The sequence below is a fragment of the Cervus canadensis genome, chromosome 28 (genome assembly GCF_019320065.1).
Source record: "Cervus canadensis isolate Bull #8, Minnesota chromosome 28, ASM1932006v1, whole genome shotgun sequence".
NCBI lineage: Eukaryota > Metazoa > Chordata > Mammalia > Artiodactyla > Cervidae > Cervus > Cervus canadensis.
This window is the reverse complement of record NC_057413.1, coordinates 2,552,245-2,696,423: the sequence shown is the minus strand read 5'-3', so window position 1 is coordinate 2,696,423 and position 144,179 is coordinate 2,552,245. Positions and strand designations below refer to the sequence as shown.

Genomic DNA, 144,179 nt, shown 5'->3' with positions numbered 1-144,179 from the left:
CAGGGAGGCGTTATGTAAACACGCGTCAGGCCACCCCGGTCCCATACTGAGAAGACCCTAGAGTGAGCCTGGCACCTTCGAAGTCGTCACTTGGAAAATGTCAAAGCTGTAACTGTTGAGGTTTTTCCTTTTTAAATCCAGCATCCCTTTTTCACATTTATTGCTTTGTGCTTTGATTTTCCTCAGTAAGAAGGTTGAAGTTTCAAAATTTTGATGAATTTTAAAAGAGAAACCCGATACTCTGCAGTGTTTCAGTTCACAGAACCCCTGAAAGCAGGACTCTTAAAGGGGGGAAAGTGCTCTTAACACAGTTTGTGGAGGTTTCTTTTATTCTTTGAATCATATGTGCTTCCACAGTAAGGTAGGAACCAGTGAGGTTTGTCCTGTGTGTTGCATAGTGATGAGCTTTTACTGAACTCACAGCATAGCACCGGGAGTTGAATTTGTCTTCTAATTTTTATGAATAAAAGCTTAGGTGGAAGCTTCATAGGAGCATCAGAAATACCACTTATCCTGAATAGCAAACAAGAAGATAAATGTGACCATCCCTGAGTCTCCCTGTTTGTTAAGAAGTGTCTGTCTTTTTCAGTCGCTACTTTGACGAACCAAAGTTGGCCCCGTGGGTGACGCTGTCCGTTCAAGGCTTTGCAGACAGCCCTGTTTCCTGGAGAGAAAATGAACACGGTTTTCAGAAAGGAGGAGAACATTTATACAACTTTGTGATCTTTAACAATCGGGACTACTGGCTTCAGATGGCTGTGGGGGCAAACGACGACTGTCCACCGTGATAAGCACAGAATTTAAAATCACGTTCATTGATGTTTGTCTGTCATCTTTCGTGGCGGCGTGAGGACTGTGTTCACTCAGACTTGGATGACGTTGCTCAGATCAGCGCCCCCAGCATCTGCTCTGGACTCGGGCCCTCCTCTGCCCGCAGCCGGGCTTGCTGTCCGGCAGAGGCGCGTAGCTGGTGTCTCCTTGTCCGCGTGAGCCTGTGGGGTGGGCGACTCCTGGGGACTCGGGCCAGGATGGCCAGGGACCCGGGTTTGGGGCCGTTGGGTAAGATGCGCGCTGTGACTGTCCCTTTTTCACATCATGATAAGAGACAACCCTTACATCACACTTCGCAGAGCCAGTTCCTGCCTTAAGGGCTGTTCATGTGTTACCTCGCCTGGGTCCCTCATCAGTCCTCTGAGGGAGCATAAGCCGCTGAAGTCAGCCTGCTTGTGGGTTCAGGAGTGGGCCTCAGGCCAGCTGGTTCCTGCTTCTGGGTCAGGAGGGAAGTTGAGATACTGTACATTGTTAAAGAACAAGCTGGGGTAACTTATAAGGGAAGAGAATCTGGAAAAGAGCATATATATAATATGTATGTGAAGAAAGTGAAAGTGTTAGTCACTCAGTCGTGTCCAACTCTTTGCGACCCCATGGACTATAGCCCACCAGGCTCCTCTGTCCATGGAATTCTCCAGGCCCGAATACTGGAGTGGGTAGCTGGTCCCTTCTCCAGGGGATCTTCCCAACCCAGGGATCAAACCCAGGTCTCCCTTATTGCAGGCAGATTCTTTACCATCTGAGACACACACACACACACGTAAAACTGAATCTCTGTGCAGATTCTTTACCATCTGAGCCACACACACACGTAAAACTGAATCTCTGTGCTTTATACCTGAAATAAACATGACATCATAACTCAACTTCAGGTGTTGTTTAAAAATGGGATTTCTCTGGCAGTCCAATGACTAGGACGGCGCGATTCCAATGCAGGTCCTGCAGGTTTGATCCCTGATCTGGGAACTCGGGTCCCACGTGCACACAGAGTGGCCAAAATATTTAAAAAAAGAAAGAAGTTGAAAGAACTTTTTCCCCCAGCAATATGACTGATAAGGACCCATTGAAAACTACTTAAATTTCCAAAATACCTATCAAGAACCATTTTTTAAAAATATTGGTTAGCTGCAAAATAATTAAGAATTTTCAAAAGCTAAATAATTTGGCCACATAAAATTAAGTTAGAAATCAATAAAGAAAGATCCTTCAATATCCCAAATATCTGGCAGTGAAATAACTCACAAGGGAAAGAACAAATCTAAAGAGAAGTTAGAATGTAATTTGAAATGAATTTTTAAAAAACTAGAATTTGTGGGTTCTTGCTAAAGCAGTAGTTAGAGGGTAACTTGTAGCTTTAAATGTCTGTATTAGAAAGGAAAGGAGGTTTCAGATCAGTGACCTCAGTTCCCACTTTAAGAAGCATTGAAACAAGAGTAAAGTAAGTCCAAAGTAAGCAGAAGAAAAGGAATAATAAAGGTCAAACTGGCAACCAGTGAAATGAAAGAGAAAGATTAATGCAGAAGCTTGTTCTCTGGGAAAATCAGTAAAATTGATAAATCTCCAGCCAGATTAGTGAGGAGAAAAAACCAGGTACCTATATAAGGAGTGAGCGAGGCAACATCACTGAAGATTCTGTAGATAGTAAATTAATAGGGAGTATTAGGAACACCTTTGAACTAATTTAAGAACATAGGTGAAACTGATCAATTTCTTGAAAGACACAAATTACCACAGCTCACCCAAGAAGAAATAGGCAAAGCCTTTCTATAACCCCTGTGACTTCAGTGGTGAGTTTCAGCAAACATTTGAAGAAATAATACCAGTTCTACACAAATTCCACCACGCATTCTATGGGGTCAGCATTACCCTGGTTTCAAACTTAGCTACGTATCCTGGCCAGGCAAAAAGCTGCAAAACAAATATTCTTTATGAACATAGGTGCAAAAACTTGGAGCAAAAGTTTAGTGAATTAAAACCTGTGATATGATAAAAAAAAATGTAATATGTCATGGTCATGGGGTTTATACCAGGAATGCAGGGTTCATTAAACATTCACATAATCGTTGGAATCAGTACTAGAAAGGTATTTGATAAAATCCGCTGTCGCAGAGTTGGACATGACTAAGCGACTAACACTTTTCACTTTCACACAATCTACTTCTGGTAAAAAAAAAAAAATCTGGCAAACTAGAAATAAAAGGACTTTCCCCAATATCAGGGAGAAATCGGGGATGTCTTTTAATCATTGTATTGGAGATTCTAGACTGCAGCCAGACAAGAAACAGAATTAAGAACATGCAAATTGGAAAAAAAAATTGTTTTCTTTTTCACAGATGACATTATCATTTATGTAGAAAATTCAATGAAATTTATAAAAAGGTATTAGAACTAATAAGTGAGTGTATCGAGGCTGCAGGATGTAAAGTAATGAGCAAAGATCAATTATATTTCTATATGTTAGCAATGAACAGTTGGAAAGGGAAATGAAAAACATTTACAAATAGCATAAAAAAATAAGGTAGTTTGGAATAAAAAATGTGAAAGACCAGTTGTTGCAACCCCATGGACTGACTGTAAGCCCACCAGGCTCCTCCGTCCATGGGATTCCTCAGACGAGAATGCTGGAGGGGGTAGCCTTTTCCTTTTCAGGGGATCTTCCCGACCCAGGGACTGAACACACGTCTCCTTCGCTAGCAGGCAGATTCTTCACCTCTGAGTCACCAGGGAAGCCCTAGACGTAGAACTATCAAAGACCTAAGGGAACAGGGCTATGTTATACCTTGTTCATGGTCAGAAGACTCAATATTGTTCAGCTGTCATTCCAAAATACAGATTCACCGTAGATTCAGTACAACCCCAGCAGGCTACTCCGTGTCTGTGTGTAAACTGACAAGCTGATTTTAAAATTTTTGCAGAATTGCAGAGGACCTAGAATAGCCTCCAGGGCTGGTTTAGAACTTGACAGTACAACACCCCAATCTTTCTCCCTCAACGTGGTCTTCACCACCAGTCCAAGCAGGAAGTCAGGAGGTGGTGGTCTTCAGTGAGTCCCATTGTGATCTATAGGGAAGCCTGCTGTCAGAAAGGAAGTCTTGTAATAAGGAACTTAGTTTAAGAGGTGCCAGTTACTGGTGGGGGCTTCCCAGATGGTGCAGTGGTAAAGAATCTGCCTGCCAACATGGGAGACTCCGGAGATCCCCTGGAGCTGGAAATGGCAACCCACTCCAATTTCTTGCCTGGGAAATCCTATGGACAGAGGAGCCAGGTGGACTATGGTCCATGGGGTCACAGTCAGACACGACTGAGCACACACGCATGTAGTTAACACTGGAAATAAGATTTATTGCTGTTAATTCGTTGGAATAATCTGTGATTGACTAGTTTTTCCAAACTGTATCTGCTGGTTAATACCATTTTCAACTGTTTTCCATGTAAAGTTAAATATTTGGTATAAAAGGGATTTTAAAAGGCTGAGTGGAGGAATTTATGTCAATCGGAAAACAGACTTATAGATCTTTAAGAAACTAGTGTCAGGAGGTTTCTGGAAAGAAAGAGATTACCAAGCCAGTCTACTTAAGTTTGAAGCATGGGCATCAGTGACATGGCAACCAACCAGAAAAGCCAAGCTATACACGTCCCTATTTGAGCTAAGATTGTGCTCAAATTCTTTCAGTGTAATTTACCAGGACTTGGGGATCAGAAAGACCACTGCAAGCGTATTCTTGAGAATCCAGATGAGAGGGAAAAGTCTTATTCTTTGGGTGCTAAGTTACTGCTATCTGGATCTTCATAAATCAAACTGAATTATTTAGCAGGAAGCCGAGAGTGACCCACCCATTTCTGAAGAAGTGACCAGAAATCAGAGATGTTTATTTTCAGCTCTTATAATTGAAGAAATGTTTATCTTTTTTGGTTGCCCGAGGTTGAAGTTTTTTTCCCTCCTGTTGTGTTCCCTATGAACCCATGAGTCATTTTTACCACCAAACTCCTGGATTCTCCAGAGACAGTCAAAAGGATATCAAAGTAAAATATGTGAATACATAGTCATGTATGTTTATTACATAATACAAATATTTGTCTATTATACATCATGAATATAATACATAATATATAATTATAATAGTATACAATATTTATATAATAGGGGTCACAAAGAGTCAGACATCAGTTCAGTCCAGTCGTTCAGTTGTGTCTGACTCTTTGTGACCCCATGGACTGCAGCACACCAGGCCTCTCTGGCCATCACCAACTCCCAGAGTCTACTCAAACTCCTATCCGTTGAGTCGTTGATGCCATCCAGCCATCTCGTCCTCTGTCAACCCCTTCTCCCACCTTCAATCTTTCCCAGCATCAGGGTCTTTTCAAATGAGTTAGTTTTTCTCATCAGGTGGCCAAAGTATTGGCGTTTGAGCTTCAGCATCAGTTCTTCCAGTCAATGTTCAGGACTGATTTACTTTAGGATGGACTGGCTGGGTCTCCTTAGGAACTAAATAAAAACAATACCATAAGTGTGTGTGTGTGTGTGTGTGTGTGTGTGTGTGTGTGTGTGTGTGTGTGTGTGTGTGTGTGTGTGTGTGTGTGTGTGTGTGTGTGTGTGTGTGTGTGTGTGTGTGTGTGTGTGTGTGTGTGTGTGTCTCTGGAGAATCCAGGAAGCTTGGTGGTGAAAATGACTTTTGGGTTTAGAGACAACATACCAGGAGAAAAAAACTCCAACCTCGGGCAACAGAAAAACAAGACAGACATTTCTTCAGTTAGACGAAAATAAACATCTCTGATCCCTGGTTGTTTCTTCAGAAATGGGTGGGTCTCTCTTGGCTTCCTGCTAAATAATTTAGTTTGATCTATGAAGAGTATTTTGAATTGTGGTGCTGGAGAAGACTCTTGAGAGTCCCTGGGGCTGCAAGGAGATCAAACCAGTCAATCCTAAAGGGAATCAGTCCTGAGTGTTCATTGGAAGGACTGGCGCTAAAGCCAAAACTTCAGTACTTTGGCCACTTGATGTGAAAAGCCAATTCATTGTAAAAGACCCTGATGCTGGGAAAGATTGCAGGCAGGAGGAGAAGGGGACAACAGAGGATGAGACGTTTGGATGGCATCGTCGACTCAGTGGGCATGAGTTTGAGCAAATTCCGGGAGATAGTGAAGGACACGGAAGCCTGGTGTGTTGCAGTCCATGGGGTCTCAAAGGGTTGGACACGACTTAGACTGAACAGCTACATGAAGAATATTATTAATACAGATCTTCTTTGACTTATGATGGAGTTACATCCTGATAAGCCCATTATAATGTGAAATTATTTTAAGTTGAAGATGTATTTAATACACCTCACCCACCAAACACACATCACAGCTCACCCTAGCCTACCTTAAACATGCTCAGGACACAAATTAGCCCACGGTCAGGCAGAATTACCTAACACAAAGCCTGTTACATAATGGTGCTGGCAGCCTCGTAAAATCCGTTACAGACTGTACTGAAAGTGGAGAGCACAGGGGCTGGGTAGAGCGCCGTTGTCTCTTTAACGGCGGCTCACCCTCGCGGCGGCGGGGCTGGCCAGGAACTGCCCTGTGTCACGAGAGACAGCCTTGCTTCATGCACACCGCTAGCCCGGGAAAAGATGAAAACTCAAAGTGTGGTTTCTACTGAGCGTGTTTCACCTTCACACCATCGGACAGTTGGAGAATCCTAAGTCGAGACATCGGAGGGACCATCTGCTTTCTCGTGATGAACTGGCTCCTGCAGTTAGGAGTCTAAGTCCTGCAACTTCTGCATCCGCAGGCTGTAGACCCGGGAGAACGGGTGCAGTCCTTCCACGTCTGAAGACCCGGGGACCAGGGGAGGGCAGAGACTGTGCCCCGACTCAGCAGTCGGCGTGCCAGCCACTCCTTCCTTGGCTTTTCTGTGCTATTCAGGCCCTCAGGGGCGGGACGAGGCCCACGCACCCTCCAGTCTCCCTGGCGGCTCAGTGGTAAAGAATCTGCCTGCCAATCAATGCAGGAGATGCAGGTTTGATCCCTGGGTTGGGAAGATCCCCTGGGGGTGGAAATGGCAACCCATTCCTGTATTCTTGCCTGGGAAATCCCATGGACACAGGAGCCTGGCAGTCTGTGAAATCACCAAAGGGTTGGACACAGCTTAGCAACTCAAGAGCACCCGCACTGAGAAGGTTAATCTGCTTTACTGAGTCTGCTGATTCAAATGCTAAGCTCACCTAGGAAGCCCTTCCCAGACAGCCCTAGAGACAACATTGAGCCAAGTATCCGGATACCCCGTGATCCAGCCTGGTTGGCACATGAAGTTGGCCCTCACACCCATGGTTGCTGTGGTCTGCTGGAACACTTGTGGAGGCCTGGTTTGCGCTCTGGCTCCTGGTGCTGCAGGAGGAAGAACGGATCTGACTGTGTTGGCTGTTTCTTTCGCCCTTGTGTTTTGTTTTTGCTACAAGTTAATCACCAAAGGGATGATGCCTATAAGCTTAAATTATACATAACGGCCCATCTCTGGGAACGCTGCCTCCCAGGTCGTGAGTATTCAGTTAAGTAACTTTGTTTAGCTCCCAGGAAACATCCTAACCAGGCCCACCTGTGGCTGGGAGGAGGGGCTTAACCATCCCTTCCAGGGGCCAGGAAGTGGGACCCAGGGAAAACAGGACTGCTCGACTTTGCTCCCACCCACTTAGTAAGAAGCCCGAATCTAACAGGCAAGATGGTTCTGTGGGGCGTGAACCCCCCACCCTGTCGGCCTGCTGGCGTTCCAGGCAGACTCGTCCTTCCCGGCCCCGCCAGCTGCCCTCCTGCCTGACCAGCCTGTGGTGCGGCGGGCGGTAGGAGCTTGGACTCGGCAACCCTGGGGGCTGTCAGAACAGAAGAAGTCGGTGACTTGGCTCCTTTTGAGGAAAAGACGCTTCAGGAAGACGGTTGTCCCTGCCTCGACCCGCTCTCGGCTCAAGCTGAGCCGGTAAGTAAGTGCTGCGGCCTGACGGGAGGGCGTCTCTGGTCAGCCCGCGCCTTCCCCGGGACAGAAGGCCTGCAGACCCCTTCCCGGGCCTGCCCTCCTGCCCCCCACCCACGGGGCCCCCCGACCAGCATATGAAGCCACTGCCCGGCAGGACAGCAGCTCTCTTTGGAAAGAGCTTGATAGGAGCGGGTTTCCTCCAGGGGTGAACACTTTTCTCCGGAGAAGGCACTGCTTTATAGAAACAACCGTTGCCTTAAACAGGCCCGGGCCCCGTTTGCAGAGCAGCGGCTTCTGCGTTAGTTACTGCAGTGGAGGGACTCGGTTTAGGACGGGAGGACTCATGGGGAGAGGGGGCTGGGCGTGGGGTCGGACTGAATTCTTTCTCTTTTTATCCCCCTTAGGGCTGTGAGCTGGAGGAGCTGCTGAAGTCCGTGCCCAGCACCTGAGCACTGTCAGCAGGAAGGCCTCGGCGAGCAGCTAAGATGGAGAGAAATCTGGGCTCTGGGAATCGCGGTTATCGCTCCGGGAGCTCCTTCCAAGGAGCAAACAGGCAGAAAAAGGCATGTTCTGGAGACTTCTTCATTTCTTTCAACTAATGATGTTAAGTGGAACCCTTTCCTTTTACTGGTGAAGCGCTCACAGCTGGGTCTCGTTTCAGATAACGATTGGCAGCCTTCAGGCCCCCGGTCCTGTAAATCTTACTGAGTCTCTCGGTTTTTAGGCCAAACGGCCTGACAGTCTTCAGGCAAGGGACCCAGATAAAGTTGGGAGGCTTGAGAATGTAGGGCAGGCTCTTAGTTCTCAAGCAGCCAGAGTTCATCATGTTTTGCTTTTTGGTGTTTTTTAGCCTCTGACAAGGTTCGGTCTTCGCTCCTGAGGGTCAGCTGTGGGCAGGGGATAGGCTCCGAGCTTCCCAGACTTGTCTCTGTGTCTCAGTTGGTCAGCTCTGCCCCTGTTTCACTTCGAATCCATTCCGAAGTTCTCAGAGTTAAAGTACCAGCCAGTATACTTGATTTCATAGTAAGAGCTGACATTCACCGCGCACTGTGTTCGGGCAGGCTGAGCATTCTGTGTAGGTTCCGTCCCCAAGTGCTCGCTAAGGGCTTCTTTTACATTGAGGTCTAGTTGATTTTCAATGTTAGTTTCAGGCGTACAGAAAAGTGAGTCTGTTATTTATGTGTGTATATATATACACATATACACACATACTTTTTTTCCAGATTCTTTTCCCTTGTAGGTTATTATGAATTGAGTATAGTTCCCTGTGCTATGCAGTCGATCTTCGTTAGTTATTTTATATATAACAGTGTGTGTCTGTTAATCCCAAACTCCTAATTTCTTCCTCCCTCCCAACCTTTACCCTTTGGGAACCATGAGTTTGTTTTCTATGTCTGGCCCACTAAAGACTCTTAAAGCAAGTGTTACTCACATTTTGCATGGAAGGCTAGAGAAATTAAGTCATCTTCCTGAGGCCAGTAGCTAAGCAAGCAGTGAAATCAAAACTGCAAGTGACGTTTGATTGTGTAGCTGGAGGTTTTAAACAAATTCCCTTATTCACATTTGAGACTGGGAGAACAAAAAGGAACAATCTCAGTTATCCATTGCAAGGTCGCAAATCACCCCCAAAACCTGCCGGAGGTCTTCGTTCCCCTGAGGGTGAGATGGGTGGACGCCACAGTAGGGTCACCCCACGGCTGGCCGTCAGTTCAGGTCACTGGCTTGGGGGTCCGCTAGAGGGTCCGCTGGGGTCAGCCGGACGCCTCAGTCCTCTCCCACACGGACCTCTTGTGTGTCTGCTTGGCTTCCTCAGAGCATGGCGGCTGGCCTTTAAGAAGGAACATTCCAAGAAGACAACTGCTTCTTGGTCTTTTGGCTAAGGTCAAGTGTAATGTGGGGCTTCCCTGCTGGCTCGGTGGTGAGGAGTCTGCCTGGCACCGCACAAGAGGGTTCAATCTTTGGTTCGAGAAGATTCCCCTGGGGTAGGAAATGGCAAGCTGCTCCGGTATTCTCGCCTGGAAACTTCCACGGCCAGACGATGCTGGTGGGCTACAGTCCAGGGGGTTGCAAAGAATCGGACACGACTGAGTGAAAACACCCACACACAGTCTCTCTCCCCCCAGGACGACAAGCCCCACTGTGACAGCCTTGTGAAACCTGCACTTCTCACATCCTTGCTAACGGCCCGACGGCCAAGGCTGGTCTCATGGCCAAGCCCTGTGTCAGTGCGGGACCCTTGACCAGGGCATGGATCTTGGGAGCTGGGGTTCACTGGGGTCGGGATGGGGGTCACCAGTAACAGAGGGACTGTAGGCATGGTGGGATACTATTTTTCTCTCTTTTTTTTCTCTTTTGCCTGAAAAGCATCTTTCTTTTCCTTCCAGGCTAATAGCAAAGGTCACCAATTAGCATGTCATGTTGTGTTTACAGCCCTTTGCATGTAAGTGTTGAAATTTTGAGCAATGATGTTCAGGCTCTCAAAATGATGGGTGACTGGTCTCTTCATTTATTAGTTTAACGTTTCCTGCTTCCAAGGTGCTGTCGTCTGGGGAGAGCTTACTAACACACTTAAAACCTTGGTGATAGGTGGTGTTATCTCTACAGGTGAGGTGGTGCCGTCACCTGGCTGAGCTCGCACACCTGCAGATCAGTCTTTGAGCCTCTGCTGGGCTCCAAAGCCACGTTCCTTTCCCCCCCTCGAACCGCCCCCTCCTCGGGTGCCAAACACACACGGGGGGCTGAGGAAGCAACAGCACAGAACACGGGGCGTGAAGATCTTTTAAAAGTGACTTGCAGTTACGTTGAGGAGGGAGCCCCTGGCAGCAAACTCCTGTGGGCTTTGGCGGATTTTCTGCTGATGTGTTTTGCTAGTGGGTCTGGTCTTACCCGTCTGCATTTCTAATAGTGTTTTTAGAAACCACCTGTAAAAGTAGTCAAGGTCGATGGTAAGGAAGTCAGTGTTGGGGCAGAGGTCACTGGAAGGAGTTGGTTATTAAGGGCTGAGTGACGTCTCCCCAAGTTCACAAGCTGAAGTCCTAACACATCACCTCCACCACCACCGCCACCCCACCGCTCAGGAGGTGAATGTATTTGGGGATCAGGCCTTTAAAGAGGTGATTAAAATCAAAGGACATCATATGGGTAAGCCTTAAACTAACGCGGTTCTTGTTAGGGCTGAGGACACAGGCGGAGGCATGTCCGCAAGGCCAGGCCAGAGGCCTCTGGAGGAACCGGCCGGGCCAGCTTGACCGTGGCCTTCCTGCCCCAGCGTGGGCCTGAGTGGAGCTGCCCCTCACAAGGCGCTTTCAACTTGAGTGGGGGACGGGGACTGGAGGGGAACTGCCCCCCTGCTTCCCTAAGGCCTTTCAAGCAGCTCCCCCTCTGCCTCCAGCACTCTGGGGAGGGAAAAAAAAATACATATTTAAAGGAGTCTGAATTTAAAAAAGGAAAAAAAAAAAAAAGAAGCAACAATGCATGGGACTCGCCAAAGAGGGAAAACATCTATTTAAATACTTGATTTGCATCTGCAGTCTGCTCCATCTCAGACCTGGCGCTCACAGCAGTCTGCTGGCCCATCTGAGACACTCCGAGGGAGAGGAAGCCTGGCTCCCTGGAGCCAAGAGCAGCCGGCCTCCCAGGATGACACCGGCAGAGTTCGGCTGAAAGCAGACCTGCTCAGCCCTGCCGGAACTGTTTGGGGCCAGCCGAAGGGGCTGGTGGGGGGCGCCAGGAGAGCTGGGGTCCCGCTCGGGCTTCCCCGTTGCCTTCTAAGGCTCCCTTTGGATCCTTGAGCTGCAGATTTTCGACTTTTCCTGCCCAAACCCAAGACCACCAGCAAAGAACCTGCAGTTTGCAAGCCACTCCATTTTGCAAGTGCTATTTTCGTTCATAGTTTCCTGGAATTCCAGTGACATCAGCAGTAGGTTGGTGCCTTTCAGCTTCAGCCCCGAAGGGCTCTCAGACCTCTGAGGTGAGGATGTGGGGGAGCCAGGCAGCGCCTCAGAGTGGGGCCTCCCTGACGCTCAGCTGCCCTCCAGGGACCAAGATACCATCTGAGAAAAAGCAAAGAGGAGACATGCAAATGATGGCACCAACCTCCTCCCCGCTTCCAGCCCTGGCACACCACAGGTGCCCAGGAGATGGCAACTGAACTGAGTTTCACCAACTGCAAGCTCCTCAGCCCTCCCGAGCACTTCGGGAAAGCCAGGTTATCTCACTGCCTAGATGCAGCTCCCCGAGTCCCTGCCATGCTCATCTTAAAACACATTTTGCTAATCCAGAGTGCTAGAGATATTTTGTCTCCAGTATTCAAATATGCATGTCAAGGAGGAAAACAAACTCTATAAAAGTCTTTTTAAAATATTTGTCTGCATCATAAAATACACAGGGCTTCCCTGGGGGCTCAGACAGTAAAGAATCTGCCTGCAATGAGGGAGACCCAGATTCGATCCCCGGGTTGGGAAGATCCCCTGGAGAAGGGAAAGGCTACCCACTCCAGTATCCTTGCCTGGAGAATTCCATGGACAGAGGAGCCTGGCGGGCTGCAGTCCACGGGGTCACAGAGTCAGACATGACTGAGGGACTAACACTTTTACTTTCACTTTTCAAAATAGAACTTAAAACTTTGCATCTTAGCCATTCCCACCTGCACAGGCCAGTGGCCCGAGGCACATTCACACCGCTGTGCGCGTCACCACCACCCGCCTCCAGGTACTGTCTGCTCTCCCCTGACCTGTGCTCCCCAAGAGCTGTGTCACCGCCCTAGCTGCACCCACAAGCTCGCAGCTCTGCAGTCTCCCTGAGTCTTAGATGGTGCGTCTAGCTGCTGAGTGGACATCTGCTGGGTTGTTCCAAGGCATCTCAGACTCCTCCTGTCCCCAGCTGTGCTCTCCCACCACCCCTGGGTCCTCCCCAGCCCGCTGCTCTCTTCTGCAAACCAGAAGCCTGGCAGCCGTCAGCCTCGTCTCTCCTTCAACCCCAGCCAGACACCGAGTCCTGTTGACTTCACTTCAAAGGTATTTTGAAAAAATTCCATCAGTGTTTCCCTGCCCAGGGTGACTCGCCAGCTCCTTGGTTTGGTACCAAAGCCCTCCAGGACCCCTCCCAGGTCTCTTCTCTGCTCCACGCTCCTCCTGGGCCCCTGGGGGCTGCCTGATCTCACCCGCTGTCTCATTGTCTAGGACTGTCTTGGCTGTCTTGACTGCTCTTCGCTTTTCTGTTGTACCCTCTCAAGCCCTTCCTCCTCTAAGATGTCCTGCAGAAAGGGGTCCTTGAAGTCCCATGCTGGGTCTGGGCACCTCCATCACATTCTAGGCGCTCTGGTCCCGATGAGAACCACGGTCTAGTCGTCATGGTTACAGTGATGCTGCGAAGTCCTGTGCTGAGCGGCTCCTGGGTGCCGGGCACCTGGCTGGCTGGTGGGTCTCCCTTCATCCTTGAGTCCTGTGAGGGGCGTCTACTCTTCCCCCTCCAGGTTCACAGATGAGGACACGGAGGCTGTTTATTTTTATCACCACCTTGTCATCTGGTGCTGTATTGGAAAGTTGCTCAGAGAGGAGATTTTTTAAACTATTATTATTTTTCATGTTTGTTTATTTAGTTGGCTGCCCCAGGTCTTAGTTGCTGCAGGCTGGATCTTCATCGCATCAGGCGGGATCTTTAGTCGCAGCGTTTGAACTCTGGTTCCAGCACACAGGCCTAGCTGCTGCAAGGCATGTGGAATCTTAGTTCCCTGACCAGGGATCGAACCCCCTTCCCTGCATCCACTGGATCACCAGGGAAGTCCCAAGAGAGATTTTTCTAAATTCTCATCACAAGAGAAAAAAAAAAAAAGTGTAACTGTGGTGATGGATGTTAACTTAATGTGATCATTCACTATGTCAAATTATTGCATTGTGTACCTTAAGGTTATATAATGTTATATCTCAGTCATATCTCAACAAAACTGGGGGAAGAAAGAAATTTGTATTGGTCTTTTCCTTCTGGATTATTCTTTTTTGTGTTCTGCTGAAGAAATCCTTACCTGTCTGTCCTGATAAGTTTTAAAAATTTGTATGTGCCCAGATGACACCACCCTCATGGCAGAAAGTGAAGAAGAGGAGCCTCTTGATGAAAGTGAAAGAAGACAGTGAAAAAGCTGGCTTAAAACTCAACATTCAGAAAACTTAAGATCATGGCATCTGGTCCTATCACTTCATGACAAATAGATGGGAAAACAGTGGAAACAGTGAGAGGCTTTATTTTCTTAGGCTCCAAAATCACTGCATTTGGTGACTGCAGCCATGAAATTAAAAGACGCTTACTCCTTGGAAGGAAAGTTATGACCAACCTAGATAGCATATTAAAAAGCAGAGACGTTACTTTGCCAACAAAGGTCCGTCTAGTCAAGGCTGTGGTTTTTCCAATAGTCATGTATGGATGTGAGAGTTGGACTGTGAAGAAAGCAGAGCGCCGAAGAATTGATGCTTTTGAACTGTGGTGTTGGAGAAGACTCTTGAGAGTCCCTTGGACTGCAAGGAGATCCAACCATTCAATCGCAAAAGAAATCAGTCCTGAATATTCATTGGAAGGACTGATGCTGAAGCTGAAACTCCAATACTTTGGCCACCTGATGTGAAGAGTTGACTCATTTGAAAAGACCCTGATGCTGGGAAAGATTGAAGTCAGGAGGAGAAGGGGACGACAGAGGATGAGATGGTTGGATGGCATCGCTGACTCAATGGACATGAGTTTGAGTAAAGTCTGAGCGTTGGTGATGGACAGGGAGGCCTGGCGTGCTGCAGTCCATGGGGTTGAAAGTATTGGATATGACTGAGTGACTGAACTAAGCCCCACTTTTTCGATGCTTTTTTTGTCAGAAATGAACTAGGTCATTCACAGGTGTTATTGTCTATTTTGTGGGCAAACATTATCTTTATCATCATTTGCCCAAAGCAGGACATGGAGCAAATGCTGGACATTTTCTGTGGCTTCACGACGTCCAGACACCTTCCTGCACTGGAGAGGGCGGGCCTGGATACAGCCGTGGGGGCCAGGAGGGCATGCATGCTAGCCCTGTCTGTATCCCACAGGTGGGGGTCTCCCGTGGGAGAAGGGGTGATGTCCTGGGGGCAGAGCCACATCAAACATGCTGTTGTGTAAGCAGATGAGGATCCAGAGGAGTCTGTTTACATAGACCAGGGGCTCCAGGGCTGCGTGGATAGGAAAGGAGGGAAACCCCGGGTGATGAGTCAAATTCACGCCACCTGCCGGCGCTAATCAAGGTCATTGCGAGGCTTTCACACCTCCACGTGGCACGTAGCCTCAACAAGATGTTGCCCTGAGGTGTTTTCCAGGGTCTTGGAGTCACCTGTGTATAGTTGGAGCTGAGCTGCTTGAGACTGGACCGGCCCACCAGGCCTCACCTGGGCCTGCGGGAGCGCCCGCTCCCCGCCCTTCTGAGCGGCCTGGAGCTTAGCTGCGCCCGTGCAGAGAGATGGGTTTGCACCTTGTCCAACCTTTCCCTTCACCCCACGAGCCTTGACCAACCCTCTTCTTGATTCTTCATCCCAGGAACACTCCAGCCCCTCGCCTCCTGGGAGGCAGGCTTGAGGTGGGTTTTGCCTCTGTGCTCGGCTGCTTCCTGAATAAACCCTCTCTCCGCTGCAGACCTCGACGTGTCAGGTTGCCAGGCGGTGGGCAAAACCGAACCTGGCGGGAGGAGGAAACACCCAGCGGGTGCAGCAGAGAGCCCGAGGAGGGGGGTTCCCGGAGACGAGGGGGATCAGTTCCCTGAGACTCACGTCTCAGAGGTCGTCGGCTTCTAACTTTATTTATTTGCCTGAGCCGGGTCCTCGTTGTGGCAGGCAGGATCGTCTGCCTTCGCTGTGACGTGTAGGATCTAGTTCTCTGACCGGGGATCAAACCCGGGCCCCCTGCATTGGGAACGTGGATCTTAGCCACTGGAGCACCAGGAAAATCCCAGGGCGTCAGTCTCTGAATATTCAGGCTGGGCCCCTTTGGGGACTTGGCTGATGGTTCCTGACATGGGAACAAAAGGCGCATTCTATCAACAGGTGTGTTTTATAAAAAGTTATGTTAACATTCTCATAAAGTTAAAACCACTAATGCCAGTGTTGAGGAGTTCCTCATACCTACTGGAAATAGTGTCAGCCAAACCGAAAGTCTGTATTTTGTGTGCGTCTGTAACTCTCCCTCACCACCCACCTCTCTCTGGTTCCTGATTTAGATAATGGGAGTCAGGTGCCAAACCTGAGTCAGGAGGAACAGTACGTATTCCAGATGCGTTTGACTCCTAAGTTTAAGGTCATGAGTAGCAAGAGCTTATATAACAAAAGATCTAAAAACTGACTTCATTGACTCAAGTGCTACTGCGGAAGTGTGGAGAGCAAGGGTACACGTGTTGGTACACATATCACAAGTCCACGAACGCTTCTAAAAGTCACGAGGCGGTCAGTGTCGCATTCACATCTGTTTCCAGATAAAATCAAGTTAGTTCTCAGCTGCTCGTTAGCGGAGGATGTGAAAGTCCAGGTGGTCCTGGCTCCTCCCCTGCCTGGTTACGTGCGCCTGGACCCTGGGGTCCGCAGGGCCCTGGGGACGATGAGGGGCAGGTCCCTGATCCTGGGTGTGACTTGTTGTTCAGTCACTAAGTGGTGTCTGACTCTTTGCGACCTCGTGGACTGCAGCACGCCAGGCTTCCCTCTCTTGCAGTATCTCCCAGAGTTTGCTCAGATTCATGTCCATTGAGTTGGTGATGCCATCTCCTCCTCTGTCGTCCCCTTCTCCTCCTGCCCTCAATCTTCCCCAGCATCAGGGTCTTTTCCAATGAGTTGGCTCTTTGCATCAGGTATTGGAGCTTCAAAGATTGGAAATCAGTCCTTCCAATTCAGGGTCCAGGGGTTCAGGGTTGATTTCCTTTAGGATTGACAGGTTTGATCTTCTTGCAGTCCAAGGGACTCTCAAGAGTCTTCTCCAGCACCACAGTTCAAAAGCATCAATTCTTCAGCATTCAGCCTTGTTAATGGTCCAACTCTCACATCTGCATGTGACTACTGGAAAAACTGTAGCTTTGACTATACGGACAAAGTGATGTCTCTGTGTTTTAATACACTGTCTAGGTTTGTCATAACTTTTCTTCCAAGAAGCAAACATCTTTTAATTTCATGGTGGACAGATGAGAAGTTGAGAAGCAGCCTTTCTGTGGAGAGTAAGAACAATTGTGTACAGAGTAGAGAAAAATCCAATTATGTGACAACCTTTGTGTAATAAAAATTGTTTAAAGTTAAAATAATTTCATGGTAGCAGTCACTATCTGCAGTGATTCTGGAGCCCAAGAAAGTAAAATCTGTCAGTTTCCACTTTTTCCCCATCTGTTTACCATGAAGTAATGGGACTGGATGCCCTGATCTTAGTTTTTTGAATGTTGAGTTTTAAGCCAGCCTTTTCACGCTCCTCTTTCGCCCTCATCGAGAGGCTCTTAGTTCCTCTTCACTTTCTGCCATCATGGTGTGGTTTGGTTGCTGTCAAACACCTGTTCCAAAACTTACAAGGAGGTGACCTTGGAGAAAACGTGTAACCTTTCTAAGTCTGTTTTCTTACCTGAAAAATCGAGTTTTCCCAACATTATGACTTGCCCTGCAGCCCATTGTTTACGCATAAAACCATCTATGTACCAGTCCCTTTATAAGGTGATGCTTAAGTGCAGAGAATAAAGAGAACGTTAAATGAAAGCTTCAGCTGAGAGCCCACGTCACTGTCTGTCTGTCGTCTGTATGTGCAGGGGTGGATCTGTCAAGGGCCAGAGTGAGCTGTGAGGCTGATCTTCTGGGGGGATTTATCAACCACCAGATTGTGTGATCTCTTAGTTCCCAGGACACACAGCAGGCCTGCTGATTTGGGTCCTCTGGCCGGGGTCTCTCACCAGCGTGGTCTCCTCACCGCTCAGCTGGGGAGGGAGGCCGTCCAAGCTGGCTCCTGGGGGCTCTGCTCACCTGACGGCCTCGGGTCCTCGCTGACTGTGGTGGAAACGACCCTCCGTTCCTCGGCTGGTGGGTGGGCCTCAGGGCCCCAGAGCTTCAGCTGGCCTCCCCAGAGTGAGTAGGAAGAGGCAGGAAGAACAGGTGTCTCGAGGTAGAAGTCTCATTATTTCAGTCTGATCTCAGAAATGACAATCTGTCACTTCTGTCATTTTCCGTTTGTTTAAAAAGTTGCCGGTCAGGTCCCCATGAAAGGGGAGGGGATTACTGGAGAGTGCGAGGTGGGGTCCTTGGGAGGAAATTTAGGAGTCTCTATACTCACTTGGAAACTTGCAAAAATAAAACCAGTTAACGTCATTAATATCCCATTTCCACTGATGACCCGAGAAGGTCAGAATCTATCAGCTGCAAGCAAGCTTGGGCCAAAGTCTCCCTTACTGGTTTTGCACTTGTCTGTTTTCTGTAGTGGTGACATCCATTTTTCCTTTATTTACTGAGGATAGGTGAGGCGGTGCACACATTTGTAACTTTCATCTTTTAGTAAAACTCTGAAGTCTACTGAGTCTAGAAGTCACTAGACTTCATTATGAAGAAACACTTTCTAACATGCTTTTTATTTTAACACATGTTTTGATGTTAATTCAGCTACCAGTTTTGCTTTTTGGTTTGTTTTTTTTGGGGGGGTGCAGTTAGTATTTACAAAGTACACATTTTCTACCTTTCTAACTGTCAGCTTTTCAGTTTTAGACCTTATTTGTAAAGAGCAAGTACATACATCTAGACTTCTTCACACAAGCCTTTAGTCTGCCTTCACATAATATATTTATTAATACTTTGAAATAAAAGTCACATCAAGTATGTTTATTATTTGGCCATTTTCATTCCTTTGGATCAATTAAGCATGTTACCACTTTTCCCTATTTTGAAGATATGTTCCTTTTTAAAAATGGGGAAATAATCCAAAGACCATGAAATTCACCATTTTAAAGCATAATATTCAATGGTTTTTAGTATATTCAACAAGGTTGTGCAAAAGTCACTAGTTTTGGAACATTTTCATTTCCCCCGAATAAAACCGTATGCTTGCTAGCATTTCTCCTCTCTCCCCACCGCCCACCCACCCCAGTCCCTGGCAACTGCTCGTCTCCTTTATGTTTCCGTGGGCTTGTCTACCCCGGCCTCTCGTCTGAGTGGAATCATACTAACACGTGGCCTTTTGAGTCTGCTGCTTCCACTTAGCGTAATGCTTTGGCGGCGGCTGATGTATCAGTCCTTCATTCCTTTTTATTGCCAAATAACATTCCATTACTTGGATACACCGTATTTTGTTTATCCATTCATCCGCTGATGGACATATGGGTTGTTTCCACAATTTTTGAGCACCACGAATAATGATGTGATGAGTGTTTGTGTACGAACACCTGAGTACTAGCCTCCCGTTCTCTCGGGCATATAATCAGGGGTGGAATTGCAGAATCATATAGTAACTCTGTGTTTAACATTTTGTGAAACTGTTAAGCTGTTTTCCACAGTGGTTGCACCAGTTTATATCCCTACTAGCAATATAGGTTTCCAGTTTTTCTACATTTTCATCAACATTTGTTATTTTCCACTTTTTCCCATTATAGCCACTCTTGTGTTGTGAAGTGGCGTCTTTGTGGATTTGATTGTACTTCCCTAACGATTAAGGGGGCCTTCCCTGGTGGCTCGGTGGTAAAGGATCCGCCTAATGCAGGAGATACAGGTTCAGTTTCTGGGTTGGGAAGATCCCCTGGGGGAGGAAACAGCAACCCACTCCAGTGTTCTTGACTGGGAAATCCCGCAGACAGAGGAGCCTGCAGGGCTACAGTCCATGGAGTCACAAAAGAGACACAGCTTAGCGACCAGACAACAATGATTAATGATATATTGAATATCTTTTCATGTACTTACTGACCATTTGTATATTGTTGGAGAATGCCTGTTCAGAGCCTTTGCCTATTTTTAAATGATGATGTCTCTTTACATCAAATGATGTTGAATTGTAAGAGTCTGACCCTCATCACATATATAAATTGCGAATACTTTCTCCTTTCTGTGAGTTGACTTTTCCACTTTCTTGGTAGTGTTCTTTGAAGTACAGAGTTTAACGTTTTTTATGAAGTCCAATTTGTTTTTTTCTTTGGTTGTGCTTTTAGTGTCATATCTTAAAAAATCACTGCCTCATTTAGGATCATGAGTCATGTCTCCTCTGAAAGTTTGATATCTGCGGGACTTCAATCTAGTTCTGTTCTTTTAATTCATTTTGAGTTTTGTTTATGGTGAGTTCAACTTGCTGCCTTTGCGTGAAATATCCAGTTGTCCCAGAATCATTTGTTAAAAAGACTATTCTTTCCCCATTGAATGGCCTTGGCATCGTTGTTGAAAATCAATGGATTGTAGATGTAAGGGTCTGTTTCTGTACTCTTGGTTTTGTTCCATTGATCCATATGTCTTTCTTTATGCCAGTATGACACTATCTTTTTTTTTTTTACACTTGGAAAATGGTTCAATGATATTTACAACAGGAATGAGCTGTACACTTGCAGTAAGTTTAATATATATATAAAAATTACAGCAGACAAATGCACATCCACAAAATCTACCTCCGACTCACTATGACTTGCACAGCCTCTCCCAAGCAGGCAGCCCCCGGAGGGGGATCGGAGCCTCCGTCCTGATGTCTGTAGCCCTGCAGTAAGTTTTGAAACTGGAAAGTGTGAGCCTCCCAACTTTGTCTTCACTTTCAAGATTGAATTGTCTAACTTGGATCCTTTGCATTTTCATATCAATTTTAGGACTGGCTTATCTATTTCTGCAAAAAAAAAAAAAAGCAGTTGGAATTTTGATAGGGATTTCATTGAGTTTGTAGACGAATTTAGTTTTGCCAGTTTAACAATATTAAGTCTTCCAATCCATATGAATGTCTTTTAATTTACTTAGGTGCCTTTAATTTCTTACAGTAGTCTTCTGTTTCTAGCGCACAAGTCTTGCAGTTCTTTGGCTACTTTATTCCTAGTAATTTTATTCTTTTTGATTCTATTATAAATGGAATTGCTTTCTAATCTCATCTCCAGACTGTTTATTGCTAATGTACTGAAATGCAATTGATTTTTGTGTCTTGATTTTGTATCTTGCAACCTTCTCTACTCTCTTGGCAACTTTCAAACACACAATAAATACAGTGTTAACTACATTTGCTGTACATCACATTCCCATGACCTACTCATTTTGTAACTGGAAGTTAATACTTCTCAACCCCCTTTCATCCATTTCAACCACCCCTCCCAACCCCCTACCTTCTCGAGATCACCAATCTGTTTTCTGTATCTGTGAGCTTCATGGTTTTTATTTTGAATTTCACTTATTAGGGAGACCATATGGTATTTTTCTCTGACATAGCACAATGCCCTTGAGGTTTATCCATATTGTCACAAATGGCAAGATTTCATTATTTTTTTCTAGCTGAGTAATACTATTTTTCTTATGTAATTGTCCTGGTTAGAACTTTTAATACAATGTTGAATGGATGTGGCAAGAACAAGCATCTTGCTCTTGTTCCTGATTTTAGGGTGAAAGCTTTCACACTGTTCAGTCTGATGGTAGCTGTGGGGTTTTCAGAGATGACCTTTATCAAGTTGAAGAAACCCCTTCTATCCCATGTTTGTTGGGTGTTTTCATTACAATGGCTGTTAGGTTTTTCAATTGCATTTCCTACATTTGAGATGCTCATGTGGTTCTATCCTTATTTTACCAATATTGTGTATTATATTGTATTATACACAGTGTAATGTTGCATATTACATTGATTGTTTTGGTTAGCAAAGCCATCTCTGAACTAACTCTGAACTAACCTTGCATTCATAGCATAAACCCCACTTGGTCATGGTATATTTTTATATGGTACCAGATTATTTTGTAGAGAATTTTTATGCTTATATTAATAAGGAATATTGATCTATAGTTTCCTTTTTGCTGTGATATCTGTGTTTTTGGTATTAAGGGAATACAGACCACAAAGAATGTTAGAAAGTGTTCCATCCATTTCTCGGAAGTATCTATGAAGGTACTGATTTGATAGAATTTCATGAGTGAAGCCAGTGGTCCTAGACTTTTCTTTGTGAGATTTTTCATTACTGACTCGTTCTCCCTTCATAGATGCGTTCAGCTTGGCTGTTTCCTGAGTCAGTTTCAGGAGTTTCTTTCCTGGAATTAGCTCACCTCATGTTTCTTATCTAATCTGTTGATATAGAGTTACTCATAGAATCCCCTTACGGTTCTTTTTATTCCTGTAAGTCTGGTCCTGCTGTCTCCTGTCTCACTCCTAACATTAGTAACTGAGTATTCTTTTTCTTTAATCAGTCTAATTTTTTCAAAGAACATTTGGTTTCCTTCATTTTTCTCTGAAGTTTTAATATCCTCCATTTGACTTATTTTTGCTCTAATCTCTATTTCCTTCCTTCTGCTTGCTTTGGGCTGTTTGTTTTTCTTTTTGCCAATTTCTTAAGGTGGAATGTTTTGACTTGTCTATTTACTTTTCTACTTTTAAACAGAGGTGTTTAGTTATTATATAACTATAGTTTTCATTTTTATTTATCTCCAAATATTTTCTACTTTCTCTTGTAAAAGTTTATTCTTTGTGTAGGAATGTGATCTTTAGTGTCCATGTATTTAATTTTCTATATTTGTTATTGATATCTAATTTCATTCCATTGTGGTTGAAAAATACAGTTTGTATGACTTCAATTCTTTTAAGTTCAGTTTTAGAACACAACATAAAATTTAGGAAAATAGGAATTAATGTTAAAACTCATTAACCTTTGTTAACCTTTGTTTAGTAGAGGCGCTTATTTAAAAAAAAAAAAAATCTGTCACCCAAGGACACAACATGGCTCTAAGATCATAAAGTCAACTTTTTTTTTTAAGATTTATTTTTATTCCACTTTTTGGCTGTGGTAGATCTTTGCCTGTGGGCTTTCTCCAGCTATTGGCGAGTGAGGGCTGTTCTTCACTGTGGTCCGATGGCCTCTCATTGCAGGGGCTTCTCTCGTGAAGCACAGGCCCGAGGCACCCGGCTTCCGCGGCCGCAGCTCCCGGGCTCAGAGCGCCGGCTCAGTAGTGGGGGTGCACGGGCTGTTGCCCCAGGGCCTGTGGGAACTCCTGGACCAGGGGTTGCACGGTATCCCTTGTCTTGCAAGGTGGATTCTGAACCGCTGGACCAGCAGGGAAGGCCTCATAAAGACTACTTTTAACTCAGAAAACTTCAGGATTTCATTCCCACCAAAAAGTACCTTTTAAACCAGTGTTCACATCATCCAGTATCATTTTCACCAAGCAGATGTTTATCGTTTCTCTGCATCTTCAGAGATGCTGTCATAATGTTCCCTGGAGGACAGAGAGGAAGTCCTTGAAATGTTGTCAGTCCTTCCCCTGTTGCTAAGCAGTGAAGCTGTTTTTATTTCTTTAATTCAGTTCAGTTCACTTCACTCAGTCCGGTCCAACTCTGCGACCCCCTGGACTGCAGCACACCAGGCCTCCCTGTCCATCACCAACTCCCAGAGTTTACTCAAACTCATGTCTATCGCATCAGTGATGCCATCCAACCATCTCATCCTCTGTCGTCCCCTTCTCTTCCTGCCTTCAATCTTTCCCAGCATCAGGTCTTTTCCAATGAGTCAGTTCTTCACATCTGGTGGCCAAAGTATTGGAGTTTCAGCTTCAGCATCAGTCCTTCCAATGAACACTCAGGACTGATCTCCTTTAGGATGGACTGGTTGGATCTCCTTGCAGTCCAAGGGACTCTCAAGAGTCTTCTCCAACACCACAGTTCAAAAGCATCAATTCTTCAGCACTCAGCTTGGTTTATAGTCCAACTCTCACATCCATACATGGCCACTGGAAAAACCATAGCCTTGACTAGACAGACCTTTGTTGGCAAAGTAATGTTTCTGCTTTTTAACATGCTGTCTAGGTTGGTCGTAACTTTTCTTCCAAGGAGTAAGCGTCTTTTAATTTCATGGCTGCAGTCACCATCTGCAGTGATTTTGGAGCCCAGAAAAATAAAGGCATCCACTGTTTCCCCATCTATTTGCCATGAAGTGATGGGACCAGATGGCATGATCTTAGCTTTCTGAATGTTGAGATTTAAGCCAACTTTTTCACTGTCTTCTTTCATCAAGAGGTTCTTTAGTTCCTCTTTACTTTCTGCCATAAGGGTGGTGAACTTAGTTAGTTATGGCCTGTGAACTCTTAGCTGTCGCATGTGGGATCTAGATCCCCGACCAGGGATCGAACCCACGCCCCCTGCATTGGGAGCACAGAGTCTCAGCCACTGGACCACTAGGAAGTCCCAAGGAGGCATATTCTGACGGGTGTGAACTGATCCCGCATTGTGGTTTTGATTTGCATTTTCTGATTAACAGTGTTGAACATCTATGTGCCGGTGTATCTTCTTTGGCAAAGGGTCTATTCAGCTCTTCTGCACACATTTTTAAAAAAACCTGGTTGGTTGTATTTTTGATATTGAGTTGTATGAACTTTCTATATAGCTTAGATATTAACCCCTTATTGATCATATCGTTTGCAAATAGTTTCTCCCACTCCTTTGGGTTGTCTTTTTGGCAGTGGTTTTCTTTGCTGTGCGGAAGCTTTTAAGTTTAATTAGGTCCCCATAAAACTCCTATTTCTAAGTCTGTCAAGGACTTCCAATGTTGTGTTGAATAATAATATCTTCCTGATGTTAGAGGAAAGCTTACAGCTGTTTAACCTTGAGTGTGATGTTAGCTCTGGGCTTGTCACCTTTGGCCTTTTTTATGCTGAGGGATGTTCCCTCTATAACTGCTTTCTGGAGTTTTTATCAAGGAGTGGATGTTGAGTTTTGTCAGCTGCTTTCTCTACACCTCTTGAGATGATCATAGTTTTTATTCTTCAGTTTGTTAATGTGCTGCTTAATACTGATCTTGAAAATGCAGATATTGAAAATGCAATATCAATGCAGATATTGAAAAATGCTTGCATCCTTGAGATAAATCCCATTTGATCACGCACGGTGTATTATTCTTTTAGTTTACTACTGGACTTGGTTTGGTAGTAGTATTTTATTTAGGATTTTTGCATCTATGGTTTTTTTTTTTTTCATCTATGTTAATCAGTGATACTGGCCAATAATTTTCTTTTCTGTGCTATCTTTGGTTTTGGTATCAGGGTGATATTGGACTCATAAGTTCGAAAGTGTTCCTTCTGCAATTTTTTGGGAAAAGTTTGGCGAAGGACAGATATTAACTGTTCTTTAAATGTTTGGGCAAATTGACCTGTGAACCCATTTAGACCTGGACTTTGTTAATTGGTCTCCTCACATTTTTTCTTTTTTTCCTGGTTCAGTCTTGGAAGTTTACACATTGGAAGTTATCAATTTCTTCTAGGTTGTCCATTTTATTGGTCTATAGCTATATGGTATAGGATATGGTTATAAAGTTTGTAGTACTCTTTTATCTCTTGTTTATCTACAGCGTCAGTTAACTTGCTCTGTTTCATTTGTGGTTTTATTGATTTGGGCTTTTTTTCCCTTAATGAGTCTAGTTAAAGGTTTATGAACCTTGTGTGTCTTTTCAAAGAACTAGTTTAGTTTCATTAGTCTTTTCTGCTTTTTTGTTTTGCTCTGATCTTTCTGTTAAGGTTTTGTTGTTTTTCTAGTTCTTGTAGGTGTAAGGTTAGGTTGGGATTTTTTTGTTCCTGAAGCTTGTATTGCTATAAACTTCCCCCAGCTGTTCCTGCTGTGTCCTATAGGTTTTCAGATAGTTGTGTTTGTTGTTTTCATTTGTGAGCGGGCAGAACTCGGGGCCCAGATGGTCCCAGGACAGCTGTCGGCCTGCTGGCCAGTCTGCAGGGCTATGGGTACCCAGGGCTGGCGTCTGCCTGCTGCTGGGTGAGGCTGGTCCTGAGGCTGAAGCAGGCTTGCTGTGCCCGGGGGCTGGGCCTCTGGTGGGTGGGGACGGGTCTTGGGCCCTCTGGCTGCAGGGCCCCGGGGGTCCCGGGTGAACGCCTGTGCACTGGTGTACGCGGCCCGGTGCTGGGCCCTCGGGTGGGCAGGGCGCTGTCCAGGGGCGGCTGTGGGTTCCGTGTGTGTGCTGGCTTGGGGGGTGGGGCGTGTGGCCAGTGGCATCTCAGTCCTGGTGCCCACAGGCTGGTGGGGGAGGGGCTGGGTCCTGAGGCCGGTGAGCTGGAGGGGGACCCGAACCGCACTGCCGGCACCAGGGTCCAAACCACCGCCACGGTGCTCTGCCCAGGGTGAGCGCTGGCTGCCCCCCGCCCGCCCTGCAGGATCAGCGGGTAGGCCTGAGCCCGGCGCCTGGCCGGTGACTGCTGCACGGACACCCGGCCTGCGGGGCCGCCCGTTCCTGCAGGCGGACCTGACGGCCCTGCGGTGTGCGGGCTGCCCACCGGGGCGCGGGGACCTGGCGACGCTGCGACTGTGCCTCCTACACACGCAGACCGTTCTTTTTACCTGTAGTTGTAGATGTTTTCTGGAAGGTTCTGGGCTTTTTCACGGATGGTAGTGGTGCAGTTTTCGTTTCTGGCATGCACGTGACGGCTGATCTCCCTGAGGATGTTCATTATTACTATACGTGTCGGTACCGAGGTCGCTTGGTGGGTGGGTCCACCTTTCAACTGTACGAATGTGATGTGCCTGTCCGTGCCTGTCATCTCACACAAAAAGTAAACAGGAGAAACTTCAGAAGTGAAGAAAGAATTAAGAGAAACATTTTAAATGTGTTAAGAAATATTAGTTTTATTTAACCAGTTTTCACAGCTGAATATTTATTCTATAAAAACTTTACAGATTGTACAGTTTATGTATAGTTCAAACTACAGAACGAAAAAAGTAGGTCCCACAGATGCAAAAATACTGCACCAACCAATCCAAGTAAAGGCAGATTTACACTCTGTAAGTTCTCCGCGAGGCCGGGAGGTGGTCGGTTCTAAGTAGAAACTTCAAAACTGTACAAAAATAAGGTTTTGATTTTATTTCACTCTTCATACATTCAATATGATTGCAAGCTCAGAAGCCTGCCGGGGGACAGGCTTCTGGAATCGTCCCCACCCCTGGCAGGAATGCGGACGTCTATTTACACAGGGCACTCTCGGACAGCATCCTGTACTTGGTATATTGTGTGGACGTGAAAGCAGAGACCAAGAACATGAAACATCGATATAATAAGGTAGTTCTCTTAAAAAGGAGTTTCTGCATTTAATAGTGTGCCAAAAGAATTTTAACTTATTAAATAAAATATATTCTAAGTGAACCTAAAAATTACACTTTATAAACATAAAAATACTTTTTATTTTTGGTGTAATACATCGATCATATCTGCAAATAGAAAACCAAAACTGTATATAAAGTAGTAGTTCTCACCCAGCAACAAGAAGCACTTATGTAGTTATTTTTCAAAAGGGTCAGAAAAACTAATTATAAACCTGCTAAGATTAACTTATAACTTAAGATAGCGTACTGAAGCTAGTCAGTGATTCACTAATACTGCAAAACAAGCTTTCCCCTAGAGAGAGTGGTTTCTTCCTGTTAACTGGGTAAGAATCAGACATTTAAAAAAGCGGGAACAATCAACTGATAGCATGAATCCTAGGCGTATTTTACTTTGGGGGTATTTCCATCAGTGGGTGTTTAACCAGAAATACTTATCCTAAAAGATAAGTCTTTCATTTGATTTAGAATTTTCTATCTCTGAGGCTTTGGACCTCTTAGAGATAAGGGCACATCTCAGATCTTTCCATATTTCTATTTGGGGCTGGGATGGCGAGGCTGGCTAACACCTCTTTCTTTTCTTCTAGAAGGAAAAAACAAGGAAAAACAAACATTATTTCAGACTTTTCTGACACCCAAACCAAGAAAACACATTTTTATACAGTACTAGCCGAAGATAACAAAAATTAGAGCCTCAAAGAGCAGCCCAGAGCTCACCTTTATACTTTTACACTCGTGTGTGTACTAAGTATAAAATAATGACGTTTGGACAAAGGAGTTTTGTAGTTATTTATTTTAAAGTTACAGTACTTAAAAACTCCTTGGCAATAAATAGCTTGGCTGTCTCAAGTCCTGCTTCCCAGCGGGAGCTCCGGGAGAGCCTGGCCTGGGCTGTGAGGTCCGGCGCGGCGTGGCCCCGGTGAGGTCGGGCGGCCCGGCCGTCAGAACTCGTCGATCTTCCTCTGCAGGTACTTGAGCATGGAGTCCATGCCCTGCGCCGAGCCCCAGATCTTCTTCAGCACCTCGCACTCCCGCTCGTTGGCCTGCTCCAGCTCCAGCCTCATGTTGCAGCGCACAAGGGCCTTGGATTCCTCGAGCACCTGCGCCAGACGACAAGCAGGGAGTGAGCGGGGACTGTGGCCGCAAGCGCTGGTGCCTCACGGCCCCTACGCTTCTGGACGCAGATACCAGACCCTAGGAGCCACCTGGCAAGAGGACCAAACGCCTTCTCCTATACGTGCCAGGCCTGACGAGCGTGTACCACGCACTTCACTCGCTGTGGACGTGGGGCAAACTCCTGACTTCAAAGGGCTGTTAAGCTATTTCTTGACAGCCATGCTCTCCCCAGCCTCGGGCCTGCGCTGGCTCTGCAGGAACCCCACCGGTGACGCCCACTCCTGGGAGGCTCGCTGAGAAAGCCTTCCGAGGGGACCTCAAACCACAACTTACTCCCTGTAATGAGTTGTTAACATGTCTGGGACAGCTTATATGGAGCTGAGTGAGTCGATAGGAAATAACGTTTCACCCTGTCATTTGCTGGATGTACTTTTTTGTCAGCACATATCCAGCACTTACTAAATGCAAACCTACATTCACTGTGGGGATAAAACGCGTGGAGAGATGCAAGGCTTTGGAAACGGTGAAGAATTTAAAAACAATGCTTTTTGTACACCTCCACAGGACGTTTTTCAGTGACTAGTCTGTCTAACTGCGCTCCCTTGGCTCCCACTGGGTGCGGAGGCCCAGCCTCGGCCTGGCTCCGAGTGACCCTGCAGAGAAAGGGCGGAAGAGGAGCTGGACATACGACGGGGTTGCAGGAGGCGAGCTCCTTGATGCGGACCATGACTTCCTGGGTGAAGGTCCCAGGCCAGAACACCTGGGACACCAGCCCTTTGCCGCACGCCTCCTGCGCCGTTAGCTTCCGTCCGCTGAGCAGCATCTCATTCGCCTGGAAGGAAGAAGAGCGGAGGCCATGTGAGCTGCGGGGAGACCCAGCCCGGAAACTCTCCGCTCCGAGGTCAGACGGTGCCCGAGGGTGAAGCAAGCACCGTGGGGAGTGGCCCACCTGCCGGGGAGTCTTACAGAATCTGAGAGGCTCATGTAGAGCAGAATCACACGGATGAACCAAGAAATCTAAGGTCCATCTGCTCTAGATCAAGCTGCAGCGACATACAGCTCCACGGGCAGGGAGCTGGGTCGCGTCGGCAGGGGGCGCCCACCACGCAAGCGAGCGGCGGACGCAGGGGGGCCGCCAGCTGGACGCCTGGGCGGGGCCTCGGGTGGCACCGGGCAGAGAAGCCCTCTGGGGTTGTGGGCGCTGGCCTACCTGTAGCCCTGAGAGGGTGATGGGGGCAGGTGTGACCGCCCCTCCCAAGGACATGTCTCTCCTCGCAGCTCTGGGCGTGGCGGGTCCCACGGGCCTCAGAAACACACCCACTGCTTGGGAAGCCCGGGACCCTGCAGTCCTCCCTGCCCAACCAAGCTGCCCCCGGCCAAGGGCAGCAACCAGTGTCCCCAGGACAGGCCCTGAGGCCCGCAGGGGGGCAGCCAGGTGGGGGGAAGATGGATCGTCCTTTTTCTGCCACTTTTATCACCTAATTTTAACGTCTGGCGGTGCTTCCTGCCTGAGGCAGGCATCCTGTGGAGTCCTCCTTGGTGTCTCTCCCAGGCGAGGGGAGGCGAGTTCTGCACCCAGAGGGGCTGCCCCGTACCTGGCTGCCCAGCTGCTGGAGGCCGTCAGGACAGACGCCCGGACCCCCAGGGACTGTCGAAGGGCAACCCCAGAGGCCGCGCTCAGCAGTGAGACACAAAGCTGCCAGCCACTCCGGTCCACGGCGGGCGCGGGTGCCCTGGAGCTCCCTGGGGGTGTGCGGGCCGGTTTGTGGGGCTGCCTCCCAGCTCAGCTTCTCCCCGCCCCGCCCCCGCCGACCTCTGCCCCAGTGTCTGCTTCTGTAGGCCCCCGCCCCTGACTCCACCTCCTGCCCTGGTTCCAGGAGGGAGGACCACCAGATGTCATCTTGGGATACATCCCCAACTCCTGGTGCGGGCGGATCACGCAGCAGAACAACCCTGCTCCGTCAGGCGTTCCCTCAGAAGTGCAGCTACTAGCTCAAGACCCTTTCCACTGTGAACTCTGGTTGGTTTGGGTTACAGACAGGTATTCACTCCTGGGGGGGATCCGCATTAATTATGCAGACATGGAGGCGCCTCGTGGAAGGAGGGCCTCTGGGGAATGATGCCAAAACATGACAACTTCCCATGGGTTCATGAATGAGGAATACAACTTCACGACGTAAGGACAAGAGCTGAATGACGCATGCATTTGATGGGAACTGCCCACAGAGCGACGCCTTGTACACAGCCGAGGACGGTTCCCAGGACATGTTGAGAAGAGGTACTCACAGATGCTCCTCCCATAATCTTGGGGAACATGACGGTGGAACAGCCATCTGGACTCTGCCCGAAGGTGGTATAGGGCGTCTGGAACCACGCCTTTTCGTTGGCCCAGACCACATCACATAAAGGCAGGATGGATGCTCCTAGCCCGATGGCCGGGCCATTCACGGCCACGATAATGGGCTTCTTGAACTGGATGAAGGTGTTCACGAAGTTTCTAAAACAGAAAACAAATGGGCGATTACTCAAAACACTGCACATTTGAGCAACAGAAAGAAATCCACTTCGATGGAATTCAGTACATCAAGATGTGAAGGTCGTGCGCCTGACTGTAACTGGCTGTTCTGATGGCCTCCTGGCTGCAAAGGGCCCTGGCGTGTACCCCTGTGCCCCGGGGCGGGGGAGGCGGCTCTCCCTACAGACCCCGGTGAATTCCCTCCCTTGGCCTCCAGACGACCAGTCCAGCAGCTCTCTCGGATGAAACTGGACCCGGGGCCACAGTGACGGCCTGGGGTGGGGCAGGAGCCTCAGCGCCTGGGTCTGGACGTGGTCTGTGCCTTCAGACATCTCGCTGATAAACTGGAAACACGAGTATCCCTGAGTTTACATGGAACTGGACGGAGTGACTCAGACGCAGAGACGAGACGCTCAGAGGCTGGTGTAAGACCCAAGATCCAACAGAGCAACCCCAAGCCCGCCACTCACGACAACCGTCACGCAGGCCTCCCAGGGGGCCTGGGTTCCCCCACACAGGGGGCAAGGGGTCTCACAGCCCAGACAACGCCGCTGGGGTCTGTTTTAGGATCAGGCTGGAAAGCTGGGCTGCTCTTCAGTTTAGGGCCGGCTGGTGCAGCCTCCTCCCCACACTGGAATCTAACTACGTTCAGAGGCTGTGTCTTGTCAAGACTGAACACAGTGAAGAGAAGGACATACACACCCAAAATGAATACAAGATAATCCCTCCAAGGCCGTCTGAGCTTGAGATCAGAAGGACAGAATTCCAGATTCTAAACCCGACAGCCCCCAGCTGCAGCACCAAAGGCTAATAGTCGGGTGCTGCTCCCTGCGATCCAGCGATTTAATCTGTTCAGACGGGCTCCGAAAGGCACGACTTGGCACGCAGTCTCCCCTCTTCCACAGACACAGACACGAGGGGCCACAGATTTCTGGGAGGGCAGGATGAGACGGCTGTGTGTGTATATACAGTGGGGAGAGGGGGCCTCAGAGTCCAGCAGCGACACGCCTCACTCGGGGGACTGTTCTCCAAGGCCTCTGCAGTCAGTCCTCAGCCTGGGTTTCAAGGACACAAAGAGAGCCAGATAACCTCTAAAATAGGTCCTTGAAATAATCCCAGACCATCTCCATGAAGCTATTCAGTTCTGCCACCTTCTGAGGATTTCAGATCAACGACCCACGACAGAAACGCATCATCTATGCTCAGTTACAGACGACTGTCGACAAAGTAACTGCCAAACTGTCTCCCTGACTTAAAGCAGATGTTTTCCCCGAGTGGCCCCGAATTCAGCTGCCCCTGTGAACGGGGGCAAAGTGGAGACGGTTCCAATACTGACAGCTGGAAACCAGACAGGGATGGGAGCTTCACAAGAAAGAGGGGATCAAACCAGTGTAACCATAAAGAGATTCTACAGAGCAACGGTAGAGTCTTGGACTGCAAGGAGATCCAACCAGTCCATCCTAAAGGAAATCAGTCCTGAATATTCATTGGAAGGACTGATGCTGAAGCTAAAGCTCCAATGCTTTGGCCACCTGATGCGAAGAACTGACTCATCTGAAAAGACCCTGATGCTGGGAAAGATTGAAGGCAGGAGGAGAAGGGGCCGAGAGAGGATGAGATCGTTGGATGGCATCACCAACTTGATGGACATGAGTTTGAGCAAGCTCTGGGAGCTGGTGGTGGACAGAGGAGCCTAGCATGCTCCAGTCCATGGGGTCACAAAGAGTCGGACACGACTGAGCGACTGAAGTGACTGACAGAGAAATGGTAAAGGGAATGGATTACTCCATGTAGCACTAATCCTTCTCATGTTGTATGTTTAGAGAAATGTCTGGAGCTGAATTTCTCCCCCTAAGATGACTTTTATTTTTATGTTTGCTTGGAATGATGACCTGCTCTAAACCTGGGGCTCCTCCTGGGAGCAGCAGGAATCAGCCAGCTCGCTCTGGAGCGGACACCATCGTCCCGTCTCAGAGGACTCGACCAAGACATGGGGAGGACTCTGTGATGCCAGAGCGAGCACGGTCCACAGAGAAATCCCTTTCATGTGAGAAACAAAACCTGCCAGACAGAAGTTCACACAACGGCTTTTCTGTTTAGTAGAAACACGAAGGCTCAGCCCCACGGCTGCTGGAGGTGGGAGGCGGGAGGCACCTCTGGGCCCTGGACGCTCGGGTCTGCTGCTGGGGGGGGGGCGAAAAGCAAGTGTATTTTAAACCTTAAAATCAAAATGCATGAGCATTCAGATGTGCCCCATACAACACACTGAATTTAAACTTCAGTTTCCTCTGAATTGAGTGAGAGGCTATGCTGGGAACAGTGGGAAGGAAAGAGATTATATTTGCCACAAAGTTAGCTTAAAAAGTCAAAGTGAAGTCGCTCAGTCGTGTCCAACTCTTTGCGTCCCCATGGACTGTAGCCTACACCAGGCTCCTCAGTCCATGGGATATTCCAGGCATGAATACTGTGTGGATTGCCATTCCCTTCTCCAGAGAATCTTCCCGACCCAGAGACTGAGCCTGGGTCTCCTGCACTGCAGCTACAGGGAAGACCCTTAAAGCTTAAAAAGACCATTCAACAAAGTCAAGATTCTATCCATTCTTTTGGAGAATATTTACCACCCCACAGACCTCACCAAAAAGGTGGAAGACCACCTACGAACGGTCAGTCTCAGAAACGCTTTGGGGAAACAGGAGCTGAGCTGTCGACGGCCGGTTTGCCGAGCTCCCCTGCACCAGCGGGTCTGGGCCGGGCCGGAACGTGGCAAGGTCAGCGTGCAGGGCGCGCGCGTTTCCTCACGGGCTCTGCTCCTTCCTCAAGCCTCGGCTCCTCCTGGTCCCGTGGACTCCAAGAGCCTAATGCTATAAACCGATCCCTAATAACTTTATCACTCATGTGCTGAGTATTTTTATCACAGTTCATCTGCAAACTGGTTACCGCCAACAATCCCAGCCAGAGTTAGCCCCACAGACACGTGAGAAGCTCACAGTCTATGCCTGACCTTCCTATTTCCTACCTTCCTTTTGGAAACTCATGGCGGTGATGTTCTCTGCCCAAAGATTTAAGGAATTTGAGACAGGACACCACAGAAACAAAAAATATACACAGTAATAGCTTTGCATGAATAAGCCAACTTTACACACAAAACATGAATTTCAGTGCAAATGAGCCAAGGTAAAGGTTAAGTAGATCTGGTGTGACTGTTTTTTGGATCCTGCATTAACAGAACTTCACACTGACAAAACACATCATTTAGGGAAGAACTGAGTGGGTTTTCCTAAAGCAGGATTTGGCATTTCTCTAGAAGACCAACCCAGCTTTTGTGGGGCGTGCTGGGGTCTAAGAAAGGAGTGGGCTGCCGAAGAAAACAAGCATTTAAAGCACCTGGAGTTCAGCACGAGAGACGGCTGCTGCTGCTTCTTCCGCAGATCTGTCTGATCCCAACAATACAAGCCTATGCCCCAGTCAAGGGCAACCCCGCCTGGGGTGGGGTGGGGGGCCGGAACTGAGGTGGACAAACCAGCTCCCAAATCAAACCATCAGGTGGAAATTCAGTGTGATCTTACGGAAAACATGCAAAGTCACCACCTGAGGCATAAGTGTTTGTATTTTAAAAAGAACATTCAGTTCAGTTGCTCCGTCGTGTCTGACTCTTTGTGACCCCATGGACTGCAGCACACCTGGCCTTCCTGTCCATCACCAACTCCTGGAGTTTACTCAAACTCATGTCCATTGAGTTGGACCCTTCTTGCGTGATGTTATAGAACTAGCGTGTCATAAAGCTTAGTTGATTTATTCTGGAGTTGACCAAATGGTAAGTTATCACATGAAGGAGAGGGCATACGTATTCCAGGGCTGCAGGCCGTGAACACACAGGGTGGCGAGTCCAGCCATGTGGTACCCTGGGCTCTCACCCTGGACCCCACCCCCTCCAACACGCGCTGGGCTCGAGCCAGCATTGACATCGGTTACCTGCTTGAGGCAAATGGCCCACAGAATAGAAGATGTATTAACTCTTGCTAGCAGTGGGTTTCAGGGGAGGAGACCCATCATGGGGTCCGGCTCACGCCAGTGATCTCGGCGGACTGGGGTGCATACCTGATTGCCTCTGCCATCTTCTGGGGAGGAGACCCCTCACTTGTCTCATCACTCATCTCGGGGCAGGAGACCCTCCCATGGACCGTGGTGCGTACCTGATGGCCTCGGCCATCCTGGCGCTCTCCCTCTTGCGGTCGTCCGTCAGGCGCCGGATGAAGTAGATGAAGTCCAGGCCGCAGCAGAAGACGCTGCCCACGGCGCTGAGCAGCACCAGCTTGCTGTCGTCGGCCGCGGCCGTGCTCAGCGCACTCTGCAGCTCCTTCATCACCTGAAAGGCACCCAAGAGCGTCTCCTCACTGCGCCAACCCGCTCGACTCACCGGAAGCGGGTTCTCGGCCTGACCCTGCGGCCCACGTCTGCCGAGTGACTCGCAGTTTCCTTCTTTTCTGAAGCCAGGGGTGGGGTACGGTGGGGACAGAGTGTCATCACAGAGCCCGTGAGGAATGGAGTGTAACTAGGGAGACGTGTGGCTCTGAGCCGCTAAGCACTACTGTCCTCGTGGCTCCTGGTGGGCGAGTTCTGTTCTAGCCTCTTGGCATTTCTAGAGTTTGGACAGCAGGTGGCACATGCAACCAGCTCAGAGAAGCTGCTGGTTTGGTGCTGCTTTGTTTTTGACGTCGGGCTCCCATTCTTGGGACAGAAACCTCAAGTTTGGTGCACAAGGGTAGTAAGAGCAAGCACAGCACGGAGGCGTTTTCAGTGGGTACAAACCATTTAAAAAGGTTTAATACCAACGCTCTAACGAGGTGCTGGGGGCCAGCCCGGGCCTGGTGCCCCGACCACTGGGCAGACACTCTCGCTTTCTGTGGTTCAGTTTTCTCACCTGGAAAAAGCCTGACCTGCCACCCACAAGTGGGAGACGAGCAACTGCTGCAGCTTACGTTGTTAAGCATGAAATAGCTCAGGTGCCCCGATGTGAGATACATCACAGAACTACGCTTCTCAGCCTCTGGGAGCACCCGTTTCCCTCACCCCGTGGAAGCTCCTCAATGACCAGCAATAACCGTGTAGGAATCACTGCCGCTGAAGCTCCGCTCCACGTGGAGCTGGAGGCTGATGGGAAGGAAGGTGGGGTGAGCTTTTGGAGGGCTGGACCCCGGGGGGCCTTAACCTCACCTGAACCGAGAGCCTGAGGGGAAGGCATGAGGACACACCTCACACGTGATTTCAGGGAGGCCCATCTCCCCCACCTGGGCGGACGACGGGCTCTTGACCAGGAGGTGGGGGCTCAGGGCACCCTGCAGCTCCCTGCTCACAGCCGGACCTGGCCCGGGGCGGGCAGGTGAGAAGGGCCCAGGGGAGCAGGGGCTCAGCTGTGGGCCCGGAGACGGCACTCACCTCCGGGTTCAGCGAGTTGTTCTCGGACGACTTGGTGGACAGCAGGATGTGGGTGAAGCCGTCCTGCTTCCGGACCACGATGTCCCGGTACCTGTAGGCACTCTCCGTCTGCCGCACGCTGAAGCGCAGCCGCTTGTCAAAGGGCTGGTCTCGCCTGTCGTCAATGAACTTCCTCTTCCCGGCCGTCACGCCCGTGACTGACGTCTGCAGGGTGGTCGTCCCGTTGGCCGTCAGCGCATCCATGAACGGGGAGGTGCCTGCGGGGGCCCAGGAGCACAGTGGTGAGCACCCACCACCAGCCTGCCCTGGACTGGCGAGAAACGCCCATGACAGACCCAGGGCTGATAATCCAAGAAGGTGGGAGAGGAGAGCCTCTGCAGAGTCCGCTTTCAAAGGCATCTGCGGTCCTCACCTGTCTGCCAAGGAGTTTGCCCTCACCATCCCCTCCTAACAAAGAAAGATGGGAAGGAAAAAGCTGGAGAGAAGCTGCAGGACTTGAGACTTTCGAAGAACGGAACTCAACGAGAACAGCTCTTGTGAAGAGGACACATCCTGGGCACGAGAAGTTGAAAGAAAAAAGGAAACGGACTCAGAGCATTACTAGAGCCACGGCTGCCTGGCACTGAGCCGAGACTGCTTCCGGGTGAGGGTCCCCTCAGACAGACGCATGAAGCAGCCCCCAGGGCTCCTCCACGGGGGGTCTGGGCCTCGGTCCACAGTCCCGACTCGGCCATGTTTTCAAAGAGCCTCCTAGACGGCTGGAGACGGCGCCCCCTCCCGCCACCCAGAAGGTCCGTCCCGCTGAGACTCCTCGCTCCCAATGCAAGGGGCCCGGGTTCGATCCCTGGTCAGGGAACAAGATCCCACCCACTGCAACCAAGACCCGGCGCAGCCAAAGGAGTAATTTTTGAAAAAAGAGTTCAAATGTTAAGGCAAATAGTTATCCTCCTATTGGTGTGACTTGTCTAAATATCATCTAACCTGGTAATAAATGTTCAGGGCCTTTGGGTGGAGGAGGGAAGGGAAAGAAACCTAAGAAAACTGGATGAGGCTTTACTAACTCAATGAGTGAGAAGTCCTCTGAGAAGAACATGATGAATTACGAATCAGATATTTCCTGTAACGTGAAAGAGGACAAGCTGGAGCCTCTGGAGGATTGGTGGACGTTTAGAAGTCAGATCATCTCCCTGCTGAAACAGCCGCCCTTTCATTCAGTCGGTGGAACTGGAGATTTCTGAAGTTAACAACAGATTCACTCTGGGGACAGTCTGGGAGCGGTAACACACGGACGGTATGAGAATAAAAAAGCGCATGGCAGAAGGCCTCCCCCGTCAGCCCGGGTCCCACCACCACCCCAGTCGCCGGGTCTGGATTCTCCTCAGAGACAGGCTCCACACAGCAGCAAACACTACACAAACGCCACCCTCCCTCCGCCGTTAACAGACGTGCACAGTGACGGAGGAGACCCGGCGTCCTGCCGCGCTCGCCTTCAGCAGAGGGGACCTCAGGCGCTGTCGCCCATCAGCTCGGTCTCCCTGCGCTTTTCGCAGGCTGCTCAGCGGTGCCCTGACCGGACGGTCTGTTATGCTTTTCACCAGCGACCCTTTGATGCTACCGCGGGAGCCGCAGCGCATACCCCGGGCCTGCTGTTCCTTCCAACGTGCCGGCGAACCTGCAGGGTCAGCGGCTGACGGACTCGGAACCCGAGTCTTTCTAACGGGAGAGCGTTCGAGCAGCGGTCCCCAGTGAGGGGGCACGGCTGGGTCTTCCTGAGGCAGCCCTCAGGCGCCCTTCTTGTCTCTGAACCTCCAGCCTATCCTGCGCGCGCCACAATGAGTGCTGGGGGCAAGGTGACGGAAGGGAGGTGAGTGGACGGCGGGGCCGGCGCCCGTAGCTCACCCGGGCAGGGGTGCGGGCAGCAGCAGGCCATCAGGGCCTGAGTGGTTAACTGGCACGGGGCCGGCCCTCCCGCCCCTGCCCTGCTCCTCACGTCTCCAAGTGTCCCCCAGAGACCCCTGTCCACAGAGGCGGGGTTTCCAGGCTACAGGTCCACCAGCCTGGACAGCTGGTGTCCCGTAGCTTGGCGGCAAGCTCTGCACCTCTGAGGCAGCAGGTCCCGCGGAGCTCTCCGTGGTTCTGCACGTTCAGTCATGGACTGCTGGCTCGTGTGACCAGCCCTGCTCAACTGGCCTTCATCTCCCTGTTGACACTCTGCTGGCTCTCTGGGGACATCACGGGCCCTGCGATCTCACCAGGGGCTCGAGCCCCACCCCCAGCCCAGGGACCCTCTGCTGCCCGCCCCTGGGGCCTCCTGACTGTGCCCTGTTTGTGCGGAGAAGTGCTCACGGCCGGACTGACCTTGGGCGCACAGGCCACCTCCCTCCTGACGTCTGTGCCCGGCCCGCGCTCCCCTGAGGCCTCTGGACTCGCTCTTTCCTCTGCCTGGAATGTTCCGGGCCTGGAGCTCTGAACAGCTGCTTTCTTCTGCTCATCTCAACGGAACTGCAACGCCACCTCTTCTTGGACCCACGTCCATGGCCCCTCCTGGCACCACCCACGTGCCGGCCCATTCTGGTTTTCTGTCCTCACCCCAGCCCTGTCTGTCTCATCTGACTTTTACTGACAGATCGTGGCTAGACGCTGCCAAGCTCCTGAGGGCAGGGTCCCCTCTATCGAGCTCAGAACACGTGGTCACTGCTGACCGAACAAATGAGGGGAGGGAACCTGACACCCCTCAGCCCAGCCCCTTCTGCTCCGAGGAGAAGGCCGGAGGGCCACCCAACCTCAGACAAGCGGGGACCGGGAAGCCACACTGCAGAGCAGAAGCCACGGCTCAGGACTCAGCGAAGAGGCAAACGCCGAGATCCAGGGCAAAGCTGCTTCCACCGCAGAAGCCATGGGACACGTGGTCCGACTCAGACCCGAGCTCTGACTGATGGAAACACGGGAGCAAAGCTGTCTGTGAGCCGAGAGCTCCTGAAGGGGCGGGTCTGAGACCACCAGCTGCTCTCCTAGGGGGCACTGGCCTGAAATCCAGCCAGGAAAACCCACGTTTCAGTGTCGCCCTGAAAAAAGTTTTATTTTAAAACATCCTAAGAGCAAAAGAGATACCCTCAAACAAGTACTGCTGACCTGTTAAAATTCACTGCTTCAAAAAGCATATTTCTAAAATGAAATGTGCTTCCAACCATGAGAGAGTCAGTCTGGATTTCCTCACTGGCCCACGAGACCCAGAAAACAGAAGAAAACCCACCACACAACCGGTTCAGACAGTGGACAGTGGGCAGCGAGGACCGTGTTTGCCAGAGCAAAGGAGGCGGACACAGCGAGCCCGCCGACTCACCAGCCATTGGCCTGGAGGCTGCGTCCACGCTACAGGCAAAGGCTGACCCGGGCACGCAGACTGGAGGCGAGGCGGCCTGGGAGGCTGGAAGAGGAGGAGGACCCGGGCATCTCGGACAGCCGTGGCCAACCCCCTCTGCAGTCTAAAGCCAGAGAGCCAGCAACAGAGCCGACAGAATCCTCAGCCCTCCTTTACGGAGTCTGACATTTCAAAATACCGTTATCCACACTCACCAAACCTAGTCCTATTTAATGATATAAAAGCCTATCATTTTATTCAGATTATATAATCTACAAGCTGAATTCATTGAGAGAAAGCTGTTCAAGTAACATGGAACGAAAGGTAGACAGGCTTTAAACCTTCTCACCCCTTGCTTCCACAACACGTGCAAGGAGCTCTTTATATATAAATACATCAATCAGTGAGCCCTTTATTAATCAGCCACTGTACACGGCTCTCCTCCAGCTCCTTCCGTCACGTCCCGGCCCACGGGGGCCTCCGGGTTTAAGGTTTGTAGGCTGCCCTGGGCTCTCTTCACGGGACACTGACGTGCAGCAGGCGTTGCTCTAAGGTCCGCTGCAGCGTGGCTGGTACATCAGGGGCAGTCTGAGCGCCTGTGTACCCAACGCCCGTCGAGAGGAAGCTTGGGCTGCACTGGCTGGTCCCGGCTCAGTGTGACCCCCCGGTCCCCCCAGGCCCTCACCAGCTCTGGGCCCTAAGAGCTGCCTCCTCGGAGCAGGAGGGCCCCCAGCGCACTGGGGACACACGTCACAGGTGAATGCGCTGAGCGCCCAGCACCGCGGCCTCCCGCCTCAACAGCATCCCCAGGCTCTCCCTCCCCCTGTCTGGTACCACCCTGGGAGGCGGGCGGCTGGAGGGCAGGGAAGGACGCCTGTCCCGAGTCTCGGCTGGTGACCCGTGGGGTCTCGGCTTCCCCGCACGTTCACACCAGGTCCGGTGCCCACCCCCCCATCTGCCCCGCTCCCAGTCTTTCTCCTCTTGCTTTGCCTCCGTCTGCCTCACTGCTTCTCTGCCTTCTAGTTTGGATAACTAGCTGCGTTAGCTCTACTGCAGTCAACTCACACACTCACTGCCTGCGTCCAGCCCCAAGGCCACAACAGTGCGCCTCCAACCTTTTATCAAAGCGCTTCTCCTGCAAGACAAGAAACTTTAAAACTTCAACTTAAATAAAAATGCCTCCGGTGAATAATCCAGTTTTTCTGTAAGCTGGGTCTCTCTCGGGAATCAATCAGAAACCACCACATGCTCCAGGATCCAGGCAGGACCACCTGCATCCCAGCTTCCTGAGATGTGCTGCAGCCATACTGAGCCCGAGCCAGGGGGCTCCGAAACTTCGTACTGGGGAGCCACGTGCATAGCATCTGTACGCAATTAACTCGTTATCTTTAAAGAGTAAAATAATGCCAAAGGATGGAGGGTGCAAAAAAGCGGCTCTAGTGCATGAAGCACACACAGAATTCCTTGAAATGACTAAATAGCTCATGAATGCCAGAGATATGAAGGCAGGTAAATGGAAAACAGTGAAGTGAATTAGTTAAAAATCTACAAGTACCAAAATTAAGAAATCTGAAAACCGAGAGCAAAAACAACACGAGCTATGATTTCTTCAGTTGATATTGTTTTGTTTCTGGAGGGAATCAATCTAGGAATGTTAAGTATGAAAAAGCAATGAGGAGGCTTAAAAAAATAAATATACTGTTTTGCGACAAAAAGCTGCAATTAATGAAGACTATGCAATTTTAAATACATGTTAGCTAATTAAATTTCCTAAAACCTACATAGGATCAGCCTGATTAAACCAAAGATTTTGAACTGCGAGGTTCACGGTTGTGTGACACTTGATGTGAGAAGTGCAACATCCCTCGGTCCACAGATTCTCAAACTGATTCACAGCAGCATCAGGGTGCAGCTTGAAAAACCATGCTCCTGGGGCCATTCCCCACCACCCGGGGTTTCTGGGGTCCCTGGCGGGGAAGTAACCCCCGTGCATGGCTCTGACGCCCACTGCCTGACCAGCACAAGTTCCGTCCTAACAGGACTCTCAGGGTCCTCAGAGGGAACAGCCTCAGTCAGAGGACGGAGACCAGTCAGCAGGAATGTTTCCCCCCCATCAGAGGAGGGTCATTAATGCCCAGGTGGTGGAACAGGGAAACAGGGGGATCAAAAGAAGGGAGAGACCAGGTGACACAGACCGAGCAGTGAAGGACGGGGACCGAAGACCGCAGGGAGACGGGAAATGCTGAAGCGTCAGTCGGGGCGTCAGGGATGCAGAGAACAGTCCACACGAGCGCGCGTGCTGCTCTCCATCAGCCAAGGCAACGAGGGAATCACAGGCGACAGCCACGTCTCGGGGTTGGGGAACCAGTGGGGAGTCTGGTGTCGAAAGAAACAACGACTTCACCGCTCTGGATCAGAGCTGCATCTGCACGAACGGTTATAATTCTGAGACTGTTCGCAGCTGATGTCACAGAGGAGCGCAAACACCTCCACGTCTGGAAGACATCCACACCTCCCGTCAGATAGCCTCCCGATCAGTGACGACTCCTCCTCACTTTCCCCCATTCTTCCCAGAAAGCAAGAGGGGAAACACCAGTAATCAATGGAGCTTCTCAGGAAGTCACGATGGGGAGGCGGAGGGCGATGACACACAACACGGCCCGTCAGCACTCGGGGTCCCGGGTGTCTCACTGAATCGGTTTCACAAGATGAAAACCGAGGTCCAGCGTTCATCCACCCTTCTGAGGTCACGGAGTCCCCATCCAGAAGGGCAGAGGGTGCCTGCAAGCCCCCCACCCCGGATCTGCCTGTCCTGTGGGAAACCTCGGGGCTGTCTGTCACCGGGAGCTCCTGCTGCCAGGCGAGGCATGGGGAAGGGGCTATCTACGCCCTCAGAGAAACAGCTTCAGCTTAGCTTTCATACATACACAGTTATGTTTTTTTGTTCCTAAATAAAATATTAACAAACATAATTTGGAACATAATTTATTATTATGGCAAAACCACCCGGCATTTACCATTTTAATCACTTTTGAGTGTACAGTTCGGTGGCATTAAGTACGCCCAGACTGATGGACCACCACCACCGTCCACCTCGGAACCCTCCACTCCCCACGGCAAGCCTGTGGACCACTCAACGCTCACCCCTCCTTCTCCAGGCAACCATCCTCCTACTTCCTGCGTCCACGAACATGACGACTCTAGACACCTCACGTAAGCGCAATCGTTTGGTATTTGTTCTGTGTCTGACCTATTTCACTTAGCATAATATCTTTGAGGTGCATCCATGCTGGAGCTTGTGTAAGAACATCATTCTTTCCTAAGGATGCAGAATACTCCATTCCAATATTAAAAAAAAAAAAAAAACAAAAACCCAGCACATTTTATTTGTTCAAGGATTCCCTGGTGGCTCAGAGGAGAGTCTGCCTGCAATGCGGGAGTCTGATTCCTGGGTTGGGAAAATCCCCTGGAGAAGAAAATGGCAACCCACTCCAGTATTCTTGCCTGGAAAATCCCATGGACGGAGGAGCCTGCCAGGCCACAGTATTCTTTCTTGCCTGGAAAACCCCATGGACAGAGGGGAAGTCTGGCGGACTATAGTCCAGAGGGTCACAAAGAGTGGGACACGACTGAGCGACTTCACGTTCATTTCCCAGTGGCGATCTGGGTTGCTTCCACTTTCTGGCTGTTGTGAATAATGCCGTACGGACATTCGTATTCACGAGTGGATAAATACCTGACCCTCCTTCCAATTCTTTGGATACTAACCTAGAAGTAGAACTGGTAATTCCATGGATTATATACAAATCTGTATCTGCGGACAGAAAAATAGACCATACAGTAATTCCATGTTTAATCTTACTAAGTTATATTTAGCCTTTTCCTAAATTAGCTACTACGTTTAATTAGCAATTATAACCAGACCTTGGAGAAGATCCGAGTCATGGACTGGACTGTGACGACCTCCACTTTCTCTGGTTTTCCTGGGATAGGGAAGCGAGGAGACTAACGCTGGAAGGGTTAGTACAATCAAACACAGACTGTACCGGCATCTGTCGCCGGTTCTGAGCTCTTGATCTAGAGGCAAAATCCTCATAAAACACGTTATTTGTTTCTCTACGGCCAGGACTCACTTTCTCCCAGCCAGCCTTGCAGTTTGCAGGTTCACGTGAGGCCGCCTGCCTCCCTGAGGGTGGGATCTGGGCCTCACCAGCCTGCGCCTGAGCACTAGCCTTGCCGTCAGAGACTGACTCTGCTGACGACACTCGGACAGAAGGAGAGTAAAAGGAACCTGAAGACTTTTGTTCTCTGGAATAAAACACTCTGGTCAGCAGTGTCACCATAAACTCTGCAGACGTCTCTGACCAGTTCCGGTCACAACCGGGGACACGGAGAGTCCGTGCTGTGTTCGGAGGTTTCCTGGCACAAAGGTCAGTCCTCTGCAGCCTGTCTTGTGCAGAAGAGCCTGCTGCCGGCTCCGATCCTCCCCAGCGGTTCAGCTGAGTTCCCCGGAGGGCACTCATCCCGCAGGGGACTTGGGTTCCTGGATCCAGAGAAGCAGGGAGCCCTCAGTGATCAGAGGAAACCTGAGCATCGTTTCTCCTCAGTTCAGCAGAAATGGCAGTAACACACCCCACGGCTGGCAGCAGCAGCAGCTCAGCCTGAGGAGCTGGGAACCCTCACAAGTGAAGTGTGCTCTCTGAAGAGGCTGATGGAAAACTTTCAAGCAGGGAGTCAATTTTAATTACAGATGCAAACTCAAGCTATTTAGTTTAGTTTTACTTATGAAAAAGTAAAATAAAAAGGAAAAACTACTACCAATATAAATTCTATCATTCTAAATACACATATCAGGATAAGTTCCTAAGGTGAATCCAGTAAGACTGGTGATGCTTTAAATGCAATGCACTCTAGTTTCTCATTAACAGCTTCCAGTGTAAATCATATGCTGGAGAGAAAAAAACCGAGCAAAAATCTTTATGCTGTGTCACTTTAAAGTTTCAAAAATGGAACAGAAAATGATCAGACCCACATTCTTCTTTAGTCCTGAAATAAAGGAGTCACCAGAAAAACAAAACCATGAGAAGGATAACAACTACCTACATGGCATGAATCTTCAGCAGAGGAATCTTACTATTCATCTTACCTACAAAAATTTTATTTCTTGCAGAAATGATTCTACCTTATTTGATACAGAACTGAATTCACTCAACACTCCTTTACAAAATTTGCCTTGACTTTTAGAACCAGCTTTTGCAACTGCTGTTTCAGTAAGAGAAGTAAGTAATCGATTATAATCTGATTTCCCTGTTTAATTTTAAGAGTGTCTACCCAGTGATTTTAAATTCTACATATTAAAGGAAGACACACTCATGGTCAGACACATGTAGACTACAAGCAAGTCCTACTCCAGATAAAACCAGTTCAGTCCGCATGGACTCTGCACCCAGTGCTTCCGGCTGAAATGCTCAACTGCGATTTCCTAGTGCTGGTGCAGGCGCCTCACCGAGGCCACGGCTCCGAAAACCCCTTCTTGGGTCAAGCAGTATCACCCGTAGTAATGCTAAGGTCAAGGTGTTTGCCGATACTCACAGCGAGGCCTACTTCAGCCTTCCATCTGCAAAGTCAACAGCAAGGGACCAGAGATGACCACCTGTCATCTGGCCTTTCCGTCTTTTCCACGTGCTCCCATCGCACTCTGGGTCTTGCGTATTCACACGTCAGAGGACAGCAGAGGACAGCACAACTTCTTCATGTAAAGTGAAGTGGCTCAGTCGTGTCCAACTCTCTGTGACCCCATGGACTGTACAGTTCATGGAATTCTCCAGGCCAGAATACTGCAGTGGGTAGACTTTCCCTTCTCCAGGGTATCTTCCTGACCCAGGGATCGAACCCAGGTCTTCCGCATTGCAGGCCGATTCCTGGGTTCTTTGTGTGAACTGACTTCCTAAAGCAGCCTCCCTCCCTAACCCTCATTTCATCTCTAAATGAGCAACAGCTTAAATCAGAAAAGCACCTGCGTTAACTTCAACTGTGTTCTCAAACGCTCCCACGACTCGAGGGTCGCAGCTCAGGCAGTGTTCTAGACCTCGATGGGCAGGAGATCAGGAAAGCCACAAAGGCAAAGCTGCTGACCACACAACTCGCCCTCAACAAGATGAAGCCGGGGAGACAGGGCCGCGGGGAGCTGAGGTGCTGTACCTGGCCCCAAGAGCAGAACACAGATCGCTCTGGGCTTCCTGGAGGCCGGGGCAAGGCTGTAAACCCCACTGAAGGACAATCCTAAATGAGAAACGTACTGCGTAAGACGACGACCTGGTACTTCTAAGACCCAAGAGAAGTCACTCCTGAGGGCCTTTGAAAGATCGAGAGACAACACACACACACACACACACACACACACACACACACACACGCTCAGCCTCCCAAACGAGAAGAACAAGATGCGCAGCACACAGCGAAAGTGAGTGAGAGCCGCTCAGCCGAGCCCGACTCTGAGACCCCACGGTCTGTGCAGTCCACGGATTCTCCAGGCCGGGAGGCTGGGGTGGGTCGCCTTTCCCTTCTCCAGGGGCTCTTCCCAACCCAGGTCTCCTGCATTGCAGGCGGATTCTTTACCAGCTGAGCCACAAGGGAAGCCCAAGAATACTGGAGTGGGTAGCCTAGCCCTTCTCCAGGGGATCTTCCCTACCCAGGAGTCGAACCGGGTCTCTTGCATTGCAGGCAGATTCTTTACCAGCTGAGCCATGAGGGAAGCCAAGTCCACGGGGTCACAGGGAGTCGGACATGACTGAGCACCAACAGAGCAGACCGCACGCTCAGTGGGTCCCCGGAGTGCACCAAGGCGGCGGCTTTCCCAGCGTTCCCACACACGGGGTTTTCCTCCTTAAACAGACTAACACAGTCTCAGACACAGAGCTGATCCAAGCGGAGGGGAGGGGAGGTGGATGTGCGAGCTCCCCGTCGGCCCCCAGACCCGCCCGGCATGGATGTGGGGCTGGGCCTCCCCGGAGAAACACCGAGCATCCCTGGACTTAGGAGGTCCTGTGAGAAAATGAGAAGGTGTGGTTTTACTTTAAAAGGAAACGGGTGATGCGGACTTGCTGCCTGTCCTCAGAGCTTCGCTGCTGGGCTGGAGCGACCGCTCCCCTCCTTCCCTTCGGGCGAAGGGGAGGGTCAGACGGGCCACAGGGCAGGCCCGGGGCCAGAGACGGCCACCTCGGGCTCCTCACCCGCCCTTCCGGACAAGCTCTAATTGCACGTTCAGGGAGCCTTCAGACCATGAGAACAAGGTCAAAGCTCAACCCACAGGGGACTTTGAGAAGCCGTTCTAAGTACCTGGGACGCTCACTGAGCATTCAGCTTCTTTTTAGTCAAGATTTATCTCATGATGACCAAGAGGAAATTTACTCACAGGAACACAGAAAAAAGTTCAAAACATCTGGTGTGAAGAATCACCTCCTGGGAGAAGGGTGAAGTATGTTGTCTGTATTAAAAATACAGTAACCAACCCAGCGACCCCACTCCAGGGATTTAACCAAAAACACTGGAAACATGTCCACGCAAGGGCACGGACACACGTGTTCACGGCAGCGTTAAGCACAGGAGCGAAACGTGGGATGACCCAGACGCCATCAGCAATGTGGAATATTCACACTACGGAGTATGATCCAGCCATAAAAGGGATGAAGCATCCACTTATCACTGTGACACGCGTGAACTCTGGAAACACGCCAAGTCAAAGAATACAGGCAGAAAACCCACACGTTTGATTTCATTTACAGGAGCTGTCTAGAACAGGCAAACCCACAGAGGCAGAGAGGAAGTTATTAGTTCCCAGGAGCTGGGAGGAAGGTGGAAAAGGGAGTGATTCCAACAGGTACAAAGTTTCCTTCTGAAGTGAAGACAATGTTGAGGAACTAAACGGTGGCTGTGGTTGCACAACCATGAGAATGTACTTAATAAAATCTGAATTGTACAACACTTTCAAAGCATGCATTTTATGGTATGTGATATCTGTCTCATTTTTCTAAATGCAAAACAAGTACCTACTCAAATAACAGAAGCTCAGTAAGGTAGTTGTTGATGTAATACATATGTTTACATTCAAATTATATAAGGTACTGTAAGATTAAAAACAGTGAAATTTGCAGTCAGATTATTATTCCAAGAGGGGAACATCACAGGTCAATGTCAGTAGTAAGTTAGGATCTTACATGTATAATACTATGTAGTAAAGCAAACGCAACCATGTATAAACAGCATAAAATATCATAGCTAAGCTGAGTCAATTCTAGGAACTCAAGGCTGACTTGGTGTTCAGGGGGAGGGGATGAGGACAGAGCAGAACCCAGAGTAACTGACCCATTTAAAGGAACAAATGGGAAAGAAAAATCTCAACAGATGTAGGCAGTGCAATGTTAACTCGTGATAAAACACTCTGCTGGAAATAGAGCGAAACTCTTAACTAACTTCAGCCCCAGTTCTGAACTCCTCTATGCCCACACCCTCTGCCGTCTCTGGGCGTCCTGCTGTGGACTGGCGGACTCTCGCAGCCCTGAAGCTGGAACAGAGGCAGGAGGGGTCTCTCTGTGGAGGATGAGACCAGATCAGCCGGAGAAAGAGAGGCCAAGCTGCTGCCCGCGGGCGGTTCCGGCTGAGGCTGGGCTCCCAAGTCAGAGCCTTGGGTCCTCCCTGGCCGCCCCGCTCACCGGCAGCCACCCCACGTGGCTGCCCTGGGGTCCGGTGACTGACAGGCCTAAAGCACCTGCCCAGGCCCTGACGAGCGTCCCACACACGCGGGGAACACGCGACGCTTACCGCACACACGGCAGTGCAGTTTGCCCCTTGCAAACCGCCTTCGGACCTAACTGTGCTGTCTCTCATCACCTCAAGTGTGTTTCAGTAGCAAACATGTCCATCTTGTATAAGCCGAGAATGAGAGAAGAGAGTGTTTTTAAAGACTGTGACTATAGCTTTTAAATTGAGGCAACACTGGTTTATAACATGGTGTAAGTTTCACGTGCAGAGTATTGTCACTCGACTCTGTGCACACTGCAGCGTGCTCACCAGCGGAGTCCACAGCGTCCGTCTGTCGTCCGTCTGCCCCACACCGCTGACCCGTCTGCCCATCGTGCCCTCCTCACCTCCCTTCCTCTCTGGGAACCACCACTCTGTTCTCTGTTCATTTGTACACACGCACAGAAATATCACATGTGAGTGACATACAGTATTTGTCTCTCTTCATCTACTTCATGATACCTTCTAAGTTCATGCTGTCTCAAACGGCAAGATCAGATTTTTAATGGCTTAGTATTGCTTTGTGAGTGTGTGAGTGAGTGTGTGAGTGTGTGTGAGTGTGTGTTTATGCCTCACATCTCCTTCGTCCATTCATCTGCTGATGGGCACTTAGGCTGCTTCCACACCTTGCCTATTGTAAACGCCGCGGTGAACACAGCAGTGCATGTCTCTGAATGAGTGCCTTCACATTCTTTGGGTAAATACCCAGAAGTGGAACAGACAGATCGTAGCTCTGTTTTTGGTTTTCTGAGCAACCCGCACACTGTCCTCTGTAGCGGCTGCACCGATTTACATTCCCACCAGAAGTGCAGAAGGGTTCCCTTTTCTCCCCCCTCCCCAACACTCGCTACTTCTCACCTTTCTGGTAACAGCCTTTCTAATGGGCATGAGGTACTCTCTCTGTGGTTCTGATCTGCATTTCCCTAGTAATTAGTGATGTTAGAACATCGCATCATGTATCACTATTTTTATCCTTGGTCTACACCTTTAAAAATAAGGGTCAAATTCAACACTGATACGTTCCTGTATAAAAATAAGTTGGGTCTAAGAGAAGAGGTCCCGTGGAAATGTTCAGCACGTCCCTGTCTTGTGGCTCTTAGACAGGCAGCTGAACACAGACCTGGAGGCAGCCCCGTCAAGATCAGAGATGCCCACCCCCCCGACGTGTAAATAATAAATGCTGTGCGCACAGAGGTCCTCAGATCGCACGTAACGGCCTTATGATGACGACGGCTAAGTGACATGCCCGACCTAACTCTACGGCAAACAACCTTAATGAGGAAACCTTGAATCAGAACAAAGAACAAACAGAACATGAAAACAAAACCTTAAATGATGCCATTTATAACAACATCCAATAGTATTAGAAAAGAATCCAACGGAATCAGCTAATGAAAGACAGGTAAGGTCTCTACTCACAAGACTAAAAAACACAAGTGCTAACTGTAAATGTGCCAATCTCCCTAAATGACCCGAGTGACCATAACCTCGTTCAGACCCCAGGAGGGCTCTGTTCTCCTGGCGAGTGGAAACTTAAAAGCTGACCCTACCCTGGACGTGGACAGGGCCAAGAGCGACGGGGCACTCCTCAACAAGCACATGCGGGAGGACTTCCTCTACCAGACGCCAAGGCTTCAAGACACTGCAGTCAAGACAACGTGGGACCGGCTGCAGGACGAGAGGACAGACTGCAGCCTGAGACGGACCTGCAGAGGCAGTCCCTGGGTGTAGGCCAGAGGCAGCTATGCAGCAGGGATGACGGTGTACGGAACCTGGCAGCTACACGTCCTCCAAGGCACAGAGACCTAAACACGAAAGCTTCTAGAAGGCAACGGAAGGGAACGGGTCTGGAGATGAGGAACAGATTTAACAGCACAGAAAGCAACAGAAAAAATGGATAAGCTGGAGTACATGACATAAAGAACTCTTGTTCATCAAAACACCATCAGAAAAAAAAACAACAAAAAAACACCATCAGAAAACTGAAGAACTCAGCGGCAGGTTGGGAAAGGCCCGCATCACAGCTCCCAGAGGCCTGTCTCAGGCGCTGTGTACAGAGCACACACAGGGCTTCTCAAATCACTATAAGCCACTGGAATGCCACGCCACGCCCTGTTCACGCGGAGAAGTGAGGCAGGTCGAGGTACTTTCAGGATCCTCAGAGGTGAGGGCCCTGGTTCCACGATAGCAGACTGTGCTCCCCGAGGGGAAGGGGCTGGGGAAGGCGAGGAGGGAAGAACCTGGTGTGACCCCAGCTACCTGTCTGATCTCCGCTGCCGGTGGCCACCTTCACACTCAACAGCAGAGCTGAGTGTTGTATCGGAGCCCGTCTGGCCCCAAAGCCCACAACACCTCCCATCTGGCTCTTTACAGCAAGCGTGCGGACCCCTAGGCTAGACTGCCCTCTTTGGCCCAAAGTATTCACTGCGCGAGGCCCTGGAGAGAGGGAATCCCCCGCAAGGCCTGAAGGGGATCACCATTCAGCACCAGGACTATTTCTGAGCCGAGAATTATTTTTTTAAAGTCTAAATCTGCTTTGTACAACCGGGCTTTGTGTCCTCGGAGAAAAGCACGAAGTATGGCAAAGTCACAGAATCACCAAAGTGAACTGCTTAAGACGAGAATCATGGCCTGTGCCTAGAAACTCTTCACTTAAAAAAAGTGATTCTGGGCTGCCTGAAAGAAACCACGTTTGCTCCAAAGCAGATGCCTGTAAGTGGTCTCTCTCTCTGATCGGGGCAGAGCAGACACAGTCAGGTGTCTGTAATGCCGAGGGGTGAAGCACCGCAGCTGGGCAGGCAACCGCGTGTGCATCCTGACACCACGCTGCCCGCCCTCCACGCACACCCGTCTGAGGGCAGGTGTAACACTCCTGTGAAAAGCGAGACCCAGCCCCCTCCACAGCCCCTCACCGGGGAAGTCATTCCTTCTGACCGACTCCACCGCTACTTCTCCTGCTCTGAAAACAAACGAACAAACAATAACCCAGGCTCCCCTCTGAGCTGTCTTCTCCTTAATTGTATTTGAAACTTCAAAATGAGTATTATGATTAAAAACAAATGAAAGAAATGGTAGATTCAGGAGAAAAAAATTTCATCTTGAAACCATATAAAATTTTGACCTTGATCATATGATATCAGTGTCAATACTGGGTCTGCTTATTTTCCACAAACTCAGAGAGAGCAAAAATAAAACAAGCACCCCTGGCTCACAGGACAGCCTTAGGGAGGACATCCCCAGAATCACACATGGTTTTGCTGCTCCCTCAACCACCCCCAGCAAGAGTCTGATGTTTCCAGGGAAGAGAGTAACTTCTATGCTCTCAAATGATGAGAACTAACTCATACTCCTTGATATGCCTACACATCTCAAAAGCTTCTTCTTGTATCTCAACTTTTTACTCATAACTTCAGAGTCCTCGCCTCCTGGCTGTCCCCTCCAACAATCTTGTGATCCGCTGTACCTTTCCAAAACACGCCCGCAACAGGCAGGCTTCCTCTGTGCACACGGGGAAGCAACGCAAATCAAGTCAGTTAGCTGCTGCCTTCTTGACATTAACAGCCGTGTCATCTTTCAAGACACAAAACCACCATCTCAGAATTGAAACCGAGAGTCTATTCAACGCTTAGAAGAGGCACTCTCACACTGATTATTAATGAGGGCTTTAAAGCCCACTATAACTGGATCCTTCGATCAAAGTTCTAAAATCAACAACTTTGATAAGTAGGTGCAGCTGCTATGGAAATACATTTCGGAGGCTCTTCAAAAATTTAAAACATACAGTTACCATACGATCCAGCAATTCCCATTTCTAGGTATTTATCTAAAGAGAATAAAAACACTAATTCAAAAAGATACACACACTCTTTTGCTTACAGCAGCATTACTTACAATAGCCAAGACAGGGAAACCATCTAAGTGTCCGTGGGTGAACGGCTAGAGATGTAGGGTTTACACACACACACCCCACCGCAGAATTTACCACAGACACGGAAGCGTTGTGCATGAGGAGCTGTGGACACAGAGGCCGCCGTGAGTTCCCCAGGGGCGTTCACCTGCGTGCAGGGCTGGCACCCCCAACACCCCCACGGTGTTCCTCAAGGGTCAAACCGTAAACAGGTATCAACCACCTTGAGATACAGATGTGTCCATGTCATTACTTGACTTGAAAAGCAGGCTTCAATTTTCATGTGAGCTAACAATATTTTAAAAACCAGATACCTTCAGGCTGAGAAACAGCCACCCAGCATTGGTTTCTTGATTTCAAACCCCAACCACCATGTTGATTCTCCCCTGGGGTGTATGCCAAGCCACGTTATATATCCATGTTATATACAGAAAGCGTTATATACCGTTTCTATCTCATGGTTTCGAAAACTCCAAGTCCTGTACTAAAAGGGAATACTTGGCAGTTAAAGCAACTTCTCATTCATAAAACAGAGCAGCAGAGCAGTTAACCTGTCATTCTCCGCAGTGACAGCGATTAGGCTCAATGCCAAAGCCTGGAAACAGGGAGCAAGAGGAGCCTCGCTCCCGCCGCACCTCCCCTCTCACAACCCCGCAGGCTCCCGCGGAGGCCGAGGTCAGGGGGCGTCCGGCCATCCTGCGCTCTCCCACCTCTCGTGGTACCTCCGTCTGTGCAAACACCGCGCTGGTGTCTCAGTCCTGCCGCCCCCGTCTGACATGTGACAGGTGGACTCACTCATGGGATGAGATACAAAACCCTTACCCTGTTACCAACATGAAACAATCAAAATCGTGGGCATGCCTCCTAACACACCATGTCTTGTGAACTACTTGACTTGAGGGTTTAATTACAACCAGAGATTGTCCCTGTTAAGGCTCTGATCCCTGTAGACTCCCAGAAATTGCCACGATGACAGCTATCAGCAGAATCAGTCCTGCAGGCTGGAGAGAGAAGGTTGCTGCTGAAAGCGGACCCCCACTCAAGCTGCCAGCCCCGGGGAAGAGAGGGGCTTCCAGACACAGGATGCGTTTCAGGCTCCACGGCCTTCACCCCCGACCCAGACGGAGCCAAATGTTTAATTTCAAAAGCAGACTTTAGGGCTCCTGATCACCCCCACCCCAGGATGAAGCCTGTCCCGGGAGAAAAGGCGCTGAGACTCTCCTCAGGCTGCCGTAAACCCCTTAAGGCAGACACCAGACAGGCCGGTCCATGCTACCCCCTGGTGTGGGAGCCCCGTCCTGCATGGGGCCAGGAGGGCGCGCACACACGGGCTCAGACACAAGATGAGTGTGGCCCCCGGTAAGGCTGACATGGACGCGAAGACTTCACATTTTGAGAAAGTTAAACTACCCACCCCTCTGCCCCCACCCCCTCCCAACAAGTAAGGGATACATTAAGAAAATCAACAGAAAAATGAATGCAAACAGGCAAATGTAGCTTGTGAAACAGTTTTCATGTTTTAAAATTAAAACAATGATTTCATTTTCTACCTTCTCATCAGGCAGATTTATTAAGGGTTGATTAAAGAACAGGTGAATGGGCACCTGGTCTTCAAGTTTGTTTAGAGATGAATTTGCTCCCATCTATCAAAACCTTAGGTCTGCTGTAGCCCTTGCATTCACCCTTGTTCTCAACAGCAAGCGCATAGCCTCAAATGACTCGAGAGGACAGCACCTCTACATGTACATCCATGTGGGTATGAACACACACATGTGGGGCAGGGGGCGGGGAGGGAGTAAATGAGGCGAAACATGGAAAATGGTGAACATACGGACAAAGGGTAGATGTGCCTCCCTTCCGCTGTCTCCCAACATCCCCGTAAGTCTGAAATCATATTTTAAAAAAATAATCAAGTTTACAACTTAAAAAGAAGAGAGGCAGAGATATGAGTCTTAACACAGAAAGTTCTCCAAGACGTGACGTCAAGTGAGAAAGACAAACCCAGGAACACTGACGGAGGACGACTCCACGCTGAGAAGTCCAAGCAGACAGAAAAACATCTGGAACGACACACGGCAAATAGTGAGCGTTCCCTCTGGGGGAGGACGCGGGATTCTGAGGGAGCGGGTGACGGCACACTCTCCTGTTTTGCTCAGCGTACTTGTCAAATTCACAGCATTTGTGTTTAAGACAGGGCGGGGGTTACACTACCTTTTCTGCAGTGGTAGCGTCAATAAAATACATTCATTTAGAAAAAATATAATGCGGTTCTCCCCTAGAGGACGCACCCAGACACAGGCCCCTGGGAAGGCGGGTGTGCAGGCAGACGGGAGCAGAACACACTGCCACATGTCCCAGTGCCCGAGGCCACGGAGCATCTACAGGCAGAGCCGGACGCTGAGCGGGGAGCGCCCGGGCCCAAGGCCACAGCGCCCCCTGCTGAGAAGCTCGACACTGCAGCTCCGACCGCAGGCGTTACAGAAGACGTTCACGCCATAAAATAACCACAAGACCTTTAAAGATCGAAGGGCTGGTCACGTGAGTGTGAAAACACATCCAAGACGGATCATAAAAATAAAAACGGAACCTCAGCGGCAGAACCATAAGACAAGCAGGAGCCCACTGACGTCTTTAAAAGACACGCATGTCTGTGCCGTTTCTGGAAGGAGAGAACGGTTAGGAGCAGTTCTCACAGGAGGAGGTGGTGGTGGGATGGGGGAGGCGGGACTTTTACCTTTTTCTTCCCCTTTGGGATGTTTTAATATGTTACAGAAAAACCAGACAGAACTTTTTTGACAACCCAATATTTTATGTCTTCCTGTTACTTAAAAATTTACTGTTAAAATACTTACTAAAAAGCAATTACGAACACCTGAAGACAATTTTAAATCAAGACCGAATAGGAACTAAATCTAACTATAAGAACCTAAAATAAAGTAGCAGACAGTTAGATGAACTGTGTTAGCGGACAGTCACTTCCCATCCTGCTCCACAAAACCACCAAGTCACAGAAAACAGCATGGGACGGCACCGGTACCCCCTGGCGGGCGCCCTGGCCCCCAGGAGTCCAGCTCGGGAGGCGGGACAGGGCCTGGGCAGGTGCCTGGGTGCTGCCGCTGCTCTGGGGACCACGACCCTGAGAACCATGGGCACAGGAGAAGACACCACAGAGTGTGGGAAGAAGAGAGAAACCACACCGTCACTGGGACCCCAAAGTGGGCTCGCTGGGTCAACGCTGCCCGGAGTGCCAGGTATCCCTGAGTGTCCCTAAAAACCCTCGAGGGGCAGCGAGGAGGGGCGTCCCCCAGGAGCAGAGGACAGAGCGCGGAGGTTGGTGGGGGCGGGGCTCCTCCCGAGGGGACCCAGGCTCGTCCAGGACGCCGGGGCCTGTCAGACAGGAGATGCCAACCGACATCTGCTGGTTTCAAAGGGAAACCCTTCGTGTCTCGCCCTCGGGCGCACGTTTAATTGTCTGCTACCGTGTGGCTTCAAACGTCCCCTGTCCTGCAGGCACTTCCTGCAGCAGCCCTGCCAGGACTCTCTGCGCCCCAGTCTCCTGGTTTCTTAACCTCCCTGGGGTTAGGCTCCACTTTCGGCACTTTCGGCACTTATGCAGTAAGCGGCCCCAGGCCGCCTCTGACAAAGCAGCTCTGGGCTTCCCTGACACGCACAGGGGCGAGGACCCACCACCTGTCTCACTTTCTTATCGGAGGACTTTACATGCACCTCTTTGGAAAAAGCACGCTTCCTCCCAGGTCCTTGCTTCGACTGAAAATGCTCATGAGATGGAAAACATGTGGTCTGTTGTGTTTCCTCAGTCATTCTCCTCCTGAATCTGTTGTTAGTAGCTGACTCTGCAACCCCATGGACTGTAGCCCGCCAGGCTCCTCTGTCCGTGGGATTCTCCAGGCAAGAATACTGGAGTGGGTTGCCATGCCTTCCTTTAGGGGATAGTCCTGACCCAGGGACTGAACTCTTCATCTCCTGCACCGGCAGGCGGGTTCTTTAATGATGAGCCACTGTTAGTTTGGACTTAAAATCCAGCTGCCAACCCTACACTGTAACACTGATAAGGTTTAGACGTCATTAGGAAAAAAAGTTTGCTAATAACCTTTTCTCAAATGTCATACTTGTGGAATGGTGATCAACAACATATTTGAATTCACAAAAGAACAAAGTAATGATAATACAGTTTTTAAAAGCAATTGCTTTTGTAGGATTAATTCACCAGGCAATTAAAAGAGCATAAAAACAGAATCATTAACTTATTAATAAAATAGACTGGAAAGACAGCTGCACTGCCTAAATTTAAAACTTTTTCTATTTCTGAGTAAAGCAACATATTCATCTTTTAAACCTCTGTTTCATACTTAAAATCATCAAAAACTAAACACACATACGGTTAGTCTGTAAGAGTCACTGTGTGTATGTTAAAATTCTCCAGAAACATTTACTCTTTTGGGTAACAGACATTTAAATATCTGTTGTGCTTGGTAGCAAAAATATCCCCCCACACGATTAATGTTTTGAATAGGAGATGGTTCGTTTCCCAATGACTCCACAAGCAGTGCTTCAATTAGTTTCAGAAAAACAAATCAGGGTTCTGATGCAGCTCTAAAATTAACTCTGTGTTAACGAAGTGCAAACGTGGACTAACTCCTCAGAAGGGCCTCAGCCCAGCTTGCTGTGAAAAAGACACACCATGGGCGAGGACAGGCTTTTCTGGAAGGTTCCATGCTCCGGCCCATGCGCCCGCTCCTGCTGAGCACAACCCAGGGACGGGGCCACAGCTCTTCTGCAGCGAGCGCTGGCCCGCCCGACTCACGCCCGCCACACGCAGGCCCAGCTCTGGCTAAGGGGCGTGGGGCGCTCAGCCCCGCGGGGGAAGAGGCGCCCCGACCCTGACGCCCCTGCAAGACGGGCCCGCCGCAGCCCTGCAGACACTCCCGGGGGGCTGCCGGCCTTCCCACCATCTGCGTGGGGGGAGGTTCTCAACCTGTGGCCACTCAGGGGAGCAGGAGCGAAGGGCGCTCCCGGGGGCCCTGGGGAGTACGTCACTCTCACCCCAATCCACCCACCCCCACAGAACAAGATGAAAGGCGTGTGAGATTTTATGCTCCCATGCCCCTTGTGGTTTTAACCACAGTCACCCTTACAGATACTGAAGAAATTTTTGAAATGGTCAGGATTCTGAAAAAAGAAGTTACCAACTTTAACTTCAAACAGAAGCCACGGCACACCTCATGCACAGAATTGAAGGCTTCTGCTGAGGGCAGCCAGCCCTGCAGAGCTGCGCCAAGGGCGGCATGTGCAGACAGAGGGGTCCCTGCCCCGGGGAGGTCTGTGAGGATCAACCACAGAGTCCGAGTCTGCCCGCCGGGACCGTGGCTTCCTAGACCAGTAGAGTGACTGAGTGTGAGTGTGTGTGTACACACCTTCTTCAGTTCAAAGGCTATGCAGTCTCTGTCACAAGGATTCTGTGTGTGCGTGTGTATAATCCAGAGCGAGTGCGTGTGTGCGTACCTCTAGCCCGCAGGCTACACGGGCTCTGTCACGATGACTCAAGTTCTTAGAGCGTGTGTGCTGTGTGTGTGTAACCCAGAGCGGGGTGTGTGTGAGTGTGTACCTCCTTCACCCCGCGGGCTACGTGGGCTCTGTCACAGTGACTCAAGTCTGTCCCCACAGCTGGAAAGCAGACACAGGCCATCAGCGTGAACAAACATGGCCACGTTCCAATAAAACTTTATGAAACAGAAATCAGAGTTTCTTATATTTTCATGGCTCATGAAGTATTATTCCTCTTGATTTTCTCAACATCGGAAGATGTGAAAACCACTCTCAGCTGACAGGCCACGTCGCATAGGCCACACAGGGTCTGGCCCGCAGGCCCCGGCCCCCGTCTGCAGCAGCAGAGACGGGCGCAGAGCAGGACCCAGCGTCTGCCACGCAGGAGGACGGGTCTGTCTGCCTGCCTGGCAGAGGCAACCAGCAATGGGGAGGAGAACAAACTGGGAGGAACTGAGAAACGGCACTGACTCCCGCTCTGCCTGAACCCCACAAGCTCTCCGGACTCGACTTCCCTGTGAAGTGGAGCCTTCTATCGGCCACCACCAGGTCTCGTCTACCCCGAACCTCTACAGTCCTTCCTGACACCGAGCTCAAGGCCCGTGTCTGAGGGGTCAGCTCTGTAAACGCGCTCACAGGAGCTCCAGGGGAGGCGGAGGGCAGGGAGGGGTAGAGCACCCAGGCGAAGTACGTGTCGGACAAATACCGGCAAGGGACCGCTACTGTGCAAAGGGGACCCCGACTTCAGCCTGTCCTCCTCCCTGGGATCCAGGGCCCGAGACCTAGCCGGCGGGACCCACCACAGCGAGCGGGCCGAGCGGTGTCTCAGGGGAACAGAGCTCCCCACACCACCCCTGCGTCTTGTTCCGCACAAGTCCACTGAGCGTGGGCTGAGAACACGCACAGGACAGAGGCGGCCCCCGTCCTGCCCACGGACGGGGTGGGGGAGCAGTGGGTCCCGGACCAGAGGGGACCAGAGTCCACGAGGCGCGGGAGGGCCGGGCAGCTCCCAGCAGAGAAGAGCGGGTGCCCCGGAAGCAGCGGACGCCCAGCCAGACTCACAGGCACCAGCTGACTGAGGCGACGGTGGAGCAACCGGCCTGGCGACTGGGGATGCCTGTCCTGTTCAAGAACAGACGGGAAGTGGATGGGAGCTGTCGGAGGGCAGGAAGCAAGGGGGCCAGTAAGACAGCCGGGGCAGGGGGGAAGGCACCAGGACCCATGGAGAGGCAAGGCTTACACCAGAGAAGACGCAGTAAAATCTCAGAAGTGGCGGCTCACCAGGCCTGGGGAAGCACTGGGAAGGAAGCCGTCTGCTGACATCCAGGTGTGCGACCCAGGGGTCGGGCAGGCCACAGGGTGACCACCTGAGCTGCACGGTCCAGGGGCAAGAACGACGTAAAAACGCAACAGAGAGCAGCACCCACGCTGAACGGACCCCTACTTTGAAATAAAGATCCCAAAGCTGACTGCTTCAGAGAGACCCCTAAAGTCTCTTATTTATTAGTCGTTGATACCCTCACTGAAAACCGTTTCTGGTTATCTAGATGGCTGAGGACAGTAAGAACCGTGACTTCTAATCAATACTGCTCACACTCTGAAATTTCAGATGGATTCCTAGCATGAGACCCAGTGTGTTAAGATGCATAAAAGTAGAAAGGAAAGAAATGCCAGCCACGACCTACCTAGAGGGGCGCTGTTTAAACGCAGTCAACGCAGTGGGCCAGCCCGTGGGCAGCTGACTTCAGAGGCCGACGCTCCAGCCTTCCAGTAAACAGATGAGGGGCTGGTGAGCTCTCTCCAGGGCTCCCAGACTCACACCTGCTCTGCTGGGAGCAGGGCCCGCGGAAGCCCCTGCGCTCAGGCCGGCCAGGCCGCCTTCCGGGGCAGAACCGTGGTGGTGAGGGGGCGCCCCCTTCCGCTCTGCCCCTCCTCCCCCGCCCCAGCGCATCACTCACCTTTCCCATTCACGGCCAGCCCCGTGGCCATGGCTGCCGTCACGGGGCCCGAGGCCTGCGGCACCAGCGGGTGTATCCGGGGCCGGCTCCCCATCCGCGCCCGCTCCGCCCCCGGGCCCAGCAGGGCCCCGACCGGCTTCTCAGCTGCCGCCTCTGGGGCCGCTGTGTCCTCCGGCCCCTGCTCCACGGGGTCCGGCTTCTCGGGGCTCTCGTCCTGAAAGCCGTCCACCGCGGTCCTGCTCTTGATGGGGCTCTTGGGCACAAGGATCTTGATGCCCGACCGGGCCAGGTCCATGTTCTTGCGGGTGGCCAGGCCCGGCGCGGGGCTCTTCCGGAACTTCTGGCTGGAGGCAAACAGCGGGCTGCTCTTGGCCTCGTGCTCCTTGCCCACCACTAGGGCCTTGGGGGCGGCCTTGGAGAAGCTGCTGTTGGTGGACCTGGAGATCTGCTTCCGGGCATTGTTCGGGGAGGTCCGGCTGGCTCTGGAGAAGGTGCCCTCCTTCTGCTTCTCGCTGTGGCGCCGGTTGAAGTCATGGATGTACTCCTCGCAGTTCACCAGGTGCTGCTCGGGCTCCCAGGTGTCGTCCTCACTGTCGTAGCCTTTCCACCGAACCAAATACTCTGTCTTCCCTTTCTTGTTTTTCCTCTTGTCAACGATCCTTTCAACCTGTTTAGAGAGGAAAACAGAAAATTATGAACGCATCATCTGAAAAATAAACTGTGAGGGTAACTCATAATAATGAAACATCAGTTCAGTCCAGTCGCTCAGTCCTGTCCGACTCTTAGCAACCCCACGGACTGCAGCACGCCAGGCCTCCCTGTCCATCCCCAACTCCCGGAGCTTACTCAAACTCATGTCCATTGGGTCAGTGATGCCACCCAACCATCTCATCTTCTGTCGTCCCCTTCTCCTCCCACCTTCAATCTTTCCCAGCATCAGGGTCTTTCCAAATGAGTCAGTTCTTCCCATCAAGTGGCCAAAGTATTTGAGTTTCAACTTCAACATCAGTCCTTCCAATGAACACCCAGGACTGATCTCCTTTAGGATGGACTGGTTGGATCTCCTTGCAGTCCAAAGGACTGTCAAGAGTCTTCTCCAACACCACAGTTCAAAAGCATCAATTCTTCAGCGCTCAGCTTTCTTTATAGTCCAACTCTCACATCCATACATGACTACTGGAAAAACCACAGACCATTGTTAACAAAGTAATGTCTCTGCTTTTTAAATAAGCTGTCTAGGTTGGTCATAACTTTTCTTCCAAGGAGAAATGGAACATCAAAAACGATAAAAATTGTTAACAGGTGATGTAAATGGCTGACCCCTCTGGAGCCAACCTGCCTAGAAACAGAACAGTAACACAACACTCAAGGTTTTAATGGTTTTCCTAAGATGAAGTCAAAGTACTAAAATCTTAGGCTCAGGATGTATGAACGTGCATTACGTCGGTCATTTTTTTGGTGTGATTCAAAGGGGGCTCTCTCTTCACTTTTTACAATGAACCCTGACCAGCTGAGCCAGTTTTCACAGTCACAACTGGCCAGGGCCGGGCATCACCAGCCCTCTGCCTGGTCATCGTGGTGCCAGCAGCAGGTGCTCCAGACGCAGCACAGCTGTGGTCTATGCCAGGTGGTCTGCACCAGCCCGCTGAGGAAACAGGGTCTGCACTGCAAGTATCGCTCAGAAACACTCGGTTAAAACCAAAACGGTCAACAGAGGACCTAATGCTTTCTTGGTAATCGGGTTATTTACCTTTCAAACTGGGTTTTAACTAGTTTTAACGCCAACATCTTTAAAGGAAGATGCTGTTAATCTTTGAATTTCACAATCAACACATCCCACAACAATTCATGCACCCTTGCCATGAAACATATTGCTATTACCATTACTGTGACAAATTCCACCACCTTAATTAATGCCCTACATGTTAGTAGGGGACTGCCTATGACTCATGTGAACAAAATATATTTAACATAAATGTCTCCCAAGTTTTGCGGAAATACTTAGAATCTGCTGTTATCTCTCTGGTCAATACAGAAACCACCAGCCCACTTCCCCAGTGGCAGCAGGCACTTCATCCCTTGTAGGAAGAGGCCTCAGCCACACAGTCGGCCAACTCTTTAATTAAGGACATAGGTCTGAGCCACCATCAAGGTCTTCAGCAAAGACACAGGTTAGGACAAATGACAACGGTGTACCTGGTTCTCCAGCATTCCCAAACAGCAAAAGCTGAGTGCAGCCGGGGACACCTCCCCCAGCATCTCCCCTATTGTCAAGATGCCCCCCAAACCCTCCAGTGTATCTACCTGGGGCACAGAGAATCAAAGCCCAAAAACTACAGAAACTTTAGCCACCTGACACAAAAAGCTGACTCCCTGCAAGAGACACTGATGCTGGGAAAGACTGAGGGCAGGAGGAGAAGGGGACGACAGAGGATGAGATGGTTGGATGGCTTCACTGACTCGATGAGCATGAGTTTGAGTAAACTCTGGGAGTTGGCGGTGGACAGGGGAGCCTGGTGTGCTCCACTCTAGGGGGTCGCAAAGACTCAGACACGACAGAGCAGCTGAATAACTACAGAAAAGCCTGAAGCTAAATACACGTTACTGCTTCTGTGCGACAAGGATGAAGGGTGAAGAAAGGCCCTGTTTCAGGCCCAGCAGAGGACCCCCCATCACACCAGCCTCATGCCCGCTTGGTGGGCCCACAGAGTATGCACGGCAGGGCATGGAGCTTTCAAAGTGGCTTTTCTCTCACTCCTTTGCTTGTGAAGAGTTGTGTTTAAAGGCGTAAATATTTCCATTTGAAACATGTATTTCTGGAAAATTCCACGCAAATCAATTTCATGGCAGAAATAACTTAAAAAAGTTTTAAATACAAGGGACTAAAGAGATTATCTTGTAAAAGCGAACTATGTTTAATATTTCCTTTCTGTGTCAATTTCTACCCCAGAAGCATGAGGGAGGCTGACCCAGCGGAGCCCGTTCCCCTCAAGCTGCCGCAGGGTCTCGTCAGGAAGGGCGGGCCCTCCCTCCGGGACCATCAAGGTCTACCGGATCCCCACAGCTGGTCCCCCAGGACCTGGGCAGCGCTGTGTGTGAGCGCGGCGGTCAGGCGCTGCTCGGACACCGACAGAGGCGGCGGCAAAAGGCGCAGCCAGGAGACCAGAGCTTGTGAGAGGCCATGCGGGCCTCCAACCACGGCGCTCCGAACACGACTCCACTCATAGACACTAAAGCTGGGATTTATCATTTCACGCGTTCTCTAAAAGATGACGCATTGGGTTTCCTTCAACTATTTAAAACCCGGAAGGGCCCCGGCACGCGACCCAGCAGCAAAAGGAAGGCGCGAGGGCCCCGAGTGCGCATGTGCAGCTCTAACTCTCGCAGGGACGCGGCGCTCAGGGCGCAATCTCGCGCGACTCCACCAACTCTCGCGTGGGCGTGGCGCGTGCAGACGACGCGTGCAGCTGAGGCGGGTACAGGGACGGGCCGCGCTGGGTGAGACACAGGGTGGGCCAGTCAGGCCACCGCCGCCTCGGGCCCCTCACACCAACTTCACACCAACCCGGACATGTCCCCCTCTTCAAGGACAAACGTCCTCCCCCCTCATGAAAGCTTGAAGGCAAAGCGTTTTCATTCCTTCTCTGGCCGAAATCATCTCCAAGAAGGCACATCACCTGGATTCAACAATATTTTACTAGAAGCCCGAAGCTATTTCAGAGCACTTCTGTGGTGAGGAATATCTGATCACAAGACAACGCATGAAGAAATCTTTCTTTGGGTTTTCAGTCCCTTCCTCTTGAAATCCACCTCATAACTGGTTCTGACAGCTAGTATCGACGCACTGTCTTTCCTAAAGCGTTAATATATACCAAGTATCCACTTCTAGTTACAGAATTTCAACGCAAAAAAATTTTATAAGACAAATTCTTCATAAAAGTACAGAACTGCAGACAAAGGTTCTTGTTGTTAGGATTTCCTTCTAAAACTCAATCTGCAAAATCAAAATGTGAAAGAAGTAAAGCCAAACCTTCCTTAACACAGCAAAGTCCTCTGACAGTTTACAGAGCAGTAGAATTAATCAAAAACGGTCATTCCAAAACCCAGCCCACTTTCACGGACCTCAGAGCACACAGTAATCAGGGCCCAGGAATGAGCTGGGATGGGCTGAGGGTTGCACAGGACAGAAAGAAAACAAAGGTTCTCCGACGGCATGTGGAATCTTACTTCCCAGACCAGGGATGGAACCTACACCCCCTGCACTGGAAGTACAGAAGTCTTAACCACTGGTCCACCAGGGAAATCTATATATGAAGCTTTCATAGCAAAAGTAAGACATCATCTTTGTGCCTAGAGGTAGGCAAAGGTGTTTTAAGTCATAAAAAGCAATAACCATGTTAGAAAATCGGTAAGCCAGACTTCATCAGAAAATAATGTTGAGAAAATGTATAAACAAGCCACAGGTTGGAAGATAGTATCCAGAAAAAGTATCTCCAAAGACTGGTCCCTAAGACTACTAAAGAATCCCTTGAGTTCAATAATGAAAAGACCAAAATGTAATTTAAAAGTGGGCAAAAGATTTAAGCATACATTCCCAAAAGAAGATACCTGAATGCCTAGTAAAACACATTAAGAAGGGATGAACCCTCATGGTTCATGAGGAAATGCAAATAGACAATGCCATACCACTACATACCCATTAAAATGGCTAAAAAGAAAAAAACACCAAGAAGGTACAACTGGAAGATTCATACACACACTGTCAGCAGGATTTTAAAATGGCACACCCATTTTGGTAAAAGGTCTGTCAGCATTTTATAAAACTAAACAAATACCCACCCTATGACGCAGCAATTTCAATCATTACTTAGCCAAAAGGAATGAAAACATACATCTACAAAAAGACTTGTACAAAACTATTTATAGAAACTGTGTTCATAATGGACCCAAACTAGAAATAGTCCATGTTTGCAAGTCACTGGACAAATGAGTATGTACAATAAGCTCAGCAAAAAGAAATCAAGTAGTGATACACACATATGGGTGAGTCTCAAAACCTTACACTGAATGAAAAAACCTTCCTTAAAAGACTGCTCATTGTATGATTCTATTTAAATGAAAATTCTTGAACAAGCCATTCCCCTCCCCCCCAATCCCACCGCCACTCCCCGCCCCTATTACTGAAAAAAAAAAAAATGTTCTTAGGGAACTGACTGGGAAGGGGCATCAGCCAGCCTCCTGCCTGGGGTGATACTTTCTAGCTCAGTGAGACTTTGGGCTGCACTTTGTTGAGGTATATGCCTTTGTTGAGGTCAGCTGTATAGTATTTAGGACAATAATATACTCTGACTATAGTTTACTATACTAGACTATGACTGTCACTCTAATGGCAGAAAGTGAAAAGGAACTAAAGAGCCTCTTGATGAGGGTGAAGGACGACAGTGAAAGAGCCAGCTTAAACTAAATATTAAAAAAACTAAGATCATGGCATCCAGCCCCATTACTTCATGCAAATGGAGGGGGAAAAGGTGGAAGTAGTGATATATTTCCTCTTCTTGGGCTTTAAAATCACTAAGGATAGTGACTGCAGCCATGAGATCAGAAGACGTTTGCTTCTTGGCAGGAAAGCTATGACAAACCTAGATAGTGTGTTGAAAAGCAGAGACATTGCCGACAAAGGTCCGTATAGTGAAGGCTATGGTACAGATGGTGAAAGCTGGACCATAAAGAAGGCAGAGCGCCAAAGAATTGATGCCTTTGAACTATGGTGCTGAAGAAGACTCCTGAGAGTCCCTTGGACAGAAAAGAGATCAAACCAGTCAATCTTAAGGGAAATCAACCCTGACTACTCATTGGAAGGACTGATGCTGAAGTTCAAATTCCAGTGTTTTCATCATCTGATGTGAATAGCTGACTCACTGGAAAAGTCCCTAATGCTGGGAAAAGTTTGAGGGCAGATGGAGAAAAGGGAGTCAGAGGATGAGATGGGTGGATGGTATCACTGATGCACTGAACATGAACTTGGGCAAACTTCGGAAGATGGTGAGGGACAGAGAGGCCTGGCATGCTGTAGTCCATGGGATCGCAGAGTCAGACACGGCTGGGCAACCGAACAACAACAGTACTATTTAAGTGTTTATAGTATTTAAGACTGTCAGAAAAATTTACATCAATAGAAAAAAGCCATAAACAAATACGGAATTCAAGTTAATCAACTGCGTGCTAAATGAAGTCTGTTAGTGTGGAGTGTCCTGATGTGGGCACTTACAATGTGCCGATGGACAGATGGCAGGATGACAAGTAGATGCTCAGGGAACAGGCTGCAGTGGGCCTATGAATGCTCACTATAAAATCTTTTCAACTCACATGTTTAAAATTTCTGTCATTAAAACATGTTGAGTAAAAAAAAGTCAATATTCATTCTTGATTTTAAAAATGCAAAAATAAAGGAAACTACAATAACTGTTAGGAAAAAGCAAGGAAGTTCAGTAGCCACAGAATTAAAATCAATGAAGGTCAACAAATGTTTTTAAATTAGGTATTTTTATGTAGTGGTATTAAATAAAACTGATAATTTTAAATCTCCATTTACAATATAACCAGAAAGCAAAATATCAGAAATACATTTAATAAAACATCTAAAATATCTATGCTGAAAATGACAAAACATGACTGAGAGAAATCAAATACCTATAAATGGAAAGATACACCATGTTTATAAATCAGCACTCAGCATTTGTCAATTTCTCCTAAATTGAAACACAGATACAACAGAATCCCAATCAAAAATCCCAAAGCTCTTTTATATAAATTGACAAATTAAAATTTTGTATGTCAAACTTAAAAATCTAGAATAGCCAAAACATCCTTGAAACAGAAGCACAAAGTTGGAGGGCTTATATTAGCTAAACTTAAGAGTTAACATAGGGGCTAAAATTAAGACAACAAGAGTAAATGCCAATGAGGATCAAGACAACTGGAACTTTCACACATGCTGGTGTTTAATGCTAATGCACAGAAAATCCACTTAAACAGAGCTGACCGATCAGCAGGGGGAGCTCTCACCCCTGCATCCATAGCAGAGCAGGGGAGGAGAAGACTCCCCTTCTTCCTGCCAGGAATCGGCCAATGAGAAGCCAAGGCTCTGTTTACCAGGCCCGCCCCCTCACTTGTTCCCTCTATAAAAGCTGCTCCTTCCTTTGAGGGCCAGACTTTCAAGTGGGTGCCACAGATGGGACCCTGAATTGTAATTCTCTGCTGATCCTGGATAAATCCATCTTTGCTAGAGAAATACCTGGCTATTTGCTTCAGGTCAACATCAGCAAGTGTGGAAAATTGTGCAACGGCCTTAAACACATACCTACCTCAGCAATTCTGCTCCTACATATCTACCCAAGAGAAAAGGGAACATATGTCCATGGACAGACCTGTAGGAGAAAGGGCACAGCAGCTTCATCCTAACAGAAACAGCTGATGCAAGTGTCCATCCACAGGAAAGCGTTTGAACGAAACAAGGTATGTCCACGCTTGAACTGCTGCCCACAACAAAACGGCACAAGCACCAACTTGTGAGACACAAGTGAATCTAAACGTCATCATTTCCAGTGAAACGAGGCAGCACACCACGTGAGGCGAAAGCAACACGTGGTGAGAAATGAGCCCAGCGGTGTCAGCGGAGATGGACTCCAAGAAATAACGGAGTGGACGACCAAAGATGGTGGCGGGGGCAAAGAGAGAGCAGGCGGGGGGAGAGCCAGGCACCTGGAGAAGGCACATGCTCCACCCCTCAGAGCCAGGCCGGGAGCCCTTGTTTACACAACACACTGCCACTCACACTGCCAGCTCACTCTGCCACACGCTAACCACAGACACAGAGTCAGTCCTGATTCCTTCAGGAGTGACTGGCTGAATTCTGCTCTGCTACGTCTATCCATTAACTTATTCTTGAAGCAGGCTGGTAGAATGTAAGGATAAAAATTTTGATGGATAAAAATTTTTGATGGCCATGTTTTACAAAGTGCTAAATGCTAAGTTAACTTTCTAACAAAAACAAACATGTTATGATTTAGGCTATCAGCAAATGTGGATTTCCATCTACCCCATGAAAAATGCACAGAACGTCCCATCCTTACTCTCACCTTCCCTCCCAGCGAGAAGACCAGATACTGAAGGTGAAACTGTAGAAATTGTTACTGTCTCCCTTCTCAGCAAGCGATCAGGAACTCAATATGCACACACATTACATGGACCCTGTTTGCTAAAAGTCATAACACTCACCCCAGCCATCCACTTTTTCTTCAAGTGAAAACAGATTCAAAATTTTTAAAGAGTAAGCCCCTTAGAAATTTCACCAGTTAAGTCACATTTCTGGCCTTTTGTTCTGAATAAGAGTAGGATGGTATCTGGCACCAATGAAACCACTTGCTTCTTGCATCTTGACAAACAAACCACAACTTGAACCCAGTCTATATATGTGTGTTGTATAAACAAGAGTGAATCAGAACTATTCCCGCACAGCTGCTACAACTGAAAAACTATAAAAACATATTTCATAACATCTGTATTAGTCTTTGAGGTATTCAGATACCTCAAAATAGAAAAAAAGCATTTCTTATTTTTCATTGACAACACAGACCAAAGATGCAAAATAGAGAGCCTGAAGAAATAATAAAGAAATTCCTGTTCTGAATCAGAATGTTTTACTGTCTGGTTTTATTAAATGGATGGAGACAAAGATGAAATTGTTCAGGAAGTGAGAACAGATAAACTAGGATTTCTGACTTTGAGAATGTTCCTTTTCCTAACAAAATAGCAAAGTTAGAAACTACAGTCCTACAGGCAAGCCTCCATATATCCTCAATTTTAAGAACTCTCCCAAAGCATTCACTTCTAAACCAACATGTTCCACAAAGAAAGCCAAGCCTAAATGCCAAGACTTGCCAAAATTAAGTTAAATAAGAATATACCAGGTGCCCACGAAGCACTCAGTAAACGTAACATCTGTGACAGACTTCACTGATGCCCTCTGATGAAAATCTTTCTCATAAATGGTAAGCTGAGTCACGGAGAGGACACCTTTGTGTAGAAACCCGCCCCCCTCCCGAGTGTTCCGCTAACAGGAAGGAGTACACCCACCAGAGAAATACCACCACCCTCTCTGGAGGAAATGCAACTGCTCTACAGCCCACAAAAGACTGTGAAACTCTGCACCAACACACGTGCGCACACAGACCCGGACCAATGGCAGACAAACCGTTTAGGAGCCAGAATGTAACTGCTTTGGCCGGAAACCCAAACCTCAGCTCCTGCATGGAGATGCCATGGAAGCCAGGCTGCTCGGCCCCTGCGGTGCAGAAGCGGGACCCGTGCTCACCTCTCCCACCGTAACGTAAGCAAGAGACCATGCAAGCTGAACCGGGGTGCAGACGCGTGTTTGTAAGCACGTGCCCCTTTCGCAAATTTCTCTCTTTTCTGGCTGCACCAAAGGGCACGTCAGATCATAGTTCCCTGACCAGGAATTGAACCCATCTCCCTCGCACTGGAAGCATGGAATCTTAACCACTGGACCGCCAGGGACGTCCCACACCCGCTTCTGTTTCCTCCAAACCCCATCTAGGGGAGATTGTTTAGGGCAGAGGGGCACTAACAAATAGTATTTCTATGCAGAACCCCAACAGCCTTTGGATGATCATGGAAGGGGTAAGCGGAGTCAACGTTTGCAGACTCTGAGCCTGACAAACCAGTTCTGCAGTCTGCCAAGTAGAGGTTCTGATCGTGAAACCCTGACAGTCTGGCTGCAGGCCCTTGAAGTGGAAGGATTCTAAAATCCAGTCCTGCTAACCAGCGTCAACCCACCTGCCCATTCCACCAAGACGTATGAAGTCCCTGCAACCTGTTGGGTTTCTGCTTTTTCTGAGGGTACAGGAGGAAACAAAAACAGTATTTATTTCTATATCGGAAGTTAAAGTCAAGTGAATGGAGTCAGACTAATTAATAAATGTGAAATGTATTAAATACACATAATTGTGAAGAAGAGAAAAATCACAGAGGATGACAGGGTAACGGCAGAGAGGCTGATGAGGAGGAGGTGATCTGTGGACACCTAGAAGAACGGTCGGCCAGAGGGAACGGGGAACGGCTGACACAGACCCCGAGGGGCGGGCGAGAACCCGCAGCGTGAGGGCAGCAGGAGGAAGGTCGGGGGGACTTGAACGGAGGGAGAGGGGGAGGAGGGAAGGACCAGGTCAGGAAGGCTGGGGTGCGGACAGAGCTAAGTTTAGTGCCTTACAGCCAAGCTTTATTCAGGGTTCGCTATCAATACAACGGAAGCCATGGAAGGTTCCGGGCAGAAGAATGATGTCTGCTTGCACTTCAGAGCTACTCTGTGGAATTAAGAACGGCAAGGCAGCTGTGCTAATCCCAGCGCGAAGAGGTGTGACCTGGACTCAGCTGGTGATGTGGGAGAAATGGTGAGAAGTGGCTGGATTTGGGCTCTGTTTTAATGGAGCGCTGGTAAGATTTCCTAGTGGGCGAAACACAAGAGAAGGAGAGAAAAACGAAGAAAAAAGGCTAACCAGGATATCTGGCCTGAATAACTGGAAGATGAAGCTGACATTTACTGGGATGCGAGAAGATACAAGAATTCAGCTTTAAACACATTAAGAGGAAACGTGGAAGGTCATGAGACTCACACATCTGGAATGTGAGCTAAAGATAGAAATCTGGAATTTGTAGGAATTAAAAGTCATTAAATCCACGAGATCACGAAGGGAGTTAAGTATCAAGAGAGACGGGAAAAAAAAAAGTTTGAGGACTGGGCCCCGAGACATTCAAACATTTACAAAATGGAACAGGGGAGTCCAGCAGAGACTGCAAAAGAGCGGGAGGAAGGAGAGACGCTGGAGGGGAGCTAGGAAGTGGTGCCCCAGAACAGGTGTCTTAAAAGGTCAGCCCATCACGTCTCATGGTCTTAGCAGATCCAATCAGACCCAGAGAGAGCAAAGAAGAGGTTGACAAATCCTCTCCGTGGAAAAAACTACAAAACTTGGCAAAGTTGAAAAACAACTACTTCTGGGCCTAGAAATCCAACAAAGGCGACCAACAGATTGACGAGCATATACTCATGAAAATCGACTGAAGTCTGTGAGAAGAGTGGAGGGCGGGGACCTTGGTGCCAGCTCCGACACATCAGTGACTCCGCCGCTGCGGGGCTGGCCTGGAAAGTCTGCAGTTTAGCTGTCAAGGGCACTGACGGGACTGGGAGCAGAGGTTAGAAAACCCACGCCAGGAAAAGGCTGCAGGTCTCCTGGCCAAAGGCTGAGGTCCCAGAGGTGGTGGCTGACAGTGGAGGAACAGGCGGAAATTTAAAGGCAGGGCCTGGAAACGAGAGGGGCCCTGAGGGGTGTGATGAACAGACCACATGCTCTGCACACAGTGGACACTCCAGACGGCCAGCAGCCAGCGTAGAGCAAACCCAGGGCAGCCCTGCAAGTTGTCTGGATTTTGACTGCACTCCCGACCCAAACACAAACCCAACGCAGAGGTAAAGACTTCTGGGCTAAAGGGGTCTGACCACAGCCTCTGACCACAACTTGACCACAAACTACACAGACACAGGAGTGACCTCTGCAAAGTCAAGAGGAAAATCCAGGTAAGAGCTGGGTTGGAAGGAGCTGAGCAAAGAAATGCATGGCCACACAACACAAGGCTACAGGATTCCTCAGATTACATTCACAGTGGACTTAAAACACACACACACACACACACCCCTGCAAAATAAAAACAAGAAACTCAGAAAAAAAATTAAAATTCTGAAATACACATAAAACACCAGTAAAGTATGAGTCACACTCAGAAAATAAAACAATAAAAACCATCTCTCAGTTTAACCAAGATTTGGGTTTAGCAGAAAAAGACTTCAGATCAATTCTTTTATATATATATTTTAAAACCTGAAAACACACACACACACACCAACCACCTCCAAAAAGAACAATGTTTAAAGAACTCAAGGAAAACATGACAATGATTCGAATAGGAAGTAAAAAATAGACCCTACCAAAATAGAACAAAAATTCCAGAGTTGAAAAATACAGTAAGTGAAATAAAAAATTCTCTAGATGGACTAAACAGCAGATGAGAAGGGAGAAGAATCAGTGAACCTGAGAGACTGACAGACTTTACCCAAAGTGAAGAACAGAGAGGAAAAAAATATTAAAAGGACGTACATAATAAAGAGGACATAAAAAAAAAAGAGGAAAAACAGAAAAGATACTTTAAGAAATAATGGCTGAAAACGTTTCAAATATGAAAGTGATTATTTACAGATTCAAGAAGCTCAATGAAGCCCAACCAATATAAATAAAAGGAAATCTTTAAGTTAGAGGATCAGCTGTTAAAACTTTTGGAAGCTAAGTCCAGAGAAAATCTTGAAACCAGTAGGAAAATAAGAAGCTAACATGTTTAGGGAAACAACAATAGTTGGCTTTTCATCAGAAACCATGGAAAGTGGAAAGCAGAAGAAAGACATATTCAAAGCACCAGAAGAAAAGCAACAATTCTGTATCCAGCTAAACTATCCTTCAAAAATGAAGGCAAAATAAAAACATTCCAAATAACGATACTGAGAAAATACATTGCCAGCAGAGCTGCCTGACCAAAATCACCAGGGGAAGTTTTACAGGTTAAAAGAAAAAGATTCCAGACAGTGATGCAAAAGCAGCAGAAGAGAGGAGGAGCACTGGAAACAGTAAACAAAGGCTGGTTGGATATGGCTTCTTTTCCCTACTCAGCTTACCAAATGAAACAAGATTATATAAAGCCAATACTGCAACACTGTACACACCTAACATATTAGATATAATGGTGTGTAACTGAAATAGCACAAAGGAACGGGGAGACAAGGGGGCTTCCCTGGTGGCTCAGTTGGTGAGGAATCCACCTGCAAGGCAGGAGACCCTGGTTCGATTCTGGGTCAGGAAGATCCGCTGGAGAAGGGATAGGCTGCCCGCTGCAGGATTCTTGGGCTTCCCTGGTGGCTCAGCTGGTGAAGCGTCCACCCGCAATGCGGGAGACCTGGGTTTGATCGCTGGGTTGGGAAGACCCCCTGGGGGAGGGAACAACTATCCACTCCAGTAACCTGGCCAGGAGAATTCCAGGGGTTGCAGAGTCGGACATGACTGAGCAACTTTGACTTTCAAGGTAATATTAACCAGAAGTAGATTGTGGTAAGTGAAAATGTGTATTATAACCCTTTGAGCAATCACTAAGAAAATAAAGACATTTTAAAACTCACAGAAATTAATATGATAAAGGCAAAAAATGTTTAACGTAAAAGAAAACAGGGACCTTCCCTGGTGGCTCAGTGGTAAAGAGTCTGTCTGCCAAACCAGCAGAAATGGTTTGGTTCATAGCACATGGGACAACGAAGCCCAAGCCCAAGCCCCACAACTACGGAGCCCACGCACCACAAGGACTGAGGCCGCCTGCCCTGGAGCCCACGCTCCGCAACGAGAAACCACTGCAGTGAGAAGCCCGTGCACTGCAGCCAGAGCAGTCCCCGCTCCCGGCAACTAGAGAAAAGCTCGTGCAGCAACAAAGACCCAACACAGCCAAAAAATAAAATTTTTAAAGTTCCTTAAAAAAAAAAGAAAAAGAAAGGAAGAAAAAAAGGCAGTATAGAAGGAACAAAAACCATGAGATAAACAGAAAACAACTGGGAAACTGACAAATGAAAACCACTTCAATAATGACACGAAATATCATAGAACCAAGCATGCCAACAAAGAGCAGAGCACAGCAGAACAGATTTAACAAAGCAGCTGTCTGCTGTAAAGACATATTCATATGTCTTTACATATGAATATGTAATATTCATATAAATATAAATATAAAAGTAAAGACACATTCTGCTGTAGAGAGATTCAACTTTAGTCTCAAAGTTAAAAAATAAGGCAAAAGAACACGGAAACAGGTGCCATGTCCAGAGTAACCATTTGAGAGTGATTATATTCATATTAGACAAAACAGACTTTCAGTCAAGAAACGTTAGAGATAGAGAGGAACGCTTCGTGATGATAAAAGGTCAGCAGATCAGGAAGACAAGATGACTATAAGTGTGTGCATACACCTGACAGTCCCAATATATGAAGCAAAACCTGACAGAAACCAAAGGCTAAATAGACAAGCCTGCGTTTATAGGTGAAGATTTCCATATCCTACTATCGATAACTGAAAGAATAAAACAGAAAATAAGAAATGATATAGAAAACTGGATGCTGTCATCCAACTCGCCCCACCCAGCATTTACAGAACATGCCATCTTGTAACAGAATACTCATTCTTTTCAATGTACATGTACATGTACTACCACAGACCATATTCTAGGCCCCAAAACAAGCTTCAGAAAATCTGAAAGGGCTCAAGACATACAAAGATATCCTGACCTAGACACATCGTACTCAACTATCAAAAGCTAAAGACAGAGAGAAAACTTGTTCACTGACCACAGGGAATTAAATTTCAATTCTGGAAAATTTCCCAAAATTGACATTAAACAACACACTTCTAAATATGTCCCACTGGTCAAAGAAAAAAAGCACAAGGGAAATTAGAAAGCATTTGGAAGTAAATGAAAATGAAAATGCATCAGAATTTATGGGATGCAGTCAAAGCAGCGCTTAAGAGTAAATTTTATAGCTTTACATACCTATTCAGAAAACAAGAAGCTTAAAAAAAAAACAATCAATAATCTAAGCTTTCCATATTGTAAAACAAGAACAGAAGAGAAATTAAGCCCAAAACAAGCAGATGGTAGTAAACAATAAAGACCTGAGTAGAAATCAATGCAACAGTGGAACAACACAACTACGGATAAAAAGTTGGTTCTTTCAAAAGATCAACAAACTAATATACCATTAGCTAGACTGACCGGGGCGGCGGGGGTGTGGGGGAGAGGAAGAGAGCACACAATTTACCAATAATAGAAATGAAACAGGGACATCACTATGTGACAGAAATTTTAAGGACCACAATGAAATAGTATATAGCAAGAACAACTCTATGCCAACAAACTAGGCAATTCTGATGAAATGGAGACATGCCTAGGAAAATATAAATTATCACAATGGACCTCAGAATGAACAGAGAATCTATACAGACTTACAAGTCAATAAATTACTTAGTAATTTAAAGTCTTCCCAACAAAGGAAAAGCACAGGCTCGGATAATAGCTTCACTTATGGACTGTACAAAATACGTAATGAAGAAAAAAGCAACACTATACAAGCACTGTCAGAACAGGAAAGACCACTTCCCTACTCATTCTGTGAGGCCACTTTTACTCTGACCAGAAAAGCCAGACAAGGACATCATAAAAACAAAGCTAAATAAAAGCAAGCAAACAAACAAAAAAACCCTGCAGGACAGTATTTCCAGTAAGCATAGACACGGAAATCCCAAGCCATAGTCACCAACATATAAACAGGATTAAACACCCTGTCCAAGTGGGATCGTTTCCAAAAATGCAAGGATGGTTTCACATCTGAAAATCAACTAATGTAATACCTTATTAATAGAATAGAGGATAAAAGCTACAGGATCATCTTGATGCCCAGACATGCTCTTTTCTTCATTATGTATTTTGTACAGTTCATAAGTGAAGTTATCTGAGAACCATTTGAACCATTTGACAAATCTTGAACCATCAAGAACCATCTGACAAATATAAATTTATGACCAAACTTAAACTAGAAACTTTCTCAGCTGGGTAAGGAAATCTACAAAAACCTTACAGCTACTGTAACACTCAATGTGAAAGGCTGAAGACATTCCCCTAAATACCCTAGAAACTATACAAGCAAGATGTAAGTTCTCAGCATCCCTACTGACCATCAGACTATAGGTTCTACATAGCACAAAAAGGCACACACACATAGGTCAAGAAAGTAAAACTGTCTCTCTGAAAATGATATGATTCAGTATGCTGAGGAACACTAAGGAATATACAAAATAACCATGAGAACTAATAAGTGGGTCTGGCCAGCTTGAAGGGTACAAGTCCAACATATAAAAATAGACTGTATTTCTATGTAAGAGCAATGGATAATCCAAGAGCAATCCCATCCAACATATCAAAAAGAATAACCTACTTGGGAATCAATGATCCATTTAATGACCAAAGTTCAAAAATTTTACCCTGAAAACTTCAAAATGTTACTGGGAGAAACTGAAGATCTAAATAAATAGGGCTCATCCTGGTCAACGTGAGGCTGACGTTTGCTAATCCGAAAAGGACAAGGAAGCGCTCGACTCTGCTTTTCCTGTCTTTGCCAAGAAGATTTTCTCAATAACGTGGTCTATCTGAAAAGATTTCGTGCTCAAACCATCAGACACTGATGAGCTGGGAGGAGCTGTCAGGTTGTTAGCACCAAGTCAAAGCCGAGAGCCGCCACAGATAATCTCAGAAATTACTGCTGCAAAACTCTCTTTGAAGCTGTAAGTGAGGACATTGTCTAGGAATTATAAACTAAGGATGAGAAAAATTAAAGCGCTGTCCTGAAGGGAGAACTCTGCATTGGAGGGCGCTGCCGGACGACAGATCCTCAAACGTTGTTGGTGTTCTGCCCCAGAGGAAGGCGGCTTTGGGAATCCTAGCTTATTAGGCCACGTTTGCAGCTCTGAGCTGACTTCATTGCAGGGAATACCGTTTTAATGGATACAACACTTACTATTTACTGTGGGTTTTGTGTTTATATGGCTGGAGTAAAACAATTAGGGTAAGCTGTTGCCAGGCCGAGCTGGCGTCTTATTTATGAATGGGTTTAGGGTTGCTTTATAGGCTTAAATCAAAATCAGTCCATGCATCCACAAAAGCCTCAACGCACAAACACTGAACATTTCTTTCAAAGCTAGGACATACGGACTGTATCAAGGGATCAGATATAATTATAGGGAAGGGAGGCTTTCCACTCTTCACCCTATAGTGTTGTTTGTTTAACATAACATGAAAACAACAACAGAAGGCCAGACACACGGAGACCCGCTTGGTAACTCGAGACCAGGACTCAGATCATTTTTTGCTCCTGGTTCCTTTCTTGTTTACTTACTAGGGCTTTGAATTATCTAAGAAGGCTTGCTGGGATTTAACGGGGAATATATACTTTGTGCTGGCTGATGGATTCCAAGGAGATGGTCAGGATAACCAGATTCAAGCAGCCGTGCAACCCAGGGGCTGAAAGGTTTGTAAGTGGAGGAGTGAAGTGGGGATAATTCAGCTCCGGCAGGCGCTCTGCGCTGAGCAGACCTGGACCAGCACAGCGGCGACAAACCCGACTCAGTCTAAACAGTCATAGTGATGATGCTTGAGATGTGCTATTTCCTCCCAGTAATCAAAAGCTTTTAAAAATAATCTGCAGGACTGTCTATTCACTCGTTTAATTAAGAACTTTGCATTACTCATTAATGCATTTTTTTCCAAATAATACTTTAACTGCTGAAAATCTTTATTAAGTATCCAAGTATCTGCACCCTTCCTGCTCCACACTCCCAAATGGAGGACCAGTCGCCCCATTCACCAGTCAGCACTTCACCAACGCAACTAGATTCCAGAGTGCGGTTTTCATAACCTAACTGCTCTCAGTTATCAAATAACGTATTTCTATTTCCTACCGTGTCATCACAAAATGCATTATATTCAGTGGTCTCCCTGAACACCATTATACATCTAGAGCTATAGAATTTCTATAAGGGAAGGAATTCCACGAACACTTTAAAAACGGATTTTTACAGAACAATGACTACTGTATTTTAAGTGGTCTCAAAATCATTAATGGGAAAATAAAACCAGAGTTTCCCATCAACACCTTTATTAAAATACAGACTTTCTCACTAAAATACAAACTTTACTGGTGATCTAACCAAAGGTCACCAAAGCCAACTTTTTAATAAAACACGCAGCAATTTTAAGAGGTACTGAACGCTACATCTTCAATTATACCTCAATGAGGAGGAGGGCAGAGCTGCTTTTGTCTGTTTAAAAGCCAGCTACCTCCCCAGTGCCCGGCACATAGACAGTCAGTAAGTATCTCTTGAGTTAATCAAGGAAAGACACGCAATGATGGCATTTGGCTGCAGCGTGACTGAGAAGATTCAATTATCTAAGAAGTTAATAGTTATTGCCTGCACTATTTATAAGGCCTTTTTACTAATAATATTCCTTTTTACCCACACAACCCTATGAAGTAGGTTGAACACGTGTTACTTTTACCAGCTTATCCACGAGGACACAGCTCTGGAGGGAAAGCCGAGGTCCCCTGGCCAGCACGCCCTCTGCAGCGGCGGGGCTGGGACTGGCCCTCCGGTCCCTGCTGCCCAGTCCCACGCCTGCACCCTGTTCCTGTTTCCCCCCGAGGCCGAGGCACCTTCCCCCGCACCCGCCCTGGCCCGTCTGTCCTGGAGAGTTTCACTGCTCCACCGTGCCAAGTCTGCACCTGAGCGTCACTGGGGCACGGAGCTCATAGGTTTTGTTTCCAGCTGCATCCCTTCAACTTTTAAGTGCCTGGCACACAGCGGGTGCAAAATAAATAGGAATTCTCTTTACGATTTTTTTTTTTTGGATGTGTGTGTGAGTTGCCAAAACTAGTCAGTGTATCAAAAAGCAGACACATCACTATGCTGACAAATGTCCGTCTAGTCACAGCTACGGTTTTCCCAGTGGTCATGTATGGACCCGAGAGCTGGACCATAAAGAAGGCTGAGCACGGAAGAATTGATGCTTTTGAACTGTGGTGTTGGAGAAGACTCTTGAAAGCCCCTTGGACTGCAAGGAGATCCAACCAGTCCATCCTAAAGGAAATCAGTCCTGAATATTCACTGGAAGGACTGATGCTGAAGCTGAAACTCCAACACTTTGGCCACCTGATGCAAAGATTCAACTCAGTGGAAAAGACCCTGATGCTGGGAAAGACTGAGGGCAGGAGAAGCGGGCAACAGAGGATGAGATGGCTGGATGGCATCACCAACTCAACGGACATGAGTTTGAGCAAGCTCCGGGAGACAGTGGAGAACAGAGGCGCCTGGGGTGCTCCAGTCCACAGGGTTGCAGAGAGCTGGACATGACTCAGCCATTGACGACTGAAATTTGTTACAACATTGCTTCTGTTTTATTTTTTTGACAAAGAGGCATGTGGGATCTTAGCTTCCTGACCAGGCATCGAACCTGCACCAGCTGCATTGAAAGGCAGAGTCTTAATCCCTGGACCACTGAATTTGTTACAATATTGTCTCTGTTTTATTTTTTTGACAAAGAGGCATGTGGGATCTTAGCTTCCTGACCAGGGATCGAACCTGCACTGGCTGCATTGAAAGGCAGAGTCTTAATCCCTGGACCAGGGAAGTCCCAGAAGGAATGATCTAACAGCTTAAACTTGTGGGGGAGGGACTCTGTTCTGGTATGACCATTTAGGGGATATTTTATGTTAAAAATAAAAAATGAACAAAGTCCTTTGAATAATAAGTTTATATTCAGGAGCACTGAAGTGAGAAAGAATAAAGAACATATACTTAAATGATTGCTCCCAAATAAACTATGAATAATAAGTAACATACCAAGCACAGAGAACTTAAAATTAAAAATCTTTGGAAAAAAAACATACTATGCAAGTATCACACTGTTCAGTGTTGGCCTTACTTTCGGTAACTTCTGCTTATAATTCTGTTAACCTCCAAAAGCACTAGGCAGGTAACCACTGACGTACGCTTTCATAAGGGCTTCCCAGGTGGTGCTGGTGCAGAGAATCCAGCTGCCAAAGCAGGAGGCACAAGAGACTCTGGGTTCGATTCCTGGGTCGGGAAGATCCCCTGAGAAGGAAATGGCAACCCACTCCAGTGTTCTTGCCTGGAGAATCCGATGCACACAGAGGAGCCTGACGGGCCACATATAGTTCATGAGGCCACAGAGAGTGAGACACATCACTGAGTGACTGAGCACACATGCTTCCATAAAGACTCCTTTTGCCAAAAATTAGTGTTATCTGTTTCAGTAATTGGTTCAGTTCAGTCACTCAGTCATGTCCGACTCTTTGCGACCCCATGGACTGCAGCACGCCAGGCATCCCTGTCCATCACCAACTCCCAGAGTTTATGCAAACTCATGTCCATCAAGTCGGTGATGCCATCCAGCCATCTCATCCTCTGTCGTCCCCTTCTCCTCCTGCCTTCAATCTTTCCCAGCATCAGGGTCTTTTCAAATGAGTCAGTTCTTTGCATCAGGTGGCCAAAGTATTAGAGTTTCACCTTCAGCATCAGTCTTTCCAATGAATATTCAGGGCTGATTTCTTTCAGGATGGACTGGTGGGATCTCCTTGCAGTCCAAGGGCCTCTCAAGAGTTTTCTCCAACACCACAGTTCAAAAGCATCCATTCTTCCGCACTCAGCTTTCTTTATAGTCCAACTTAGTTACTACAGTAATCTGTCTCTTGCCTCTATCACCTTCAAAAACAAAAGACCATCCCACCCACTCCTGGGCATGTATCTGGACAAAACTATAATTCAAAGAATTACATGCACCCCTATGTTCACAGTAATACTCTACACCATAGTCTAGACATGGAGACAACCTAAATGTCCGTTGCCAGATGAGTAGATAAAGATGTGGAGTGTGTGTGTACACACACACACACACACACACATAATGGAGTATTACTCAGCTGTAGAAAAGGATGAAATCATGTCACTTCCAGCAACATGGATGGGCCTAGAGATAATCAATATGATTAAGTCATGGTAAGTCAAAGACAAATACCACATGATATCATTATGTGTGAAATCTAAACTGTGACACGAATTTACCTATGAAACAGAAATTCACAGACAGGAAAGACACTTGTGGCTGCCAAGGGTAAGGGGTGGGGGAAGGATGGACTGGAAGTGTGGGGTTCGCAGATGCAAACTATTCCATATTAGATGGAGAGCCAAACAGGGTCCTACGTAGAGCACAGAACTATGGTCAACACCCTAAAATAAGCCATCACTGAAAAGGAATGTGAAAAAGAATACTTACATGTGTAAATAAATCATTCTGCTGTGCAGCGGGAATTAACACGACACTGTAGATCAGTCAGATTTAGAAAAATTAAATGACGAATAGACTGACCTGCACCAGTGTCATAAGGGGCTTCACAGGGAGGCCTTAAAGAGACCATCTCAGATCGGCATCCATGCAGTTAAGGCCTCAGACCCCCAACACTGAGTACCCCCTAAAAAGTCAAATCAGGACTGAGACGCACCATCAGAAGGCTGTACACAGCCACACATCGAAACCGTCCTGGTCTATCACTTCTCCAGGAATTCTTCTTCTCCTGGTCAAAATATCTGGCGTTTCACTCAACGGAAAGAAAAATTCAGGTCAGCCACTCATGATGTAGCTTCCTGACTGCCTGTGAGACCTTTGCTGCCATCAATTTCAACAAGAAAGTTGTGATTTGTTCTTACAGTCCTGCTCATTTACTCATTTGTCAAAAACAGAACATTTTCAAAGTCCTAACAAGAGGTGTAAATCTGGCCCTGGGTACTAGCAACTGATGTGAAATTGACTGTTTGGTAATGTTTGGTAAAGGATGTCAAAGGTAATTCTGTCTAAAAGTCTTCACAGAACTCTCCCAATTGTATAAAAATATGCTATAGGAAAAAGTTTTAAGCAAAAAAATCAATCTGCTACCCTTGAGCTTTACCCTAAATTCATTCATTTATGAAACAAATATTGAGTGCCACTATTTGTTTGAGACCTTGGATATTATATGTGGATTCCTCTGCCCCCACCCCCAAAATCCTGCCTTACAGAAGTTACTTTATTTCTGGAAAAAGCCTGCCAAATTTCAAAGAATAGGTGATTATGATTGAATTTTACTGAACTTCATTATGTGTAAGTGAAAGAACAAGTAACGGAAATTTTAACCAGACTTCTCCCAGGTCTCTAAGTGTGAGATGCTCAGAAAAGCTTTAGCAGATCTTCCTAAGCATTCTTATGGCAATCCCAACCTGCAGGTAAAACCCCAAAACTCCTGCAGATAGTTCCCGGTTCCGTCCCCAGAGTGCTGGAGGCTTCCTGCATCTTCCAGGGACTGTTGCTAGTAAAATAAAACAGTGGTTGTGAATGTTTAAGGGGTGGTTTGTTTTCTGTCTGCTCTAAAGCACAATATTACAAATCTGAATTTAAAAATCACCATATTAACCTTGGGGGAAAAAAAGTGTTAAAAGTCAGAACTTGATGTCTATCATGAGCTTCATATAGTGACTAGACAAATCCTACTTCACTCTTAACTTCTTCAGTTCATGACAAGAAGAAACTGCAAAGACCCCTATACTTTGAATTTTCTACCTACAAATCACTCAACTGTCACCACTGAATGTCAGGTTTAGGACACAAAAGTGATTTGAGACCTGGACCCGAGTAGCACAGGATGCTCAACCTATAACAGCCTCTTGGCTGACGGAAGGAGGTGGAAAAGAGGCATTCCAGTCCACCCAACAGGACGCTGGGGACCTCCAAGAGCTGGGTGGCATCATGGTACCTCATGAACGAAGGAGATGGGTCTTTTCACGTGCCAGTGTCTTCCCAAGGCCTCCTGACTCTCACGCCTGGGACAGGACCCAGACCTGCAGCTGGCCTCACACACGGCCCCGGCAGGACCACTAGCGACTCCTCGGTTAAGTCAAGCGTGGGTTTCAAGCGCGGGATCGACATGACCTAACTTGGGAATTATTAGCTTGAGGGGTGGCTGTGTACAAGTAGAGTGTGGGCCTGAGACTGTAGCTGAAACCTATTAGGAAACTACTTGCTGCCCCAACTGGGAAACAGAAAGAGAAGTTACGGAGAAGCTTAATTTTATAGATTCAAGAGGATACGCGTATGTGCCGGTTTGCCTAAGACAGTCTTGACTCACACCTGCTGTCTCCATGTCCAATCTGGTCTCACACATGTCCTTTTTTCATTTTTAACTAAGTATTATAGTTCACCACCATTAACCTAAGTTTTTGTTTTGATAAACCTCCACTATATATACCTTGCTTCTGCCACAAACTCACTGGTCATGTGCAAGACACATGTGCAGTGAACAGAGTTCTTATTTAAACACGTGGTTACATCTGAAAGTCAACCAGCAATAAACCACCAATTTTCCAGGCCCTTCTCATTGGTGAATTGTCTCAAACATTAAAATGAGAATTAGCTCCAAACCTTCTTAAATTCTTCCCCCAAAGAGAAAAGGGAATACTTCCTAATTCATCCTGTGAGGCATATCTTGATAACAAAGCCAGAAAAATGTCACAATAAAGCTACACATCTGCATCTCTTACAAATACAGAAGCAAAAGTGAAAGTCACTGTCATGTTTGACCCTTTGCAACCCCACAGACTATCACTTCAGTTCAGCTGAGTCGCTCAGTCGTGTCCGACTCTTTACGACCTCATGGACTGCAGCACGCCAGGTCTCCCTGTCCCTCACCAACTCCCAGAGTTTACTCAAACTCATGTCCATCGAGTGATGCCATCCAACCATCTCATCCTCTGTGGTCCCCTTCTCCTCCTGCCCTCAATCTTTCCCAGCACCAGGGTCTTTTCAAATGAGTCAGCTCTTTGCATCAGGTGGCCAAAGTACTGGAGTTTCACCTTCATCATCAGTCCTTCCAATGAATATTCAGGACTGATCTCCTTTAGGATGGACTGGTTGGATCTCCTTGCAGTCCAAAGGCCTCTCAAGAGTCTTCTCCAACACAATTCAAAAGCATCAATTCTTCGGCACTCAGCTTTCTTTATAGTCCAACTCTCACATCCATATATGACCACTGGAAAAACCATAGCCTTGACTAGACGGATCTTTGTTGGCAAATAATGTCTCTGCTTTTTAATATGCTGTCTAGGTTGGTTATAACTTTTCTTCCAAGGAGTAAGCATCTTTTAATTTCATGGCTGCAGTCACCATCTGCAGTGATTTTGGAGCCCCCCAGAATAAAGTCTGCCACTGTTTCCCCATCTATTTGCCATGAAGTGATAGGACTGGATGCCATGATCTTAGTTTTCTGAATGTTGAGCTTTAAGCCAACTTTTTCACTCTCCTCTTTCACTTTCATCAAGAGGGTCTTTAGTTCTTCACTTTCTGCCATAAGGGTGGTGTCATCTGCATATCTGAGGTTGTTGATATTTCTCCCAGCAATCTTGATTCCAGCTTGTGCTTCCTCCAGCCCAGCGTTTCACACGATGTACTCTGCATGTAAGTTAAATAGGCAGGGTGACAATATACAGCCTTGACGTACTCCTTTTCCTATATTGAACCAGTCTGTTGTTCCGTGTCCAGTTCTAACTGTTGCTTCCTGACCTGTATACCTTGGACTATACAGAAGCAAAAGCCCTCAACAAAATGCAGCAGGTTCTCAGTATTCACAGCAGTTATGCTGACACAGGACGGCAGTGTGTCTCCTGGGTTGGTTTCAGCTAAGGGTGCACGTCAGGTGACTCGAATGTCCCACCCCTTTCAGAGTGCCATGAATAACCAGGAAGGAACCATGATACTCATTCTGGGGTTACAAATAAATTTCAGCATGTAGGAGAATTCACAAACATGGAATACACAAATGAGGATCAACTGTATCACCAAGCTGAATCCATATTAAAGGGACTATGACCAAATGTGATTTATCCCAGAAACAAGGGTAGTTCAACACAAGAAAATCAATTTAATGTATCACATTAATAAAACAAAGAGAAAAAAAAAAAAACCACAAGATCACTTCAATCAATGAGAAAAGGCTCTAATAATATCCAACCCTTTCATGATGAAAACATTCAACTAGGAATTGTAGAGAACCTCAACATGATGAAAGGCATTTATGAAAAACCCACAGTTAACATCTTACTCAATGGTAAGACAAGGATGCCCCACTTTCACCACTGCTATTCAACATTGTAATGAAGTTCTAGCCAGAGCAATCAGATAAGAAAAATACATAAAAAGCATCTTAATTTAAAAAGGAGCTTTAGTAAAGCTATCACTATTCACAGATGACAGGATCTTGTATATAGAAAATATATGTAAAGGATTCACATGAAAGCTACAAAAGCAAATCAACAAAGTTTCAGGACACAAGATAAACACACAAATGTCAGTCAGTGTGTTTCTATACACCTGGTGATGGATAATACTCAAAGAGATCTACAGATTCAATGGAATTGCTATCAAAATTCCAACGGCAATGTTTTTTTTGCAGAAATGGAAAAGCTGATCCTCAGATTCATATGGAAGGGTTTCTGGAGAGTCATAGCAACCTTCAAGTAACAGGAGGCTCACACTTCCCAATTTCAAAATTCAACCCAGTGCTATCAGAATCAAAACACTGTGGTACTAACATAATGGTAAACACACAGGAATTGAACTGAGACTCCAGATGTATACATCCATGGCCCAGTGATTGTTGACAACGATGCCTGTTCAGTGGGGAAAGAACAGTCTCTTTAACAAAGGCTTCTGGGACAGCTGGAGAGCCACCAGCGAAAGAATGAAGGTGGAACCCCACACCTTACACCACATGCGAAAGAACTCAAAATGGATCAACAACTTAATGTGAGAACAAAACCCACAAAATGCTTAGAAGAAAACCGGGGATAAATCTTCATGACAATGAAGTCAGCAGTGGATTCTTAACACCCAAAGCACAAGAAAGAAAAAAAAAACAGACAAACTGGTCTTCCATTTTACAACTCTGTGTTTCAAAAGACATTATCAAGAGAATGAAAACATAGCCAACAAACAGGAGAAAAGATCTGCAAATCATTGTCTGTGATAAGGGTTTAATATTCAGAACACAAAGAACTCCTACAACTCAACCACAAACAACTCAATGGAAAAAAAAATGGGCAAAGGACTAGATATTTCTCCAAAAATATACAAATGTCTAATAAATGTGTGAAAAGATGGAGAACATCATTACTATGAGATACACCTCGCACCTACTAGGATGGCTATGCTTTCAACAAAAAAAAGGGAGAAAATAAGTGTTGGTGGTGTTGCTGGTTGGAATGTAAAACGGGAGTTAACTGCTATATAATAGTTTGGTGGTTAAACACAGTTAAACACAGAATTATAATACCATATGACCAAACTATGACCCACCATACAACCCGTATGACCTGCTCCTAGATACACAGAGCTCTCTTACTATCCTGGAGTGTTCCGAGGAAAGCTCTCATAAACTGAAATGCTGCAAGATGAACAATTGATGAACTTGGGACACGTCCTGCTCTCAGATGCACAAAATAAACAGAGATCAAGCCCAGATGTTCAGACACAGTTCCAGGCCTCGGCGGTCCGATGGTCAGACGCTGGGTGCAGTTCTGGCGGCGGGGAGCCCGCGGGGCGGCCTCTCTCACTGCCGGGGTGCCCACTACCTGCACGGCAGCTCGCTGCAAGACACGTGATCAACACTTTGCTTTTCACCTTTTTCCAGAAAAGTAAAACTCTTCTCCCAATGTCTTTCAGTTACTGAAAGCAGATACTAAGGGAGGTCTTTTGTAAAAGTTAACAGGCGTAAAGCAATCTTTTAAACAAAATGGGGTGGGGGGCCTGTATACCCAAAGTAATTGAAAAGAGACACCCATAAACTTATGTTAATTTTCACTGCGGCATTACATACAGTAGCCAAAATGCAGACGTCACCCACATGTCCACTGACAGATGAATGGAGGAATAAAATACACACCGGACTATTTTCAACCATGAAAAGAAACGCAGTTCTTATGCATGCTACAACAAGGATAAACCTTGGAAACCATATGTTAAAAGATGGAAGTCAGACACAAGAGGACAAGTGTTACATGAGTCCACTTACATAAAACACCCAGAATATGCGCAGTTCACTGAGACAAAAAGCAGCGTAGTCTGGTTCTCTCAGGGACTGGGGAAACAGAAGGAGGTGTTTTTACTTGAGTTACAGAGTTTCTGTTTGGGCGGATGAAAAAGTTTTGGTAATAGACAGTGGTGACGGTTGGACAACACTGAACGTTGCTGCCCATTGCCACTGAGTCTCACACTTCAAATGGCTATAACTGCAAACTTATGTGTATTTTATCACTGTAAATAACAAGGTACAGATAGATTAGATACAACACCCAGCACCTGATCACAACTCCTGAGCCTGGAATCCCCACACTGACAAGAAAGGCGCTCTTAGCAGAGACAGACCGACAGCTACTCCCAGAAGTTGGCAGTATTTTATTAAAAGTGTTGTGTACAAGTATGGGGCTTCCCTGGTTCAATTCCTGCATTGGGAAGATCCACTGGTGAAGGGATAGGCTACCCACTCCACGATTTGTGGGCTTCTCTGGTAGCTCAGCTGGTAAAGAATCCACCTGCAATACGGAAGACCTGGGTTCTGCCCCTGGGTTGGGAAGATCCCCCGGAGAAGGGAACGGCTGCCCACTCCAGTACTCTGACCTGGAGAATCCCACGGACTGTATGGCCCATGGGGTCACGAAGAGTCATACGAGTATACACAATTGGGAAATGGGACTGTTCTCTGAATATTTATTCTTTCTGTTAAACTCATCACGGATAAGATTAAGAATCTTAAAGGTAAAGGTCATCATTGAAATATGAATACTAGTGGGAACTGAGGAAAGCTATCCCCCTGTTTATACAGAGGTGCAAACTCACTGCTAACATTTATTAAGGAGAGACGCTGAATCCTCCTGCCTCTGCTTTCTAGATGGGGAAGGACTCCGACTGCCACTTCAGCCCGACGGTCCCAAGCTGACGCTGCCATCCTCACGGCAGAAAGAGCCTCGCACGTGTGAGCAGTGACGCCCAGGAGGTCTCAGGCAGGGTGAGGCACAGCTCTGAGGACCATCCCGTTCTGCAGGGACTCTGGCTCCGTCATGCCCCCCAGGTTCATCCTTACACCGCAGCATCCCACGGCGAGATCAACGGAGCCCCCCAACCCGAGAGCACAAAAGTGGAGCTCTGGGGCCACAGATTTGCTCTCTGTATGACCTGGTTATCATTTGAAAGATGAAAATGTCTTGCACATGATTATGAGAACTTCAAGGCCACGAAACAAGGGTTTCATTCTCCACACTGGACGGCAGTAGTAAGTGGCGAGGGGAACCCCCGCCCCAGCCATGGTCTGAAAAGGCAGCCGAATAAGCGGACGTGCTCACCATGGTTCGTGGAGAGAGGGGGCTTCTGCTGGCTCCGTGAAACCGAGGTTGCTTTCATCACCTGAACTAGGAGCTCCTGACCTTCAGCCCTATCGGGTGAGTCGATTACATACACCTCTTCCGCCTTCAGCTCTCAACGTGTGAACTGACCCTGCTTGGTTTTCACAAAATTATAGACTATTAACCAACCAATCATCAATCAATCAGCAGTGTCACTGACGCAGGAACTCATTTCCGCTCACCAAGGAACATGAAGCAGTCCCTTCATTACTGCCTGATGAGGAACAACGATATTCCCACCGACAAACATTCAGGCAGACGTTCTTGTAAATCAGTTTGCTACAGTTATTGCATTTCCCTCCCCAAACTAATATTCTTCCTTTATTTTTTTATATACTGTTCGAGCTAAAGGAGATTCCATTTACGGCAGTAATAGTTTAAAAAGAGAAGGTAAGCTAATTTAGAGAAAAAGTGGACAGTATGGGTGATGCTCATGCTGCAAAAATCGAGAACTTCAGCCTGGGGATTTACGGTGTGGCAGCAATTACCTAATGGAAAAGGTAGATGCGTATTTTAATCTACAGTTTTTTAAGAACACACAGATCCCCAAAGACACTTTCACAAGAATCCCTCTGTGACAATGATCGCCAGCCCCCTGCTGTGCGTGCTGGACTTCCGAACCTTCGCTCGCTGCCCTCGGCTCATGAAGGACCAGGGTCCCCGGATGAGGAGGTGAGAGAGAGGCGAACAGCCGCAACGTCAGTGAGAATCTACACGGCATCATTAATGGGATCGTACAACCAAACGTGATGTAAGAAGAAACGAACTTGTTTACAAAACACAAGACTCGTGGAAGGGGCAGGAGAGGGGTAAATTAGGAGCTTCGTGTTGACGCGCACACACTACTATATATGAAATAGCTAGACAGCGAGGACCTACCAAACAGTACAGGGAAGTGTACTCTGCATCTTGTAATAACCCGTAACGGTGAAGAATCTGAAAAAGTATACACACACACATATATAAAACGGAATCAGTCTGCTATACTCCTAAGACTATCACAATATTGTAAATCAACTATAATAAAAAATCAAATATTTAAAAGTGAGATATCAAAATTTAAGAACTGAAGTATAGTTGATTTATAATATTGTACATTCTGTAGAGCAAAAGATACGTGTTTTTAAAAGTTACAGTTGGTGGGAGACAAGGAAAAAGCACAGTTACTTACAGCGTGAAGAAAGGCGATGGCGGAGGGACATTAGCGCGAGCACGCCTTGGAAAAGAAGAGGAACTAAAATGACCAAAGAAAAGTAGGTCCGGTCTCACTATTAAGGCAACTGTACACCAATTCCGGTCCATCAGACACCGGCGGTAATGAGCAGTGTCGATACAAATACAGGAAAACAGACGTTCGATGGGAATGTGAACAAGCAGTCTAGAGACACACAGGACTTTTAAATGTGTGTACCTTTGGGCCCAGCAGTCTATTTGCAGAACCGGTAAATAACCTAAATGTCAACAAAGAAAAACTAAATAAATTACATAGTATATCCATACTTAGGAATAAAAACCAGGAGGCTCTCAAAAGAGGTGGGGCAGGTGGACACGTACAGTGACCACTGACCACACATAAAACCTACTTCAATTCTACAAGAAAAAGCAACACAGCCGTATTCATATGAACATCTGGGTACAAGTCCTGTCTCTCTCCAATACACACAGCTACACACACACACACAGGGGTGCACGCGAGCTCTGAAAGGGCAGGCGGGAGGCTGAGGAAACAGAGGTCCCCTTTCCACCTGCGACTGTTACTGAGATCTCAGCAGGCACTGCGGAGTCCTGACTCACAGGTGACAAAGCTGACTCTGCGACGGAGGGGCGGGGGGCACTGAGTCTCAGAGAGAAAACCAGGATCCTCCGTGACGCGTGGGGCTGAGAGCTGGCCCTGTGACGTCCCATCATCTCAGGGGACCCCTTCTCCCAACGCCTTTGTGCCAACGCTGCGCGCCGACAGGAGCCCACAGGGACCTCACCCCCGAGAGGGTCTGTCAGCTCTGCTCCTGTACCCCTAAACCCTCGGCGACCCACAACAGAGCTTCCGAGAGCTCCAAGGCCTCCGACTTCTCGGGCCTGCTGTGGACGGCTGAGCCGCTCGCTGCTCAGCTTCCTTTTCCAAGAGGCTCAACTTTAATTTTCTTAAAGGTTGTTTCTTCCCTCATGATTTCAACTCTAAAATAATTCGCTAAATATAAAAACAGCTGCTTACACACAAAGTTTAAGAGAACTTATTACTCGCGACATTTTCGGAAAACGCATGTTGTTCCCAAAAGTTTGCTAAGAATAATTTTAACTAAAAGTGGAAATGAAAATACTGTGAGTGCAGTACAGACCCATCAAAGTTAATGCTCATTTTATTAGAAATAAAAAACACGAATGTCACAGCACCAAAGCTTCTGTTCACGAGTCTGAGATGGAGATCTTAAGATGAATTCCACCAAAACATCGAGAAACAATTTCATTCTGACGACAATTGATACCCAAACCAAATCAGAATAGCCCAACGTGAAAAAAACAGTATGGGTCAATTTCAGAGCAGAGATCTAAACTTCCTAAACATGCAAGTGAGCAAACTGAATGCCATCAGGGGCAGAAGAATAACAGTGACGGGGGTGGGGTGGGGGGTGGTCCCAGGAGCGGCCGGGGAACTCACCTGAGGACATCCATCCCTGCCCTCAGGTACAGGACTGTGTGTGTTGGTCGCTCGGTCGTGTCCGACTCTTTGCGACCCCACGGACTGTAGTCCACCAGGCTCCACTGTCCATGGGATTCTCCAGGCAAGAATCCTGGAGTGGGTGGCCATGCCCTCCTCCAGGGGATCTTCCTGACCCAAGAACTGAACACCGGTCTCCTGCATTGCAGGCAGATTCTTTACTGCTGAACCACAAGGAAGCTCTCAGGTATGGGTAAAGCAGAACATTATCACCAGATGCTGGAAAAGCTCGCATGGGTTCAAACAATTAAGAAAGACTTCTTAGCCACATTATAAAAAAAGAAAAACCTGGATAGGAGAAGAGCTACTGTAAGACGTTTTCAGAAACGACCACACTCTGACGGTGGTGTGTTAGACGTGCTCCTGGTGAGTGATGAGAGTGACGGCTGGTGTCCCCTGTCCTGCCGCCTCTGTCAACGCCGCCCAGGAGCCCTCGGCCCACTTTGGGTGAGAAAGTGAAATCCACGTGTAAATACTAAGAGGGATGCATGTATAAAACCGTAATTACTCAGAAAATCCTGGCGGTCTAACTGATGATTAAAACGATTAGCGTCGAGCAAGAGAACCAGGCACAAGATCAACACACAAAAGGACCCCGGTGATTTTCCTACAGGCTGGCAATCAATGAAAAGCCAATCTTTTAAGAACTCTCATTCATAACAGCTAGAACAATTACCTAAGAATAAGCCTAACAGAAAATAAACAAAACTACCATATGCAACCCACATGTACATAAATGCGCAGACACACATACAACCAACTATGAAGCTTTAGCTGAAGCAATTACAGCTAAAATAAAGAGAAATACCATGCTTGGGCAAGAGGAGCAGAAGGCTCCAACTTCCAATCCATATGAATCTAGAAATTCAATACAATCTCCTGCCATGGAAACTCCAAAAGAACTTTTCACAAAACTTGACAGGCCGATTTTAAATTTCCTATACAAGACAAATGTGAAATTTAAGTCATTATAGTTTTGAATCCCAAGAAAGCCGGGACTTGATACGAAACTTGATATGAAAACACAAAGCTGCAGTAATTAAAACAATGTTATAAATAAAGAATATGCAAATTGACCACCAAAACAAAATCAGAGTCAAACCAACACAGCCACTCTGGAGGGCAATTTTAAATTAAAAATGCTCACACTCTTCCATCCAGCTATTTCCTCGGCGTGTGTACATGAGACACAGCGCCCCGAAGGGTTCACTGCGGTGCTGGGCGTCTCAGAAAAACAACGGGCTTGCAGACAGGCTCATGTCCTCCAGTGGGGAAGTGACGGGTCACCTGATGATGCACAAGGAAGGTCAAGAGACAGACCCACCGGACACCGAGACAGAGACCATTAGAAGCTTCCAGGGGCATTTTGGGGATGGAGAAAGTTACAACAGTAGACCAGTGGTGTAAATTCTAAATGCACTGGTGGTGTCTTCTACGCTCATCGTATGCACACAAAATCACACGGTACAAAAACCTAGGAGTCTTGTTAGAAGGCAGGCTTCGAGCCCAGGTTCGAAACTTCTACATCTCTGACCAGCTCCACGAGATGCTGACGGCTAAGTGGAGCCAGGGCGCAGAGATGCTCTGAAAGCTCCCGGGGAGACTGATCCGGGGGTCGCTGGTGAGAAGACAGGCAATCAGGAGCCAGGGTGAAAGAGGGCGCCTGCCTTACTGGTAAGGTTCACATTTACTGTTTAAGAACAACGTGGCTAAGTGCAGTGTCATTAAAAGCTAGCTTTAAAAAACCGCTATAGGCCACTCCTGACTGTCTAGTTGCTGGATGCTAGGGCCCTCCCAGGGTGGGGGGGGTCAGATCACAGTTGGGGGGGGGGGGTCCAGTGATGGCTGCTCTACCCTCAGAAGATGCTGGGTAACTGGTCAGAAGAGCCCCCTTGGAAGGAACTTAAGCTGGGGGTGACAGCCTACCCCCACTGCAGAGGCACTCTTACAAACACTATTTTAAATCAAGTATTCTATCTCTGCTGAAAATTTTTAAGTAAGTTTATTAAAAATAAACAACTGCTATTTTTATCTGAAGTCGTATCTACGCAACATAATTGAGAAGTTTTTCACGTGGCTTACTGTGTGCTTCATCTCTATCGAATATTCCTGCTAATTAATCTTTCCAGAGGAAATCATTCTTAACTAAGGAAGAATTAACAAATGCGCAGACAGCCCCCTTCTATGGTGACAGCTAGGAAAAAGTCTCCAGGCCTGGACCTGACAAGGGAGGGACCTGACCCCGAAGCTCCGCCTGCTCCGGGTTAAGTCCTGGCCTGGCCTTCCGGGCCGTTCACAGCAACCACGTTCCTGCCCTCTTTAACCAACCAGGTACCCTCACCGCCAAGAGCGCTGGATGAACACGAGCTATCAAGCTCGATTTCAGAAATTTCTAAAAGTAAAAGAAAAATTTACTCATCAGGTTGGGTGGTGGTGGTGGGGGGGTAGCCAATTCACTCTCTGATTAGCATATTTTTAATAGGTCTTCGTGTCTTGAAGTAGACACTGGTTTATATAAGCATTATTCCCATTCAAAAGCACCGTCTAGTCAAGCCTAATTTTTTGTCTAGTGTGAAAATATAACTCAAACCTTTATTCTAGCTAAAGCCATTGTTAACCATGGAGCTTCAAGAGACAATTCCTCCCTCTTTTATCAGATTCAAAACAAATACAGCTGAACTCAATGTGCAAACAATCTCAGGTATGCAGAAACCGACTGCAGGACGGAGTCGAGGAGATCTGTGTTCCCTCTATTGTCCATCAAGGAGACACACGGGGAACGCAGAGGAAGAACCACGCGGAGAGAAACCCGGGACACACGGGGCCGAGACAGAGATGCAGTAAATAGTCAAGCTAAACGGGCCAAGAGTTCTACAAGATTTTCTAACTGTGTGTTTTCATTTAAATGACGAACTAACAAAAACCAGCTCGATCATTAAGCTGAATTACTCTTAAGGGTTATTCTGCCGGTGAAAGACACACGGAACGCATGCCTACAACTGGCATGGCAGGGAGACTGCGTTCTGGGAGGGGCGTCAGAGCTCCTGCCCCCCTAACAGCGGATGTGTGCTACTCAAGTCCGAGAAACACGCTCGGAAAAGAGCAGAGCGAAGGCTATCCTGCTGTCCACCGGGCGGAGAGAGAGCAATGCTGAGTGTACCCGTGAAGCAAACACGAAACCCCAAGCAGGCCGCAGAGCTTGAGCTAGCCTCTCTTCCTGGGAGAGAGGAAGGCAAGTGTCCGGGACCAGGGCCAGGTCTCTCCCGCACTCGGATCGCTGACCCGATGGGGTGACTGAGGCCTCTGTTCTGCAACACAAACTGTTCTCAGACGGGGTGAGTACCACCCGCCTGGCAGGGATGTGAGGATGTCTGAGGGGAGGCCCTGGAATCTTGCACATCAACAGCAATTCAACAAGAGCTTCTCTGAATCTCGGTTACTGCATCCTTGTGGGGAGAACTGGGAGAAGGTGGATCAGGCAAGGTGACGGCCAAAGACCTTTCTCACTAATAGTCTGAGTCTCTGAAATGTGGCAAGTGGTCTGACCACACTGCCTTCTCTGCCTTTTGTCTACACCAGTTATGTCTCTAAGTGACTGAAAACCCAAGCTTCACAAAAGTTACTGCACGTACACTGGCTTCCTAAGGGGAAGATGGCAAACTCTGAGAACACGCACAGAGAGAAAAGGTATTTCAAAAATCAGAAAGGTTAAGAGAGCAGAGAAGGCATGCTAAGTAACGAGACACTCACGTCACGGAAAAAGAAATGAAAATTTTCATTTTTGCCACTATGGTGGACAAAATGCCTTAACCTTCTAGTTCAACAAGAAAAGAAACACAAAGCTGAGTTATTTAAAAATGTACCACTCATAAGCGGGCAAGTAGGAAAACCTTTAAGAACATAAACATGAAAATCCAACGAAGCAGCAGGATAAACACAATCTGCAGTCCGATGCCTCCCTGAAAGCTCCCACGGACGCCCGGTGATCCAGAGGCCCGGAGACGGAGCCTGCGAGGCGGGACAGGAGGCCAGAGACCCACAGGCAATGACGAGACGCCAGGCGTCCCCCTCCAGCAGAGGGACGACGGGGAACGCCCGCCATCGACAGCCCTGGCCGCAGGAGGGAGCTGGTGTGAGCACCGGCGAGAATTCCGACCCACGTTCCGGCCTCAAGCAGAGCAAAGGCCCCGTCTCCTCTCAAGCAGGAGGGGACTCACGGAGGACGGGGAAAGGAGAGGCTGTCCGTTCCCCAAGGCCCTAAAGAAATTATCAGAATCTTCAGGAACAGCCAGAAGACCCCAAACCACAAAAACACGGCAGAGAAGGGAAAAATCACGAAGAGCCACGAGACTCCGATGGGCCGCCATCCGTGCAGGTGGGAAGCCACAGGGCGTGATGGATGCAACGGCGGAGCCCCGCACGCCCACGGGGGGCCGGCGGCAACCTCCGCCCCGCACCCACGGGTGAGCGCGGAATCCGGGCCGGGGCTCAGGGGTCTGGGGCTGGCTAGGCCCTCGGCGTTCTCGAGACCGAGCGGGCAGAGATCCTTCCGCCGAGGGAAACCGCGGGGACCGGCTAAAACTCGACCAGACGCGGACAGCTGGGGCAGTGGCCAGAGGAGGTCCAGGGGAGCGCCGAAGGCGAGGATGCAGGGCGGAGCCGGGTCTCAGGAGGACCAGGCCGGGTGCCAACACGAGGGAGGTCAGGGCTGCGCATTGAGAAACCTCCTGACCCGTGCCCACCGTCCGGAAGTGCAGAGGCTACTTTTAAATAAAAACGAACAGAAAAAGGATGGTGGTTGAATCTCACACAAATATATTACAAAGGGAAAAAAAAAAGAATAACCCTACAAAGTAATGAACGCACAGAGGAAGACATGCTCTTGAAACAGATAAATGTTCCCTAATAGTTCCAAACAAACCCAAAGTCAGTTCTCTGTAATGGCAGGAAGACTGAGGCAGTCATGAAAACACTGATAACATTTATGAAACATGAACTAAAAAAAAAAAAACCACACACACACCTAAAGACAGTGCTTACAGAAGCCAGTTCAGTTCAGTTGCTCAGTCGTGTCCGACTCTTTGCGACCCCATGGACTGCAGCATGCCAGGCTTCCCTGTGTTCCTGGAGCTTGCTCAAACTCATGTCCATTGAGTCGGTGATGCCATCTCATCCAGAAGCCAGGGGAAGGGTTCAATCTCAAAAATGACAACCCTGAGGTCTAGGAAAGGTAAGTGTGTGTTTCCCTGGCTTCAGGACACTGCCTAATCCACAAAGTTATGGCTGCAAAAATGGTGGTGGGAAAAGACCAGAGCCTTAACAGCGGAAGGTGCTGGCCACGAGTTCAGAGTTGGGGAAGCAACTAGAAATTCAGGGCTTTTAGACAGCACCAGAATTGTAGAAGGAGCAACACTCAAATCTGGAGCATAAAATGCTGAAATCTCTGGCTGACAGCTGAACTACATATGCTCAAAGGAAACCACCAGTGGCCTGGGGAAAAAGCAGTCAAGAGACCAGTATGAAATCATTTCATTTAAAGAGTAGCATGGAGCCAAATCTGTGAATGTGATGCTCTGTCCCAGCTGTGCTCAGCTGGGGTTGCAGAAGGCTTGAGACGGCAAAGTACAAAGCCCAAAGCTCGCAGGGCAACTAGAACCCAGGGAAACCCCAGAAGAAAGACCATGTAGAGAGCAAGGCCCTTTCTACCCGGATGCTAAGCCAACTTCCAAATCTTAAAGGCACCGGCTGCCAGCATGAAGAAACATCAAAAAGACAAGAACAGATCAGAGATGTAAGATGCCTATCACAAGAAAAATGAAGTTTATAGTTTGACTCCAAGCATTTATTAATAACTGCTGTAATATTAGCCTGGTGCAAAAGTAATCGTGGCTTTTGCTTGTTGAAATTTCCCATTTGATATTGGGATACATTCTTAAATGTGATATTATACATCATTTTAATGCACATTTCTTGCTTTATTTTTTTTGCTAATGACTTCTAACTTGGCTGTTTATTTTATATTTACTTTAGACTATGGAAACTACGCTACACAAAAAGCAAAATTCACATGATTTTCTTATTTGAGTTCAAAATGGGTTTAAAGCAGTGGACTCGCAACATCAACACATCTGCCCCAGGAACTGCTAATAAATGTACAATGCGGTGGTGGTTCAAGAAGTTTTGCAAAGAGATGAGAGCCTTGAAGATGAGGAGCGTAGTGGCCGGACACTGGAAGTTGACTATGACCAACTGAGAGAATATTGAAGCTGATCTTCTTACAACTACACGGGAAGATGCTCAAGAACTCAACGTCAACCATTCTATGGTCGCTGGGCATTTGAAGCAAATTGGAAAGGTGAAAAAGCTTGATAAGTGAGAGTCTCGTGTGTGTTAAGTTGCTCCATTGCGACCCCATGGACTGTAGGCTGCCGGGCTTCTCTGTCCATGGAATTCTCCAGGCAAGAATACTGGAGTGGGTTGCCATCTCCTCCCCCATAGTGCCTCATGAGCTGACCAGAAATTAAAACAAAAACAACAACACATCGTTCTGAAGTGTCATCTTCTCTTATTCTGTGCAACAAACCGGTCAACAAATTGATCGGATCGTGACATGCGATGCAAAGTAGATTGTACGTGATAACTGGCAACAACCAGCTTTAGCAGCTGGACAAAGAGGCAGCTGCAAAGCGCTTCCCAAACTCACACCAAAAAGGGTCCTGGCCACTGTCTGGTGGTCTGCTGCCAGGCTGATCCACGACAGAATTTCTGAATCCCTGCAAAACCATTACATAGGAGAAGTACACTCAGCAAACTGATGAGATGCACCCAAAACTGCAAAGCCTGCAGCTGGCACTGGTCAACAGAAATGGCCCATTTCTTTTCCACAACAACCTGACTGCACTTCATATAACCAATGCTTCAAAAGTTGAATGAATTGGGTTACAAAGTTTTGCCATCCACCATACTCACTTGACCTCTCACCAACCAACAACCACCTCTTCAAGGATCCTGACAACTTTTTGCAAGGAAAACACTTCTACAACCAGCAGGATGCAGAAAATGCTTTCCAAGAGTTCAATGAATCCCAAAGCATGGATTTTTCACTTTATTCCTATGGCATAAGCAAACTTATTTCTAACTGGCAAATGTGTTAGTTGATTGTAATGGTTCTTATTTTGATTAATAACGATGTGTTTGAGCCTTGTTGTTTAGTCACTCAGTCGTGTCCAACTCTTTTTAACATCATGGATTGCAGCACGCCAGGCCTCCCCATCCTTCACTATCTCCCAGAGTTTACTCAGACTCATGTCCTAGTTATAATGATTTAAAATTCATGCTCTGAAGCCATATTATGTTTGCACCAAACTAATAAAACCCCAATAATCCTCAGAAGAGGACCCAGAGTCCAGGGTCACTACAACATGTCCAGTTTTCAACTAGACAAGCAAAACCACAGCAAAGAGTGACCCATGTGCAGATAAGACAGTCAATAAGTTGGCTGCAAGTGAGTCGATTTCGGATTTAAGGCTGCCAACAAACAGTTCAAAAGACTTGGATAATAAGCTCAAAGGGCTGAAGGAAAATACAAAACCAGTGAGTAAACGTATAAAGGTGATGTCAATAGAGAAACAAATGAACAAGACAACCAGTACAATGAACTCAGCAGACGGACTGAACAACAAATGGACGCTTTCTTCTAACATCTGTAGTGACCCTCAATACAGAAGAATCTGAAGGCAAGAGAGGGTTGAAAGATGAGTAGAATCTTCAAAGACAGTGTGACAGCAGGAAGCAGCATGCTAATTGGAATCCCAGAAGAGAAACGAAAACCATTTCTGAAGATGTCTGAAATATCTGCCAAAAGTGCAACATACCTTGAACAGAATAAAGACAAAACTACTAAGACATGCATTGGTCATACTGCTAAAAACCAAAGATAAAATCTTGAAATCAGCCAAAGAAAAATGACATATTATATATAGGGAAACAAAGACAATAAAGATAAGAACATACACTGACTTCTCATTAAGAAACTATAGAAGTCTGAAGACACTGGAACCAAATATTCAAACTGCCAAAGAAGGGGAGGCTGGAGTGGGGGGGGGGGGGGGGGGGGGAAGCAAAAGCAAAAACAAAAACAAAAAAACCTGTCAACCAAGAATTCTAGTATCCAGCAAAACTATTCTTTAAAGTTGTGGGTGAAACGAGAACATTTTCTAACAGTAAACAATTTATCATGAGCAGATGTGACTATAAGAAATGCTAAAAAAAAAAAAGTTCTCTTGTCTGAATGGCAGTCACACTAGACGGTCACTTAAATGTACATGAAGAAATAAAGCGGGAAACAGTCACTGTGTGAGCACAGTGTTCACACGTTCCACACCCACTTATTCAACCAAGAGTGGGTTGAAAATATTCAGGGAAAAAAACTTCCAGAAAGTCCCAAAACACAAAACTTGAATTTGTAACACACTGGCCACCATTTACATAGCACTTACACTATTGGATATTGTAAGTTGTCTAGAGATGATTTAAAGTATACGGGAGGATGTGCACAGATTATATGAAGGCACTACACCAGTTCATATAAGGAACTTGAGTATTTGCAGACTTGGTATGCATGGGTGCCTTACAACCAATCCCCTATGGACACTAAGGGATGACTAGATATATATATATAATACATAATTTCTTAGCTTCTATAGAAGATGACAATTTAAAGCAAAAATTACAGTACTACCAATGAGTTTACAAAGTATATAAATGTAACATACGCAATATACATACATGAGGATTAGAGGAGGAAATGGAAATACACTACAGGAGAAACTATTTAGATGAAATACATATGATGCTACTACTACACGTAAGAGGGAGGAAACTGAAATATACTATTGAAATTCTGGGTTTCACCCAAGGTGGTTCAATACCAATACTAACTAAACTGGGATAAAGCCAAAATGCATTTTGTAATCCCCAGAGAGCAACCAGTACACACTCCTCAAAAAAAAAAAAAAAAACCAGCAATGAAATATAGCTAGAAAACCAACAGAAAAATTAAAATGATGAATTTAAAGTTTGACAAACACAAAAACCAAAAAAGATAGTGAATTCATAATCTAACTCAACACAAAGAAAATTTCAGATGGTTCCATTGATAAATTCTAGTAAACATTCATAAAGAATCAAAATCAACTTCAGAAAGTGAGAAGGGAATGCTTCATAACTCTTTTTATGATACCAACATAACTCTGACATGAAACAAGGAGAGGAAACTACAGACCTATTTTACTGTATGAAGATAGGGACACAATTCCTCAAGGCAGTAACAAAGATTAAAAGGACCAAACATCCTCAGATCATTCACACACTCAGATCAAAAGTATATCATATCCACTCTTAGACTCAGTAATAAAACTACGGAACTATCATGGGTAAGAAATCTTAAACCACCAGAAACTCAGATGACTTATAAAGAAAAGAGAAGCAGATTTTTCATCAGCTGCAAAGCTAATAAATTTTAACTGTCAACCAATAACATCTATTCCCAGCTAAAAAGTCATTAACAATGACAATAGTAAGATTATCTTTAGATGTACAAATGTCAAGAATTTACTACCTCAAATCCTTGCTAAAATAATTAAAAGATGTAATACAATCTACCCCTAAATACATATTCAAGAGAACTGAAAGTATATATTTACATAAAAGCTTCCACATAAATGTTCACTGCAGGATTACTCCTAACACACACAAATAGAAATAACTCAAATATCCATCAATGATGAATGATCAAAACGGGGTTTAGTCACAAAATGGCGTATTATTCAGTCATAAAAGAAACAATATACTGACACATGAAAACATTATGCTAAATCATAAGCATATTAGAAAAGAAAACCAGGCAGAGAAACCATATATTGTACTATGACCCCATTTACCTGAAATGTCCAGTACAGACAGACTGATGGAGAAATCAGATGAGTGCTTCCCAGGGGTCCAAGGGTGGGGACTGACAGCCAACGTGTACGGAGCTTCTTTCTGGGGTGTGGAAATGTTCTGAAATTAGGTAACGGTCACATGAGTACAGAAATGGTAGTGACCGAACAGAAGCAGAAGATATTAACAAGAGGGGGCAAGAATACACAGAAGAACTGTACAGAAGTTACCATGACCCAGATAATCACAATGGTGTGATCACTCACCTAGAGCCACACATCCTGGAATGCGAAGTCAAGTGCGCCTTAGGAAGCATTACTATGAACAAAGTTAGTGCAGGTGATGGAATTCCAGTTGAGCTATTTCAAATCCTAAAAGATGATTCTGTGAAAGTGCTGCACTTAATATGCTAGCAAATTTGGAAAACTCAGCAGTGGCCACAGGACTGGAAAAGGTCAGTTTTCACTCCAATCCCAAAAAAAGGCAATGCCAAAGAATGCTCACAGCACCACACAACTGCATTCATCTCACACGCTAGCAAAGTAATGCTCAAAATTCTCCAAGCCAAGCTTCAACAGTACATGAACCATGAACTTCCTGATGTTCAAGCTGGATTTAGAAGAGGCAGAGGAACCAGATATCAAACTGCCAATATCCGTTGGATCATCGAAAAAGCAAAAGTTTCAGAAAAACATATACTTCTACTTTATTGACTATTCGAAAGCCTTTGACTGTGTGGATCATAACAGACTGGAAAATTCTGAAAGAGATGGGAATACCAGACCACCTGACCGGCCTCCTGAGAAACCTGTATGCAGGTCAGGAAGCAACAGTTAGAACTGGACACGGAACAACAGACGGTTCCAAATCAGGAAAGGAGTACGTCAAGGCTGCATACTGTCATCCTGTTTTTTTAACTTATATGCAGAGTCCATCATGAGAAACGCTGGGCTGGAGGAAGCACAAGCTGGAATCAAGATTGCCAGGAGAAATATCAATAACCTGAGATATGCAGATGACACCACCCTTATGGCAGAAAGTGAAGAGGAACTGAAGAGCCTCTTGATGAAAGTGAAAGAGGAGAGTGAAAAAGTTGGCTTAAAGCGCAACATTCAGAAAATGAAGATCATGGCATCTGTTCCCATCACTTTATGGCAAATAGATGGGAAAACAGTGGAAACAGTGACAGACTTTATTTTGGGGGGCTCCAAAATCACTGCAGATGGTGACTGCAGCCATGAAATTAAAAGATGCTTGCTCCTTGGAAGAAAAGTTATGACCAACCTCACAGCATATTAAAAAGCAAGGACATTACTTTGCCAACAAAGGTCCGTCTAGTCAAAGCTATGGTTTTTCCAGTGGTCATGTATGGATGTGAGAGTTGGACTATAAAGAAAGCTGAGCGCCGAAGGACTGATGCTTTTGAATCGTGGTATTGGAGAAGACTCTTGAAAGTCTCTTGGACTGCAAGGAGGTCCAACCAGTCCATCCTAAAGGAAACCAGTCCTGAATATTCATTGGAAGGACTGATGCTGAAGGTGAAGCTCCAATACTTTGGCCACCTGATGTGAAGAACTGACTCACTGGAAAAGACCCTGATGCTGGGAAAGACTGAAGACAGGAGAAGGGGACGACAGAGGAGGACGCAGTTGGATGGCATCACCGACCTGACGGACATGAGCTTGGGCAACTACCGGAGCTGGTGATGGACAGGGAGGCCTGGCGTGCTGAAGTCCACGGGGTCGCAGAGAGTCAGACACGACTGGACCGAGCTGACTAAACAGGAGTACAATTGTGTGAATATACTAAAAACCATGGATCTGTACTCTTTAAAAGGAGGAATTCTATGACATCCAAATTATGTCTCAAAAAAAGAAAGAAAGAGAAAGAAAAGGGAGAGAAAAGGGAAGTCGCTCAGTCGTGCCCGACTCTTTGCGACCCCATGGACAGTAGCCTACACCAAGCTCCTCCATCCATGGGATTTTCTAGGCAAGAATACTGGAGTGGGTTGACGTTTCCTTCTCCAGGGAATATTCCCGACCCAGGGATTGAACCCAGGTCTCCCGCACTGTCGACAGACACTTTACCGTCTGAGCCACCAGGGTCAGTCCACATACAAGGGAAGAGATAAGTGAAACAAACATTCAAACTTGTGATTTAAAAAAAAAAAAAAATTGTTGGTTTATTTTTAAAAGAGAAAAAATACTAGACAATAATCTTGATCAAGTGGAGGTGAGGTTGGAGATCTCAATGAAGAATAGTGCATGAGACAAGTGCTCGGGCCTGGTGCACTGGGAAGACCCAGAAGAATCGGGTGGAGAGGGAGGTGGGAGGGGGGATCGGGATGGGGAATACGTGTAAATCTATTGCTGATTCATGTCAATGTATGACAAAACCCACTGAAAAAATAAATAAATAAAAAAATAAAAAACCAAAAAAAAAAAAAGAAGAATAGTGAGCTATGTGTCCTTTATGTTCTCAAGGAAGACAAATAAACTTAACTACTGCATGCACATCCCATTTCTGGTACATTAAAAAGAAAAGAAACATTCTCAGTGAGCATAAGATGCAGTGAATAGATATACTCAAAAGGTAGAGAATACAATGTCCCTGTCACATTTCAGAAGAAATCAGTGAATGATTTGATCATTCGGATTAACAGTTAAGCAGATTCTAAAGAAATTAACAAGCAACCACAAGGTCAAACAAACAATCTGTATCTTCCAACCAGAAGAATGAATAAATATCCAATCCATACAGAAAAACCTCTCAAACCAACAAATGACTGGGAAAAAAAAAGGATAAAAGAGCAAACATTTTAAACAAGCCCAAATGGTTCAGAAAGCTTAACACTAAGCTCATAAAAGACATCATACTGAAGTTTTAAAAATCTTACTATATGTTGCTATCAAGAGACACATCTAAATAAAACCAAACTTTTTTAAATTAAAAAGGAAAAAGATATGACTAGAAAATACTACTCAAAACATGTTAGTGTAGCAATATATGAAAACTAATTTGAAGGGAAAAATTCATTAAAAGGAGTACCACACATTGCAGGGCAGAGAGTCAACGCCTGATAAATACCTAACTTTTTACACGTTCATGTATGTGTGTTGTGTGTGTGTGTGTATACATATACACACATACACATTATATACAAACACACACACAGAACTCTGAACCAAACAAATCTTGAACTTAATCCCTTTTATAAGATCACAGAAGGAAACCTCCAGAATTAAAATTTCATAAAGACCATTCTCTGGCCACAGGGTAATTCAATTAGAAAACACACAGTAAAGAAATAATTTCACTTTAAGAATATTTAACTTTAAGTACATTTAAATACTCAAAAAATAAGACAAAATCCTTGGGGCTATAATTTTTTAAATTCTTTTTGGATTTTAAAACATCAAAAAAATATCCTAATCAAACAAATAGGTTAATTTACTTTAAATAAATAGAAAAATCTAAAGAGACTTAAGATTTAAAAAATAAAACTTGTATTGATGTGGCTAAAGCTGCACTCACAAGGTAATTCTATAGCCTTCATTAAAGAACAGCATGAGCTAAAAGTTCAACTCAGGAAGCTAGGAAAAGAACCAGAGAACGAAAGGCAGAAGGAAACCAAGAGTGAGAAATAAAGTAGAAAGCAAAGATATAAAGAATCAGTAAAATAAAAAACTGGTTCTTTTAAAAGAATCAAGTAAGATAAAATATCTGTAAGAAAAAGGCACAAAAAAATAAAAGCATGTTCAAGGTAGATAATCATAGATCCAGTATCTATAGGTTTTTAAATATCCTAAAATACTCTAATATAAAAAACTTTAGGCTGCAACTGACTTAATAGAAAGCAACAATAAATCAATACAAAGTAATTCTCAAATGCAAAGTCAAACAGCTCTTCCATCTTGAAAGCAAACTGAAGTTCAGATGATTTTATGGACAGGTAGAAGTTTCAGAAACAGGAAATCAAAACACAGAAAATCCGAAGATTCAGCAAGTGTTTCATAATTAAAAAAAACAATAAGTTGGTTACCTTTCTTTCAAGGGACTACTGCAACACATAAAATAATACAGTGTGACTAGCGTTTATCCCAGAAATGCAAGGATGGCTTAGCATCAGATAATATATTAATATACATTAAAATAGTCAAAGGAATGAGGGGGTGAAATGACAATCTCTAATAAATGCAGAAAGCACATGCCATACGATTCATTAACCATTCAGGATTAAGAATTCCTCACATGTTAGAAATAAGAGAACTTCAACCAGGTTCTTTTTTAAAAAAGGTATCTTAGCAACTATCTACAGCTTTTCCTTAATAATAAAATTTTATAAAACTCTCAGAATTTAAGAATGCTTGTTTTTATAACTGATACTCCTCAACACTGTACTGATGGCCCCAGCCAAAGTAACAAGGTTAACAACTAGCAGGTATAAATTTGAGAAGAAAAAAATACATGATCACCTCTATTTCCACAAGATGATTGTCTACATATAAATCCAAAAGCATCTACTACGTTTTCAAATGAGTCCAACAAGGCGGCTAGACACAGCGATCGGCCTTCCTATGCACAAACTATTAACTGGTTAGAAAATACAACTTTGAATAAATCTAAGAAAGGCTGTGAAGAACTTTTAAATGTGGGTAATAAAACATTAGTTAAGAACCAAAAGGTGGGGAGGGGTGAGAGAGAGGCAGCTTCCACCCTCCCCCGCCCTCCTGATTCATTCATCTCTCTTCCCATTAGCTCCTCCCCAGCATCATACAGCACTCTATAATCTCTATCTTAAAGCAAACAAACTCTGGAGCCTACGTGGCCCTCCTGGCTCCCTTTTGGAAAAACTGGTCCTGAGAACTGCCTCCGTCTCTCTTTTCCCACGCTCTCAGGAGCCCACACCAGGTGTAGCCCCTGGATCCCCCACCAGCCGCTGCCAAACCTAAAGGTCAGTCCTAGGTCGTCCCAGCGGCACACACACAGTCGTTCCCTCCTCCTCGAAATGTTCTTCACCTGCTTCGAGCGCACCACTGTCTCTCCTGCTTTCCTGCCCACACCGCGTCTCGGGCCCCTTCACTGCATCTTCATCCCCCTCACCCCACCAGCTCTACAGGAGAATGTACCGGACATCAACTTCCATGTCTCTTCTCTACCTACACTCACTCCCCGGGTACCATCCTTCCCCGGCTTTTTTGGGGGCTGACTCACTTCAGTCGTGTCCGACTCTTTGCGGCCCCATGGGCTGTAGCTGGCCAGGCTTCTCTGTCCATGGGCTCCTCCAGGCAGGAGTACTGGAGTGGGCTGCCATGCCCTCCTCCAGGGGATCTTCCTGACCCAGGGATCGAACCCGAGTCTCTTGTATCTCCTGCACCAGCAGGTGAGTTCTGTTACCACCTGAGAAGCCCCAGGTTTATCCAATGAAGACGTCCTAACTCTGAGTCCAGGTCAGTGAGGGGAATCGTCCCAGCTCTCTGAAGGCGGACATCCCCCAAAAGCATCTCCCGCAGAAGCTCGTGCCCTACACGCTAGGCTTGTAGCGCCGGCCACTGCTGCCCACCCACGCCTGGATGTCTAAAAGGCATCATCTCAAACTTAATGCGTCCAAAACCCAACTCCCTTATTCACCCCCTTAGATCTCGCCAGCGATAAAACAAAAGGCGAGCCCTGAGCAGTCCCGCCTGTCTGAACAACTGGCCAACCCCATTCTTCTAGTGACCCAAGCCCGAAAATCCCCAGTTCTTTCCGTTTCTCCTCCTTCTGTCACACCCGATCCTCGGGGGCAATCACTCCTCACTACTCCACCGCACCGCCCCACGGGTCTCAAACGCCAGCATCTTCTGCCTGAGCAACTGTGCCCACCCCAGCTGGTTCTCCGTATATAACAGCATCCAACACAACCCTTTAAAAATGTGAATTTGAGTATGTCACCCCTCCCGTGGCTCCCCGCCTCAGTAAAGACCAAACTCGGAGTATTGGGCACATCTACAAAGGGCCCCCACCTGGACCCCATACCCCGACCTCACGTACCAGCCGCCTCTCCAGCTCCAGACACACCAGCCTCCAGGGGCATTCCTTCCTTTTCAAGTTCCAAATCACCCTATCAGTGGGGCCTTCTCTGACAATGAACATACAATGAGCCCACAGCCCGAGCCCCTGGCTGCCCCTGCGAGAAGCTGAGCACCGGGCGGGCGGGACCCCTGTCTGTCGGGCCCACTGCTGCAGCTCCAATGCTACCGAGGGACCCCCGCAGGCAACCCCAGCCTGGCGGGGAAGTGAAGAACGCGCCACCACCAACCGCTGAGCCATCTTTCAGAAAGGAGAACAAGGTCGCCATATCCGGCGGGGCAAGTTTCCCAGACTTACCGTAAAGCCGTACCGAGTCCAACAGTCAGGTGTGATCAGGACGAGACAAACATCTGATGAGCAGAAACTGGCACACGCGTGCACACACACTCACAAACTTCACACACGGCAGAGGGGCAGACAGGTGGGGGGGGGGGTGACCGGTTCAACAAACGCAGACAGCAGACGATCCACAGCTCAGACACACCAGATCCCCGCACACACCATGAACACAAAGCGCAGGGCTTTCTCACCGTAAGGGGCAAAACTTTTGGCTGAGAAGACGACAGTGACCTGGGATAGGAAGCATTTCCTGAACGAGAAATGAAATGAGGAAGAAAAACTGGATTACATTAAAATGTAAATTTTCATTAACTTTGTGGGTGAAATATGTGATTATGTTACGGATTTTAAAATCTTTTAAGAGTGAGGACACACACAGATATTTACAAGATGAATAACAAAGAGTAGGCTTAATTACAAAGAACTTCAACAAGTCAAGAAAAATGCAGAAGAAAAATGGACCGATTAACATAAAAAGGTTTTTACAGCACACTACACGATTCCTTCAGTGTTAACGTCTATGTGTCTTCTGAACAGTTCGGATATAATTGTTTTTATGAAGTAACTGTGACTTGTAAATGCACCCTTCTATCTGCATTTATGCACAGAGCTGTCCCTAATGATGGGCCTCTACCGCCTGTGGTGGATAACCTGGGTGTTAGAGCAGGGGATGCCTTTTTTCCCCTTTGACTTCCACCTTCTTTTCTCCTTAGAACATACACAGAGCCTTTATGTACAAACCATGAGTAAGGTGATGAGACTACGAAATTCAAAGCACCTGCCTGGCAAATGAGCGTCAGCTAATTCAAGCAGAAGTGACCTTAAGAGACCAAACTATTTCAAAGAAGCTGCTGACAATACAAAACATTCTTGAGACTTTTTCCTCTTTTAGGATTGCCCTCAGACAGTCTTTTGAATATCCCCCATGGTGCCAAAAATTCACAAAAATGAATTTGAGAAAGAAGCAGAGTAATTCAAAACTGTAAAGTTTTAGTGAGTTAGGCTGGTGATATGCTGTAAATCAAAAGTGGTTTCCCGCACACTTTCAAATTCTCTTTTGGACAAAATTCTGGACAAGTGGAACCTCTGATCTTTCTTTTCATCAATGTTTTGTGCTTCGTTATAGCCACCTGTTCAACCTAAAATCCTTGGTGATATTCAAAAACTGTTATCTGTGTTGATGCATTAAGTTCATGCTCCTGGCAAATTCACTTAATCTCATACAAAGCCGGTTCATACTCTACTCTATAATTAGTCACTAGTTTTAGGTCCATACAAAGACTTTCTCACTGCTGGGCACAGGAACCCTACCGGTAATTACCCAGAGGTCCCAGGAGCCACCTGAGAAAATGCTGCTGCTTTAGTCACGTCTTCTCTGCATCTGCTTAGTGATCCCAAGGATGGAGACCAAGGGAGGATGCTGGTTAGGATCCTGCTTGTTTTTTTTATAACCGAACCACCATCGTCTGTTAACTTATACTATAAAGAGTTTAAGAAATAAGAAACCCTTAAAACTCCAGTCCTCATGGCAAGAACAGTTAGTGGGTTCTTTGTTTTAAGGTGTTAGCTAGCATGTGTCTTAGAGAATCACCTCCAACACCTTAACATAAACCCTAATCCACCCAGGGTAATGCCTCCCAGACCGAGAAACTTTCCTAAGGCTTTTGCAGAAGATCTGCATGTGTGCCAAGACGCTTCAGTCGTGTCTGACTCAGTGTGACCCCGTGGACTGCAGCCCGCCAGGCTCCTCTGTCCATGGGATTCTCCAGGCAAGAGTACTGGAGTGGGTTGCTATTCCCTCCTCCAGGGGATCTTCCCGACCCAGGGATCGAACCCGCGTCTCTTATGTCTCTTGCACTAGCAGGCGGATTCTTTATCACAGGCACCATCTACATATACATAGACAGTACTGCCACGTCATGGCTAACTGCTCATCCAAACTTAAAAGGTTTTTTTAAGGTTTAAGCAAGGTTCACATTTAAAGGGTATCATTATAAACTCTTTTGAAGAAATTTTTCAAATGCCACTTTTAACAAACCCATAAATCATTTAAGAATGTTAACCGAATGGCTCTTTGCTAACCCCCGGTAAGGTACATGGAACCCAGAGGGAGAAAGATAAACCTCCCCACACGTTCGCCGCATTTTTGTATCATTACTAACCTCTTACACTAACAGACAAGCAGAAACCTGACCGATGACCTGTCCTAGACTGATAATGATGTCCAACCGGAGTGAGAGATCCGTCTCCCACTCGGGACAGAACCTTCCGGGCAAGGGGAGGGGACAGATACGCAGGAAGCGAAGCTGGATTTAGTTCACAAGTTGGTTTCGAAGGACAGAGGGGTGCTACTGTTCGCTTGGTTTTCTCATTAAACTTCTGTGAACAGTTCAACACCACATCGCCCGATGCGGCAGGCGGGGGAGAGCGCAGCAGAGCAGCGGGAGGCGGAGACGACCTCGGCTCCCATCACGTGACCCGGGGAGACAGAGGGATCAGGCGAGAGCTTCGCTTCAGAACAGACCCTGCGGCACCCGCCCCCCGAGGGCCACCAGCCCGCAGCGCACTCGGCCCCCAGAGCCCCACCTGCCCCCACACGCGGCGCTCAAGCCCCTTTCTCCTCGGGCAGCAGGTGCTTCAGGGTCACTCTCCGGGGCTCCTGTCCCCGGGGGGACTCAGAGGAGCCTTTGGGGGAGGCCCCTCAGGTCACATACAGCGGGGCCGGTGAGAAAGGGGGCGCTGGTCGCCCCGGCATTTCCCCCAGCTGGGAATTCTACTTCCTCAGAAAGCTCACTGATGAGCGGAAGCCAGTGGAGTCGAGTGAGGCGCGTCTGTACACTCACCACTTGCACACCTGTACACAGCGGCCGGGGACGCCACCTTCTCACTGATGAGCGGAGGCCAGTGGGGTTGGGTGAGGCGTGTCTGCACGCCCACCACCTGCACACACGAGAGGGGAGGCACAAGTCCTGCTCGAGGCAGTGCCCCCCCACCGCACGCGCCGCTCCTGCCTTAAGTGACCGCACGACAGCCACTCACCTGTTGCTGTGAGTGCAAAGGCACACTCACCAGAGGGGGGAAGTCAGAGGCCCAAGTCTGGGGGGCGGGGGGACCGGAGCCAGGGCCGCCTCCTCGGGACCCCGAGGCATCAGGGAGGTCGGGGGTTCCCTCTGAACCGCAGGGATGAGAAGTGAGGTGCGCCACGGGGGCAGCTGGACGCCCACTTGCAGAGCAACAAGCCAGAGCTTGTCTGGGTCAGGAGCCTCCAAGGGCTCTCTGCGGAGGACAGAAATCAGGCTGGAGGGGCCAACCTGGCCGGGGGACAGGAGATGCGGGAGGGATGGAGGGAGGGAGGACGGAGCCCGGGACACAGGACGTTTCCTGGGGGCTCTGGCCAGCCCGGGTCGGGAGGCATGCGGCAGGCAGGCCAGGCCCAGCACCCCGCCCCTCGGAGAAGCAGGGGAGGCAGAAACAGTCCCTGCCCCTTCCTTCAACATCCAGACGACCTCAGATAGAAGCTAAATGTCTTTCAAACGTAAAGGGTAAAAACAAGGGCTGAAACAAGATTTCTTAAAATGTTTATCGGTAATTCAGTTCAAATATTCTCATTCACATTTCACCAAAATCAGCTGATCCTTCCACCACCCAGCGCCGTTACGGAAGGCGACGGGGCTGGTCCCTGCCTTTACCCCGGAGTGCAGAGGTGGTGAGGAGCTCAACAAAGTCACCAACTCCCGGCTCGTCTTCCTGAAGCATCAACCGGCCCAAAGATTTATGGAGCAGCATTAACTGGCAATTACTCTTAAAACACTTCTTGTCAAGCCAAAGATCATTCCGTGCAACACACTGTTGGCTCCACAGAAGTTTCCAGAGGATGAGAGGATTCAAAGCCAGGTGAGGCCTGCAACCCCCTTCCCTCCCCGCCTGATGACGATGTTCGCTCTCTCTCCTCTGAGTGGGACACTTTGGAGAACGAACCACAGGATTAAACTGAGCTCTGTCGCTTACATCCCCGAACTTCTTACAAGTCATTTTTGATCGCTCTTTTCAACCCAGGGCTTTTCTCTCTGTAAACAGGCTCTTCAGCAGCTGGAGGGGCTCAGGGGTCCCTGTGATCTGCGGACGCGGATGCCACCACCAGCGTCCCTCTGCAGCCTGTCTCGGGAGCACGCGTCCTCAGGTCGGCTCACCTGCCCGCAGTGGCTCCCTCTCCCCTTCCAGCTCTCTGCTCCTCACTCGCTAAGGAAGCCGGGCAGCCCAAGCGTGTCATGCCGAAAATACAGGCGATCAGCCTCCAGCACAGACCCGGGGTGTTCGGTGCGTCTGGGGCGTGACGACCTGTTACAGTCAGGAGCATGTCTTCTGCCTTGGTTCTTGGTTTTCTGAGCAGCTGAGGCTTCCAGGTCAGTTACATGCTAAGACAATCAGCCCGCAACTCTGGGCTGCTCTGAACTCCCAAGTCATCTACTGATGAAAAACATTACCACTGTAACCAAAGGTCCTCTGACCTGCAACCAACCCGGGGTGGGGCAGCGGGGGTGTCAACCAACACAGGCTGCAAACTACCAACCTCTGGAAAGCCTCAGGTGGCAAAGACATTCCAAAAATACTGTGCTAACTTCTCCAACTAGAGAGCACCACTGCTTAGACCCCACCCACCCACACACACACTTTTCACCCAAGGGGTAAACATAAATGCTGCAGCCAAGGTTTCAAATACTCTTTCCAGGAACACACTTCTCCTTCAAATTATTTGTATCAAGTTTAGAAATAACTTTCCTCCAAAACACCATATGGCTTTTCAAACAAGATACCTAAATGCACAGTTCTCACATATATGGTATAATTTCAAATAATGCAACTCCAGTCACTATAACTTTTGTATTTCAGCTGAAAGTCAGCAATTATTAACGGCTGGCCACGTTCACACCCTCAGATGAGGCACTAAAATAAACCCCCAAAATAGCCAATCTTTCCAGGAGAAAATATTCATCATATTTAATACGTAGAGAAAGTAATGCACTGTTGGTGTTGTTAGTTCCTAAATCGTGTCTGACTCTGTGAGACCCCATGGACTGTAGCCCGCCAGGCTCCTTGGACTACATGGCATTTTCCAAGCAAGAACACTAGAGTGGGCTGCCACTCCCCTTCTCCAGGGGATCTTCCTGACCCAGGGATGGAACCAACGTCTCCTGCGTTGGCAGGTGGTTTCTTTACCGTCTGAGCCACCAGGGAAGTAATGCTTACTTTACTTACACATTACTTACTTATAAGTAATGCTTAAGCAATACAAATTATTAGTAGTGCAAAACAAAAACGAGATGAGTCACACAGTGTCTGAAGGGAGGGAGGCTTCCTGCCGACGGTGACCTCCGATAAGGTTCTGAAGGGGGATGGGGCTGCCCAGCAGGTGAAGCCACGCTGTGCTGGCAGAGGGAGGGGAGGGACGGGGGCAGAGGCGGACCCAGCAGGCCAACCGCTGCAGCGCCACCGGCTCCGGCCAAGCCCACGGGCCGACCTCAGGCAAAGGGAAGTCAGACAAGAATCGCGCGTGGCAGTGGGACGGCAGAGGGAAGGTGCTGTACACTCTGTTTCAGAGGCACCACGCTGTAACTCTTTCGTCCATTTGCATGAACAGTTACCCTTGAAATCCAGTTCACACTTCTTTGGATTCTATCTTTAAGTAAACCTTGAGTGTTGGCTCTAGCTTTTGATCCCTACTTGTGATACCACAAATTCCAAATCAGAACCATTTCTTCAGAGTCTGGCAAAAAGAAAAAAAAAAAAGCAACAAGTTTCAGAAAGGACCTCTCACTGCAAAATAACTAGATCATCAATAAAATACAACTCTTAACACCTCACTGGGCTTGCGGTCAGCAAGGAAAATATCCATGAGCCCCAGGAACTTCCTCCAAGCCAACCCAACCGTAATGACTAAGTCAGTCATAAAAGCAGACAAACCCCAAGGAGGAAGAAAGCCAGCCAGACTGATGGGGAAGGGGAGGACCACAATATTTAGAACCAAAAACTACAACCACTAAAATGAAAGACTCGGTGGATGAGTTAATGGGTGATTAGACACAGCTCATTAGTGAACCAGAAGTGAGATCCAAGGACATACCCAGAATGCAAACAGAACAGAAGCAAGGAGATGCCTACAGGAGAGTAAGACGTGGGGAGAGCCAGTGAGTGCCCCCTTGGGATTCTGCGGGGGACTTTAGAAGCCCAGTGGGATCAGATGAGAAGACGGCCAACCGTCTTTCAGAACTGGCAAGGCAGAAATCCATCAAGACCGCCCATGAACAGGAAGTTACAGAGAGATACACCGTTAAGACGAGAGAACACCAAAGACAAGCAGAGGACCCCGGGGCCACCAGAGGCAGAAAGCAGACCTCCTCCAGACCGACGACCACCTCCTCAGAGGACCCCGGGGCCACCAGAGGCGGAAAGCAGACCTCCTCCAGACCGACGACCACCTCCTCAGAGGACCCCGGGGCCACCAGAGGCGGAAAGCAGACCTCCTCAAGACCGACGACCACCTCCTCAGAGGACCCCGGGGCCACCAGAGGCGGAAAGCAGACCTCCTCCAGACCGACGACCACCTCCTCAGAGGACCCCGGGGCCACCAGAGGCGGAAAGCAGACCTCCTCAAGACCGACGACCACCTCCTCAGAGGACCCCAGGGCCACCAGAGGCGGAAAGCAGACCTCCTCAAGACCGACGACCACCTCCTCAGAGGACCCCAGGGCCACCAGAGGCGGAAAGCAGACCTCCTCAAGACCGACGACCACCTCCTCAACAGTAACGCGGAAGCCAGAGGACACGGGAGTAACAGCGTCAAGATGCTTAAGGAAAATACTCAAGGAGCTCATTTTTTTCCTCAATAAAAATGAGGGCAAGATAAAGACGTTTCCAGGTAATCAGAAAACCAGAGACTTTCCCACCAACAACCCCTCACTTGAGAAATCTCTGAAGGATATACTTGAGAAAGGGGGGAAAAAAAAGGGGGGGAAAAAAAAAAACCCAGATGGAAGTTCTGAGATAAGACTGATAACCAGAGAAACTGGCAAAGATGCAGGTGAAGCTAAAGAATCGCTGTCTGCACGGAGCAGCGAGGCTCTGCCCGGCGAGGTTCTGCGCACACAGGGCGCTGAACACTGCAAGGAACCGCATGAGTGCCGGGGAGGATCAGAGCCACAGCACCCGAGGCCGTGCACCATCAGAAGTACAGCTGAGACGCCAACCGCAGGCCTCGTGGAAAGAGTCACGTACAGACTGCCAACAGCATACCACCTCACACCCAGTCATGAGGTCTGAGCGTCGCTGCACCGCAGGCTCTGGCTGAAGCAGAGCAGTCAGGCAAAAAAAATGATGTCAAAGTGGTCAGTAAGGGGTGTGAAACCCCAGTTTTAGCTCAAAGGTCTCAAGAACAAGTTTGATTCTTTTTTGGGAGTCCTAGATCCCTCTGAGAAACAGAAAAAAGTTGCTGATCCTCTTCCCCAGAAAAACACTTAGGACTTGAACAAATTTTCACACCAAAGCAAAAGACCTTCCCCAGACATGGGTCCTCCCAGGCCTTGACCAGCTTAAAAAGCTGGAGAGAGTTAAGTCTGTGTGGGAAACAGTAAAGTTACACGTTCTCCCCATCCCAGACTTAAAACCATATATGCCAATGAGGGGCTGGGTGTAAAAGGAACACCTAGGCATCAAGTCTGGGGAGGAAGAATCTGGAGCTAAGTCATTCCTTTAATTCACTCTATCCTTAAAACATAATCCAACAATCAGTACAACTACTGCAAAATGTGAACTGTGGGAAATAATGACCAGAAAAGAATTCTTAAAGACAGTCCACACCAATCTTACAACCTGGTGGACAAGTACACCAAATGACGAAGACAGAAACAGTCCTTAACCTCATGACTAAGTGTGTTTAATGCTCCCTTCCTGGAACGACTCGGTTAACCAGGGGCAGCAACAGTCAAAGAGCCTGGAGCCCAGCTTCTGCAAAAGCACATCCCGACCCCTCCGTGTTGTCGAAACAGGCCGGTGCAATCCAGAGGTTCCCAAATCCACCCTTAAGAAGCAAGGTGTGTGAAGCAGAGATTCTAGTCTCCATCCAAACGCAGCAAATTACAAACTTAGGGTTTGGGACCCAGAATCTGCATTTTAATAGGACCCACATCAATGCTGTGTGCCTACACACATGCAATATACAAATGAAGACCCCTTACAAAAGCTCAATTCAGACCCGGCTTTATGTAGCTCAGACACTTAAAACTTCATGAAGCATTTCCTACATATCATGAAAATATGTTTGGGGGTTAAAATCATTATAGAGCATGAGACATCTTCGGTATCACAGCAAGAACAGAAAAACTTAAGTACACAGGAGCTGGAAGCAAATTCAAAGGAAACGCATAGGAGATGTCTCCATCCTCCTGACCAGGCAAATGCATAAATACCCTCAGCCAATTCACGTTTAACAGACTGCGTTAATTTTCAAAACACACACACGTGACTCTACTACCACACAATCAATTCCAGCAAATAACTCTATTTTAATGTTTTTTAGTTGGAGGATAATTGATTTACAATGTCATGCTGGCTTCTGCCCTACAACAACGTGATGCAGCGTGTCCCTTCCCTCCCACCTCTAACCCCATCCCACCTCTCTAGGCTGACACGGACCAAGGGCCGAGCTCCCCGTGTTACAAAGCAAATTCCCACGAGCTGTTTTACATACGGTAGTGTGTATGTTTCCAAGCTACTCTCAATTCATCCCACCCCCTCCTGCCCCCACTGTGTCCACAAGTGTGTTCTCTTTGTCTGCGTCTCCACTGCTGCCCTGCAGAGACGTCCATCAGTACCGTTTCTCTAAATTTCGTGTATGTGTGTTTAATATATGACACCTGTTTTTCTCTAACGTCACTGTGCAATACAGGCTCTAGGGTCTCTCTTTCCTTATTTCAGGGGATCTCAATCATAAGAGCCAACAAACCACACACTACAGATGCTGGCTCATCTTGACCAACATTCATGGAAGGTCTCTTGACGTTTGACTTCCATCCGAACTACACAGACAATCTGATTGATAACTGTGCTTCTGGTCCGTGTACGGAAAAGCCTTGCAATGCACAGGAGAGAGGTTACAATCTTCTCCCAAAGGGAGGAGAAAGACTCCAATCACTTTAAACTCTCCCCCAAATCCTGATTATCATTCCAAACTAATTAACCTGAAGATATGTTTTATAAACCAGATGTAATTTCATTCTTAAAAGCTTACTTCCATTTTTGACTGCCTGAAACACGCATGTGTTGGATAAATATTTTCTCAGAAGGCCAAGACCAGATAACTGAGGTCTTCCTGAAATTTAAATTAGCTATTACACTAGTTCTCAGGGGGAAAAAAGCCACACCCAGTGAGACAAAGAATGATCAAGATAAAAGAATACTGTTTCCATTGTTTTCGATTCTTCGCTCAGCCCACAAGAACTCAATCTGATGGTTATTTGACCACTAGATATATTAAGATCCTCAAGTTCACAGTTTTCTTTGGTGATAAAATCAATTCACTTGACACTTTGAAATCTCAAAGCAAAGAAAGTCTGCTTTCAGGGTGTTGAGAGTGCGATGGTTCTTTTCTTTTTTTAAAGAATGGAAGAAGATAAAGATGTTTCATGGAGTAGCGTTACCAACTGCTCTGAGATGCTACCGTGACTCAGTCTTCACTCTTCTCGGGAGCCGTGGTCTCATTCCCATTTCACAGATGAGGGCGTTTAGGGGAGATTCGGCTACTTAAGATATACAGCTCTTCCCTTCCTGACCCAGAAGGGAAGACTGGAACCCACACTCTGGCTCTAAGCCTAGCGCTGGGATTGGGGTTAGAAGCCCTTTAACTGCTCCAGGCCCCACGCTCCATGCAAACCTTGCCTCCAGAACAGCTAACCATCGAAAACTGAGGTCAGCAAACTAAGACCCACAGGATTGATCGAGCCCACTGCCTATTTTGTAGAATCCATAGGCTAAGACTATTTTTTTTCACATTTCCAAGTGATTCTTTTTTTTTAAAAGGAAGACAATTACACAACATGTAAAAATTATATGAAATTTGAGTTCTACCACCCATGGAAAGCTTTCCTGGAGCCTGGCCTGTGGATGCTTCTGAGCGACAGCACCAGGGCTGAGCGGTGGTAACAGACCCGCCCCGGCCTGCAAGGTCTCCGGTATTAACTGTCTGGTCCTCGAAGCAAAGTGTGTGGCTGCTGCTGCTAAGTCGCTTCAGTCTGTGCGAAGCCACAGATGACAGGCCATCAGGCTCCGCTGTCCCTGGGGTTCTCCAGGCAAGAACACTGGAGTGGGTTGCCATTTCCTTCTCCAACCCATGAAAGTGAAAAGTGAAAGTGAGTGGCTCAGTGGTGTCCGACTCTCAGCGACCCCATGGACTGCAGCCTACCAGGCTCCTCCGTCCGTGGGATTTTCCAGGCAGGAGTACTGGAGTGGGGTGCCACTGCCTTCTCTGAAAGTGTGTGGATCCCTGACCTAAAGGACACTTAACTTCTTATGTACACTATAAACATCGTAGGATGGGTAAATGTAGAAAAATCTGTCTCCCCTGATCCTAGCTGCTGGAGATGCAGGAGGTAAATAGATCTGTCCCTCAACCAACAACAGCTCTTCAATGCTGAGAAAGGCTGATGCTGCTTCCATCTTGCTCGGCTCTCTCTCTTTTGTATTCACGAGGCACAGCTCCCATCACCACTTCACCACTGACCAAGGACCTGTCACTTCAGACCAGACCAGAAACCATGCCAAGTGTCAGAGATCTCATTTCTTTTCAGGTGAGAAAACAAAAGTTAAGGAACTCACCCAAGTTCAAGAGGCTACAGAGACGCCTTGTTCTTACCATCCCAAGTTACTTCAAAACGCAAGACTCTGAACTTCTTCTCTGCCAACATATCCCTGTGGAATTGTGGAGGTGGAGCCTAAACAAGAAACTTCTACTTCGATTTAAGCAGAACTGGACAAGACCAGGCAACTGGTGCCCCAGGAACTGGTTACTAACGTAGCCTGGTGCGTCCCACACCATTCCCCTCCCCACCTGACAAGCAGCCTGGCAGATGCAGTGTTTACTTCAAACAACTGCCTCACAAGGAATATCGCCTTGATTAAACCAGCACAACTCTATACCTTTGGAAACAAAACCAGACCTCAGAGAGGCATGTTAGATCAGTTAAAACACAATAACAACCATCTCCTTCTGAGCGCTCTCTCTGGGAACCGTGGGTCTGCTTTACACGTTTTTTTCATTTAAACTTCACAGCTCTATGAGGGAAGCTTTGATTCCAATTTTACAGATGAGGACACTGAGCTTTCAAGGTTAATTTGCTCAAGGTGATGTCAAAAACTAGGTTTTCTGACTCCAAATCCAGGCTCTCAATCGCTATGCAGGACTTTCAAATAAACTTGCAATCCTAATATAGACACGGTGCTGCCTACAAGTAAAGGAGAAGTGAGAAAACTCACTTGGAAAGACACTGACCACGGGATCGACTGTCACCTCAACTGGACCCCCTGCAACACCTTTCCCCAAAATCAGAACTCCGAATGACCAGCTCCGCTGTGCAGGTGGGTTGTTCCTCTGTGATGTTCTTCGTTCTCCTGACAGCTCTTGGGAGGCACAAACCATCCCCATCCCTCATCCCTCCCTGGCTCCCCATGGAACCTCCACGGGGCAGGCATTCAACGACATGCTCTATGAACGCAAGCTCTGCACAGAAAGTGACTTATAAATGAATGCTGCCACCAGAGCAGAAAACCTGAAGATACAGAATAAGCAAAGAACTAAATTTGGTTCATAATGCACTAGTGCTCAAAGTGCTGCCTTCAGAATAATTTGTGACACATGAGATACAACTCACGTATAAGGTGCTACCCTCACCCAAACACTAAGGGGACAAGTGACCCGATTGTGTATTTATAACCTCACAAATGAAGAAAGCGTGAACACTCAGGCCTAAAATCTTCACCAACAGTCTAATGTAGAAACCAAAATCCCTCCTGTCCTTGTGCTATGTACTTTCCCAACTGTACGTCTCAGCCTCTACTTCCCGGTCCTTCCCAAACGCCAGTTTCTTTCTTAGAAAGAAGGAAAGCTTGAGAACAGGAGGTTTTTTCCTTTTTTCCCCTTTAGTACCCTAATGGGGCTTCCCAAGTGGCAAAGAGTCCTCCTGGCAGTGCCGGAGACTCTAGTTCAGTTCCTAGGTTGGGAAGATCCCCTGGAGGAGGAAATGGCCACCCACTCCACTATTCTGGCCTGGAGAATCCCATGGACTGAGGAGCCTGGTCTGGTTGCAGTCCAAGGGGTCGCAAAGAGTGGGACATGACTGAATAGGCACGCACACCCAAATGACCCAAGATAGTTATCTTGAACACAGGAGGGGACAGCCAATGTGTAAAGGGCTTGAGCAGAATGGCACACCTTCAGTGCCAGCTAAGGTACAGTGACCACGTACAATGTCGGGCAGACCACGGATTCTACGGAAGGCAGCCTCCTCCTGAGAACTTTCGCACAAAAAGTTGCTAGAAGGCCACCACGGATGGCACCACACAGCCGCATGCTGTGCCAAGGGCGGTAACGCACCGGCAGGAGAGGACACCTCAGAAGGCTCAGCCGGTTCTTATTAAGGGATCGCGGGAGGCCAGAGCAGCTCTACTCGTTACAGACGCTTCCCTACGTCCCTAAACACCCAGGTCCCTAAACGCATCGGAGGTGAACCCACCGAGTATCCACAAGTGAAGTCTCTTACGAAGCTGTATTTACAAACACGCACCCGAAAGCACAGAGCGCTCTCCAAGCGTCGGCACTCCCCAGGAAGTCGACTTTGCAACGCGTCAAGAAGTTACATCGGGGCGCACAAGACACGCCTGGAGATCCAAACCGACAACCGCACCGCTCCAAGTCGACGCTGGCAAACCCGTGGCCCAGAACTCGCGGTTCCGACGGGGGCCCCCTTCTCGAAGCTCGCACCGCCGCGGCGCAAAAATGAATGACGGTTGGATCCGCGTTAGGTTTAAATTTCCTGGCTCTGGCCACAATGCCAAACCTAATTAGAGCATGCGGTCAACGCTCGGCCCTCTCGGCGCGGTGTCGGGCAGCGCTCGGGCCGGCAACAGAGTCGGGAGACAGTCGCACTCGTCCCCGCACCCCCCCGCCCCCCAACCCCGCAGGCGAAAGCCCCCCCCCCACACCCCGCAGCGCTCCGCCGGGCGCCCCCGCGCCCCGCTGCCGGCACTTCGGCCCCGTCCGCGCTCCGGCCCCGCGGCCGGGACCCCCCGGCCCGCAAACTCGGGCGCGCGCGCTTCCGTCCAGCAACCCGCGACCGGGGCGGGGGCCGGGGGAGGGGAGCTACCTCGTACAGCTCCTCGGAGGCCATGGCGGGCGGCGGGGCGCGCGGCGCGGGGCAGGGCCGGCGAGGCGCCGCGCCGCCGGCGGCCCACACTTTGTTCCAGTCGGGTCCCTGCGTGGCCTGCGCTTCCTGCTCCGCGAGGCGCCGGGCGGGCGGGCGCTCACTCCCGCCGCTGCGGGCCGCCGGCCGGGTCGGTGCGCAGGAGCAGCTGCGCAACGCGCCCTCCGCGCCGCGCTCACTCCGCGGCGGGCCGGCTGGGGCTCGGGCTCATCGCGCCGCCGCGGGGCCGGGCCGGGCTGGGGCGGGCGCGGCGGCGGTGCACGGCGGCGAGCGGGCTCCGCGGCTCCCCCTCTCCGCGGTAGTGCAGAAAGCTTCCTACTTGCGGCCGAAAAACCTGCCCCGGCTACTGAGCATGCCCAGTGCGGCCGCCCGGCCCGGCCGAGCCGCGCTCCAGGTTTTCGGGCCGCCCGCGCGGGGGGAGGAGGGGCGGGGAGGGGCGGCCGGCGGGCGGGGCGGCGCGGGGAGCGGCAGGCCGCGCTGGGGCCCGGCGGCCGGGCAGGCGGGGAGCGGCTGGCAGGAAGGGGCGGGGTCTGCTTCGGGGGCGGGGCCGCGGGCGGGGGCGGGGCCAGCTCGCCCCAGGGCCCTCCGGAGGTCGGGCCGGGCCGCGCGCCCGCCTCGACGTGGGGGGCGTGGCCGCGGCGCGCGGGGGCGGGGCCTGCTCGCCCCAGGGCCCTCCGGAGGTCGGGCCGGGTCGTGCGCCCGCCTCGACGTGGGGGGCGTGGTCGCGGCGCGGGGGGCGGGAGCGAGGGCGGGGCGAGCTCGCCCCAGGGACCTCCGGAGGTCGGGCCGCGCGCCCGCCTCGACGTGGGGGGCGTGGCCGCGGGGCGCTGGGGCGTGGCCCGATGGCGGGCGTGGCCTGAGGGGCGTGGCCTGAGGGGCGGGGCCTGGTCGCCCCGGGGCCCTGCGGAGGTCGGCCCGGGCCGCGCGCCCGCCTCGACGTTGGGGGCAGAGGGCGGCGGCGCGCACGGGGGAGGGCACCGGCGGGCCAGAGGTTGGGCTCGGGGCCTCGCCGCCCGGCGCCCATAGCCCGCCACCCCGACGGCAGTGGCGCGCGGAGCCCGTCCGGGCCGGGCCAGCCCGCCGAGGGCCAGCGGCGTGGCCAGGTGGAGCCCCCGCCCAGCCACGTGCCCGCCTCCCCCGCGGCCGCTGCCAAGACCCGGAGCCGGAGCGCGCACCCGCTCGGCGGCAGGCCGGGGGGCGGGGGCCGGGGCGGTGCGAGGGCGCGGCCGCCTGCGCCCGGCCCGCAGCTTCCCCCGCGCCGGGCCTCCCTGTTCCTCTTGAGCGCCCGCCTCCCCCGAACAGGAGCTGGGAGGAGGGGCCGGGCTCCGGGGAAAAGTCTGGGTTCCAAGGGAACGGGGCTGTCAGTCGTGGTTCTCCTGGGCGGGGCGGGGACGGCGGGGATAGCTCGGTGACCGGCGATGGGCAAGCTCCCCCTGCACTCGCCGCGGGAGAGGGGCATCGTAGGCCGGCCCCCTGGGCACACCTGCCGGGAACCTGGACGTCACCCCATCGCTGCGGAACGAGGAAGGAGCTGCGTGGCCCGACTGCCCCAAACGGCCGGCCGCCGGCAGCCTCCCTGCGAGGAGAAGGGGACCTCGCGGGGCCCTGCGGACAGGCCGCTTCACGTGGCCCCCATCAAACCCAGCCCTCGCCGTCCCCGGCGCATCTTCCCCGGCCGCCCCGATCCCGGTGCCCTCGGCTCCAGTGAACTAGAAACCGACCTCCGAAAAACAAGACTCCTCCCACCAGTTTCCTTCTTCAAACCCCATTCGATGGTGCCCCGTACGCAGTTTAATGACCAAAAGGCTTCTCACAGACCCCGCAGGCCTTCCTGCCACACCGTCCTCTACCTACAAAAGAAGCTACCCCCACCCCGGTGAATTGGAATTCCAGCGTCCCCACGCCCACGAACGAGCGCAGCGCCTGCCCTTAAGTCACTTCAAGTCGAATCACCATTGTTTCCACGCCGCCTGCAACCCCCTCTGCCTGGAATGCTCCCCCATTCAACCGTGAACTCCTGCTCCGACGTCACCCCAAAAGCAAAGCCTGACTTCCAGGACCGAATGAGTCACCGCAGCCACTCGGAGCTCACCTTTGCGGACTCTGTTTTGTCCACTCTTCCCTCCCACCCCCGTTTCTAGACCACGACCTTCTTCCAGATCGCATCTTCAAGTTTGACTCTCCAGCCCCCACACTATACCTACAAAACAGGGTTTTTATTCTGTGAATTGGAATCCCGGCGTCCACAGCAAAGCCCTTGACACCTAATACAGTTCTGTTTCCATTGTCTTACACCTTGACAACAGCATCGCAAAGTTCCCACCTTCTCAACCCGTCCAGGCAATTCTCTCTCCCCTCCAAACACGAGCGCCTCTTTGCCTTTCACTGAACGTTTTATTTGCTACATCTGCTTATCGCCTCTCTGGCACACAAATTCATCAACCATAGTTGTAAGCTCCTTGAAGGCAAGGACTAGCACCCTGTAGCCTCCAAGTCTCAAAGCGGTGGTCGCCCACCTATGCTGGTGCTCAAAGACTTGCGGGAGGTGGTTCAGAGTCACACAAGCCCAATAAAACATGAATAAAAAAAGAGGGACCCTCAGTATAAAATGAACACACACATCTTAACTAGAAACTTCTGTACAGTCACAGACCGAAATAAATATAAAGCCCCCACTGTTACCAAGGAGAGGGGAGGAAGACAAGAGGCTGTGAAGACATCCACAACTACTATTCTCAGATTTGGAGCTAGTCCATTTGATACACATGCGACCCTAACACAAGGAGACATCCCTCACTGTGGGGAAAAAGGAAGAGGGGATTACAGCATTTAAAAAAAAGGTAACTCCAAAATCCGATGTATACGGACCTTCTATCCTGATGACCTGGATTATTTATGCTGCTGTGACCAGCATAAATATTAAGAGTAACCACTAGGTAGAAGTCACCTCGGTAACAAACCAGGAGTAACCAAGCCATTCCCCTAAGCTCATCTCTGTCTCTCCTCCCGTGATTAGCTGGTTTCCATCTTAATTTAAGAACAAAGCAGAGGAGACCTGTACTGAAGTACTCAACTAGTGACTGAGAAATTGAGGCCAGCTGTCCACTTTGTTCCCCTCATTCACCTAAAACACCCCTGGTTTGTTTAATACGGTTTTGTTTATGTATTTCACCTCCTTAGTTCAATCTGTCTTACTTTCAAGCAAATTCTACTCTCTCCCCTCACTTTTTAAATATAAACATCTTAGCGGTGCTCATAACAGAAGCAAATATGTCCAAGATCATGTAATGGCTTTGAATTTATACCACCTTTTATCAAAAAGTGAAGTTTTGCAGTAGTTACCATGACCACGTGTGTGGGTGCTGTGAAAGTACTTTCTCGGCGAATTGAGAATAAAAGTGCAATCACATCCCTTAAACACATCAAGGAAGATATCCGCATTGTGCCAAAAATACATGCGGCACAACGGTTTGTACTAGTGAAATACACAAATCTCAAAGATTACCGAAATGTCGAGAAGGAAGAAAATGGACACATGTGGTTAAAATACACATCTACTGGTTCTAAGCTTCAATTCTTACCTGAGGTGAGTGTGTGGTGGAGACCAGCAGACACCAGCTAACTCCTTTTCCAAATTTTTACGGACAATGGGTAATCGACAGTCGGCACCACTCAGGACTCTTATGATCAGGAGTTAAAGCCACTCCGCATCTTGGCAGAACAATGGCTAACATCTTAAATTAGAAGTTCTTTCCTTTCCCCACTCGACATCCCAACCAATCACTTCTTCCATTCTCCCAAGAATCTGCATTTCATCTACATTTGAATCCCAAGTCTCCCGAAAGGAGATGGGGGATGGGACAGGAAAGACAAAAGCAGCCAAGCTCTGGCAACCACTGCTCTCAGAGTTGGAGGCATTTTAAGGTTGGGTGGCTTGGAAAAGGGCCGATAATGATCCCCTTCATCATGCACCCCCAAAGCAAAATCTATCTTGGCTACCTCCACCAAAACCTAAAATTTAACTGAAGTTTTTATTGAGAAGTGACCTAAGTTGGTTGGTTTGTGCATACTGAGACCAAAGAGAAGTTAAATGCCATTCTTGTTATAGAGTATTCATCCATAAAACTTGGGGAAATTCCTATCTCAATCACTCAAAAGAAAGTAAGAAAATTTCAGGCCTTACAAAGCAAAAGAGAGAAACACAGGAAACTCATAAAATGAATTCAGGTGTTAGGCCCTTCTCTGAATTTACAGCCAACCAAGTCTTTCCTGAAAGCTTGAATTGGATACCAGTGGCCCCTACTTTTCTAGACAACCAGCAACCTCTGATTCCTGATTTCAGCTGCTGTTTCCCTCCCTGCCAAATCGTCAGTTTCCCCATTTCAACCAGCAACTTCTCCCTGCCTACGTCCATCTTAGTTCCAGGTTTTATTTTCTCTTTTGTGTGGGAACAAGTGCCTAATCCGGCTGCCACATTGCTGTTTCCTGGCCAAAAGCTATGACTATTCGATCTCTTTGCCCTAGCGATAGTAATTCTGAGACTTCTTCACATTTGATTTCACCAATTTCATCTTAGGCTGAGGTTCCACCATTGGCCAAACCTCATCAATTTACAGTAAAGGGTTATTTTCTTCCTCAACTAGATTTAGTGTTTAACCACAATTCCTTTCTATCTTTAAGCCAAAGCTGATTCTACCAGAAGAATCCTTGTTATAGGTCTTTGGTATCTTTCTTTGATGGAAGCAATTGATCAAGACTAATAAAATTTCTCATTTGTAACTTTATACATTGTTCCACCTTCCAGAAGGAGAACAGAACTAAAATTCATAACGAGTAAACAGCCTCAAGACACTGCCTTGACATTCGGTTGACTTTATAACAGGGCAGTAACTAATTCATTTTAGATTCCTGAAAAAAACATCAAATGTAAATGTTCCCCGAATTATTGTGATGGCTGGGTCATTATGTTTGTCATTCACGGGAGACCATCCCAGTAATCGTATTACCTTCTGGCCTTTTCTAAAGAGAAAGACATTATCAGTAAGAGCAAGTAGGCAGAGATGGGTACATAGAGTCTGACTGGTAACACCAGGTGCAAAAGAAGCCGGGGAACTCAGAATAAGCTAAGGAGCAGAGCAGGTGGGGGCTGAAACCTGAAGCAAAGAGTAAATGAATCTGAAAATAAAGCTCAGACCACACCCGCAAACAGAAGCATGTACTGGGGCTTGATTTTTCTCGATCACTAGTATTGCCCGGTGCAGAGGTTCACAAATTGTGGTCTCCTGACCAGTAGCAACAGATTCACCTTGAATCTTCCTAGAAGGACAAATTCTCTACCACCAGCTGCCTACTGGCACCTAGCAATCTGTTTAACAAGTTCTCCAGGCGATTCTGATGCACACTGAAGTTTGAGAAGAACTGGTTCAGAACAGTTTTCTTTGGGGTGGTGGTGGTTTTTATTTTTATTTTTTTAATCAAGCTACAGATGTCAAACCAGTAGTGGATCTTTAGATTATTTTAGTAGATCTTGATTAGCATTTTGAAGTGAGACAAGATGGAATGGAAAGAATGGAATGGACTTGGAAAAGGAATAAGAGTGCATCCATACTTCACTAGGGGACTATGTTGTTGTTTAGTCACTAAGTCATGTCCAACTCTTGCGACCCCATGGACTGTAGCCCACCAGGCTCCTCTGTGCATGGGATTTCCCAGGCAGGAATTCTGGAGTGGGTTGTCATTTCTTTCTCCAGGGGATCTTCCAGGGGACTATTGTTTCCATTAAATATACACATATTTTAAAAATATAGATAAATACGTATATGTTTATATATATGTATATACACACATATGGGTATATATACTCCCACATTCATATATATGTATATTATTATACATTAGGTCATAATGTAAAAGACATTTCTTACACTTTATCAGGACCAAAAAATTTGAAAACCACTGTTTGGCAGATGAATAACAAACCCCTGCAAAGTTGGATTGTTAATTATATATGAATGGTGTAGCCAAAGTACTCTAAAACCATTTTCTTAATGATCCCCTTTTTGCAGAACAAATTATTTCCCCATAAATGCTACAAAGGTGTTCAGACCAGGCTCCTTTCTGAATTAACATGTATTCTAGAGTAATATATTTTGAACTAATGAGGATTTAGGCTGTCTCTTTCCAAAGAATGTTAAAAGCATTTCCAAAGAATATCCCTAGCAGACTGTGCAAAGTGAATATAGTTTAATTTGGTAAACAGCAATATTAAAAAAATGAATAAATACGAAACAAAAAGGACTTGCCCTGCACCAGAAACTGTTACAAGCCCTTTTCAAATATTAACCTCTTTCATTCAATAGCACCTAATAAAAATTATAGCTAACATTTACAAAGAAGCCTCAGGAAGCACATGTTTCCATAAATCACCTTTTAGAATAGGCACAATGGTTGTCCCCAGTCGTGGCAAGTGGGGACACTAGAATTTACACTCAGGTCCAGGTAACTCTGCTTCCCAGGTGAGGCAGCAGTAAAGAATCTGCCTACCAGTGGAGGAGACCCAGGAGACTCAGGTTCAATCCCTGGGTCAGGAAGATCCCTTGGAGGAAGACATGGAGACAACTCCAGGGTTCTTGAATGGAGAATCCCGTGGACAAAGGAGCCTGGCGGGTTACAGTCCATGGGGCCGCAAAGAGTCGGACACGACTGAGCACAACAACAACTGGGTAACTCTGCTGTCTGAGCTCAGAATCCTCAAGTTGCCGTCCTTCCTTCATTCATTCATTCAGCAAATACTTATTGACCACTTATTGTGCGCCAGGGGGCTTCCTGGTGGCTCAGATGGGAAAGAATCTGCCTGCAATGCAGAGTTCATTCCTTGAGTTGCAAAGAGCCCCTGGAGAAGGGAATGGCAACCCACTCCAGTTTCCTTGCTTGGAGAATCCCATGGACAGAGGAGCCTGGTGAGCTAAAGTCCATGGGGTCGCCAAGAGTTGGACACGACTGAGCGACTAAGCACGTGTTGTGTGCCAGGCTCCGTGCTAATCAGTGTATATACAATCATCCCTACTCCCAAGCAGCTGATCATCTATTGCAAAAGATAAGCATTAAATTGTCAGGAAAAACTACGGTTATAAAATCAAGGAAGGCGGCAGGAAACTGTGAGCGCACATAACCAAGCCCTGAGTCTGCTCTACTGCTTCCCCAGAGACAGTGTCCCTCACCCCCTGGACACTCCAGACGTGCTCAGACACCAGAAGAGCAGGATCACGGAAAAGTTATTTTCATACAATTTGGTACCCACCAAAAAAACACATCGAGGTAGACATCATGGGAAGAATCAACATTTTGACTTGCACACAGTTGCTTTATAGTTTAGCATTTAAAAATGAAATATTAGACATTCTAAATGACTTAACGCACTGGTCATAGCAAACACCCTCTTCCAACAACACAAGAGAAGACTCTACACATGGATATCACCAGGTGGTCAACACTGAAATCAGATTGATTATATCCTTTGCAGCCAAAGATGGAGAAGCTCTATACAGTCAGCAAAAACAAAACCGGGAGCTGACTGTGGCTCAGATCATGAACTCCTTATTGCCAAATGCAGACTTAAATTGAAGAAAGTGGGGAAAACCACTAGACCATTTAGTTATGACCTAAATCAAATCCCTTATGACTACACAGTGTAAGTGAGAAATAGATGTAAGGGACAAGATCTGATAGACAGAGTGCCCGATGAACTATGGACAGAGGTTCCTGACATTGTACAGGAGACAGGGAACAAGACCATCCCCAAGAACAAGAAATGCAAAAAAGCAAAATGGCTGTCTGAGGAGGCCTTACAAATAGCTGAATACAGGAGAGGCAAAAGGCAAAAGAGAAAAGGAAAGATATACCCATTTGAATGCAGAGTTCCAAAGAATAGCAAGGAGAGATAAGAAAGCCTTCCTCAGTGATCAATGCAAAGAAATAGAGGAAAACAATAGAATGGGAAAGACTAGAGCTCTCTTCAAGAAAATTAGAGTTACCAAGGGATCATTTCATGCAAAGATAGGCTCAATAAAGGTCAGAAATGATATGGCCCTAACAGAAGCAGAAGATATTAAGAAGAGATGGCAAGAATACATAGAAGAACTGTACAAAAAAGATCTTCATGACCCATATAATCATGAAGGTGTGATCACTCCCACTCACCTAGAGCCAGACATCCTGGAATGTGAATTCAGGTGGGCCTTAGGAAGCATCACTACGAACAAAGTTAGTGGAGGTGATGGAATTCCAGTTGAGCTATTTCAAATCCTAAAAGATGATGTTGTGAGAGTGCTGCACTCAATTCAGCAAATTTGGAAAACTCAGCAGTGGCCACAGGACTGGAAAAGGTCAGTTTTCATTCCAAGCCCAAAGAAAGGCAATGCCAAAGAATGTTCAAACTACCACACAATTGCACTCATCTCACACACTAGTAAAGTAATGCTCAAAATTCTCCAAGCCAAGCTTCAGCAATATGTGAACCGTGAACTTCCAGATGTTCAAGCTGGTTTTAGAAAAGGCAGAAAAACCAGAGATCAAATTGCCAACATCCACTAGATCATCGAAAAAGCAAGAGAGTTCCAGAAAAACATCTATTTCTGTTTTATTGACTATGCCAAAGCCTTTGACTGTGTGGATCACAACAAACTCTGGAAAATTCTGAAAGAGATGGGAATACCAGGCCACCTGACCTGCCTCCTGAGAAATCTGTATACAGGTCAGGAAGCAACAGTTAGAATTGGACATGGAACAACAGACTGGTTCCAAACAGGAAAAGGAGGACGTCAAGGCTGTATATTGTCACCCTGCTTATTTAACTTATATGCAGAGTACATCATGAGAAACGCTGGGCTGGAGAAAGCACAAGCTGGAATCAAGATTGCCTGGAGAAATATCAATAACCTCAGATATGCAGATGACACCACCCTTATGGCAGAAAGTGAAGAGGAACTAAAAAGCCTCTTGATGAAAGTGAAAGAGGAGAGTGAAGAAGTTGGCTTAAAGCTCAACATTCAGAAAACTAAGATCATAGCATCTGGTCCCATCACTTCATGGCAGATAGATGGGGGAACAGTGGAAACAGTGGCTGACTTTATTTTTCTGGGCTCCAAAATCACTGCGGATAGTGATTGGAGCCATGAAATTAAAAGACGCTCCTTGGAAGCAAAGTTATGACCAACCTAGACAGCATATTAAAAAGCAGAGACATTACTTTGCCAACAAAGGTCTGTCTAGTCAAGGATATGATTTTTCCAGTGGTCATGTATAGATGTGAGAGTTGGACTATAAAGAAAGCTGAAGAAAAAAAAAAAAGAAAGCTGAGCACTGATGCTTTTGAACTATAGTGTTGAAGACTCTTGCGAGTTCCTTGGACTGCAAGGAGATCCAACCAGTCCATCCTAAAGGAGATCAGTCCTGGGTGTTCATTGAAGGGACTGATGTTGAAGCTGAAACTCCAATACTTTGGTCACCTGATGCAGAGAGCTGACTCATTTGAAAAGACCCTGATGCTGGGAAAGATTGAGGGTGGGAGGAGAAGGGGACGACAGAGGATGAGATGGTTGGATGGCATCACCAACACAATGGACATGGATTTGGGTAAACTCTGGGAGTTGGTGATGGACAGGGAGGCCTGGTGTGCTGTGGTTCATGGGGTTGCAAAGAGTCGGACATGACTGAGCGACTGAACTGAACTGACTTAAAAAATAATTTTAAAAAACCTGTGTACCCACTCCCCAACTTAAGAATATTTCCTTATTCTAGCCAATACTTGAAGACACTGGAATAATTTATGGAAGGTGGGGAGTATACCATATTTTGTTAGTATTCAGGACTTGTTTAGGACTTCCCAGGTGGCGCTAGTGGCAAGGAACCCGTTAGGCGTAAGAGACCTGGGTTCGATCCCTGGGTTGGGAAGATCCCCTGGAGGTGGGCACAGCAACCCTCTCCAATATTCTTGCCTGGAGAATCCCATGGACAAAGGAGCCTGGTGGGCTGCAGTGCATGGGGTCGCACAGAGTCAGACATGAGTGAAGCGACTTAGCACGCATGCAGCTGTTTTTTATAAATTTTTTTTTATCATGAATTTAGATTTACAGAAAAATTGCAAAGATAGTATGGCAATTCCCACATATTCTCCACAGCATTTCCTCTGTTATTATTTTTATTACTTATTTATTTCTTGGCCACACCTTGTGGCATGTGGGATCTTAGTTCCCCAACTGGAGATTGAACCTGCGTCCCACGCACTGGGAGCCCGGAGCCTTAACCACTGGACTGCCAGGGAAGTTCCTCCCCTATTATTACTACCTCATATTAGCATGGCACACCTGTCACAATTAATGAGCCAACACTGATACATTTTTGTTAACTAAGGTCTTTATTTCGATTTCCCTAGTTTTCCCTAATGTCCATTTTCTGTTCCAGGATCTCATTCAAGTCCCTGTGTACATTTTAGTGATTGTATCCCCTTAGGGTGTGACAGTTTCACAGATTTTTTTTCCTTGTTTCTGATGATCTTGGCATTTTTGAAGAGTCTTGGTTGGATATTGTGTAAAATGGCCCTCAAATGGGATTTGTCTGATGTTTTCCTCACAATTAGACTGGGTTATGTGTTTTGAAGAGGAGCCCACAGAGGTAAAATGCCTTTCTCATCATATCCAAAGTACAGACTATCCACAGCTTCTCACTGCTGATGTTGACCTTGATCATCTGGGTAACACAGGGCTCGGCAGGCTTCCCCAGTAAAGTGACTTCCCCCACCCCACCCTCTCAGATCTGCCTGTTTGGGAAGGCGCTATGACAGGCAACACACACGCAAGAAGCAAGGACCCATCCTCCTCCTCGAAGGCAGGATGTCTGCAAAACTTACCTGGAATTCTGCACAGAGTTCTCCCACATTTACTAATTTATTCAGTCATTTCTTTGATCATGAATTCCCAGGTATTTATTTTGTACTCAGGGTTGTAGTACACACTTCCTTACTTGTAGTATTATTCCGATTGTTGCAACTTGGGCCACTTGGAGCTCTTTTTGGCTTCTGTCCTTCTTTGCTTCCTGACATCGTTAGATGCTCCAGGCTCAACTCGTATATGTTCCGCCCCAGTTCTAGAACCAGCCGTTTCTGCAAGTAGCCATGGTTCCTCTTACTGAAGAATCATTAATAGGAAGCAAGGTCTGGGTGCCAGGTACGTGCATTACTACTGGGACTTTTTTGTGTTTTGATTAGGTGGTAACAAAGCTAACGAAGCTAGAATCTAAAGGATGAACTTGGTAAGAAGGTGGTGGAGATGGCCCCAGGCTGAGGGAAGAAAATGTGCAGAGGTCAAGATGTGGAAGGAGCAGGTCTTTGAGAACCCGAAAAGAGCTCCTGGAGCTGGAATGCAGAGAACCGGAAGAGGAACATAGAATGGAATCAGCAGTCAGGCAAGTCTGGGGGGTCATGAAAATGCTCTGGGTGTCTTGAGCAATGATCTGATCCGTATTTTCGAAAAGCTTGGCTCTAGAATAACAGGTGGTTGGGGCAAAGTAGTTTGGGAACGATTACCCTATTGCCTTAACTTTAACGCTTATTTTTTAGATATCAGATTATTTCCAAATAAATTTTGGTGAATGCTTTGCTGACCCCAAGTGCATGCCCGGCCTGATCTGAGGTGATGAACAGTGCCTTTAGGACCTCCAATGCAACACTGCATGGAAGTGGCCGGAGTGGACATCTTTTCTTGATTTTAATTACTGGGGGAAAGTTTTCACTATTAAGAATGATATTTGTTAAAGAAATATTATAGGCATCTTTCATCAGATTAAGGAAATTCCTTTCTAATACTAATTTTCTAAACTTTTAAAATTGTGAATGGATATTGAATTTTATCATCTGTTGAAATGATCACATGATTTCATCCCTTCATTTTATAAACATGCTGACTTGCACTAATTATTCTTATTTTAAATCAATTTTCTCTTTCTGGAATAAACCAAAACTTTGGATTGGATGCATTATGCTTTTATAAATTGCTAATTTTGTTATGCTAATAATGTGGATTATGAATCCATGTTCATGAGAAAGGTTGGCCTGAAATTGTTCAAATATGTCGTCCTTTCATATGTTCTTGTCAGGTTTTGATAGCAAGGTTATACATATCTCATAAGAGGAGCTGACATGCACTTCCTCCTTTCCAGTTTTTAGTTTCTGTATAAATGCCATTATTTCTTCTTTTATCATCTGTATGCATGCGCTTGTAAAGTCATCTGTCCTGGAACATTCTTGTTGAAAGGCTTTATGGTATAGATTCAAATTTATTAATGAAGGAATATTCAGGTTTTCTATTTCTTCCTATGTCAATTTATCCATTTATCGAAATTTTCAAATTTAATGGCATAAAATTGTTCAGAAGATTTTAATATGGTTAGGGTCAGTCTATTTTTCATTTTTCACATTTTGTGTGACTTCTCTCCTTTTATTAGTCTTGCCAGGGCTGTGTAAATTTATTAGTCTTTTGAAAATACCAACTTTGAACTTCGTTGATTCTCTGTTTCTATATCAGAGAATCTATTCTCTGTTCTATTTCCTTATGCTCTTTCCATTATTATCTCCTTTTCATTATTATCTCCCTTTTTTGGCCATTATTTTTCTAACTTTTTAAAATGCCTTTGTTCATTGACTTTTAGTCTTCCTAAATGCATGTCTTTAAACCTATAAATTCCCCTGTATCCCAAAAGTCTTGATATTTTACATTTTCATTAAGTTCAAAATTGATTTCCACTTCCGCTATGTTTTCTTCTTTGACTTACGGATTATTAGAAGTATGCTTTTAATCTTAAAATATAGAAATTTTCTAGGTTTTTTATTGCTATTTGATTTCCAGTTTAATGGTATTGTAGTCAAAGAACATAATCTGTAGAATTTCAATCCTTTGAATTTGGATATATGTTATAATGAATTTTATATATGAATATATATTCAGGTTTAGTATTTATGTTATTCAAATCATCTATCAGGATAGGTGTGTTAAAATTTCCTAATATGATTATGAATCTGTTTTTATATTTTTTTAGTCCATTTATTTTTTGCTTTACATGTTTTGAAGCTATTTATTAGGTACATACAAGTGTAAACTGTTATATCTAGCTACTAAATGAAGCATTTTATTATTATAAAGATACTAATTATGCTTTTGACTTTATGTCTATTTTGGCTTATATTAAGATACCTATAACCAACTTTTTAAAATTGATGTTTATATGGTAGATAAATCTTTCTCCATCTTTGTATTTTTAAACTTTCTGTATCCTTATGTTTTAGATATATGTCTCTTGTAAGTAGCAATTTTATCTTTAAATTCCATATGACAACCTTTAAGTCTTTTTAATTGGGGAGTTTAGCCCATTTACATTTAAGGTAATCACTAATATGTGTAGTTTTGATTCTACAATATTATATAGGTTTTTCTGTTTATCCTTCCTGTTCTGTTTCTTTTCTTTTCCCCTTCATTGATGTGTTTCAGATTGAGAACTTTAAAAATAATTATTCTATCTTTTTTCTTCTTCTTACCTCACAAGTCATATGTTCTTTTACAAATTCCATAGTGGTAACCCTAGAACTTACAATATGTATCTTTCTCTTAAATAAGTGTAATAGTAATATCACTCTTTTATATAGCCAACATTTATTTAGATTCACCCAACATATTTAACCTTTTTAATTGCCCCTCATTTTTTACTCATTTCTAATTTACTGTCTGGAATCATTTTTCTTCTGCTTGAAGAATAACTAATATTTTATTTGTTGAAGATTGCTGCTGATGAATTCTCTCATTTTTGTTTCTCTGAGCATATCTATTTTATGTTTATGGAAGACTATGTCACTTAGTATAGAATTCAAGGTTGGCAATTTTTTTTTCTTTTTTTTTTATAATTAAATCATCAAGGGATGTCCCCCTGGTGGTCCAGTGGAGTTCCCTGGGGGTCTGGATTTGATCCCTGGTTAGGGAACTAGATCCCACATGTCACGACCAAGACCCGGGACAGCCAACAATAAATAATAAATAAAATAAAAATTTTTTAAACCCTCAAGCTTTCCCCTCAGCATTATTAAGATATTATTGATGTATAATACCGTGTTTCAGACTGTAGTGTTGGAGAAGACTCTTGAGAGTCCGTTGGACTGCAAGGAGATCACACTAGTCAATGCTAAAGGAAATAAACCCTGAATATTCATTGGAAGGACTGAAGCTGAAGCTCCAATACTTTGGCCTCCTGAGACGAAGAGCCGACTCATTGGAAAAGACCCTGATGCTGGGAGAGACTGAAGGCGGGAGGAGAGGGGCAGAGGGTGAGATGATTAGATGGCATCATCAACTCAAAGGACACGAATTTGAGCAGACTCTGGGAGATCGTGGAGGAAGAGGAGCCTGGTGTGCTGCGGTCCAAGGGGTCGAAGAGCCGGACGTGACTTAGCAACTGCACAACAACAGACTGTGCAGACTTAGGTGTGCAGAGTGATGACTATACACACATGTGCGTGGCGAAGTGACGAACACTGTAAAGTTAGTGACACCTCTGTCACCTCTCGTAGGTACGTGTGTGTGTGTGTGTGTGTGTGTGGTTACAACATTTAAGATCTACTCTTACAACTTCAAGGTATATGTTACACTGTTACTAAACACAGTGACCTTACTCTATGTTAGAGCCCCAGAACTTATTCCTTTTTTAACTGGAAGTTGAAATCGTTAAGATTAATTGGTTCTGGTGAGGTCTCAGTTTGAGTATAAGCACATGGCCGTTAATCCATATATGAGGTTCATAAATCATATGTATTAGGCATGTATAAACCTAGTGACTCTTAATTTATGTGCATTCAGTATTAAGAGTATACAAACATGTGAACTGGTCTAACATTGTTATACGTGTGTGTGTCCTCAGTCCATTCCAACTCTTTGTGACCCCACAGACTGCAGCCCACCAGGCTCCTCTGTCCATGGGATTTCCCAGGCAAGAAGATCAGAGTGGGCTGCCATTTCTATCTCCAGAGGATCTTCCTGACCAGGGATGGAACTCATTTCTCCTGCATTGCCAGGAGAATGTTCTTTACCACCTGGGAAGCCCAACTATAGTTAGCAACTACGATCACTATGTTTTACATTAGATCCTCAGACCTTATCCATCTTACCCTGGAAAGTTTTTTCTATCGGTGCTTACCTTTCATGGAACACTGAACAGGGGATGTTTTTCTTTGAGTATAGAGGTTGTGATGTATCCACCTAAGGTCAGTTCATTTGGGTAAAAGATTGTTTCAATCCCAGATTGAATGACTAACTTCAGCAGAAGAAGCAATAGACTTGCTTTTGGAAATAGAGGTAAAATGAACTTAATCAGTTCAAGGAAAGTTATTGCCAAGGTCCTAAAATTTCTAAAAGGAAAAGGTCAATGCATTCTTTTAGCTTAAGCACTAGGATATACAAAGTTATGAAAAAAAAAGCTGAGAATAATTTTAATGTCTAATATGTAACCATGACTAAATTGTGGTATATTTACATAATAAAGTATTATGTGCCCCTAAAGAATAAGATTTTTACAAAAGATCGGGAAATGCATATGTCTTAATATTAAGCAAAAGAACCTGAGCACAATGCATAAGACATCTCTACAAGGATGCACATATCAAAAATTTTAAAAACTGGAAATATTAATTTTTGTTACGGAGGAGAACTGGATGATAGAGGGGCAGAGGTCAGAAAAGACTCATCGCTGAGCTTTAAATTATGTGAATGTATTACTTCTTAAAAACTTAAATAAGTAAAATTAAGAAAGACGAAACATGCAATATAATTTCAACTGTGCAAAATGGACACAGAAAAATATCTAGCAGGAACTATACTAAAGTAGCAATACGATTCTCTCTGGAATTACAGGGCTTTTATGTCTGTATTTTCCAGAGTTTTTTGCAAACAATATTATTTTTAATGAAAATAAATTTATTTGAAAATAAATGGAAAATATGAAATGTTTAAATGTAGGAAACCTATATTTAAAATCTCTAAAAGATCTATAATCAAGTTTTTCCACACAGAGATAAAGTCATCATTTGGGAGGATTTTAATATGTTTTTTATAAATGAATAAAATTTATACAATATTCTTGCCTGGAAAATCCTATGGACAGAGGAACCTGGTAGGCTACAGTCCATGGGGTCACAAAGAGTTGGACACAACTGAGCAACTTCACTTTCACTTTTTCTTCAAAACTTTTATGGAAAATAGGTTCCTCTTTGCGTCAGTAGAAAGACAGTTTTGCACTTGAAGAATGAGGCGTATTGTGGAGCTAAGAGAGCTGAGTTCTCATGGAGGATGTGCAGTAGTCATGTGTCCTTGGACAAGCAATTTAACTTCTGAAAGTCAAATAATTTTCAATTCTGAAACAAAGACCTGGGGCTAGGTTAGGGTTTCCAAGCATTTGGGGTAACATGGTCCTGTAACACTTTCAAAAATACTGTGGAAATCAATAATTAGTTTGCCACCTCTCTGTTTGAATATGAAAAGTCACCAGTCAACAGCAAAACCCACAACTGCCACCCTCCACCACGTATCATCACCATTGTTTCATAAAACAAAAGACTTTAGCTTATGTTTAACTTACACAAAGTAGGAGAGTGATAACTACAAAGTACAGGGTAAATCTGGGTTTTTTAAATTAATTAATTAGTTTTGGCTGCACTGGGCTCCTTGAGGGATTTTTTTTTTTTCCCAGTCATGGTGCACGGCCTGCGGGACCTTAGTTTCCTGACCAGGGGTCGACCTGCGTCCCACCCCCCCGCCACTGCAGTGGAAGCACAATTAAGTCCAGAGTCTTAACCACTGGACCGCCAGGGAAGTTCCTTGGGTAATTCTGTAAATTGTATTATTTAGTTTTACAAAAAATTGTTATAAAAATGTTTTCCCATTTCCTTGCAGTGTTGTGCTTGGGAATCATTAATTTAGATGAACACCATTTCAACTCTCAGTTCAGGTCACTCGCTCAGTTGTGTCTGACTCTGCGACCCCATGGACTGCAGCCCGCCAGGCCTCCCTGTCCGTCACCAACTCCTGGAGTTTACTCAAACTCATGTCCATTGACTCAGTGATGCCATCCAACCATCTCATCCTCTGTTGTCCCTTCTCCTCCTGCCTTCAGTCTTTCCCAGCATCAGGGTCTTTTCCAAGGAGTCAGCTCTTCACAATCAGGTAGCCAAAGTATTGGAGTTTCAGCTTGAACATCAGTCCTTCCAATGAACATTCAGGACTGATTTCCTTTAGGATGGACTGGTTGGATCTCCTTGCAGTCCAAGGAACTCTCAAGAGTCTTCTCCAACACCACAGTTCAAAAGCATCAATTCTTCGGCACTCAGCTTTCTTTATAGTCCAACTCTCACACATGACTACTAGAAAAACCATAACTTCAACTAAATAGACTTTTGTCAGCAAAGTAATGTCTCTGCTTTTTAACATGCTGTCTAGGTTGGTCATAACTTTTCTTCCAAGGAGCAAGCGTCTTTTAATTTCATGGTTGCAGTCACCATCTGCAATGATTTTAGAGCCCCAAAAATAAAGTCTTTCACTGCTTCCACTGTTTCCCCGTCTATTTGCCATGAAGTGATGGGACTGGATGCCATGATCTTAGTTTTCTAAATGTTGAGTTTTAAGCCAACTTTTTCACTCTCCTCTTTCACTTTCATCAAGAGGCTCTTTAATTCTTCGCTGTCTGCCATAAGGGTGGTGTCATCTGCATATCTGAGGTTACTGATATTTCTCCTGACAATCTTGATTCCAGCTTGTGCTTCATCCAGCCCAGCATTTCGCATGATGTACTCTGCATGTAAGTTAAATAAGCAGGGTGACAATATGCAGCCTTGACATACTCCTTTCCCCATTTGGAACCAGTCTGTTGTTCCATGTCCAGTTCTAACTGTTGCTTCCTGACCTTCATACAGATTTCTCAGGAGGCAGGTCAGGTGGCCTGGTATTCCCATCTCTTTAAGAATTTTCCATACTTTGTTGTGATCCACACAGTCAAAGGCTTTGGCGTAGTCAATAAAGCAGAAGTAGATGTTTTTCTGGAACTCTCTTGCTTTTTCGATGGTCCAACAGATGTTGGAAATCTGATCTCTGGTTCTTCTGCTTTCTCTAAATCCAGCTTGAACATCAGGAAGTTCACGGTTCATGTACTGTTGAAGCCTGGCTTGGAGACTTTTGAGCTTTACTTTACTAGCGTGTGAAATGAGTGCAACTGTGCGGTAGTTTAAACATTTTTTGGCATTGCCTTTCTTTGAGATTGGAATGAAAACTGACCTTTTCCAGTCCTGTGGCCACTGCTGAGTTTTCCAAATTTGCTGGCATATTGAGTGCAGCACTTTCACAACATCATCTCTCGGATTTGAAATAGCTCAACTGGAATTCCATCACCTCCATAGCTTTGTCCATAGTGATGCTTCCTAAGGCCCACTTGGATTCACATTCCAGGATGTCTGGCTCTAGGTGAGTGATCACACCATTGTGGTTATCTGGGTCATGAAGATCTCTTTTGTATAGTTCTTCTGTGTATTCTTGCCATCTCTTCTTAATATCTTCTGCTTCTGTTAGGTCCATACCATTTCTGTCCTTTATTGTGCCCATCTTCACATGAAATGTTCCCTTGATAACTCTAATTTTGAACTCTGCATTCAAAATGGGTACATCTTTCCTTTTCTCCTTTGACTTTAGCTTCTCTTCTTTTCTCAGCTACTTGTAAGGCCTCCTCAGACAACCATTTTGCCTTTTTTTGCATTTCTTTTTCTTGGGGATGATCTTGATCACTGCCTCCTGTACAATGTCATGAACCTCCATCCATAGTTCTTCAGGCACTCTGTCTATCAGATCTAATTCCTTGAATCTACTTGTCACTTCCATAGTATAATCGTAAGGGATTTGATTTAGGTCATACCTGAATGGTCTAGTGGTTTTCCCCACTTTCTTCAATTTAAGTCTGAATTTGGCAATACAGAGTTCATGATCTTAGTCACAGTCAGCCCCCAGTCTTGTTTTTGCTGACTGTATAGAGCTTTTCCATCTTTGGCTGCAAAGAATATAATCAATCATCTGATTTTGGTATTGACCATTTGGTGATGTCCACGTGTAGAGTCTTCTCCGGTGTTGTTGGAAGAGGGTATTTGCTATGACCAGTGCGTTTTCTTGGCAGAACTCTATTAGCCCTTGCCCTGATTCCTTCTGTACTCCAAGGCCAAACCTGCCTATTACTCCAGGTATTTCTTGACTTCCTACCTTTGCATTCCAGTCCTCTATAATGAAAAGGACATCTTTTCTGGTTGTTAGTTCTAGAAGAGTGTTAGTTTTTTTGGGTGTTCGTTCTACAGTTTCAACTCTAAAATTGTCTAATTCTAAATACAGAAATAGGGAACAAACTTAAGTCTGAGCTTATAATCTATACATTTATTGTCAATGAATCGTGGCTACAGTGGTGTTCAAAAGCCATCACTGATGCTCACATAGAGCTCACAAAGCCAAGGCTCTCTTCAGTCACCAAACAGGCATCACAGTTTCATTTTTCAGCACACACATGCCAGCAAGTGGCCTACACACATGATACTTCACTGAAAAGCTCATAAGCTATGAGGTTGGCAAAAGCAACTCCACTTTCTCTCAAAGAATCTAAAAGGGAATTCGCATGGTTGACTGGACTGGAAATCAGGTATTCTTAACTCTAGAATCCATGTTCTTTTAATTTTCTCTATCAAATTTATTTGCTTCCTTTGAATATTATATTGTTCCTAGATGATTTACATAATAACTCATTCCAAACCTCTGAGGGACATAAAAGATGTTTGAGATCAATCCTTGCCCTCTAAGGAATTTAAAATCTGACCAGGGATGCAAGATACACACACACACACACACCCCTTACGACCAAGGCAACATGTGGTTGAGCTGAAGGAGTAATGTGAATAATAAACCCAGTAGTTGCAGGACTCCCTTGGCGGCCCAGTGGTTAGCACTCACTGCTCCCACTCCTGGACCTGGGTTTGGTCCCTGGTTGGGGAACTGAGATCCTGCAAGTCGGGTGGAGCAGCCAATAAATAAATAAAGTAGTTGAACTTTAGAGGAAGGTAAAAACCACAGAACCAAATCAAAGGCTTGAGTTGGGCCTTTCATGGGCAAGAGGTAGAATAAGAATATTTATTTCAAGTAAGGAAACACTATAAACAAAAGCTCCAGAAGGAAAATCAAATGCCCGTTCCAGGAAGCAGAGGAGTGCTGGGCTGCAGAGCTGATAAAATCAGAGAAACAGCTTAGGTCCCGTCGTGGAAGCCTAGCCTGTCAGGCTCGGGACCTGAAGCAGTGTGGTCGGCTGAAGGCTTCTGATCAGATAAAAGGACGGGCAAGTGGTGCCCTTGGAAGGTTCATTGGTGGTGATCGGGGAAGGAGGGTATGCAGAGGAGTCAGGCAGAGGGAGTGGGCAGCAGTTTACTGGAGACACTAATGGGTAAGTGTGTGAACACGAGGAAGGAAGAAAGAAAAATTAGGAAGAAGCACAATTACAGGACCTGGTGATGGATTCAGCATGAAGGGTGATGAGGAGGGAGGACCAATCAAGTACCCAGAATTTTAAGCTTTCATATTTACTAGAATTATGGTACCATAGGCAAAAATAGGGACAGAGCAAAAGTTTAGGATAAAATACAGAAATTTAATTTTAAGTATAAATTTGGGGAGGCAGCTTAACGTGAGTTCACATTTTATTTTTGTAATGTTGAAAAAACCTGCTGAAATCAAGTTGCGGTGCCTCCCTCTTTCCCAGTTTCCTGCTAGGTAAAGTGAAGGTGGTAAAACCCACCTCTAGGATGGTTCAGAGGGTTAAAAAATGACATTTCATTCCAAAGCACCAGCGGTAGCCTGTGGTGTATATGATCAATAAAATGACTTTTATTTTTACTTTTGCCAAGCCTTATTACGGTGCTAACGAATAACGCTGACAGCCATTATTAACGGCTGACACGATGAATTCGATGTGTCAGTGGAAGCATGCAGCAGGTAATCTGAGAGCAGAGACTGGAACTCAATGAGTGTTCAGACTGGAGAGTCATCTGCTCAAAGTGATAGCTGATGCTTGAAGGAGGATTCGTTGTTTAGCAAACACGAAAGGAGAAGAAGTTCTGCCCTCAGGACTTAGGGGACACCCAAAGTGGGAGGCTGAGAGGAGGAAGAGGAAGGCTTCCTCAGGACAGAGGCTTACTCATCTAGGGAGAGAGGAGAAACAGGATGCAGTGTTACGGAGTTCAGGACAGGGGTGAGGGAATCCCCGGCTGGCCCAGCGGCTGAGACTCCACGCTCCCAATGCAGGACCTGGGGTTCAGTCCCTGGTTGGGGAACTAGATCCCCCATGCTGTACATGGGGTCACATGCCACAAGTAAGACCATGTGCAGCCAACAGAAAAAAAAGATGGGGGTGATCTCAACAAAGAAGTAGTGAACGTTTCCAAATGTTGTCAAAAAGGCAGGTATTACTTAAATTTTTGAGCGATATCAAGAATTGGCATGACTATCAAGATCATTTGTGTTATGATATACGGGAAAAGAATCAGAAGATGAATGGATATATATATGTATATGTGTGTGCATGTGTATATATAGAGAGAGAAAGAAAGAGAGAGAGAGGAATAATTGAATCACCTTGTACACTTGAACCTAATACAACATTGTAAATCAACTATAATATAAAATAAAAATTAAATTAAAAAGTGAAATAAATGTGTTAAATTTTAGGGATAACCACTAATATAGTGGAAATAGAATATATTATTTCTAAAAATTTGCCTGTGATGCAGGATACCTGGGTTCAATCCCTGGGTCAGGAAGATCCCTTGAAGAAGGAAATGGCAACCCAATCCAGTATTCTTGCCTGGAGAATTCCATAGTCAGAGGAACCTGGTGGGCTACAGTCCATGGGGTTGCAGAGTCAGACAGGATTGAGTGACTATCACTACTAATTCTAACTCAGTGATGAATAAAAAGAGGACAAAGATCAAATCTAACGGAAGATGGAAAAAAGTGGAGGCAAGTAAAAATGATGGCAAATAGAATTTTAAAAAAAGATCATATACGTTACAAATGATTTAACTACTAGGATATTTTTCAAGAGTACATATTTATCACCTTCAAGGATAGACTTTCTAATTAGAGTAATCAAATATTAATTTAAGAGAGGAAGACTTTGTAATCAGCATATTAAAGTACTAGCCAGAGCAGTGTTGTTTATGAAGATAATCTAATGACATTTTAATATACACATAAGAATGAAAATTGTTGGGAAATAACTCTTTAATATTCATTTACTCCCTCTTACAAATTACACTCTTCATTTGCTTAATAAACCCAGAGTCAACTTCAACCATTCTTGGTCCAAATTTTCACAAATTCCAAATGATACAATCTGATTGGGATTTTACTGTTTAGCATGTGGGTGAGTCCAAGAACCAAACGTCAAAGACCAAGTGCCTTGTCTGCCCTTCAGTACCTGTCTGTAGGTTTAAGAGATCTTACGGAGCTAAACACAACTTCTGCAATGAAGATCTGTCAACTTTGTGGATTTAGGCTGCATTATGATTTCCATAGGTCCCAGAAAAATCATAGCTGAGCATGGTTGCCAAGGCCCAACTGCTACGAGTACTTGGCATAGAGGCTTTGAGTAAAGGCTCCGCCAGCAAATGAGGCCAGGGACTCTGTTCCATTCAGCTGAAATTCGTGAAGTTGATAGAGTTGATTTATAAAAACGAGTTGGTTTACAAAACACAGGCAATATAAAGACATAGAAGAAATTTTCAGAGGGAAAAGGGGATCAGAAAATTGCAGCGTGCAACAAGGATAAAATTATTACAGAGTAATATGTTCCATTTGCTAAGCAAATTTGGCCCAAGTCTCCCAGTGGCCAGAGCAAAGAGGAAAGAGGAAACCTCCCAGTTAGGAAGTGAGCACGCAGTGCTGGGCAGAAGATTAAAAGGTTGTTTAGGAAAATCCACGGTTCCCCTGCATTCCCAGGGGGAGCTCTCCTGTGGGTCCTCACAAAGAGGAATCTGGCTGGGCTATCAATAAAGTCCCTAAGCTAGAAGTGAGGACACATTCCTGGGCTGGGTCTGAGAGCACCCCTCTCTGGGCGCACGGCTTGGTCAAGTCCGTTCTGCAAGGAGGCAAGTGCCTCCAATCTAATCACTCAGTGCTCAGATGCCCAGACTTGATCCGAAGTTAAATTTGAGGGTATGCAGCAGAATGGATAATTTGCATACCCTTCAGGGAATTCTCAAACGTCATTTTTCAAAAAATCACTCTTTGCTAGAGGACTGGCCAGTAGAGAGCTCAGGCTTGGATTCTCTAGTGCGAGGCTGGGGCACGAGCATCCTGTCCGATGGAGGGCAGGCAGGCGTGCCTGGACCACTGCAGACCACAAGGAAGGACCGGGGTCTCTCGGGAAGGCAACTGGTCCAGCTCGGTTCGCAAACGGACAGCACATGGTCTAGTGACTGCGGGCAAGTCACCAGCTGACTCCCTTGAACCTGCTTTTTCAGTTTAAAAGAATGCTGATCTTTAAAAACATATTCTTTTGGTTGACATGCATGTAAACCAGACACATAA

At 47.0% G+C, this 144,179-nt stretch overlaps 2 protein-coding genes across 5 annotated transcripts in view; one reads left to right on the top strand and one right to left on the bottom strand.

The window, feature by feature from the left end:
• Positions 1-1,122, top strand: part of RPP40 (ribonuclease P/MRP subunit p40) — a 26,609-nt gene extending 25,487 nt beyond the window's left edge. For all 3 annotated transcript variants that reach the window (XM_043450195.1, XM_043450194.1, XM_043450196.1), the window contains one exon: positions 590-1,122. In XM_043450195.1, coding sequence (XP_043306130.1) covers positions 590-788 — 199 coding nt within the window. In that variant the 3' untranslated portion in view covers positions 789-1,122. The remainder of the gene's footprint in view (positions 1-589) is intronic.
• A 25,420-nt stretch (positions 1,123-26,542) lies between these two features.
• CDYL (chromodomain Y like) lies at positions 26,543-120,769 on the bottom strand. 2 transcript variants are annotated; one of them, XM_043449644.1, is made up of 7 exons: positions 120,436-120,769; positions 59,698-60,364; positions 36,108-36,364; positions 34,865-35,037; positions 30,443-30,653; positions 28,845-28,988; positions 26,543-28,140 (listed from the first exon to the last, which is right to left on the bottom strand). In XM_043449644.1, exons 1-7 carry the CDS (start codon positions 120,457-120,459, stop codon positions 27,982-27,984), a joined length of 1,635 nt encoding a protein of 544 aa, XP_043305579.1. In that variant the 5' UTR covers positions 120,460-120,769; the 3' UTR covers positions 26,543-27,981. The 2 variants fall into 2 exon arrangements, with proteins under 2 accessions (XP_043305579.1, XP_043305578.1); XM_043449643.1 differs by lacking the exon at positions 120,436-120,769 and adding an exon at positions 62,777-63,000.
• Between the last annotated feature and the right edge of the window lie 23,410 nt (positions 120,770-144,179).

Excerpts from the sequence above, each read along its gene's own strand:
- CDYL (XM_043449643.1), bottom strand. The coding sequence starts at position 62,947 with ATGATAAATCCCAGCTTTAGTGTCTATGAGTGGAGTCGTGTTCGGAGC. Across the intron at positions 60,365-62,776 it reads TCACACACAGCGCTGCCCAG|GTTGAAAGGATCGTTGACAA; the intron begins GTCCTGGGGGAC and ends CTCTCTAAACAG. Across the intron at positions 36,365-59,697 it reads GCTGGCCGTGAATGGGAAAG|GCACCTCCCCGTTCATGGAT; the intron begins GTGAGTGATGCG and ends GGGCCCCCGCAG.